This window comes from Larus michahellis, chromosome 6, assembly GCF_964199755.1.
Source record: "Larus michahellis chromosome 6, bLarMic1.1, whole genome shotgun sequence".
Lineage (NCBI taxonomy): Eukaryota > Metazoa > Chordata > Aves > Charadriiformes > Laridae > Larus > Larus michahellis.
This window is the reverse complement of record NC_133901.1, coordinates 25798678-25942856: the sequence shown is the minus strand read 5'-3', so window position 1 is coordinate 25942856 and position 144179 is coordinate 25798678. Positions and strand designations below refer to the sequence as shown.

Below are 144179 nucleotides of genomic sequence, written 5' to 3'. Positions count from 1 at the left end.
TAACGTGAAAATATTTGTAATATACAACATATTTTATGATAAAATAGCTTCTTTCTTAAAAAGCTGAGGTGAAAGTGAAGGATTTAACACTTCCCTGTCTTAATTTTACATGATCCAACAACAAATTCACCAACAAATGGGTCACTTTGAGATATAGAAGTATGGTTGGGGGTTTTCTGTTTGTTTGGTTTGGTTTGGGGTTTCTTTTTGGTTTTTGTTGGTTTTTTTTTTTAAATAATTTTAGGGTAAAATTTATTTAACAGAAACCCTTGTTTTAAAGTGATCATCTGGGTCTAAAACTCCACTGCTTGTACACGAGACTCCTTCAGCATCTCTCCTGGTACTCTCATTTTGGGCCTCCCCATCCTTCATCACGGAAGTGTTGCTAATGGGTTAAGGATGGTGTGTGGCTCCACAGAGCCCACATGGAACCAGGAGACCACAGTAAACTTGGGACCACACACAAAATGTACTTGTATACAGTCAGATTTGAAATTAAAGTATTGTCTATCCTTCATGGGCTTCACCTCATACAGTTAAATTTGTTATCAAAAGAGTAAACAAATTAATAGGTGCCCCTGTCCCTTACCCCAGTTCTCATAATCTTGTATGTCTGGATTCAGCATCACGAAACTGTCCCTTTTTGTAAGACTCATTTTTGGGGTAATTATCTAGATGCAAGTGTTTCTGAAATAAAAATAAATAACTAAATAAACAAAACCACTTTAAAAGTTATAGGAAACTTTTAGAAACTTTGGACCTTTTCAGACTTAAAAGGTGTTACCTCAAGCAGTATGAATGCACGGCACTGTCTGCTTTTCTCCAAATAGTATCATACCAATAAGTATTAATGTAGTATCAAACATTAGAATGAACCAAAGGTAAGGTAATAATTCCCTCAAATCACCCGTGTGTTCAGAAAATCTCTCCTGAACTGACTAGTGCATTGGGGTAAGCACCAATCAAAGGATTAGGTTTGGGGTTTTTTTTGTTGTTGTTGTTTGTGTTTGGTTTGTTTTTTTTTTTTTTAATTGACAGTTATTTCACAGAAACCAGCTGTCTTTGAACATTTAGGTTAGAGTGAAAGCTTTTTCAGACAGGAGAAGGTGATAGTATAAAGATTATAGGAAACCTAAGACTTTTTTTTTAGGATTACACTTTACTGTGAACAATAATTTGGTACACACAGAAAAGGCAATAGTTACATGGGCAGGTTTGTACCGCCCGACCTTCTTAATGAAAGAACACCACAGACTCACAGAATGGTGCGGGTTGGAAGGGACCCTGAAGACCATCTAGTTCCAACCCCCTGCCGTGGGCAGGGACACCTCCCACCAGACCAGGCTGCTCAAAGCCCCATCCAGCCTGGCCTTGAACACCCCCAGGGATGGGGCAGCCACAGCTCCTCGGGGCATCCACAGCTTCTCTGGGCAGCCTGTGCCAGTGTCTCACCACCCTCATGTTGTTATTTCAGTTGTAACAGTTACACTGAGACATTACTACCTTAAATTTCTGGCTTTGCAAGAAAACCGTCTAGAAGTACTGCATCACTTAATTTTAAGAAAACATTTGTCCTTCTGTTCCCCTGCTACGGCAAAAGAAAGGGGTCGAATGAGCCCGCAGCGCTCACGAACGCCGTTGCCCCCAGCAACGGTGGAGCCCTTTGCGGCGAAACGGCCGTGGTTTTGGGCACGGTTGATTTTTTTTTTTTTTTTTTTTTTTTTTTTTACTGGAAACAAGGAACTGTGCCGGCTCCCCGCCCCTGCGCTGCCCTGAGAGGGGGCGGCCTCGGGACGCGACGGGGACGGAGGCTGCGGGGCGGGGCGGGGCGGGGCGGCCGGCGGCCGGGTTCGCTGCGGGATCGGCTTCGGGAACGGCTAGTTTTTTATTTTCCCTTTTTGCTGTGAGTATAAGTGCCTTCACCGTATATGGTTTCTTCTAGGTGGTTCTTCCGGGTATCTGGTATATTTTCGTTACAATGATAAGAAGGGCCGTGAAACGGACCTGCTGATTAGAAGGGCCGCGTTTTCCAGTTGGGGATTGCGTGCGTGAGTTAGGCAGAGTCTCTCGTTAGCAAAGTAACTTGCTTACAAAGGCTGATGGAAGGAAAGGATCTGTCTGCCAAGGCTGTCCTGCGAGAGCCCCACTCCGGAGAGGGGAGAGCAGCAGGCACGGGTCGGGCGATGGTGGCCCTGGCCCCCAGCAGGGAGGGGGGCAGCGTTAGAGATGTGCCCTCCTCTCCCTGACGCCGGGTACCCAGAGTGGCACCTGTGCTTTTGGCTCTCAGGGGGCTCCCAGGTTTCAGGAGAGGTGTCTACATAAGGGGAGGAGGTACCTTACTGCAACAGAACGAAATAATGTTGTCAGTTTACAGTTCGTTTCATTCCTTTTCTGAAGGCTATTTTGTTAACTTTACCAGAAAATAACCTGCTTAATTAGATCAACTAGAGTATTTTCAACTATACTGTTTCTCCAGCAGTCAAGGTTAAAATCTAGTGGCTCAATAGTCTAATATAATGTGATGATGAAAAGAAGCGCCACAAAGCTAGCTAGGGTGAACTAATGCATGCCTCGCAGCTATTTGGCTTTCTAAGTCTATTTTTTGAATCATAAACCTTCTTGGAAAGGGCTGGCTTGGTATTTAAATAGCTCCATGCGTGATATTTGTGCTTGGCAGCTTATGTCAATATGCTCTTGGGAGTATGTTAGTGAGCTAGACAAGAAACAAAACGGAATGTCATGCTAGTGTATTGTTTTTCTGACAAAAAACGGAAGTTCTGTAGTTAACTGAATTAAGGCCTTTCTAAATCAGTTGCAGCATATCTAATGATGTGCATCAGGGTAAGGGAATTGTAGTTGTGTAATGCAGTTCTGAAAATGAGAAAGCGACTGAAGAGAAATGTGGGCATTCTGCCATTCCTTAAAAAGGAACAGTCTAGGGATGTTATTTCCTTACTGGTTTCCGAACTAGAGCAGCTTTGTTCTGACTTCCTTTGGAACCGGTTTTTCCTCGATTTCCCTCCCAAAAGTTTTTGGTTGTTCTTAAGCACCCAGGCTCTAAATTCTCGGAGGGGGGAAACCGCCGTGCCTGGGTACCCGAATGCCTCTGAGGGTTGCTTCCATGTTACCCATTTGAGTAATGAGTCAAGAAAGTAAAGAGAAAGTGAGGATCTGGCTGGATGTGCTGGTGCTGGTTTAGGCTATCGCAGCGGTTGACTGCAAAGGAAAAAAGTCTGGGAACCACTATGGATGAGGAGGAAGGCTGGCAATAGGGGTTCTAGATAGTACAACGTATAGGGACAGGGTATGAAGAATGGGACTTCTTGATGTGAGTCCCTTTATCTCGCGAGCAGTACAGCAACTGAGGTGTGGGGGTCTGCTGTCAGCTTGATAACCCCCAGCTGAATGGCCAGTCTTGGCAGTCGAAGGACTGGTGTGTGTGTGGGGGTGCGTGTGGCAGTTCTTTTGCCTTTCGATTCCTCCCCGCAGTGTAGTAGCTGCCGCTGGAAGCCACGCTGCGGGGTTCAGGCTGTGTTTTAGGGGAGGCAGCTGGCTGTGTGCAGGGCGGGCAGCCCCTGCCTGTCCCACTGCCGGCGCGCAGGCGCAGCGCGGGGACCTCAGGCCATCCAGAGACTGTATTTCATAAGGATTATTCATTACCAAACAGCTGCTTTGCAGGAAGCATTCTTAGTCTCCCTGTGCTTCCTTCCTGCCAGCAAAACTGCTTCTGCGTTTCCTTGTGTAAAGCTGGACCCAGGTATGTCCCCTCTTCCAGAGAAGAGAGGATATTTATATGTCATCTGTACTCCCTTTGGGAGATTGGACCCAGAGCTAGGAGTTACTGTCAGGAAAGGGCAAAACACAGCTGCTTTTCCTGGTGCAGCCCTAGCCCAAAATAGCCCCAGTGCGGGGTGAGGTGGTGGGAGCCGTAGCCTGGTCCCCAGCCTCCTCTCTCCTTCTGCACTCCCACTGGGGGAATTTGGGGAATGTTTGATCAGCAAATACCTCAGGTAATGTAATCGGATGTGAAGGGCCCTTATAATTCCAGTATAACGTAGCTTGGAAAGGGTAACCTTTGGAGGTCAGCCTAAATTTAAATTTAGATGAGATTGCTCAGGGCCTTGTAAAAGCTTTTCGTAAGATGTATGCAAAGATATACACCTGCTTCTTCTGGAACACCGTGGCCAGCTTATTCATTCCCATACAACTTACTCTCGATTTACGTTGTGAATTCAGGCTGTAGCATGTGGCCAGCGTAGCTCAAGGGATTCATGCAGCTACTGTTTTTGTTGAACCAAAATTAATTCAGCAATAGACTTCTACTTGATGAAGCACTTTTTTTTTTTTTTTTCCTTTAATTCTGTGGAATTTTAACTCCATTACAAAGGAACAGCATTTTTCCTCTTTTTTTCTCTCTCAAGGTTGACCATGACGATCAGAGGTCTGGAGCACCTCTGCTATGAGGACAGGCTGAGAGGGTTGGGGTTGTTCAGCCTGGAGAAGAGAAGGCTCCGGGGACACCTTATAGCCCCTTCCAGTACCCAAAGGGGGCCTACAGGAAGGATGGGGAGGGACTGCTTATCAGGGAGTGGAGTGATAGGACAAGGGGTAACGGTTTCAAACTGAAGGAGGGCAGATTTAGATTGGATATTAGGAAGAAATTCTTTACGATGAGGGTGGCGAGGCATTGGCACAGGTTGCCCAGAGAAGCTGTGGATGCCCCATCCCTGGAGGTGTTCAAGGCCAAGCTGGATGGGGCTTTGAGCAGCCTGGTCTAGTGGGAGGTGTCCCTGCCAAGAGCAGGGGGGTTGGAACAGGATGATCTTTAAGGTCCTTTCCAATCCGAACCATTCTATGACTCTATGATGCTGGTATCAGTAAGTGTTCTTTCTGCCTTTTTTTTTTAAGCTCCTTTTGGCAATACTGGAAGAGTAGATAGGAAAAGACAAGCAGTTGGCCCTTTCAGTCATGATATTCTGCTATGGAAGCCCACTCGCCTGTGCAAGCCCACCCTTTGTTATTGTGTGGAGACAAAAATTGCATACGTGGTCTTTAGTAGTGCTTAAGTAGCGCTTAAGAAGTGGAATAGTATAAAGAAGTGAATAGGTGGTAGTATGGCATTTCGGCTGCTCCAGGATTTACCCAAGCCGGTTTTGTAGTCCAACGTCAATGCACTAAACCAGTCGCTCTGAAACTACTGTAGTAACTTGTTCACATCAGTTGCGTGATGTTTCCGAATGGCTGCACAGTGGAGTCCTGCACTGCAATGAAGTAATTGCACATCCCAATGCTTCCCTCTCAGTTGAGGGTGAGTTCAGGATACTGAAAGCATGGATGCAGGCATAGACAATGCAGGCTTACCTTGTGGTGGAGACATGGCCTAGAAAGAAGCTGAGATATTTAAAGTTATTTTAGCTTGTATTTGTAATTCAGCTTTCCTATATGGTTTAGGTAGGCAAGTATCTTTTATTAATAAATAGAAAACTCTGAATAACTCCTGTGTGAAATTATATATTTAAAAAATCATGAAATAAAAATGTTGTTTTGCAGAACAATTATAAGCAGATCCACGGCAATGCAAGGTGAGTAAAATATAACCAAAATGTAATCTCTGATATTAACAAAAGATAACATGAGTCCTTCCGAGGTGTTGAAGCAATATCAGCTTACTTATTAGTTTACCTTCTAATTTTATGAAATATGTATTAATGTTTTAAATTGAGATTGTTTACATTTTAAAATTGAATCATTTACAAAACACATAGCTTACATTTTCCGATCTTGATTTCTGAAGTTAAATAAAAAAATAAATAATCTTGAAATTCAAGTTATTTCTACTTACAAACTGAACTTGGTTAACGTTTTTTAAATCCATAACCCTCTGAGTCTGCTGGTGAGGCATCAGTATAGTCCTAACTTGAAGAAATTGGGAGAAAATAATCTATATAGTGGTGAATGGCTCATTACCAGTCTGTTCTGTTCCCTGGCAATTCTTTGCATTAAAGCCTCCTTCTAAATATAAATGAACAAAGGCACCTCTCATCCAGAGAGTGAACTGACCCTGCTTGAGCTGGGGTTGGACCAGGTGATCTCAAGAGATCCCTCCCAAGCTAAACGACTCTGTGTCATCTTTGTGATATCATGTATGATGTTTAATATTCATGTTGTGCATAAATATGAGCTTGTTGTACAGTTTTTGCTATACAGAAAACAGCTGCTTAATTTTGTTATGTGTCTGCTCTGAAAAAGGAGGCGATGTTGGGGATCTCTCACCCTAGGGTAGGAGGAAATGAGCAATACTCAAAGCGTATGTTCCATTCTTCCAGCACATAAACCTGCACCAGCACCTGGATTTTCAAATGCTGGCTATGCACCAGGAAATCAAGACCCTTGTGACTACCCTCAGCAGGCACCCGGGACTTACCAAGGTAGGTTGCTTGGCTACGGATCTGCTGTACTGTTAGGAAATAAGCACGGGAGGTAGGAGGTTGCACAAGGGGGACCATCTCTCATTTACTTTTCTGCCGTTAATTGTGTACAGCTTCTGTTAATTTCTGTTTTGCTGAAAAGTCATCATCTTTCCTTCTTGGTGCCACATGTTGGTATGTGCTAAGCAGTACCAATAGTGGTGGAAGTTAAAAACGTTCCTCAGTGGTCACTGTGGGGAGTTTGTTAGGGTGGTGTTACCGATGCAAAGCAATTAATGTGTGGCAGCTTCTTGCTGATGATCAGATTTTTTAATTAACATGTTATTTCAGGTTTTCACTTTATTTTCCTCTACAAATCAAGAACTGAAGAATTGTTTTTTTTCTTTCAGTTCTGTTGGTCCATGTGTTCTGTTCCTGTTCCCTACTTTGTTGCTGTAATTACACTTACGCTTTCAGGCATTTGCTTTTCTCTTCTTCTGCATCATTTTCTGTTCTCCGTTCAAAATGCAGCACTCGTAAATAGCTTCTCACGTGCTGGTAACTAATTGCGTTCTGAAGAACTGAACCACAATGAGCAATTTCTAACAATCAAGTTCAAAGCATAGGTTGTAGATAAAATGCAAAAAGTTTGGCCCAAGTTACTGTGCGGTTCACCAGTTAAAAGTTGTGCATCTTGTGGCAAGGCACTCTGAGGTCTGTACTTCAGCGGGGAATGGGGACACGCTGCCCATGCAATGGAGCTCGGGGAGCATTTTTCATCTGGAATAATTGTATGTGCGCACACTTGCACACGATAGCAGTAGACACTCAGTTTGTCTGCAAAGCCTGTGCTCCGACCTAAAATTTTGTATTCCATAAGGGCGGGTCCTTCTCTGGGGTGAGGGATCGCACCACCTGTGCGTTTTAAGCCACAGCTGCTCACATCACCTGAGGTATTGTCCCGCTTATGGCCACCGCGTGAGCTCTCACGTGGTGCAGTCCAAGTTTTGTAACGTAGTGTGAAACATTGGTGCTGAGATGATTTGGGCTAAAGATAAGTCTTCAGGTCAGCAGCTCTTGAACTATTCGTCTTTGTACGGCTCTACAAAAATATTCTTTGCGGCTTCTGCGTTGTGCTTGCTTCTGAGTAAAATGTAGAATTCCTCTGCTTCAGATTGAAGGCCTTGTCAGCCTATCAGGAAAGTATTAAATGATGAAAAAAATACAATTCTTGTTCTGTAACTTTCAATAACAACTTTAGCCACAAGGTCATAAAGCATCTCTGTAGCAAAGGCCGTGTTCTGCGGGACGGTACCCAGGCAAGGCCGGGTGCTGAGCACAGCCTGGGGACACGGGATGGTGGTGAGCACTGAGGCAGTGCTGCCTGTGCCATCTGGTGGGTGCTGAGCGACTGGACCCTGAAGTGCTTCCTGAGAGGTTGTGTTTCCTACAGAGTGCTAACCGGAGGAGACTTACTTGATGCTCACAAAATGTGTACCAAGGAAGAAAACAGTTCCACATCTCCATGAAGGGAGTTGTGGATTTCCTGGGTTTTGAAAGAGAATCCATTAAACAAATGAGAAAGTGCAGTTTTTAGATAACAGTTATGTGGTTTGAAACCTGGAGATAATCTTTGCTTAAAGGACGTTTCCTATCATATAAGTAGAAGGTATAATTCCGGGAAAATTTTATCTTAAGACGCCTCATTTGCTCAACTGACAACTCGTAAATGCCAATACTATTCATGTTTTTAAAGGTATTCTGTCTTCCCTACTTCATATATTTATTTCTAATTTTTAGATAGCCTATCTTTATGTGAATAAAACTTCTGTTATATTCAAGAACTATACATTTATTTATTTTGTTTGGTTTTGTCTGGAGGGATTAGAACATGCCAATCCAGTGTAACTTCCCTCACAAAAGCTGCAGTATTCATAAGTGAAATATATTGTTGGTATAAGGATCTTCATAGGTCAAAATAGTGAACAAATGAATCTTTCGAAGATCCATGGAGCAATCCTTTTCCAACATCTAAGTTTCATAACTGCATCTCTCTTACAGCACCAGGTGTCGCAGATGCGGGGAGCTATGGCTTCCAGCTACAGGCCATGAGTCCAGTTCCACCTGGATTTGCTGTTCCACCCGGATTTGCTGGTCCACCCATCCAGAACCAGCCCGTCATGCAGGAGGGGGCAATCTGGATGCCAGTCCCTCCTCCTTTTCCCAACTGTCCTCCTGGACTGGAATACCTCACACAGGTACCTGCACCCTTCCTCCTTCCCCAGAGAACAGGTGTTCACCTGAGAAGCAGCCTGCATCTATGAAATAGTTAAAAAAAGCATCTGGCTTTGTTGCAGCTATGCAGGTTGCCATTTTGGGCTACTAAGTGAAGCCTTTAGTAGTGGGTGATGCATGTTTGAGTGTGGAGGTGCCTGTTACGGCTGAAGCACTTCATGGAGTGCTCTTCTGCCAAGTGAGATGCTAAAGGAGGCTAAGAGGAGACCTCATCGCTCTCTACAACTGCCTGAAAGGAGGTTGAGAGGTGGGGGTTGGTCTCTTCTCCCAAGTAATGGGTGATAGGACAAGAGGAAACGGCCTGAAGTTGCGCCAGGGGAGGTTTAGACTGGATATTAGGAAAAATTTTTACACTGAAAGCATTATTAAGCATTGGAAGAGGCTGCCCAGGGAAGTGGTTGAGGCACCATCCCTGGAGGTATTTAAAAGATGGGTAGACATAGTGCTTAGAGATATGGTTTAGTGATGGTTTTTGTCAAGAGTTAGGTTGAAGTTTGGACTACGTGATCTGAAAGGTCCCTGCCAACCTAGGCAATTCTGTGATACTAAAGGCGGCTCAGGGCTATCATACATCCTTCCCATTTCTGAAGCTACTATTTGTGGGATGTAATGTGATTTGGCAAGGTGTGTGTAATAAATAGGTATAATATGGGCAACTGTAGCACATTAGTGGTGCTTAATTTTCTGCATGATGCTTTCTTCACACCTCTTCGTAATGTCGTTAGGAGAGGTGCTAGTCAGGCTTCACAACGTAGAGAATGCTAATAGCAAAACAAGAGTTGTTTCCACATTGCAGGACAGATATGTCCTTGTACTGTAAAAGTACAGTTCATCTCACCACTGGGAGAAGATATCAAAGCTTAACACTGATGTATTGTTGCCAGCGAGGGGAGGCTGATTTTTCTTGAGTTTTACTCAGAGCTGAACAGTAGCTGAGCTTCCGCTTGAAAATTTCTCAGTTTCCTGCTGTTGTGTGTAGGGAGCCCCGAGGTGGGCAGCTGGGATATGTGGTGTGGGATGCTCGCTCAGGCTCTGTAGCTGAGCTACCTCGAGTCCTGCAAGGAGCACAGGCACACGCGCCCTGCCTGCTTGTCACCAGACCAGCTTGGGTACAACTTCTGGCCTCTGCCCCAATGCTCTGAAACGCTGTTCTGCTAAATTAACAGAGGACAGGACAAGGGGGGACATGATCTACTTCCACAGCTATACCAGTAGGTGTTCTGCCTCTAGACAATGTGTTCCATAAATCTGCATTCTGAAATGAAACAACAATGCTTCTTAAAACTAGATTTCTCTCAGTTACAACTCGTTAACTATTTATTCTGTTTAATTTTTCAACCACGAACAGATTGACCAGATATTAATTCATCAGCAAATTGAACTTCTCGAGAGTAAGTGAAAAGTATTTATAACAGAGAAATTTTAAAATCTAATAATCCCAAGAATGGTAAAATTTAGACTTTCTTTGACACTACGTGTTTAAGGGTGATTGCTGCCTTTCTCTTTCCTGCCTGTTATCTGTCTCAATTCCTGCAGAAGCTGTGGAGGAGAGGAAGGAGAAAATAGGAGGGTGGAGGATTTTAAGCATGTTCTATACCTTAAAAGATACATAGCAATGCGACTGAATAATCTTAGTAGCTAGTTATAGCTGAAGTCACACGTTTCCCATGTTACTCATTCACATGATTTCTACTTGGCTCTCTTCCCTACTTAAAAATCTTCTTTTCTGTCCTCTCTTACTCTATCTAGTTCCATAGACTGCCATGCGGCTGCAATCTCGTTTCCAAGCAATCCTGCTGTTTTAGCGAATTGAAGTGCTTTCCTTCTGCTCCCCTCATTCCGTTCACTTTAAGATCATCAAAGTCATGTTATCAGTGTCTTTCAAACAGAAGAAATAAAATGTACCATCCGTCTGTGCTGACACTTAATGCTGCTGCATTTTCTTTCCATAATGCTTCAAAGAGTACTTTGATTTGTTAGCGAAATTAATCAAAATTTCTGTCCTGGCTCTTGTTTTCTATTTGTGCTGCTGTGATTCTTGACCGTGAGGCTTTGTTCTTGTGGCCTTCTCCTTCTGAATGTATTTGGGCCCTCTAGAGCCCTTTTCTTGCGTCACCCCCAAATTCACAAGTTTCCTTAATTCTCATGCCTTCAGCTCTTCCCTGGGAATCTTCCATGCTGTGTTATTTATAATTACGGTGCTTGCTCTGGCAGTAGGTGTCCATATCTGGTGGGAGGGGACTGTTGGATATCTCCATGCTCTTTCCGTGTTGCCATGTTCATGGTGGCTTCTCCTCTCTGAACTCTGTCAGGCTGCTCTGCTCGAGGGTCCTTCCCCACCGCTTCCCTTCACCAGTAGCTGCCTCTGACAGACTTCGAGTGGGGGCTGCCTTCCCAAAGGGTAGCTTTAGAGTTAGCACGGTGACTTTTCTGACCAGACGCACCTCAGAAACTTAACAATTCTGTCCCTGTTTTTCAGTTTTGACTAGCTTTGAAACAAAAAACAAATATGAAATCAAGAATACTCTGGGGCAAAGGGTGTACTTTGCAGCAGAGGACACTGACTGCTGTACCAGGAATTGCTGCGGGCCATCACGACCCTTCACCATTCACATCACAGACAACCTGGGCCACGAGGTGATAACACTGGAGAGACCCCTCCGGTGTTCTTCGTGCTGCTTTCCCTGCTGCTTACAGGAGGTGAGTTGCTCCCTCTCAGCATCTTCCTTCACGTGGGACATGGTCCACCTCTGCAGTTTTAGGATGGGGTTGTCTTGAATCAGGAGGTGAAGTGAAACAAGTCGGGTTTTGTGGGATTTGTGCATGGGGTCTCCTTGGTCTGGGAAAAAGCTAGTGTGCTGCAACACTTAGGTTCACTCTGGCCACTTCTGATTACGGTAATGAGAAATTGGATTCTATAGCATGTCAGGGAACTTGTGGCTAGTGCCGAAATCTGTGCTGGAGGTGAACTTCTGGTGTGAGAGCTGGACAAGAGCTTTCATAAAATAACAGCTAGAGTTTTCACTCTACTGCTGTAAAAGCTGTAGTGGAATTCAACACGTGAATTGATGAGCTTTTTTAGTATTAAAATAATTATGGGGTGATGCAACTTCTGAAGCCTCAAATCTGAGCCTACTCAGAGCTCTTACTGAGGGATTTGTAGTAGCTGCATCCTGTGAAGTCTTCACTGAATGCTTTCAGGATGCTCGCAGCCTTTCACTAGACTTTGATCTTTCTACTGTAGACATAGAGCTTGTGTACATATAGCCTTAGGACCATCTTATTTTTTCCTGTGAAGGCAAAAGTTGCATATGAGGTCTGCAATTTTTGTGTGGTTTTCTGAAAGTGTTCACAGAAACCCCCATGCAGCTTCATGCATTGGAAAGCCAGATTGTTGCGGAAAAAGTGTTTGGTTTATGTGCTAGTGTGGATTTTGTCTAACAAACATATCAAAGCATGAACATTCACGTGGAGGTTTTCTTTTTCCTGTGAAGCTAGAAGTTCAGGCGCCTCCAGGAACACCAGTTGGTTACGTTGTCCAGAACTGGCATGCCTGCCTGCCAAAGTTTACCATTCAAGATGAGAAAAGGATGGACATACTGAAAATCTCTGGCCCATGTGTTGTCTGCAGCTGTTGTGAGGATGTTAATTTTGAGGTATGCAATGCTAAAAATTGTTTGTATATATATCTTCTTTCCGATAGTAGTTTGATAAGTTTGTTGCTGGACTTATTACCTGTCAACTGAACTATTTTATGTATTAAGTAATTAGTACATAATCTTTCAATGGGAGTATAATCAATTAACTTCTCTGGATATCTAGATTACTCTAGATAAGCCAGACAAACTTCCAGAAATGACATCTTAAAGTCACTCATCAATGATCAGTGAGACTGATTCCCTGTGGTTGCATACAAAGCTATTGATTGAAATATTTAGCAGCAAAATCTCTTTGAATCTTTTATGTCAGGCCCTAACAAAAATGTTATTCTCAGCTGTATCAGATATTTATTAAAATGAATTCCTACAGCCACTCATTCAATCATTTAATAATGATTTGATGATCAAGTAAATCAAGATAATTTAGACCTACAATATAGATTTGAACGACCAAAGCATTACAACTTTCACTTAAAAATAATAGTGATTAATGCATTATTACATTTGTACACATGAAGTAGTAGATACACTAGCCTACCATTCAGTATTTAAAGTGATGTTGCAAGTAGTTGCTAACGCAAAGGTAGTATTATTTTATTTTGGGGACTAGTCTTTCACATGACCCTTAAGACTGAATCTACCTTTAGGAAACGTCATGTTGACGAAGGGCTAATCTCTGCTTTGGAACAGAAGAATGTAATTTGTTTAATTTTCACTTAGGCAGTTCCTGATACATGACAGGAGAAACTAATTCACTCTCTTGGCTAAAAGACAACACTTCCAGCAGGGTGTGTGTGCGTGCGTGCGGTAGCTGTCTTCCAACACCATTAAAGCATCGAACTCCACAGGCAGGTTGAGAACTAAGTTCATGTCTCTGCTACTTAACACTGACTTTCTGATAGTCAGGGGTGCCTTTGGTACAAACCGTTGCACGCACTGAAGCTTTCCAATGGATCTATTATGAAAAGGATTTGGTAGTATTATGAGTGACAGATTTGATGTTGTTTTTTTAATTTTATATTAAACTAGGTGAAGTCTGTGGATGAGAGCTGTGCTGTCGGGAGGATCTCTAAGCAGTGGACTGGGCTTTTGAAAGAAGCCGTTACAGATGCAGATAACTTTGGAATCACATTCCCGATGGACCTTGATGTAAAAATGAAAGCTGTCATGATCGGTGCTTGCTTCCTTATCGTAAGTCTGTCATTCAGTAATACCTGAATGTGAACTGACTTTTTCATCTCCATGTTCAAATTGCACTGGTAAAGGATTTGACTCTCAGCTCCCTGCAGTGGGCGACAGCTTGTTGTGAACTTTCTGTGTGTAAAACTAACCATGGAGGGCAACAAAGAATTATTTCAGATAACAAGCTTATTCTAGACTACATGAAGTGCTAACTGCATTTAAGGAGAGCTTCGTATATGATGGGACTGAGAAACCCTGTAAAGGGAAGACTCTGTGCCGACGCATTAGTAGTCAAGCATGTTTATGTGGATGGTGAAACCAGAAATGTGCAGATCAGCAATAGCCAAAAGACCCACCCAAAGCCAGGGCAGCCTGCGAGCTGTTGAGCTGGACAGGTGAATGCTGCAGCCAGTTCCTCCCGACTCTCCTTGGAAGCATGTGAAGCAGTGAGCTGGGCAGGATTAAATGCTCTCAAAGAGGTTATTTCTAATGGGAGGGACTTCTGTGGAGGAAAAGCTCATCCAACTTGACAGAGCGCTTTTCAGCCGCACTCTGACTCTGCTGTGTCAGATACTGCCATGCATCTCACTTTGCTCTTTGAAAACAGTGTGCAGCACACTCACATTTCCACTTACCAGTACAATTGGGCATCAGGTGCTACTTCAAAAAGTGTACTGCTTCTGTGCTGGCAGGGCTGCAGAGGGTGAGGAAAGGGGCATGTGAAGCACCTTGCGTTTGGAGAGTTCTCACCAGCCTCAGCCCTGTGCACAATCCAGGTTCTCCTTAGCTGTGTGTGTTCGTGTGCTACCACGGGAATGAAGTACAGTGTTAGTGAGTGCGAGCAACCCAGGACCCCAGGCACAGAAAATGGGGGCCCCAGATGTAAACTAAAGATAGTCACCATTATGATGGACTCCAGTTCAAGGTAAAACTGAAGGGACTGAGTCAGGTCAAACAAAGTCAAGGCAGGAATCCTGAGTAACAGAAGCATATCTTTGGCTGGTGATAATTTAAAGTTTCCATGTAGGTCTTTCACCATGTCTTTCTCTCGGTGGGTGTCCTATTCTGAGAGACTCAGGTGATGGGGGACTGGAGAGAGGTGCCCCCAACTTCTTCTCACCGGTTGAGGTTTCCCAGAGGAAGGCACTTTTAATACCTTGCAAAGCAACCAGGAGATCTCTGAACTAAGAACCACATTTAAGAAGTATTTGTTTTGCTTGCTTTTTGTTTCCTTCTTAGGACTTCATGTTTTTTGATCATGCTGGTGATAAAAAACAGCGAGCAGGAGTTTGGCAATGAAATCTAGAAGTTTTGTATAAAAGGATGAAGAACGTAAATCTCTCAACTTTCCAGTGGATTGCAGAGCTCCAGTAAGAATACTAGAAATGTACATTTTGTGCTTGTAGTTATATTTCTATAAACTAAAACCTTATGGTCTTTTTTTTTTTTTTTTTTGGGGGGGGGGAGGGTAATCTGATGAAATAATATGTACTATGCAAATAAGAATGCTTTGCCTGTACAGATCAATGCTGTAATTTACAGGAATATTTTCCCAAGAAATTTGGAACTGTAAAATAACTCCTTATAGTTACTTTAATGCCTAAAAAAGAGGACTATTTCTATATTCAATATTAATATAAGCAGTAAGCCTAATAAAGAGGTCATGATCTTTTCCTGTGTATCCTTCTTTGGTAGTTTTGCCTTGGCGTTCACGTTCTGTTGTTTCCAAATTCTGATCAAATATATAGATTCAAAACAAAGTGATCTAAGTGAACAGAACTATCAGAAATCACTGTAAAATTGTATTAATCTAGTGATAAATCTGCTGTCAAATATGAGTCCCTTCATGTTACTTATTTTCATAATTTGGGTTGTTTTGAAACTTAAGGCTTTGATTTTCACCAACAGAAGTTTAGAGGAGACAGGAAATATAGATGCCTGCTTATGTTTAATAATCCTTTGGTAACTGCTTTGTGCGTGAGTGCAGTTTTTTCCTCAGGCAAGGAAAAACTAGTTAGTTACTTTTCAGTTTCTCCAGTCCTCTTTCCTCTTCATTTAGCCCATGGTTTTCACAGATTGTAAGTCTGTCTGTAGGTGTGAGGGCACGGGAATAATAAACAGAACAATTCCACTTCAAAAGCACATGCGTGAAATGGCAGGTCTATTTCTTAGCATTTATAGCTTTATTTAAATGGGCAAGCAGTGGATAAAGTTGCAATTTCCTGCCCCAGCTTCACACAAGCACATGCATATAGCGGTTCTTGGGATCCAGCTACGGGGGGAAGTCCTTGCTAATATTTTCAGTTGTATTCTAATTTTGCTAAAGATTCCTTTTGTTCAGTATTTTCAATTTATTGATTGCTCCTGGCCAGTCAAAATGCAGAGGAAAAGGGCAGTGCCATTGCTGCTATGTATTTGGACTCTCTTTGATGTTGCAAGAGTTGTACAAACCTGTGACAACAATCTATACTGTTCTGAAAGTCTTTAAAATTGTATATTATGCCTTGTTAAAGTTAGCTTCTGCTGCTAGAGACAAAATTCCTTGATTATGGTGTCTTTAATAATAGGGATTGCTGGAGGTGCATTTTTGGTTTGTCAACACTATTCTTAAGGACTTAAATTATTGTTACTTTGAAATTATTCTATGGTTTATTGACCAGATATTAATGAGATACCGGAAATTGAGTTTTGCTAAAATCTGCTAAAAGTTTCTGATTGTTTCAGGTCAGAATAGATACTACATGTATAGAAACCAAATAATGCGCCCAGGACTAGACCTGTCCTGTAGGGATTTATATGGCTAAGCCCATCACTATTATTTTTCCTGCAAGGGCTGATACACAGCTTCAGTTCTGCCTGTAGCTCTGAAGTCCCCGGCTCAAGCATGTTCAATAGTTGCACTTTCAACAGAGAGCAGAGTTACTCAAATGTTACATAAACAATTTGGGGAGAGATTTGAAAATACCTGTTTAATTCCATGTCAGGTTCTGCATAGAATTTAAATTTACTTTTTGCGTTACAGTGAGGCCTGTTTGTGGCTGTTTGAAGAATGGATGGACTCATATTTTGCAAGTAGGCAAAACAGCGATACCTTTGCCTATGCTGAAAAGCATTTTGCGTCATAAATTCATCCCTTGACAATAAACTAGGGAGTGTATGCAAATTGAGCTAAGGTATTAGGACCTTGGGCTAATGGGACATAACCAGGAGACTTTATTTTCATTCCTCCAAGTAATTCAAAATTTTATGTTCAAATGTTGTGCTTAGGTATTCACCGTAAATCCTGGAAGCACCATTGTCCCAACAACCTTGCATACAAAATTACATAGAAAAATTCACACACATCTCTGTAGAGCAGTAAGGGAAGAATGTGGAAATGAAAGCAGTCAAGAATGATCACCTTTGCATCAGGGTGTATAGGAAAAAAATGCTGCAACTCTTGTAACTTAAGCGGAATTGCAGTTGCAAGCAGTAACAACTCTGTAAAGTGTAATCAAAGCAATGATATCTTTGCTTACAAACAGGTTTCTCAAACACAGTGAAACCCAACAATGAAAGTGTGTAAGTTGTGCTGCTGTCATATAGATTTTTGGATTTTGTGCTGCTTGAGCCTAGTGGACAAATTGCTACAGCTTATTCCTTTACCATGTATTGAGAAAAATTAGTAAATAAGATGAAGAATTAGATAGCCCAAGGGAACCAGCGTGTGAATCCAGCTACATAGTAAGGTGAAAGAAGCTCAAGCTAAGCCTCTTAGATTTGCCAGAATTGCGGTAAGAACAGGAAAGAAGTTCCACAACCTCAGATCATAAAAGGACAGAGGGAGCATTGGACTAGGGCAACTTTCCATCAACTGGGTAACTGGCTTGCTCTGGTACTGGTTACACAGCTCATAAACTTTTCTCTTGTGAAATGGTTCACAGCCTCTCACAAACTGAAAACTTTACATGAAAAGTCCTAACTAAAGCTATCAGGGGGTAACTCTTTAGTTAACCAAACAATATCTAATCACATTTGTAATCTCTTTCACTTTTGGCTAATAATATTTAATTGAAAAATGCTTATTCCTTAAATTTTTCTAGAACTTATGAAGACAGCTGTATTCACTTGCTCATTTCTGAAACCGATTGTGCTAATTGCAGAATAAATCATTCTTTGAGCTGTCTTTCTTCATTTTGAAAGAACCCATAACAACATCCATATTTAATAAATCACCAGACTCTAGAACTCTCCACCCTTCATCCATCAGACTATAAGCAATACAATGATTTATACCCCTATCCATAAATCCAGGCTTTGGAAAGCATTAGAAGACTTTCAGCGTGCTGCCTGTTATTCAATACTATCTCAGGTAGCTAGAGCTGCTACAAAAAACCTCTGCAGAGTGAGATTTGCAGATGGATTTCTCCAGTTCTGTTAATGACCTTTCCATCTGTATCATCCCTGTAAGTTTTTCACCTCCAGCTGTACAGGAGATGCAGTCACTTAATGAAACCCTATGGTCTACTCGGCACAAAAAGGCATAATTTATATGATGTTTCTCAGTAAAAAAGCATAGTTAATTCCAGTGTCCAGAAATGAAAATTATAAGTGTACAAAAGAAAAAAAAAAAGTAATTCAATCCTCCTTAAGCAAGATTAGGTTTTTGCTAATTGAGAAGAGAGAATAATTTTGCTAATCAGAGGAGGAACATTGTTTTAAAGTATATTGTATTAGAGTTGGTCTACTATGGTCTACTAAAACATTATAATTCATATTTGAAAAATTTATGAAAAGGCCTCTTTGGGTCTTTTTGTAGACCCAAGGACAGCCCTTACATCCCTCATAGATGCCTCTTCTTGGTTTTACTAACGAGAATGACTTTGACCAGAGCTCAAAAGCTGACAGCAGGGACTGCACAATACACGTTGAGTAAGGGAAGGAGAAAACAACTGGTTTTCCTGGACTGAATGTAGCTCATTTACCGCAGATGCAAGGGTAACTCATTGGAAATGCTAGGAGTAACAAAGAAAATCAAATTTTTGTTCAAGGGAATGTACTGTAAAATTGCATGGCTTAAGTGACTACTAATGGGCATCGTATGACTAGGAATGTGAATAGAAATTGTGACAGAAATACGTATGAAATTGATAAATGGTAAGGGTAAAAGGAAGATGCAGGGAAGAAGTTGTGGAATCAGAGGAACTTGCGGATAAGGGAATCTCAAGACCAGAGCAAGGAAATGAATACAGGTTGCATGGAGGGGAAACCACCACTATACCACAAGATGAAGCAGCCCCTTCAAGCAGAGAGTAAAGATTGATCTTAAAATTAGTGAGACAGGAGGTAAAAAAGGTATAAAAATCCTACAGAAAATAACAAGAGGTCGGAGGGAGAGAATAACAAAGAAAAAGCTGCAGCTCTCTCAGGGTAGAGGGAAGAGCACAGCTAGTGAAGAATTCTGTTGTGTTGGTCTGGGGCTTTACATGTTTTCATGATTTTGCAAATAGGTGATTTAGATCACTTAAAGAACCACTGTCAAAGGTATTAGCAAAAGTGATTTTAATATGATGTTGTAAAAGTGCAACTTAACAAAGTTGGATGGCAAGGTTCACTCTATTACTGTACGACACAGTCATTTGAACAATGATTCAAAACTACCAAGACAAAATCAAAATTACCAAGGCACAAATCAAAGTTACTGTACTACAAGGTTATGTGTGATATCGGCCACTTACCAAAGATCTGATGTTGGTGAAAGGTCTCTCTGCCTCGAGGAGCAGCCCTGAGAGGTGTCCCAGCTCAAGGGGAGATCACCACCACGCTGCCACGCTGCCTAGCAGGGAGAGCTCAAAGAAGGCTCCCTTAGACCGTCATATTTATGGGATGAAGTGGTGGGCTTGTAGCCAAATTACCTGCGATGAGAAAGGTGTGCATGAGACTCGTTGTACCCACAGCTTTCTTTGTACCTTGATAAATGAGTCGCGGAAAAGCCACCCGCTATCCCTGTGTTAATGGTATGATCGGTGTTCCAAGCTCACAAGCATCGGTGCTCGCTGTGTCACTCGGCTCCTTTGTGGGTTTTCAGAGAACAGATTGAAACCAGAGGAGTTCTTGGCCCGGCTATGGCTCAGGCCTTCACCTCCATTGCAGCTTGTACCAAACCAGTGCTAGTTTGGTTATGGGGTCGAGTCCATCCATCACACATGATATATACACACTTATACATGCTATGCTTATGTGCTGGATCAGATCGCTCTAGGACTCCAGGAGCTGCCTGCCACCACTCACAGGGAGACAGTGCTGATTTTGTTCTGGAGAGACTTTATCCTCTGTTCTACAGATATATTTGACATATCACTTGGGTTTGGGTTTTTTGCATTTTTTTTTTCTGCAATAACACTATGCTATTAAAGCTAGAACTGAGGAGAAAATCTACATGAAAGGATTGCAACAAAAACCACAGAGGGAGAACAGATGAGAACAGGGATTGATGATGAATCCTATTTTTCTCCTATTTTTCAGTAGGTGGCAATAGGTGGCAGTGCTAGCACAAGAATTATGTTTTCACTGCTGAAAGCCTTGCTCTGTGCTTCACAGGCGGTTTTGCTAGTTGTCATTCTGATTTTCTCAGTGGAAGAATTTCAGATTACACTATCTCCAAAGTATGTATTCCCTACATGAGTGTGGAAAGCTGGATGTGTCTTTCCCACCAAAGCTGCAAAATCTTAAGCTTCAAATGCAATTACATGCCACTAGGAAAACTAAAAAAATGTGTGTGAAAGTATGTTAAACGTTACTTGATTTAAGAAAACCCAGACAAATACTGTGTAATGTCCGTAAAGTTGCATTAAGCTTAGTAAATGGTAAAATTTTGAATTGGACTATGATTTCTGACATAATTTACTACACAATGAAAAAAATTAATATATCACAGCAGGGTATGTCAAACCAAACAGCCTAATTTCATTGCTGGTTTAATGTGACTGATTTACATCTGAGGTGCATTGAGCCCCTTAGACATGAGGTGGCTTCAGTGTGCATGGCCGTGACGTGGACCATGAGTGCTGTGGGGAGAGGGGTGGAGGGGAGGGCGAGGGACAGGAACCTATGGCTAGGCAGGCCTGGGAATCTGCTCCAGGCTTCCCTCGAGGCTTTGGTTGTGGGGTATTTTTTGTTTTGTTTTGTTTTTTTCTTTTTAAATTTTAACTTGCTGTTCGTGCCTCAGCTGGTTTAACCTTCAGCTGACCTAGTTATTGAACCTGGGCAGCTGGTAGCTGCTGAGGAAGTCAATATTTCTCCTTTGTTGATTGCCATTTACTGAGGAGCGAACAGAAACTGGTACGAGGCTGGGCAGGACACACAGAGGGAGCCTGCGCTGGTGCTGTACGCACCAACACCTCAGCAACGCCTGATGTCCCCGGCTCTGCTGCGCAACCAGCTTCAGTCCCCGGTTACAAATGTATGCCAAAAAAAACCCCTGGGGAGTGGGCTAGTGCAACGCAGGGACCGCTGGCTTGTCTGCCTTCTGGCCAGGAGCCTCCTGTTCCTCACTCTGTGCACTACAGAGAGGGAGTGACACAGAGATGTTCAGCAACAGGAAAATGCCCGTGCAACTCTACGTCATGACTGCAAGGAACACGGACAAAGGCGTATTTCAAAGGTAAGTGGTCAAATACCACAACACTGCCATAGCACTGCACATGAAGCTGGGAGATGGTGCTGGCCCTGTGGTGATGGCACTCTGGGGATGCAGTCAGCTGGCACCGAGCCCCAAGAGCGAGTGGTGGGTGGCAAATGCCACGTGGAAACTCCTATGCAAACTGGGGAAGCTGGGGTTTGTGGTGAAGGCTATAATTAAAGCTATTTATGAGAAGAAAAGTATAAACAAAAGGTAACTTCTAATTTAAATGACCCAGTCATAGGTTTTGACCCTGAAGACTCTACAGACTTTGGGGCTGCCTTGACTTTGTGGCTTACAGCAACATTTTACTGGTATTATGTATAACCAGCACATCTGTGCAATACACTTTTGTAATTGAGATCCTGGCTGTGTGGTGCTGCTCCGAAGCATAGTCCCTCTTGTGTAAGTGTACAGTTCCTCCTGAATGTTGGGATTTTTTTTGGCACAATTTGAACTGCACAACCTCCCAAAGTATCTGAACTTGCACAAGCGCAGCTTTGTGCTGGTCCACGTTCTATTCAGTTATAGCCTGCTGTACAACTGAGCTGTCATGTACACTACCGATGAGCTCGCTCCAACAGTTTTTACATTCCGTAAGTTGTTCTTTATGATCTTTCCCAATCCCCCCAGCTGATATTTCAGCTCAGTACTCTGGCTCTCTCCACCATGCAGGACACAGAGCAACACTTGGCCTGGGGAATTTGAACAAAATGAATCCTAACACTGCAAGCGTTGTGTCCCTTTGCCAAAGACCTACAAAATCCTGTCTTCTTTTACTCCTGCAGCCAGTCCTGCTTTTTAACTAGTATAAAACTTTTTAACTGGTATAAAACTATTTTTTTATCCCACTGAGTATGGCTGTACAATGGAACCAAGGCACACTGCTTTATTGTGTCAGCAAATTTCTCATTTTTCAGGGACCAGAATTTGTGTCTCCAGGAAAATATAGGTCTTTCAGTGAACTGAGGCTGAGCTTGCCGGCACTCTGTTTATGTCTGTATTCTGCTTGTTGCCAGATTAGGATAGAAAAGAAATACAAGCAAAGTTGTTCAACACAGACAAGGGCTCACTGTGCCCTGTCCTCTTTTTCCACTGAACAAACTTTGGAAAGGCCATGAGAGGTAGTAAGCTAATATAAAAATGCACCAAGAATTAAAGCCAGCCATTGAAATGAACAAGAACTTACCTGTGCATTGCAGCACACATTTTTCCATGGAGGGGGTGGAAGGGAAAGAGCAAATTGTTAATGTTTCAGTGGTAGAAAAGAGAGCAGGAGAGAGGGAGGTAAAATCTCTGTTGAATAAATCAACTAAATTTATGTATGTTGTTTGTGTTTCGTTTACAGTGCTCAACTTTCTAAGCAGTAAGTTTAGCTGAAGGAAATATTTGTGCAGAAGTGCATATAAAGAAAAAGTAATGAAAAATAAATCATTAACATGTCAGTGGTTATGTATGCTTTAAGGGATCTACTACAATGCGGTGCCACAGTAAAACATCAACTAATCAACGCCTTTTAAGCTGCAAATATGAAATCTTTACAGCAAATTGTTTTTCCTGGGGATTTGCACTTCAGTAATTATGTGGTGAAATTTAGCAAAAGCTTTCACTATCAGATAAACTCAAGCCAAATTTGCAAACAGAAATATACACTAGTCAAGTTTTTATCTTTTCAAAAAGATGTAATGAGGTGTAAACATCTATGAAATATGTTTGACTTCAAAATCCTATCAAGCCAAAGCTCAGCAAAGTCAAAGGCAATTAGCTGCCAGGTCCAGAGGGCACCTAGCACCACTGATAAATCTCTGCATCTCAGCTCAGATCCAGCCACACCAGTATTTCTACACAGATTAGGGGATTTTTGGTTAATGTACACTTAAGATTAGAATTTGACCATTTAAAAATATAAATATACCTGCTGACAATGGAAAAAAGCCAGAGAAGGGTGCAAAAAATACCAGGGCTTGAAATCTCAGCATAATCAAGCTACAGCCTGGAGTGCCTGGATAAGAGAGCATGATGAGTGCTTTCTTTGGAGACGTGCTTTAGTGCTGCTTGATTACAGGTACATGGAAAACTGTTGCAATTCCTGAAACTTCGTCTCTTCACTGAGACCGTCATCTTCTCTCCACCTGAGCTATCTACCTGCAACTCATATTGATTCAAGCGCTTTTTCTTCGGCGAGGAGGAAGAACATGGCATATCCACCGAGGCCACAACAGCTGATGCTGTCTGAGGTAAATCTGTAAAGCATTTGCAAATGCCTTCCTACAAACTCCCACAGCAGTTCCACTAATAGTTTGTTGCTGTTAACGGGCTGTCAGCATGGCGTCAACAGTTTACTCTGCTGAGGACCAAAATGTTTTAATCTAACTCATGTTCTTGGTGGTGATATGAGGGTATTTAAGAGGAATGCAATGAGTGTGACATTCTGGTCAGAACAGCTGATCAACTGTCTCTTCTCACATTAAAATATAAGAACTATATTTTTTTTTCCTCCCAAAAGAAAGGAAAAAATGCAGCCAGGTAGAGTTATGAAGTTGCTCCTGTTAATCTAGGAATTTTGTGCTTAAGATTTTTATACTTTCATATATGATGGAATTCTCTAAATAATGATACTTAATTATTGCATTAGACTTACTTAGACAATGCCCTGTTTACTGGATATTTCTGTGCTTGTGGAGCGTTATTTAAGTTTCTTCTAAGTCTCATCAGTCCCTTGCTAGTAATGGAGCAGATGACTTGTGCAAAAAGTTACTTTGGTTTAAAAGTTGATATATGCAACTCCTAAACGAGTTTTAGTGCAAGATTAAGAATTTATTCCATACATTTGAAATCTGTAGAAGGCCAAAAAGCACTCACAGGAATCATCTCCTTAAAAGCTTCCTTTATCACCACTGAAAAGGCACAGGGTTCCCTATAGCACTGCTATAGGGTGCAATTGCGGGGCAGCTGGGGAGGACCAAGTGTTGTGCAGAGTGGCTGTAGGTCCTGTTGCCAATGACATGTGCTGTCCCACAGTGACTTGTCACGAACAGCCATCTCAGGCACAGCATACGTGGAGAAACAAAGTATATTTGCTAGTACCTGTTTTCTGAATCTTTGCTTATTGCCAAATATTCTTCAGTGGGTTATGGGGAGACCATGTCACAGAGAGATGTTGCTTCCATGCTGTCATCCATCCATCATTTAAATTAGGTGTTTTTTAAGTGTTTAATCACAAAAGTATCAAAGCCTTTCTCTGCCCAGTCATGCTCTCCACTTATGAAGCCCCAAAATGATGGGAATCACAGACTGAGGTTTGTGTGGAGTTAGAAGTGGATGGACAAACTCAGAATTAAGCCTCCTCCATAATGACAGACTGATAAATCACGTCTGTTTTCCTCTACAATGCAAAGAGGGAAAAAGCAAAGGGATGACCTAATTTAGTCATTGAGATGTATGGTGTGACAGAAGAGCGTTCCTAAAAACGCACATAAAATGTAAATCCATCTTTCCTGTAAGTGCCTGGGCAGCAGTTGACTTCTGTGACTCACTAAAGAGAAATTCCATGGGAAAAAGGTTAGGCTTTCTCTGGGATGAAAAGAAAAAGAGTAAATGATATAAACGGTGATTGTAAAGCAAATCCCTGCCTAATATCGCCTGCCTGCACTATATGAAAAGCAAACACAGCCAGTAAAATTTCAAGTGCTGCAGTAATTTCCCTGTCTTTGAGAGGTGAAGAGTACACACTCCCACAAACAGAGCTCGGCTTTGAAGGTCAGCCTGGGGGCACTCATCTTTTCAAAAGAGAGGGGGAGTGCAACTCATTTGAGGCTCTTGACGTACTGGCTGAAAACCATGGACATTTAACCAGTAGCTTTTTCCTCACTTCAGTTGTTGGTCTGATGTGGAGTAAGCTATGATGGAGTTATGGCCAAAACATCTTTCCCAATTGGCTGCAGGCAGCAACAGCCGGAGTGGAAAAAGTGTGTGGATGGCCTACGTGCAGTTGAGTTCAAGCGCACAGCATTTGTTTATGGAAGCTTACATTCAGCTGCACCATCAGCTGTCTCAGAGTAAGAGTGTCCTAGAGTAAGAGGGGAATAAACCCCTAGAATTATGTTTGAGAACTAGAGAATTATTTGTAATAATTCAACAGAACAAATGCATATTTATATACGGCAAGCTGGTTTGCTCAAGAACAGCAGCAGGGAGACACGAAGAGCAGGATTAAATGGCCTGCTCTTACTAAAACAACAAGAATCTTCATCCTCTCTGACACTGATCTGGAAAAAGACACGTGAGGTACCAAAAAGATAAAGAGGCTGCAATTGAGATTTTGCAGAAGTCTGGCTTTAGTAGTGTATGAGCTTTCTTGAATTTCTGTGATTTAGAGGGGAATATTTTCTGCCTTTATCTTGTCTGTCTTTGTTTTCCTTTGGAAATTGCATCATAGTACCCTCCCTGGCTTTGGTGGCTACTTCAAGCATGGTCCAATTTAAAGATTATTTTTGTTCTGGGAGCAAGTGATTTCTGTTCTTTGGATTGGAAAGCTGGGGAGGTTATCACTGTTACCTCCAGAGGGCTGAACCTTAAAAATGAGTAACATGAATAGCTTGTGGCAATACTAATACCTCACAACAGCTTTATATAGTGATTTGAGGAGTCCTGATGGCTCAGTAAATATTTAATAACAGTCTCAACATCATCATTCAGATTACTAGTCCCCTGCTGGCCCAGGTGGTGCTCAGCAGGCTTCTGCAGACTGTCACAGCAGTGCTGTGCACAATGTGTCTGATGCTCCTCTGGAGTCAAACAATACCAAATTTACCAAACCAAATTAATAATAATCTACTGGGATTACTTAATGTTCCTTTTTATCTTGAAAAACGTCCAAAGGTGTTTATAATATGAATGTGCAATTTAGGAAGGCAAGGTTGAAAAAATAAATTGCCTTGCCCTGGTGTCGTGGTTTGGGCTGGGCTGGCCATGAAAACAAACAACAGATGCTCTCTTTTACTTCTCTCCCCTTCAGAGAAACTAGTAACATTTGTAGTAGTTCCTAGTTTCTTGTACACAATAGGATTTCAAAATTACTTCCATGGACACTATTTTGAGAACTGGAAACCATGACTGTGACGTTATCTGGCAGCTTGCAATCTTTCAGATGGCACTAACCTACAGGGGCTGATCCAACGATTCCCTCGACCTGCGTTGAGCCTAGGTACAAACACTCCAACTGGCTAGCGTAAAAATACATGCAAAGTGAGAGGATTAAGTGATCCGCAGTCTTGGGATTTGACTCTCGCATCTCATGAACCAACAACTTCGAAAGGATCTAGAAAAAAAGACGAAGGCGACATGACTGGAAATGCTGAACTCGCGGCCGAGTGCATTTACCCAAAGGCTGGAAAGGCGTGCTGATGTTTCTGAGCACTGTTTCATGCTGGAGCAGACTGGCGGACTTAGAGACGGTTGAGTCATCTCCACACAGAGCTGGCAGAACAAAAGATTATACACAAAAGAAGGGGACTGAGCTAAAGGTAGTCCTATGTCCCTGTCATGAAACACGGAGCATGAAATACGTATGGACCTGCAGAGCTTTTATACTGGGACGAGGCTAATACAGTACTAATGCAGCTCTGGCTACACTGCATGAGCATATTTTGGTAGAAAAAGTGAAGAAGCAGCACCTTGAAAATGAGGATACGTGGAATGGAAATAATATGAAAATGACTGGTGTAAAGGATATTTTTTGATTATAGTTTGTGTCAAATCTGTCTGGTTCAAAAAAACTTAGTAGCTTAACACAAATGTTTACATAGCCTTTCCAAGCAGAATAACAAGAGTAGTATTACTGATTTTTTTTTCCTGAATCAGGTGTACAAGTCCCACTTTGAGAACCCAAATGCAATAATATCGATATTCTCCCCTACACGCGGGGAGCATTACAGCTGAGCCACAGTGAGTTCTGCAGGCCTTATTTCAGGAGAATGCTGAATTCTAGGAGGCAGAATGTAAGCACAATGAGACAGCCACATTAATAAGACTTTTCTGTAAGTAAGGATTTTGCAGAGGTGATAATTTGCTAGGTAGCTGCCTGCCAGAGACAGATATAGAAGCTATAAGGTTTTTCTTATTTCTTTCTGGCTACATCAAAGAACGTTGTTAGTGTGTAAATATCTCAAAGGCAAGAATATCCTTACATTGGTACAGGGATACAAGGAAAGGGGACTTGTGTCTACCCCTTTTTTTTCTATGACAACAGGATGGCTTTTACCTGGCCACTTACTAGGAGCATCCTGGGGATGTGTGCTCTGTGCCTACCAAGTTTCCCTCCTCCTTTAGGTACCCTGGAATAGAGGCTGCCGGCACAGTTTATCTGAGGACAGTATTTGGTTGAGTATTATGGTTCCTACTCTTCTAAGCCCTACAAAAGTGATTTTGGCTACAGTTTTACATACTACGCATATCCTCTTGATGGAGTGAGGAAGAGGGAAGAGCAGAATACGACAGTGACCCAGGCTTGTCAGTGATGCTCAGGCTATGTGCAATTTTGCCCCCTTTCTTAATTCTGCTTGGGATTTTATGAACAGCCATTCAACGTGCCGGACCAGTGCCCAGCTACCTGTGACTCCTGCTATTTATTCATCACAATGTTCCTCCCCATTCTGGAGGAGGTTGCTGATATATCTTCTGATATATAAAGTAAGTTTCTTTAGTTTTCTTTACATAGGAAGGAATTTCATTCCATCAAATTCCTTAATGTAGAATCAATCTGTATGTTGCCTTGAACAGTACAGGCTGTGGATTATCTGGAAGTGAAGCAGCCAGATCACCTCTGAAACTACCCTCCTAAAGCCCAGACTATAGGAGCAAGATGTACTGCCAATGTCAGGTTTTGCCAACCTTGACAAGTCATCAGAATTATCTTAGCTAGAGACTTCATCTTCCTGAGCATCCAAACTTAAAGTAATACAAACGGCAGTCTCTGAGAAATGATTTCAAAGATTCAAAGCAGCCATCCTTCTAGCTTCTGTTGAGTGGTGTGCTAAAAAATAATTAAATTTCCAAATCTTTTGAAAAGAGCCCTCTTGAGGACCTATTAGAAGTTCTCGATTTATTCTAGTCATTCCCTGAACAGCTGACAGGTGAGTTGTCTTGAATGCAGAGTGGATCACATTTGTCAAAACTATGCTGCTATTCAAAGCTTGCCTCCTCTGTGCCCCTTCCCGCGTAAGCTGAGAACGGTCAAGCTCCCAGCCTTAAAAAAAGGCATGCGTGCTTTTGCTCACTGACCTAAGAAGTACAATCGAGAGGAAGCATCCAGACTGAATGCATTTCACTTTCACAGTACACAGCCTGAAACCTAAAACTTTTTCATTGCTTCGGTAACTCCTGGCCATTTTAGTGTTAAAGGTCTGGATCTGTTCTGCTCTGGCACTTACCCTAGCAGTCACTGAGTTAAATGATTAAGTACACTTGTGTGGGTTAACAGTTGTGACCCTGCTCAGCAGAGAAAATTTTCTAGTGTGATCTGAACATAACCTCCCTTCATATTCCTTTTTACCAGATACAACTATGTGAACATGCAATGCAAGATGGAGAAGAGGATGAGAAAAAAAAACCTTCAAAGCCAGTGTTTAGCTCCTAAATGTTTCTAAGCTTGAAAGCACATTCTCCTACTGATTAATCATGAGATTTTCTTGCTTTCTTGCTCGTGTCAGGGACATTGCTCACAACCTCAACTTTCCTGGTAACTGTATTTAACTGTTAATTTAAAGAGAGTATTTTTACTTTCCCCACCTTGTTTTTATTGGCTGCCACCTCTTTTTCCCTGTAAAAGGCTTTCTTGCCAAGAGGCAAAACAGTTAGCTATTGCAAAGCCGTATGATATTTTGACCAACCAAAAAGGCACTAAATTAAGTAAGGTCTGTGGCTTTTAGCTTTTTCTCACCTTTCCTGTAGTCGTTCTTCCACACAATGCCTGCTGAAAAGTGGAGGTTGGAAGGCTTGTGTGCAAGGGGACTTTAGCAGCAGCACAATAATGGCCAGCCCATCTCCTTTCTCTCTCCAATCCAGCGCTCCAGCAATGCTGCCACAAGTTGTTCTGGGGCCATCTGGGATTCCACATTTAGCTCATACAGGAAGAAGGAAATAAGACTAATTTAATAGCAATTTTGTTATAAATCAAAATAAACTACTAAAAAGACCTACCTGTCAAAATTAGGCTGTGTCAGACAGCAGTTTCTATTTACCTTATACAAGTCAGCTGGAGAGAATGAGGTCATTGTGGACAGGCAGAACAGTCATAAAAGTCCCAGAGCAGGGGCAGGAAAAGAAACTTCGACCCAAACCATTCCAGTAAGAGAGAATATGAAATCTGATGTCTTCCCGTAGGGGAATACTTGTGGGACATGCTTCTCTGCTCCAGCGGTTTTCCCAAATTGCCACTCTAGGAGTCTCCACTAGGCTTCTGAAATCACAAAAAAAAGTAGGCTTTAGGGTAACTATTGTAAAACGCTTATTGACCTCCCCTCCTCTATTGGTCAGATACGTGACACGCTTCAGTCTGTTTAACGCCACAGGCTTACTTCAGAGCAACATTTTTTACGTTACGATGGTTTGTTGACATAGACACAAACACTCATAGAGACTCCCAGCTTCAGAGAACTTCATAAACACATTTTTCCACTAGTTCCTATTAATCCCACAGTAAATGTTTAAAATTATTTGCTTTCAGCCAGTTTTCTTGAAAGCAAATTCCTTTTCCATTATATTCTTTTCTGCATCCGTAAACTATAACAAAAGCAAGACTTTAAATCAGTCATTATGCTTAATTGTCTGTTTCAACACGTCTCATTTGAGGCTCTGGGAAGCATTTTATAGTTTATTGGGTGATGGGACTGAAATCTTTACAAGATGAGCCCTGATCAGCAGGGTTTATAAGATACACTCCGCAGGATTTAATTCTCAGTTTCTTGTGCCTGTATCAATCACGTAAAAATGAATGCAATGAAAGCAAAAATGGGGATCAGACCTTTTTGTCCACCAGAAGCAGTGACGCAGGTCTAAAGCATCTGGTTTAAGGCCAGGTCAGCAGGATTTATTCTCTTATGATGCTCACTGACTTCTGTAGTGCAGGATAGGACCGTGAGGCTGGAGCAATCATGTCATAAATGCCAAAGGATGGACCACAGACAAAAACTTAGCACAGATTTTCATGGGCACTCATGTCTTGCTGCTCAGTCTCAGTAAAGGAATGTAACTCTCCTTGTAATTTCAAAGCCACTCATTCAATCTTTTGAGTAATTATGGGATGACAGCTGATTATACCCTGGAAAGCCTTGCTAACACTATTAATCTTTTGCTCATATGGGCTGTTTATAGCTATAATTATAAATGAGTGAATGAAGCAAAGTAATTTCTGATTGGGTGGCTTGGGAAAGAAACTATGACTACAGCCCAAAGGACTCACTCATCACTCAATAGCGAAAGGTGCTGAGCATCTGCTGAAATCAGTGGGGTCTCAGCACCCCCGAGGAGTGCTCGGCGCCTCTCGGCAACGGGCTGGATCGCACCCATAATAACCAGACTGGGGCGGCAACTCAAAGAAATGTTCTTGTTGAAGTTGAGGATAAATTAAAGGGAGGCAACCAAAGCAAAACTATTTTCAGACAGTGAGAGTAGAATTTCAGTAACATTTAGCCTGATTCCTTGGAAATAAACCGTCCATGGAAGATTCCTTATTAGGGTTGAAGTACTTAAGAGGCCCTTATTAAAGGCCCGCATACACATACTCAGTCATACTAATGTGATGCACGTTTGAATGCCATATTATTGCCAGATGGGCCTTTATATTCATAGTGATGTATTTTTGGAAAAAAAATATACATACTTCTTTTTTTTTAATTCTAGTTTAGTTCTAGTGTTTCATTGGCTTGAGGTCAAATTAAAACAGCCGCAAGCATCTAAACAAAATATATCTGAAGTGCATTTTTCCTATGACTGAAAAGGTATTTTTAAGCTTTCTATTACTTCGGAATGTTAATTTCTATTAGGATTATTCAGTAATCACAAAGTCCTATTTTCAGCTATCCCTGACTCATGTAAAATCCTGATATGTGTTGAAATTATAATTCAAACCCAGTATTTTATTTTTAGGAATTACACAAGGTAAATCATTTAACTGGAAAAAATAAGTATGATTTATTAACTCAAAGGTGTTTTACTAATCTAATCTTAAAGCTAAACTCAGGGTTACTACTTAGATATAATAAATTAGATCAGTAATAAAACCACATGAAGCCAAAACCTTCTGTTTAATTCTATAGTTTGTATGCACTTGAACCAGGCAGTGAAATCACAAGGGTATGGAATTACCTCTGTAAAACAAAGAGAGGACAAATTTTATGAAAATAGAAAAATATTTCAGAGGACATGCTAGGATAGAATGGGAGAGGAATTAATTTTTTCTTCACAACAAACGACTAATGACTGCTGCTATTGAAAGTACAGGGGGAATGACTGGCTTTTTCCAGGGTTTTGACTGTTTTATGTCAAATTCATTATCTGTTAGAAATCTCTTTATGATCTTTATTGCAGTAAGGGACTTGGGATCCTTGCATGATGATTTTTTTTTTTAATTCTTGGAATATTGCTGCGGGTGAATTGTTGACAATTCCTTCTGTCCCATGGCTTTCCACAAACCAATCTTGTTATTTTTCTTCTCTTTTAATTTTATTACTGTATAACAAACAATGCCAGTGTTGCAAGATTAGGGAAGGACGTTTCTGTGACCAGCTCTGCTCTGTTTTAGCATCTGTGGAAAAAGTATTCTAGTGGGGCTCCAGGATAAAAGAAGAGATTTTGAAGCCTAGATGCAAGGCGAGGTGAGTTCAAGGACAGACAAAGCACAGCAGGACCACAGACTATGTTCTTAAAGATAGTGAAATGAAGAGTAGTTAGAGGATCTAACAATGTCTCTTATAAGAAGCTTCTGTAGTTTAGAAGGCAGTTTCCTACCGCAGGACCTAGCTCCGTCTGGCTGCAGTGAGGGGCTGGCGATGCAATGAACTATGTCTGTTTCCATTCCACGTGGCACCAGCTATATGCGTTCTGAAATATAAAATTGTTGGTGGTTTGGGGAAGATGCAAGTTGCCAACCCCATCATGATTTCTTACAGACAATTAGGAAAGAGAGGGGGAAAAGGAGGAAGGGATAGGCAGATACAGACAGGGAGTTACTGAGACTGCGAAAGAACGACCTAGACATCTAAGAAAAAGGCACTGAAGGAATGGCGGTTACTAAAAATTCAGGAAGCTGTTGTCTCCTGCAGAGGTTCTGTAGATTTTTGCCCAAATATCTGCCAGCTGAATTCTAGATACCATTGCTGATCTGTTGAAAATGCACTGGGTCTGAAAAAAAAAATAAAATTAAGTTTGGCAACTGATTGTGAGATGACAGAAAATCACTTTTCATAGTAACTTTGTGAAGCGAGGACTGCTTACAGTAGCTCCCTTTCTGGTTTTGCTCACTATTGCTGGAGTGGTAGGATGAGAAAACTCCTTGGGCTCCCGCGTTCAGAGCCCCACAACCAACACTAATGAACTCTCTCCCCTCCTCCATGTCTACTTAACCAAACTAAGTACTTTCTCTTAAAGAAATTACCTTGTTGCAGAGGAAAAGGAAGGTTTTATTGTTTATGAAAAAGGCTCGATAAAGTCAAAAGTCAAAGGAGCAAATAGTGACAACAGCAAGAACATGAAACTGTTTCTCGGGACATTTGTAGGAATTGTTTCTGAAGTGAACCTCTGTAGTGTAATGTGCATACAGGCACATTATATTACACACTGTCTATGTTATTACTTAAAATTATTTTGATTTGAGTGTAAGTTTCTAGTTAGCAATTCAGAGATTTAAGTGTTGAGTACACTATAACAGTAATAGAGTATTGAAGCAGTTTGCCAACAGCACCAGGAGAGCTGAAGACCCTGCTAACCACCAACTGCCAGTTCAGGCCTTGAAGTTGATATTTCTGGGCAAAAGTAGCATTTCTAACCCGAGTGTCTGTGGAGGCAGGGCGAGACAGAGCCCTTGGGCACTGCACAGCTGGTGGAGCTCAGTTCTGAAGTTTCACAAGCATTTTCCCTTCCATCGGCCAGTGTCCGAGTGAAGCCTCTGGGGATAGGAGATGTCTTGGCCACATCTGTCGCTTTAAAAGCAGTGTTTTGAGTAGCTTTCAGCTCTGTTTTCTCTCTGGGGGCAAAGCTTGCATTTTCTAAGAACAGTCAAAAATGAAATTAGCTTTCAAGAGACCAAGGAAAATTACAAGAAAATGTAAAAGTTTCTAGTCAAAGTCTGGGCTTGCAGTTCTAGGTACGAGCTGTATTTATATCACAGTTCTCTCAACCCATTTTCCTCATACATTAGAAATTTGTCTTTGCCAGCTATTTCCTTTCCTTTCATTATTGCATATTTACAGCTTTGTTTCACTAATTCTTTTCATTCTTCCCTGCTACTGTTTACATGTAGTTTTTGATAGCAAAATGCCTCTTAGGATTTCTCTCGGATGCTCCCTCCTCTTTATGCCGGTTGGTTTCCACCCAACAGTGCTGTTTCAGGACCCGTGTATTCGTCTCTGATGAAACTAGCTGCTTCTGAGGGAGGTGAGGTGCCGGGCTGTGATTTCTCAAAGCACTGGGTATGTACGTGACTCTCAGCTGCCATTTTACTCTTGATTCTCAAGGCTGAAGCTTCGTCTGCTTCCCATTCGTGGGAGCCGTGACATCATCTCCATGGTATTCTGAAATCATGCCCAACGGTCCTGTCATTTTCCCCTCAGATTTTATTGAAGAAATCTGCCATTTCTTTCCTGGTTGATGGTATTACGTGTGTTCTACATGTCTCTTGTCTCTAACTCCTTATTGATGAATTCTTATTTTTTCAGCTTTGTAATTCCACTTTCTTTGTATCTCCAAGTATAAGTGTTACTGTTAAGCTGTTCTGGATCTGAGGTGAGGTTCAGTCTGTTGAGGACCTCTTTTGAAATGCTTGTTTACCTGTTTTCTACCTTATAACTATAGCTGTGAAATAGTTACTTTTTTCTATGTTCATTTTTCATAGGCCAAGTTTCCTGAACTTGTTTTAAAAAATAAATTAAGATAGAAGTACCCTGGAAGTATTTAATAGATGGGTAGATGTTGTGCTGAGGGACATGGTTTAATGGTGATTTTGGCAGTGTTAGACTAATGGTTGGACTCAGTGGTCTTAACGGTCCTTCCAACCTAGATGATTCTATGATTCCACCTGCAGTATCACCCCAGTCATGGCATTGCTTGCTTTCAGCTAACGCAGTCTGTGTACCTACTGAAGTTGATCAGCACCAGTAGTGCTGGTTCTTGGAAGAGTGAGCAGAGGCTGTTCATGAATGTGTGCATAAATGTGGCCATACTGTCTGTGTTCAAAAGATATTTGCTCTCTGGTGAATCTCTGCGTGCCTGACAGAGGTGGGAGGAGAAAGTAGGTCATGAGTAATTGCCCAAGAACTGGGGGGTCTTTTCTGTTTCTCCTGTAGTTGGCAACTGCAGATTCATCATTGCGTGAACTCATTTTCAGTATTTCCCAGTTGCTGCTTTCCTGGCCCTTCTCTCTTCTAGGAGCCCCTTGGGACTGAGGACCCACTCTTTTTCTTTGGTTTGCTCTACCTCCCTCCCTGCTCTGTGTGCTGCCTGGGCCAGAAAGAATGAGCCCTCCCAATTAACCATAAAAGCATCTGGGCACATAATGCAGGCTCTGATTTCTGCTCTGGGTTCCAAACGAAAGCATGCCGTTCTTACGGTTGCAATAGCCAAGGTCAAGTTTTCCCTTCTTTCCCCCTTCTTTCTTTCCAATGTGGCTCCAAGAAAGCACATCTGTTAGGCCCATAGAGAGACTTGGGATAAAAAATGAGGTGTCTATTTGACGATTATATAGGTGGATCTCCAATACATGAGTCCTGCTTTCAGCACTAATTTTTGTTTTGGATTGTGCCTTTGGTCCTCAAATAATATTTCCAAGGTGTAAATCCACACTGATTCCAATAGACTGCCATCTGCTTTTATAATTTTACATGACTTTTAAACATTAAGCTATTGTTTATGGTATTTTTTTTAATGTACTTTGCATCGCAATAAGAAAAAGAGTGGAGGTGGGCCAGTACACCTCCTTCATCATCACCACGCTTGCCTTCAGTAATTTAGTGATTTGTTGGGTGTTTCTTTAATGATAAAAGTGTCATAGTTTTGTCTGTTAAGATTAGGCAAATGAACTCTTTTCTTTATGGAAATCTGAATGCTAAGATGATGGAGGGTTTGACGGGTATGTTGTTCACAAGCAGAGTGGATGCACTGTGCACTCCGGATGCCAACTGTGCTAGGCAAAAAGGTCACACTGTTTTTGTTGGCCCATGGAGGCCCATGTGGGCATCCGTTTCTCACAGTCTCCCGAACAACATTACATTTTCAGGAATATCTTTATCGGGACGTGATGGTGGCCAAGAAAATCACAGGCAAAACCTTTGGAGGGGGAGGCGAGTATACTTCACCGTGCGGCCAGCACACTCGGGGACGTTTCCCGTGCGGGGTCTCTAGCGCCAGCCTGGCCCCGCTCCCCGGCAGGTACCGCGCCAGACCCGACCCGGGGCAGCTGCTGGGCCCAGGCTCCGGGCGCGTCCCCCGCCCCGCTCCCGCTCCCGCTCCCTCCCCGCCGCGGCGGGCGTGCGCAGCGATGCGCACCTACGGCGGCGGCGGCCCGGCCGGCGGAGGCCGAGGCGGGGCTTGGCCGCCCGCCCCTTCCCCGGCGGCAGCAGCAGCAGCGTGCACCCGGGCGCGGCGGCCACAAGCGGCTCCTGTTGCGCCGCCGGGTGCCCCGGCTGCCCGGGTCCTCCCACCGCCGTATAAAGTCTGGGGCGGGCGGCAGCGCCCGGCGCTCCTGCCCGCTGCGAAGGAGGAGCGGCACTCCCGGCGCGGCGGCGGCTCCCCAGGCAGCGTTTTTTCCCCTCGTTTTCCACCCCCGTTCCCCGCCCCGCTCTCGGGGGCTGGCGGCGCGGGGAGCGGCGGCAGGCCGGCGGGTGAGGAGGGGGAAGATGGCGTGGAGCGGCGCCCGGCCGCCGCGCCTCCGCCTGCCGCTGCTGCTGCTGGCCCTGGCGCTGCCGGCGGCGGCGGAGCAGCGGAGCCCCGGGCCCGGCCCCGCAGGTGAGGCGCGGAGCGGCGCGGAAGGTTTGGGGTGGAGGGGGGGATGGCGGTACCCCGCGGCGCGGTCCCCCGCCGTCCCGCCGCCTGCGGGAGGTGTGTTCGGGCGCGGCGGGGATGCGGTACCGGCGGCTTTGTGCTTCCCGGCTCGGTAACATCCGCCAGGAAGGGGAAAAGCTTCCCGTCTCCCCTGCGGAGGCTGGGAACCGCCGCTTTCCCCATTTATTCATTTTTTTCCCCCATCCCCCTCCTCCGAGCGGGCTCGGGGGCGCGGGAGGGGGCTGCGGCGCCGGCTGGGGCAGGGCTCCCCAGGTTGCTGTCGAGAGGAACCGCTTGGCTGAAAGTGCTTTAACCCGCCAGAGTGAGTCAGACAGAAATAGATGTATAACCCCCCCTTGAAAAAGAAAAAGATTCCTTAATGGGAAATGAGTCTCCCAGACTTTCTCCTCCCTCCCCGCCCCCCCCCCCCCCCCCCGCCTTCCTTCCCTTTCCCTGGGACAAGGTGTTGATGAACATGTTTTTCCAAGGCTGTGAAAAGCATAGCGTCACTCGCATATTCTCTGAACTGCAGCAACCGCTGGTGAAGTTTCCTACTTCATGCAGAAGTGAGCTGGAGACTTCAGTGCCCCTTCCTGTCCCTCAGAGGCTGGCTTGCTTGCTTGGCGTTTTGTAGTCACTTTAGTTTCAAGGAGCTAGAAGATGGAAAGAAATTTTATCTTCAGCATGTAAAAGAAAAGAAGGTATTCAGGAAATTCTCTCAGAGAGAGGTGTCCAAGCACATGCATGTCCAACGATATGGCAAAACATATTTCTTGCTCTAATACTGTTTTAGAATCTGTACTTCTGGTTTCTATTCTAGGCATACAAAGGTATTTCATCCCACTAGATTATTACCAGATGAAGTCCAAAATAGTTTCATCTCTTGGCTTGTTTACTGAAGAGTGTAATCAAGTTATTTTTAATGTCTAGCTTAGTTTTCTTCTGGTGTGAAGAAGGAAGCTCTTTTTTTTGAGAAGCAAGTTTGGTCAGCAAGTTCTAATTTCGATAGGAAAACTGCTGACTTTGTTGATAAGTAGTGTAAAATAAATAAATAAATAAGAAAGATGTTGTCGAATAACAGGCTCTGCTCAATGAGCTTTTCATTTCCAGTTTTCTTAATGCTTTGCTGCTTTTGGTCGTTCAGAGGATGTCTCTGGAGGCTGTGGTGTGCGCTGTTGTTCACAGGCTGCCGGGGGTGTGTGAGCGTTACTGTGCAGCCCTCCCTGTCCCTCGAAGGGGCAGCCGATGGGGACACGTTTGGAGTACAGTGTTGAGCTCCTGTGCGTAGTCAGGGCAGTGAGGCTGTAAGTCAAGCTCCTTTGGAAATCAGTTATTACGATCACAGTTATGTTTTCTCAAAAACATCTATTCAAATAGTGCGTTCCTTTTAGCTACATATGTGAGTTGTGGGATCTCGAGCCAATAGCTGGCATGGTGAGGGTTTTTTTTTTTAATCCTGTTGCTGTTCAAAAGTGTGAAAAGCAAAGAGTGCATAGTCCAGACAGCACTGTATGATTCAGCAAACCAAAAATAGACTGCTACACCTATATAAATAATAAAAACGATGCTATGCAAATTACAGTGCGAGAAAGCACTGATACATTTATATATAGGTGTTCACACAGTAAAATCTTAATTCTGTTTGATTTAAACATTAGTAGCCTGAATTGCAGCAGGGAAACCACTCCTTGAGTAGTTTCGTGACCCCAGACACTGCCTGCTGTGTTACTTGTTTTAACCCTTAAATGTTTTTACGGAGTCTGTGCTGTATTGCTTGAAGAGGGGCAGACCTTGGTGTGCCTCCAGTTCTAGAAATCTGGGTTTTAATTTCTAATTTCTTGATACTTTGTACCGCTTGGTGTAAAGCAGCACAGCGAAGGCACCCTGTCAGATTTTGAAGCTGTTGCTTCCTTCAGAAATAAGCTGTGCCAAGAGTACGTAAAACTGATTGCCAAGCCGCATCTTTATTTCTTAATAAGACTTTACTGCTTTACTCAGAAAGGCTTGAAAAAGTTGTAGCGGGAGAGCAGCCTGTTGCCCAGCAGTGGCTACTAGAGCCATGAGCCATTAGCGTGGCCCTGTGGCAACCCGTGTGTGCAGAAACCCCTCCCAGGCTCCTTTGCCCCCGCTTTGCGTCCCGAATAATCACAGAGAAGAGCACCATTGAGGTCCGAAATGCTGACGCCTGTACGGTGAAGATACAGAAGTTTCTGTGTTAAAACAACAGCGTTAAAATATTTCCGCTGTACCGTATTTGCGGCGTGCGTGTTGTTTATCATGTAATGCAGGCCAGGACATGTGGAGAGCAGGGGGAGAAGACATTTGTCATTGCGCTAGAAGCAGTCGCTGCTCTTGGCAATGGATGCAAACAACGTTCCCACCTGAAATGTTTTATTAATCAGCTAGTTTGCAGGGAACGAAATGGCTTCGCTGCCTTTGAATCTGTTCCCCAGAGTGGCTGTGGGGACTTGGCTGGCCGGCGCGCGGCTGCACTGAGGCGTTGGGGCTGCAGGTTGTAACGGCGGCAAACGGGCAGGTTTTGGGGTGTCTGTGCTCCTGAAATGTGAGGGGTGTGAGGGCGGGTCAGGAGAGGGTCTGTCACGGGGAGGGCCCTGGCTGTGTGCGTGGCTTTCCAGAGCCAGCCCGGCCGGGACATGCGGGTGGCCCGGCAGGCTCTGAGCTGTCGGGCTTTCCTCCACCCCGGTGTCCCTCAAATGCTGGTCACAAACCCTTCACACAGCGATTGCTGACTGGTCTAGCTGTGCGAGGGCTCACTTGGCGGTACAGTGTGTACTGTTACCATTTCTGTTGACTTTTTTTGGGCTGAGCCAAAATGGCCGCTGCGAGTGACAGTGAGTGATCGGTAGGCCCTTCCCTCTGAGCCACCTGTGGTGCACGAACAAGGGAATTCAGTCATTCAACCATCTCGACGTAGTTTTTAGAAGTACTGAAAGACTTGGCCTGCTTGGTGGAGAGACCGTAAGTACAGCACTCCATGCCTGCCTCCACCTCTGCCTGATTTTCTGTTTCTTGCTTCTCTATTGATGCTATTTTTGCCCCATGTTGCCACCACAGTATCTAAAACTGCTACGTAAACCTCTGTTGGGGAAAAAATCTCCTCTGGGTCTTTGGACCTTTTGAGAGGGTCCAAAGAGCTTTTTGCCCTTTTTGTGAGGACTGTATGAAAAAGTTGTCACCCGCCCCTTACAGGTGAAGGGTAAAGGCAGAGAAGGACGTAGCCAGGACCCAACCCAGCAGAGGACAGTGTTTGGGTCACCCGTGTCCCGGGGCCACCATCATCCCGACTGCCTGGGGGGTATGGAGGAACGCGGGCAACCATCAGTGGGCACCGCTTCAGAGGAGCAGTGATCGCTCACGTAGATTCCTTTATGCTCCAGCTTTGAAATAAATGGTGAATAGCAAATGAAACGGTGGGTAGTGGGTGTGTGTGTGTGTTTGGAAATTAGTTAAAAATAAGTGAACATGGCTGTGGAGGTGCAAAGCAGCAAAGTTGTTCTTCCATCACGTATTTTTCCCTTGAAAATACTCGTCCTTGAAGACACACAAAGTTGGCAGTCTGAGTTCTTCATAGCACCTCATTTAGAGGCTGCACAATGCCAGTCTCTGTTGCAAAATAAAATAAAAAAAAAAGTATTTTAGGGTTTTTTTTTGGCCAGGCTTTTCTTTCTTTTCTTAGGTGGAGGGAATAATTACGCTGTGGATGGATGGTGGTGGATGTGACATTGCTTCTCTGTGATATGCAGTGGGGTCGGATAAGATCACTGCAACTTTGACTGTAAAATGCATTTCTAATTAAAACAAGAAAAAGTAAAACTGTTATGACATTTATCGTCAGCATTTGATGCTGTAAATTGCAGTGTAAAGGTACAGTGGAATAAATACTGGTTATCTGAGCTGGGGGTTTTTTGTGTGAAATATGTTCCTGTCAAGGATTTAATCTAACAGATTATTTCTCAAAGTTTTCTTTACGCTCATGGCATATTCTGTAGAGCCATGATTTATGGCAAAGTTCTTGGCTTTTTCCCTCACTGCTGCTTATTTAAGCAAAAGTGACTCAGTCTCTTCATGGGGAAGTGTTTAGTTTGTCTGTTGAATTAGCATTATTACATTGTGTAATCAAAAGCAGTATCTTTCCATTTGTGTAGGGCTGCTAGTCTGAAATACGACATGCTGCTCAAGTGAATTCCCTTGTCATGAAGAGTAAGAATGGTCGCAATAAGGGCATTTTTATTTTCAGTTTATAATTTTTTTTTTTAATATTTTTTTGAGGGATCAGTTGCAAGGCAAACAAGTTTGAAAGTGAAGAATATTTTTGTTCCCTCTTAATTTAAACATAGAGCATGGTTCCCTCCAGCACGAAACACAACTTGACCAAACAGATCAGTAGCAGGAATGTGTCTGTATGTGTGGGAATGTTGTAGCTCTAGAGAATAAATGACACTTATTCATCAAGGAATATGTGCTTGCAAGCACAGCCTTGACACCACAAGTGGCTTTAGGTGGTTTAGTAGAACTGCTTCAGGAGTATTTCCTTAAAGTGAATTCAGTTTTCAAAATACGAATTATACTGGTCACGAGGAGACTTAATATGTAAAGTCAGTGTTTCATCCCAGCTATCTTTTTCTCCCAGAAGCTAGAATTCCTTTTACAATTTGTAGCAGAAGAAAAACTAAACAAATGAAAAACAAACATATGACAAGTCCACTGAAGAAACAGAGTAAATCTTTAATTTGATGATCAAAGTAATCTGTCTTCTTCATGTTCTCAGTGTGTGTGGTTGCCTGTGTGCCTTTCTTTATATAATATTTTAATGATATTGTTTCCAAGTGAGCACTGAGACTGCAGAAACTCAGGTCCTTACTAATTGTTGAAATATTTAGATTATTGACAAATTATACAGTTGACATATGTGATCATTTCATTCTGTTTCTGCTTGAACCAAAATTAAAGATACTGTGAATTACTGTATAATTTATTTTAAAATACATGACTATTTTTGTAATGGAGTACAAAGTAATTACAGATCAATTTCCTTAATAGTTTAAGGCTAAACAGTAGAACTCTGCCTTGGCTTAAAACATTACAGTCAAATTTATAAGACAATTCTGAAAAAAACCCCTTTGTTTTAGTGGTTGGCTCACCAGTTCTTATGGTCTGCCCTTTGAAAGTATTCCAGGTGCTTTCTTGGACAAGTTGCAGATTTATTGATCCACTGTGGATTTTCTTGGAAAATAGACATGGGGGGAAGAAAAGGTGAGTGGAGTGGCGAGTCATTTTTGATGGTAGTACTCATACTTGCCATGTAACTGCAAGTATGTTTTTAAAGCTGACATACGCAGTATTTGTAATTAAGGCAAAGAAAATTTAAGGAAAGAAGGCAGAAAAATGTTAAACAAAAGTAGGTTTGGCATTTAAGTGCCATTCCCCTGAGAGTTAATTCCGTACCTGTGGGTCTAAGTATTAATGTACTGAATGAGCCCATTCAGGATTGTTGCTGAAATGAGCTGTGCAGAAAATAATTGATATCTGACAGAATTGCTTTTGTAATTTTTTTTACTTTTTTTTTTGCAATAAAGTAAAAATGGATTGTTTACCTTTAGTTTTGTAGTTCACCTGAAACTTTAATACAGCAAAGTGTTTCCTCACGCTGTCCTCAGAAGCAGTTTACTTAATTCTGTTTTACATCACTGTAAAACAATTGTACACGTGTTGGTGTGAAATCAGAGCCAGGTGTGTAAACTTAATAACTGAAGTTGCTGGCCCAGGTGTTTGATCTTAAAAGCATCTTGAATTACACATCGTACATGACATGTCGTGATGTCTTGTGTCAGAAGTGCTATTTTGGTGCTATTTCATGGTTTGAAAGACTGAGTAGTTCAAGGCAGGGCACTATCTGTATCTCACAAATGTGGAGTTTAAGTTGCTTCTTCACACAGAAAGGGGATCTTTAAAAAGTATGTTTTTTTTTTTTTCTTCTTCCAGGGTTGCGTGGCCTGTGTTTCTGTTCCGAGAACCAGGACACATGTCCAGTATCTGGACATAGGGCCAGATGTGAAGCTGTAGGGCAGCTTTTTCAAAAGAACTGACTAATCGGGGTGGTAGAGTCCGCTGACAACAGGAACCATGGTGTAGGCATGAAGGACATTACGCATCTTCAGGATGGCTCCAGTTCCAGCTCTAATTTCTCCTTTTTTAAGCAAAGACTAGTCTAAGGAGAAACCATTATTGCAAATCTTAACTGCTGAGTTTCATTGATGTATTGATTAGCTGTCAGAAAACAGACTTTAACAGTGCCTGATGCTGTGTGTGACTGCTTCTGTTTAAACAGCTGGATTTGCTAAACAACAGCTTAAGAAGAAGCATGCTTTTCTCTAGATACATATTTATGAGAGAGACAGAAAGGGCAAAGCTACTAAAAGGCAAAAGCTGAGTAAACTTTCTCACTTAGACAGCTGATGTTAATTGTGTCCCACTCTCAGCTGCACAGCCCTGATGACAGTTTATAGCAGGGCCATCCAATTGGCATGTTCGAGCAACACCCGGCCTGTGCCATGACTCCATCCACTCCCACTCTCAAGAAGATTTTTGTGGTTTGATTGCTATCTGGGCACTAATAAACAGCTGTAACCTGATCTGTTCCCCGCTTGTCGGGAAGTTAGGCAGCAGCTCCTGTTGGAGGAGTTGCTTCATGCATGGCAATGATGTCATTTACAAACAGTTGATTTTAATTTTTTTCTTACTTGGGCACTAAGGAATGTGTCTTATCTTTGCTTTACTACAGAATAACTGATTCAGTAAACAGGATCTCATCCAAGTCCACTAAAACTTGTGGAGAAACTTTTGACTACTGCTGCTTGTATCTGGTTTTGTTCAGCTATCAAAAAGAGGAAGTCTTGCGTTAGAATGAGCGTGGGCCTGAGCACCGGCCAGCGCTGCACCCGGGACTGACACGGGTGATTGATGAGTGCACATACAGGTCTTAATGAGCTCTTGTTGACTGTATATTCAATACGACTAAATTAAAAGAAAGTAAATTAAGAGCTGAGACAGGATCAGCTTTCAACTGTTTTCTGAAATCATTTGTGTATTAATCTTGGGAGTAACTGCTAATATTCGTCTGAAAGTGTATGTATATATATACACATATACAGAAAAATAGTTACAGAGATGCGGTCTGTGGGTGGTGTTTTTTTATTTAGTTTGTTTAGAACTGGCTCTATTCAACAGTTGATAATTTCCATGTAAACATTTTAGATGCTATATCTATGTGACATCAGAAATCGTGATAAAAGGCAGTAAGCAGTAGCTCAGCAGGCTTGCTGTTTGAGTCAGTACCCGTGGAAGAGAGAAATGCCTGTTCACATCCCTGTGGGCTGTGAATTAAAGCACAAGAGAATTTCTTTGCATGAGAAATCTTGTGGTATTTTCATAACAAACTTTAGTTTCTGAAATGTACGGTTGCTACGACACTGTTCACCTCTTCATAAATGGATTTAGATTGCAGATGGTGTTTAACAATAATGGGACTCTTGAATGTTAGGTCTCAGTTTGGATTCAGATAGTAGAAAAGAAAAAAAAAATTAGTGTCCTGGCAAGTGCTAATCTAGCATAAATTCTATATTATGAGAAAATTCAGAGCAGCTCTTGCTTAATAAAAGCACACATTTCTGCTAACCCAGCTTCTTTGTTCCTTTAAAACACATGAGAAAAGGCAGAACCCTGTAACAGGCAACATTTGCCAGGGCTGAGGAAGTTGCAACAGTATCAGCTGTTCAAAAGTAACTGAAACTGGGAAATTGTACATTCTATATTTCTTTCCCTAGTCAGCTTCTGAAAACTTCCTGCCTTTACTAGTTATGTTCCATGGCTTGGGACAGGGTTGGAAGTTTTGGTACCGGTAGTTATGGCTCTGCAACTCCAGCAAGGTCTACACATAACCTGGAGGAGCACGGGAAGGTTTATCCATGGGCAGCCCATGCATTGGGTGATCCCTGATAACCATAAATGCCAGCTGTGGTCCTAAAATTTTTGCAACACTTTAAAGGCAGCAGTATTTTTTTAAATTTTTTTTTCTGCAGGTTGAACCATTTTGAGGATCAGGTGGTAGCAGAGGTGTACCTACATAGCTCTGCAATAACTATGCTTATGCACCAAAAGGCTCCTATTTATTTTGCTTTAGCTTAATATGTCTGGTTTGAAGTGGAGAAGGTAAAAGTCTGATAATAGCTAGCCAAGAAGAACCTAATTCTTTTTTGGAAATTACAAAAATAATGTTTGTGCTGCTCTTCGTATTTTGCGGTAAGACTGTATGCGTTGAAGTGCGGTGATTTAATAGGAGGTTTGTGATAGAGAGGAAAACAGACAAAACTTTCAGCAGAGGTCTGTACAGGAAGGTCTGCTTCTTCAAAATCTGGCCTTTAATATTTATTTGAAACATTGTTTCTTAGAAACCCATCTCTCACGCAAGAATTTATTGGTATAGGAAATCAGTATGTTTGGCAACCCATGACTGTTAATTTCCTATCTGTAAATTCTAATTTCATCTTTTATTTTAAATCTTATCACTTTCCTATCTTTCATGAGTTTTTCAAGCATATTTTTTCTCCCCTACAAGGTTTTTTTTTTTTTAACAGCAATCCAATTGTGCGATATTAAATTGCAGAGGATCCGATCTTAGAAGGTGGTCGTGGCTATGGTTAATGGGACTTTGAAACCAGTATGCCTCTCTGGGAAGCAGTAAACTGTGGGATGAGTGGAGGCATGCAGCAAAGTGTTCTCTGTGGAACAGAAGTTGACTGTGTAATATAAAGATCAGACTAAAAAAAAAAGACAACCCAGAACTTCGAAATATGAAGTAGTATTGTTTATGCATCAGTCATCTTTCCACTTCCTGGAGTGTAGTGCACATTTCTTTCCTGAGAAAAGATGACCATGTTTGCTATTTCAGCACATTATCGCGTTTCTAAAGAATCCTGGGGGAAAGTAAACAGCTGTTGGATGGCTTTATCTTTTTCCTCTTTATGCCAAAAGTTTTATTTGACCAGAAATTCTTCTGTTGGCTTACTACTTTCTTTGACCATATGTACATCATATAAACTGACACCGTGTAGATATATAGGTTTCAAGTTTGTGTTTTCACATTGTGTACTTAAGATCTTCTTTGTTTGCTGCTGGATTACGTTAACCAAGTATATGTATGTAGGTATAACTTATAATCATGGTTACATTGCATATGATGGGTTTCTCCTGTCTCCAGCTGTTTGACATCTTTTCAGAGTATGTGGATTTTCAAAAGTTTTATTTGACATAGAATCTTAAGTTTAGTCTATAATTCCTATTTATAGGGGAAAAAAAATTCCTTTTGAGAAGTCTGATATTGTGTTTTTGAGTGATAAGTGAAAGATTGTGTTGTGCTAAAAATCTGGATTTTGAAAGTGCCCTTTGATATTTCAACTTTTTAGTTGGCTTAACAGTTCTTTGGGTTTTGAACATAGTCTGAGTCCATATAAATAGGGAAGGGAAGTTGCTGTTGGCACCATCAGTGACCCTGTAGCTATCTGCAGAGCTTCAACAAGGCTTGGAACCATATGGAAGAATTGGTTTTAGTAAAGTCATCAAAACTGCGTGGGAAGAGAATAAGTTATAACTGTATTGGCTTCATACGGTACTGTGTAGCCCACTTCAGTGCTTTGAATGCTGTGGCCTTAAAACTTGTGCTGCATTGTCTTTAAAAGCTCTTTCGCAGTTTTGCAATTAATTGGGACTCAGACTGTTATGTTATTTAGTTTTATAGAGGAAACAGTAATTGACCCTATAAATAAGATATTTTCCAACAGGCTTTACATCAGCCATTTTTTTTTATCTTAGTAAGCTTCATCTTGTTCAGAAGATATTGTAGAGTATTTTACATTTTCCAGCATACCTTGCAGAAATATAACTCATCTGTTAGAGAAATTACAGGATATGATAGCTGTATAAAAACACTGTATTCCTAAATAATGTTTAAAGTTTTATTCTTCCAAAATTTAACAGTTTTATCATGAAGTTATGAAAAACTCTAGATCTTGAATCCCAGTTATGGATCATGCCTTCACACAGTGTAAGCTGACCTGCATGCAGCTCAACTGGCATTATTATCCTTTTATTTACTAACTCAAATGTGGTGTAATCAATATGCTTATCAGGGCAATGATATTAAAATGGTGTGTTCTCCAAACAGGGCTGGTGACATTCTGGAAAGCACCCACCAGGAGCTTCTGGTGTGCAAGCAGTTATGCTGAAGGTAGAGCTGAGGACTGTGATTTCTCCTCCACGCACAGAATTATTCCCCTTTTAGGGGAGCAGAGTGAATGGGAAGGTCAAGGAAACTGCTAATTACATTTTTTTTTCTAACTCAGACTACTGTAAAAGTCTCACAACATGGATTTTGTTGATGGAAGATGTGCTTTAGTTGAGGTGCGTAAGGAAGGAAAATAGAACTTGTTGAGGATGATTCTTCTAGTTCACCTTCTCATTACTGTCTGAGTACAGAAGTTGGAAGGGAAAGTGGCATGGCCAAGTCCAAACTCATAAATTTGAGATGATTATAAATGGAGTAGGTCGCATGCTCTGGAAATAAACAGGCATACTGAAAATTTCAATCTGAAAACAAACAAGCTTTTTTCTCCCTTTTACTTTCTTTCTTTCTTTTTTTTTTAACAGTTAATCTGTGGAAACAATAAATAATAGTGGAAATGCAGTCAGAAGTCTGCAGTTAGTTGTGGCTGTTTACTGTCACTCTGACAACTACTTCTCAGTTCAGCTTTTGAACATTCCTTATTACTGTGCTCTTGAAGTGTGACGGGAGGAATCCAGGCTGAAAGTACTTTTTCAGTTGTGTTGTGCTTTAGTGTGTCTCTCTAATGATGGAGAAGCATGCTTCTATGTGGTGTAAAGGCAAGCTAAATCCAGTCTGTGGGTTGGTTGTCTTTTGTGGGAAGCTGTATCCTGTTGGTCTCCCGCATCTCCAGAGATGCGTGACACATAATAATAGGCACAATTACACAGCGTCATTAATGGGTTCGGATGCATCCATGTGCCTCTTCCAGGTATCCAAGTCATCCATCTTCACTTCCAGGTATCTGTGCAACCTATGCCTTAGATTAAGGTCATGCAGATCACTGCCAACGTTACTACCTGACCTTTCTTTGACAGTGTGTATGTGGTTTTTTAATTAATTTATTTATTTTTTTTAATCCATGGAGGCATTCCTAGTATGCTGAAGTTCCCAAGCTTTTCCTGTGATCTCTAGCAACTTATTTATTTGCTTGCTAGAAACCTTTGGTGAATTATTTTGCAATTGTTCATTTCTCTGCTCATTTAATGGAGAGGTTGATGCACAGTTGTTACTCTGTTGAGCAGTTCCGGGCGGGACATAATCTGAAAACGGGAAAGTAGACTGTTTTAGGTAGACGCTAGAACATGGATAAAACTGTATTGCAGGAACCAAACATTATTTGTTTACCATTATAAGACACTAGTTTTAAAGATAGAGATAGATTTTAATAATGTGTTACTGTGCACAGATGTCCTTTAATCTTGGAGCACACACTCCTCCACCAGAGAAGTCCATGGTACTTGAATCCAAGGAGTAAACATCAGCTCCCATGTGGCTGTGAGCAATATCCTCCGTTTTGGCTGCTCTGAAGCTATTGTGCCAGTGCCCGCAACCCCTGGTAGAAATTACGTAGTAATCTCTGTCAGTGTTCATTCAAGATAAATAAGAACCATGTGGGTGTGTGAGGAATGACTGCAGTTCTTGGCAAAGAAGTATGCAAAGGTACAAGGAGAGAGGTCACTGCTACTTACAGCAGTCCTGCCATGGCAATTCCTGGCTGAGACCTCTCCAGGCAATTCACTGAAGACAAAGGCTCTGGTTTATAGTTCTTATTTCTGGAAATAAATAATAAATATTTATGATGCAGTCAGATTCCTGATGGTAGCAGCACAAAAGACTGAGTAAAAAAATAAGATGTTTTGATAAACCTTCATTGGATTTCCTAATACATTGAGTGTGCTCTGTATGCAGTGTTGTCTTTCACAACTTGAGTGATAAAGGGTTTCCTAATTTGCATGTAAAAATGAATTCTCTTTGTCACTGGATATACTTTTCTTGGCGAAACCTGTACGCTCTCAGGCTTGTTTTCAAAACAGAACAGCTGTTTTGTGAATGTAACTATCTGAAAGCTGTCTGGAATAATTGCACTCGTCTTAAACTTCAGCACCCTCATAGCTGGCATGAAGCTCTTCAGAGACTTTCTTTTTGTTTTGCATGCCTTCCTGTTGAACTTCAGTATAGGATTTGCATTTCCTTTTTATACAAACTGACTTTACTTGTGGAAATAAATGCCAGGCTTGGTAATCCCCTTCAGTGACTGCCAAGAAGCCTTTGGCAGGCTGTGTGCCGGGGAGCCCAGCGGTGTCCCAGTACCCTGCAAGTGTGGGGGGCTGTGACCGCCTGCTGTGTCCTTGGTTTCATATATGTTTGCATTTTGAGGATGCTATTGCTGTTCGTTGGAAAATATTACTGCGAGTGTGTGTTCATCCCCTCGTGTGAGTGGGATAGTCAGACTTAAGAAACTGGATAGCTCAAGTCCGTATGTAATACCATGCAGCAGAGCTTCTCAGGGTAGACGTCTGGGTGGAGGGCAGGGCAGGGGTTTGCGCCAGAGCAGATGATGGAGCGGGAACAGTGTTGCTGCAGCTAGAATTCATTGTGGGGTTCTTGTGGAGACTGAGAATTTTGCGGCTTGCTTGCTGGGGAGTACCGGCCCGCAGTGGTAACTTGGGGTCTGAGTAATTGCAGGCAGCTTTCCGCTGCTACGCCTAGGTCTTCATTGCACAGCTGGAGCCCTGGCGCCAGCACAGTGATGCTGATGGGGATTCTGGGCCAGTCACACAACTTCTCAGAGTGACATTTGCATGTGACAACCTGTTATAAGGGCTCTGGTGCTGCACTGAACCGCTCCACTGGCAGGGCTCTCTGGGACCAAACCTGCTCCGCACAGCAGGGACACTGTGGGTAGCTGCGTTTAAAATAGATGTAGCCAAACACATCCTGAAAAGGAAATGTCACTTGAGTAAATTTACTTCCCTGGGATCTGTGTTGTGCTTGCACATTTACACACTTGTGAGTTCATGTAAGTTGCTTTGAATTTGTGTTACTAGGCACAAATGGGACAAGTGTTCTAAGGGGTTGTTATACCTAAATGTAGGAAACAAAGAATAGATTTTTCAAAGTGAATGAAGTTAAAAGGTTAAAAAGAAGTTAGCAGAAGTATTTGGTGGTCAGAAGCATTCTCTTCACTCACTTCCACCGGAAGAAACAAATGTCTCCCATGCTACGCATAGTGGATCTCTGCCAGCAAAACTGGTGCAAGTTGTCACATCTAAATAAAGTCACAGGAGCCTACAGGAATTACGTTAATATTTTTGTAATGTAGCTAGTAGTTTTACCAGCTAGAAGAGAATGGTACTGCTTCCCTCATTGGTTAATAACACCCTCTATAATGTGCCAAGGTAACTATCACTTAATGCACTTTGCATTGTCTCTCCATAGATGCTGTAGATAGAATAAAAGCATGTTGCTCTGCTCTTTGGTCAAACAGAGATTTCTTCTTAAAAAAAACAAACAACATAAAACAAACCCAAGCAACACCCCCCTCCACCCCCCCCAAAAAAAAAACCCACAACACAACAACGAACCCCCCAAACTACAAACCAACAAAGACTAAAGAGTCTATAAAGAAACTCTAGTTCTAAATGGACTCTAAATACTATAATTACGTTTCTGCTGCACTTAAAAATTATTTAAGTACCAGATGCACCTAAAATTCTGTGGTGCAGCAGAGACATGGAAATAAAGCCTTTTAAACCTCTTAATCTGTAATTTTAAAAAACTGACCATTGGAAAGTATGCTAAAAGGAAAACTTTTTCCAACGTGAATAATACCTTTATAAAAATGGCTTCCTGTTCGTTCTGTGATGGTTTGCAAACCTGACTCAGGCAGCTTACTTAGATTGCTTCATTGACTGTGAGTGTAATACAAGTTTTCTTCCAGTTTCATATCAATATAAACTGCATTATTTGTCTGCTCAGCTTTCTCCATTTTATATAGCTTGGGTTGAAATTCCTTATAATTTGGCACATCATTCTCTTTCCTCCGATTCTGCAAAACTCAAGTAACTTACCAGGCTCCGTAGTGAATCTTGACATATATGAGCAATGTCTAGGTAGAATTACTGTGGGCTCCATTAAAAGGGAGTAACAATATCCCGTAAAGAAAGGTAGATTAGTTTTTGCTTGCCAAACTGTCCTTGTACATTGATTTAATAGTTTCTTTGACTTAGTGACTATGGGATGAATCTGATGCATTCCACATTCTGTCATTTACATCATGTTGTTAAGTACGGATTTTTGAAATCCTTGCTGTTAGCATTTCTCAGGAAGGGGTAGGTGTGAAATATGTCTATTGCAAACCAAATTCCATGGTTATAGTCAGTGCTTGACTGGTCACCTAGGAAACTTTCAATAATGAATTCACTTGGCTTGATGGTGCAGTCTGGTATGATCAGATTTTTCCAGTTCCCTCTGATTTGAAAATGCAATGCTTGAACAAAAAATTAATCATAACTTAATCTGTTCCATAGAGAAAATCATATCCTCTGTCTTCAGTTCTGTTTTAGTCATACTTTAAGATATCGTGTTCTTTATTCATTCTGTGGTGACTTCTGTAGAATTACTTTAGATTGCGTGACCTTTGGGATAAATGATTTTGAAGGTACTGAACCATTATTGCTGTGTTTCTGTCTATCTGTGAGTCAATGCATCTGTGAACGCATTGCACTGGAATCCTCTGTGGAGGTCTGCCGGCCCTTCTGAGATGTGCTCGTGGGATTTTCTTCCGATTCGTGCCTACAAAAGACTGCTAGCACTTAAGTGAGGAAAAATATGGAGCAATTAATCTTCTAAAACTGCCTTTCCAAAATTTTTGGGTGTTCAAGTTGAGTTGATTGAAGCATTTAAAGTATTTCCAGTTTCTTCTTTGCTGTGTATTGTATTGCAGGAGTGTTAAAATCCATCAGTTAAACTCTTCACTAGGACGGTTGCGCAAAAAGAACCAAAAAAAAAGAAAAAGCTGTGGCAGAATGTGGGAGAAATCTGCAAAATTGTGTTTTGTGGGGAGGCCAGGTAGAGGTGTCATCTGTAGTTGAAGAACCTGGGCTGTGTCAGATAAAAACTGTAGGAGCCCTACTCAAGGCACAGAAGAATGTTTTTTGTGGAGTAGGTACTGGGCACGTGGTGAGTGAGTAGGTGAGAGCAACATCATGAAGTGGACCGAGTGTTTCAGAATATACGAAAACTCTATGCAGGTCAGGAAAACCCATAAACTGAGACTGGGAGAAAAAGCAGAGAAAGCATCGTATATGCTTATTTTATCCTTGCTCTTCATCATGTACGCTGTTATAGCTGCTGTTGAGGATGGACTAGCCAGACCGCTGTCTGACTTGGTAGGAGTGTTCTTGGAAGCAACGTGGTGACCAGTGCTGAACCTAAGCCCTGTTTCAGTGGAAAAAATATCTGGCTCCTGAGACTAGTCTCCATAGTTTGCCTGCTATGGCTATTTTAGACGGACTTGAATTTCATTTAGAACGTGTGGTTTTTATGTTGCTCCGCAAAGTATGTCTGTGCTCCTCGGGTATTTTTGCTTGACTGAGCAGAGGTCCACTTGAAGTACCCTGGTACTTGGCTGCAGAGCATCACATGAGTAACTTGGAAGGTGCATTTCTTCTACAAAGCAGGAAGTGGATCATCATCTTGTGTGTTAATTTTGCTGGTGTCAAATAAAACAAAATGAAGGTCTGTGATTTATTTGAATACAATCAGGATAGCATCTTGGGTGTCTGAGGGCTGCTAAGTCTGCGGTGGTGGAAAAGGCTGAAGGGTTGATAGGAATATTTTTCACAGGGCTCACTTCTAGTACATGTTACTGTTCTGGTGAAGATAAAGCCAGAGGATGTTTTTTGGGAAAGTGAAGCAACAACAGGCACTGTGTCTGGAATGTTCATTAGAGCCTATTAATTTTACATTCCTGTAAAGATTGATCTTATGGGCTCTGTTTAGAGGGCAGCAGTTGCTTTAACTCAGATCAAATCAGGGAACTGCAATGTGCTCTGGGATCCAGGCTGGTCTGATTAAATACTTGATGTTGGATAGGGATACTGTCTTTCTCATAGCTTTGAATTACGTACCTTGATTACGCAGCATATTGCATAAGGTGCTGAATGCTGTTCAGTAGTTTAATCGGGAAGCTGTTTAGCGGGAATTCGTGGCCTCATTTGAACTATGTCAAAAGCCCTGGCATGTGAAAAGGAAATTGGTTGCATGGTCATTTGCCTGCATGCAGTAAGAGGGCAAAATTAGCACTGCTATAATTTACAGAGGCTCTTCTGTCTCTGCCCAAGGACTTAAAAGCACTGATGGGGGACTGTTTTCCATGGTTGTTCTTTTTTGCCCTGTTTTCACGAAGAGTATGAACTACTTGCTTTCAGGGGAGTTACTGGGGTTGGGTGAAGTTCTCTAGTACCATTCAGGCCTGTGATAAGAGGTTACAGGATTAGCTCAGACTGAAAACTAGTAAGGTATTTTTGTTTTGAAGATTCCTTCCTGTCCAGTAGTCATACTAGCTTTATTTTCATGTCTTGCGCTAGTTGTTATCAGAGTAGATAGATTTCCTTACTTCCTCTTCCTGAGGATAGTTTTAAATACAGCACCCTTTTCCATAGTAGTTCATGTTTGATAATGTCTAGTGCCTATAATATGAGTGTATTTGCCTCCTCTCTTGAATGTGATGCAGGCAACTCATAAACCCCCTGATCCAATGCCATTCAGTGCTTTTTATTTGTATTAATACATGTTCCTCCGTTTTCTCCCTCAGATAAACTACTAGTTTTTACTGTAGCAACTAAAGAAACTGATGGCTTTCACCGTTTCATGCAAACTGCAAAGCACTTCAACTACACAGTCAAGGTATTGTATGTTTTCATACCAAATATTCATACTATACAGCCCTTAAGACAGAAACAGCGCAATAGTAACTGAAGTTGCATTAGCTTCTTTGCATGCTGGGGCAAAGTAAAACAATTACAGAGCTTGGGGCGGATAGGGCACTTGCACATGTCCTTGTTGCTGTCCCTGTTGTTTATGTGCTGGTCCCCTTCTGAATGACCACGGTAGGGTGCTTCTTCCACTGCCTTAGGAACTGTTTTACAGATTAGTAGCTATTGTGATCAGGGTCCTCAGTCACTTACAGGTTCTGTCATGATTTATCATATAGCCTTTCTTTTTAGTGCGGCTAATGTTTGCATGAATACTTCTGGAAGCTGTGCTGCACTCAGAGGGCTTTGGATGTCTCCTTCCTTCTTAAACAAGGCTGGATCCCTGCTGCAGGGAAGGAGGGAGGGTCACAACTGAAAGTTTCACTGTGTTTCACAAGAACCTGTAATTCTTTGAGAGGACAAGACTTTTCTACTGTTCTTGCCAGCCTTTTCTACCTTCTTCCATGACTCCATATGTCACGTACTGAAGTTGGCCTCCACGTGGCCTTGGGGAAAAAGGGAGGGCAGTAACCTTCTAAACTTTCCCCACAAATTGGTTCTGCAAGAAAAAATCCAGGAATTCAGATGGTGTTATGACACTTTTCTGCTTACTTACCACAGTGCCTACACTATAAATAGGAAATCATTTGGATCTCTGACCTTGGAAGACCGAGAGAACCTTTCCTAATATGATAATGCTGTACTAAAGCACCCAAGAAGCCCGAGCTCTGGATACATCTGTTACCTTTGCAGATTTGTCCAAAACATCATGCAATGTAGTTCTTCCAGGTTTTAGAAGTTCCAAAAATATTATGCTCAAAACCCACAAAAAGTGTAAGGGGGTTTTTTGTTTTTGAGATATACTTTGCTATAGTACTTGTCTAGGCAGGAATTTTGTTTAGCTGATTTTAGCAGCCATCTATCCTTTCCTTGTACAGAAGTGTTCTGGAAGGATTTCAGAAAGACTGCAGCTTGCAATTTGTATTAGTAATACCCTGATCCACCAAGGTCTCTTATTCTTCCTGCTCCTAAAGTGATTATATTGACTTTAAAAGATCTCGTTCAGAATGTTTTTCCTAATACAAATTTTGAAACAATTATGAGCTTTTTCCTTTTTTTTTTTTTTCTTTTTTCCCCGAAGGAGACACATCTGAATAAGCAGTGGTAACAGGCAATTGCTCGATTCCTATTTGGTTAAGAAATGTCTCTCTCATGTTTTTGCAGTGATGTCATTGTGCTGAATGCTGCTTCAGACATGGAAAACTTATGATGCTGGAAATGCTGGCTTGCTATGCTTTAATGTGTTGCTTCTGCTTTAACATCTGTTTTCAATAAGGGTCTGCTTTAAAAAAACCTCTTGGTTTGGGTACTAGCAAAAAGGTGGGATTTTTTTCTTGCTCCAGGTACTTGGAAAAGGTGAAGAGTGGAAAGGTGGTGAGCTGCCTAACTCTATTGGCGGAGGGCAGAAAGTTCGACTGCTGAAAGAAGGCATAGAAAGCTACGCTGATCAAGAGGACTTGGTTATAATGTTTGTTGAATGGTGAGCAAACCTGGCTTGTTGCCTTTATGTTTTAGTCTGGGTAGGCATGCAAACGTAGCTGCTGTGACATGCTGAAGGGAAAGCTCCTTGTGACAAAAGGAAAGCTGCTTTTCCCTCTCGCTGTTTATTTGAGAGGGTTTGCTTCCATTTTTCTCCATTCATAAAAATAGTAGATTGCTCTGGGAGCAATCGTTACTTTTTTATGGATTTACAGATGTAAGAATAGTTCATAATTCTGCTGCCTCAAGGGGGTAAAAAAATGTTATGGAGAGCTGACAGGCTTTTAGGCAAGCATTCGTCCTCTCCCTGTTCAGTGGCAGCGAGGGCAGGACGTGGCTGTGGGCTGTGAGTGTGGAATGGTGGTGGTGGTGGAGCAAAAGCAGCTCCAAAAATAAAGTGGCCAGTAGAGACCAGAGCGTGATCTTGTTCGATGAACTAACAGTGATATGGAGGAAGCTGGAAAATGGGCCCCTGAGGAAAGCACTTAACAGGAGAACTTCTTTTACGTGTTAGAGAACTGGAACAAGAGGCTTGGTGCCAGATAAACCCCTGATGCCTGTGCTGCCTGTGCGATGGAAGGATGGAGAGACAGTGGTGCTGCAGATGCCAGATTATAACTCATAGCACAACTATGCTTGAACATCCTCACTGGAGGCCAGATAGGTTTCTCCCTGTCACAGAGAAAAGGGAGCTCAAACATGTTCAAATCCCACTTTTTCCATTGCTTCCTTCTGCTCTTCTTTCCCCTCCTCCTTCACTTCTTTTGCTTCTGTGACAAGAGCATGATCAGAGCAGCTAAGAATCCAGCTGACAACAGCTGCCAAGCTCTTCCACACTAGCGTTAACCACAGTGGGGTCACAGCTCTAAAAGAATCCCTGCAAGGAAGGCACGGGACCAACTCTCAAATTGGGGACACAAAGCCTTGATTGCAGACAGGCAGCCTTGGGAAGGTACCGAGTGCAAGCTTGGAGACGTTTGTGCGTGGGTTTACCCGGTCATGTTGGAATGCCTGCTCCAGAATTTTCTTTCAGCTTTTAACCTGCTTTTTAAAATTTATTTATTTTTTTTAAATTTGACAGCTGAAGAATTTTAGGGACCCTTTTGCAAGTTAGAAGTTTGGCAGGATTTGTACAGCAGTTATCATCACGAGAGAGAAAGTGGTCTGACAGTGGTATTTAGTGGAAAGTTCATTTGTTGTTTTGCATAAGTTAAGTGTCTAGGATTGGTGTAGCCTATTTAACTGGTAGCAAATTTAAAGATGCTACTCAGTTTTCTTTTTCAATTTTACCTCTTATGGTAAGATGGAGCTAGAAAGCCAATGTCTAAATCATCTAAACCAATTTATGAACAAGCTTTATGAGGGAAACTTGTTACACCAAATATTTTCTTTGTACACTTAATTGACAGTAAAAATAACAAAGAGTTTGGAGGTATACATTCAGTTTTTGAATTTTTTTCGTAATGAGTTGATCAGTTTGCATTTGGTAAGTGGAAAAAGTATCTGTAAGTAAATATGTTACGTGTTTGTTGATGGTGGTGTCCTACTGATCTTGGCCTAATGGCTGAAACTTTTTAAGATTAACTTGGGAGATTATTTTATTTTTTACTAAATGCTCAGATGAATCATATGTTTCCCAAATGTTTGCTACTTACATTGAATTTCTTTGTTTTCAAATCTGTTATCCTGGTTTGTCACTATTTTCTCTCTATATGGTAAAATATGCAAATTTGTTATTAGATTTGTGTATAGCTCAAATTCTTCTCCAACGTAATTTATTCTCTAGAGGGGCAGGCTGTATGCTGGCAAGGATGAGAGAGTACAGAGGACCATGTGTGTTGAAGGGCACATGTCACAATCTTTCTTGCCATGAAAAATCACAGGATTTAAAGCCTCCCAGGTTCTTGAGGTCCATAATCCCAAGTATATACTGATTTAAAGCTGGTGGAACTGACTCCAAATAGCAGAAAAAAAGAGTTTGCTGATTCTAGCATTATGTTTTAATTCTAATGAGCTTTTTCATTTCCAGGAATCCTAGTTAGCTATTTAAATGTTGATCAATGTAGCAGTAAGTTTGGAAAAGGCAAATATAGTGAACTTCCTTTCTTTTTCAAGTGTTTTTCATTATGTTCATTGTGAAGCATTTGGAATATTAATCTTGGGGAGGGGGAAGGAAATGTCTGGTTTACTTACTGTAACTAGGCAAACCATTTCTCGTGAACTATTTACTTAAAAAAAACTTAGCTTCTTGCCCTTTTTTTTTTTTTTTGAGCAGTTTTTTATATGGCTCAATTCTGGAAATAGTTTGAACTTCTGTGGACAACTTGTGTCTAGGTACAGATAGCAAAGCACTTTGCCTGCAGATGGAACACTATTTAAATTAGGCTTGTTTTTGTGAGAGCTAACTACTGGTTTACTTTGGACCATCTCAGATTGAACTGGATAATGGCCAGTGTAGACTGGATAAAATGGTTGATGCTGTGACTGTTCATCCAGAACTCTCACAGCCATCTATTTGTATCGTGGAAGACTTCTGAAGCCTCTCAGTTTGGCTTTTTTTTCCCCCCACCATTTGGGTTTCTTTATTATTTATTTATTTATATATTTTTAAATTTTATTTTGTTTTCTTTGTAAGCATTTGTCACGAAGCAAGGGATAATTATATTTTCTACACATCTCAAAATGGTTAAGGTGTGATCCTGGTGGGGATACAGTGTAATTGACAAAATGGCTGTGTGGCTGAAAGGTCCAGTTAATTAAGATGAAACCTGGGACCTGAATTGCTGGTTACTAGTAAGCCTCTCTTGTTTGTATTTTGAACTCTTAACTTGCAGCTCCAACAGTAACAAGTCCTTGTTGTTATAAAAGTTGTGGATGCAAAAATTGCACGTTCAATTCTTGAGGACTTGAGCCACTGTCACTGTTTCCCTGTGTTGCTGGGAGTGCTGGGTGCGTAGCTGGGATGCTTTACTGCTGCAAAAAAGGAGGAGGGATGGGTGGATTCCAGCCCCAAGCATTTGCCATCTGTGAACTTCAGGAAATGGGATTGGAGTTGTGGAAACTTTCTGGGTTTTTTTTTTTTCTTCTTTTATTTTTCTTCTTGCTTTCTACTTCATCGGAAGGATTTATGAAGAATAAATAAAAGAATATCTGAGCTTTTCCAGCTTGCCAAGGCAGCCTGCTTTTTCCTGGATATATCCACAGTTTTTCTTCCCTGTCAAATTTTGAAGCTCTGTTTAAAGTAAGTCATGTGCATCACCCATAATAACAGTATAAACTGTCAAGGATAGTCCTGGGACCCATTTTGTGATGATCTTAGTGGTGTAGACCTGAGGTGAATCCTCCCTGACAATAGAGGTTGAGTGCTGGATAGACTGAACATCATCTGACATAGCAGTTAAGCAAGGCAAATGATGGATTTATAGGTTTTAGTTTGACTCTAGAAGTTTTCCTATAGCCTGGAGAGAAAAGCAGGGAGCCTCGTAAAGGGGCTGATGCGGAGACTGGCAGTGAGGGGCAGAAGGCTAGTGGAGGTCCTGCCCAGGAGGAGGTGTGGTGGCAGCAAGTCACCTCTTTACAAAACAGAGGGCCATGAAAATTAGTGGAAAATGTGGGTCCACACTGGATTCATACTCCTGCATAATATCCATTAGTGTGTAAAGTTTACAATAATTGGTAATGCAGTTTAGCAGCTCTGTACTGTGCTTTGTATTATAAACTGTGCTGTATTAAGTAGCATATCCCTTTCACAAGCAGAGGCTGTGGCTAGCCCAGCATGTTGCTCAACTTTGGCTTTCTTTTCCAGAATGACAGTCCTTGGAAGCAATGTTCCAGGGGTGTTTGGTTCCTTCCCGCAGCTGTAAGTCATTGCAGCAGCAGCACTAACCTGATCAAAGAGGAGAAGCACAGCCTGCCATAAGCTATTAAGTTAAAGCCTCAGACAAATCTCTGTTTTTGTCTGTCTTCAACTTGTCTCCTGTTTCTTGCTTGTTCTTCAGGCTCATTCTGGCTTTGAATTGGGCTACTCCAGTTGAATGGAAAGGGAGCGAAGTGTATTCCTGTATGTTTGGGCAGAAACAGGCAGTTTTTGCAAAACTGGGCAAGCTCCAAAATGTACAATTTTTTTTTCATATGTTCTTCTGCCAAAGTTACAGAAAAACAAAACAGAGTTTTTGGAAACCCACGTACTTTATATAGACTACACAACACTTCCTCTCCAGGGCTCAACTTCTCTCTGCAGTGGAAATCTTCTCTTTTGCATTTGTAAGCCAGCTGTTGTTCAGTTTTTTTAGGCCAATTGCATGAAATCCCCTTTGAAGAAAGTACATTTAAAATAATACCAGAACTGTAATAAAGGAGTACCAGAAGTCAGTAATGGTTGATCTGTTGGCACTATTGCTGAGTAATACATTGCAGTCCAAAAAGTTCTGTGTGCTTCAGGTGAGGGTACTGATGTCCTCCTTCTTAGCCCAGCTAAAAGACTTTGCAAGAACAAAATCTTGGTCGAGGCTAGACCTTTTGATTTTTGGTGGCTGTACCATTCCTTTGCCCTATATCAGGGCTGGTGATTTTCAGTTACGAAGGTAACTGTGCAGAATAAGAATATACCTGCATTCAGAGGAGGAAGCTGTGAGGCTGAGAAGCTGACATAAAATCCAAATATTCTGCTTCTTCAGCCAGAGACTAATGTATGACATGATTCCAATATTAAGGTGTCATGGTTTCATGCAACGTAATATGAACCTTGAAGTGTTTTGCACATTAATGCTTTTATATGTAGATGTCAAGTACAAAGAAAGGAACCTTATACTCTGAATAATTTAATCACATACATATTTTGAGGTTTTGGTTTTGTTTTTCTTTTTTTTTTTTTTTTTTGTGTGTGTTTTTCTCAGAGGCATTGATTCAGATATGGTTCAACAAGAAACCACTAGGCTTGTGATACTATATTCTTACATGAACTTTGCCAAACCCGTGCATGTTTCTTTCTGTTTTGGGATAGTGCTGACCTTCAGCTGTGGGTAACTGCTGTTTTTAGAGATGAGCCCTCCACCTTTTGGTCTGTGTCCTCAGTAGGAATGGGGAGTCAAATCTGATGAACACATAAAGGCAGGTGACGTTTTTCATAAATAGATATGGTGAAGTTTAGAGCCTTCTGAAGTCTTCTGCACATTAAAGAGCTTGAAGGAGAAATCTATATGTTGTCAGGATGCAACACAGTTTAAGTTTATGGGCAACTAAACTGTATTGAGAAATATCTAAGTACAGTCTCGGTAAGACTTTTGAAAAGAAAGTCAGCCACTGTGTTTTGGAACAAGATCATCGAGAGTTTCCCAGTGAGTCACCCAAATCATCTTTCAGTCCTACTCTAGTTCATTGGCTTAGGTTTTTTTGTTGTTGTTCTTAAACATATAAACAGTTTTCTAAAGGGGAAAATATATTTTTTTCACTCAAAATATATGAAATGTGAAAATCAATTTCAGGTAGACAAAATCTGAAGGGAAAGGAATGTGTAAGGCTAAAAAAAAAAGTACAAATAGAAGGGGAAACTGTATTGGATAAATAGTACTTACTGAAGTTTTTCATCTAGAAGTGTATAGGTTTTTTACATGATAGTAAAACACGATTTAATGAGTAATTTTTCAGAATAAGAGGGCTGTCTGTATGATTTTAAAAATTTGAATAGTCCAGCCACTTACTGTTTTGAACACAGAAGCATTAAAATTAAACTAATCTAATGGATATCTTTTCTTTATTTTCAGCTATGATGTTATCTTTGCAGGGGGTCCTGAAGAATTGCTAAAAAAATTTCAGGAAACAAATCATAAAGTGGTGTTTGCAGCAGATGGACTTATTTGGCCAGATAAAAGGCTAGCTGACAAGTACCCTGTTGTCCGGAGTGGAAAACGATTCCTGAACTCAGGAGGCAAGTGTGATTCTCAAACACATTAAACTCTTGAAATTGAACATGACTCACCTCTGTTACCTGTTTTATGTATCTGTATGTGGAACTGTTCCTGAATTCCCTAAATATAAAATCGAGGACTGGATTTGCTGTCCTCCTCTTCCTCCCCACTTGAATAGCTCCTCTTCCGCGCTCAAAAATAGTCTTCATTCAAACTCACATAGTATTTGTTGGCACAAACTTCTAAAAAGCAGGTAAATAAATAGCCTAGCAAGCAACTGTGCCTTGCAATGTTGTTGTGCCTTGCTGTGCAGGGATGACCCAATTGCCACCCACTGAATATACTTCAGAAACAAACTAGTGTACAAGCCAAGTCAAAGCAGTACATGCTATTTAAAGGCACAGTTTAGCTGGGTCACAGAATTTCCTGACTTAGCTACCTCGTTCTTGGGGATCTCTGCATACAGTGGAGATGTGCTGGGAGCTCTGCCTGTCCCACGAGCATGGCTTTAGCAGTTCATTCCAAGAGAAGCGCAAGTTATTCCTGTTAATCTCAATGATGTGTTAATTCTGAAGTCCTCCTTTAAATGCCAGCTTTGGTAATAATTTTTCAGTTGATTAATACCCACGCTGATACTGATATCTTCTAACTGCTACAGAGCACAGTATGTCACTTCTCCTAGGTACATGATGCTGGGCAGTGTGTAGATCTTGGAGCGTCCCCTTTCCTTTCATTCCCTTCTTTACCTCACTTATCTGCCCTATCTTTTTTTGTTTTGGCTTAAACATAATGCATACTGGTTTTGAGTAGAATTCTCTTTGTAGTTCTGGCAGTATTAGATTCAGGCTTCTCTGCCAGCAAGAAGTGATTGATGAAAATTAAACTTTTTCCACAGATGGGCCTCTTGGGAACAGTAGTAGTCTGAGCTTATGCTTTGGAGTTCTCGGGACCATTCTAAACAGTTCTGTTTCCTACTTTTTACCTTAAAATAGCATTAGTATAAAAATAACCCTTAATTTTGAACTCTTTAAAACAGAAGTGGTACATATCACAGGAAGAAAACTGAATTTTGAGCCAAGTCGTATGAATTTCATACCTTTCCTTTGCTGGCACCAACAGTCAGAGTCAAGTTCCTGACTGGTGGACAGCATTGGCAGAGTAGTGCTTTTTATGGAAATAACTTATGTGTGTGTGATATTGCAGGATTTATTGGTTATGCTCCATATATAAATCGTATTGTGCAGCAATGGAATCTGCAGGATAATGATGATGACCAGCTGTTTTACACCAAAATCTATGTTGACCCATTGGCAAGGGTAGGTAGTGACTGGCTTTCTCATTTCTTTTTGCTTGAAATAACATGCTGTTCCTCATAAAACATCAGGAGATAAAAATAAAAGGAATGCTGTCTCTTTATTCCTGAGTGCCATGTTGACGGTTGTGTTTGTTCTCTGGAGGTTCCTACTGTCGGAGTGATGAACAGGCTTCCAAAGGGTCATGACTTGATACATCATTTCAGGCTGTCTGCAGATCCAGGCAGGTTGTGCTTCCTTGTTAGAAATAATAGCTCTGAGGTATATGATTGGACACATTAATCTCAATGAGGTCCCATGTATTTGGCAGTTAGACGGCTGGAGAATGTGGCATTTTTCCAGGGTGTCACTGAAATACTTGCTGATACAGTGTTTTGTATTTTGGGTTGCTGCCATTTCAGATCCTGCCCGCAGCTGCCTCTCACTCTTCAGCTTTCTGTGCAGATATGTTCAATAAAGCTGCATCATAAATTTTTGGTGAAGACCGCTCTGTGCCCTAGCTTAGCAAAGTTCTCTGCTGAGTAGCAGCATTAAGGCATGATATATGTCAGAGGTACAGCCCTGATGCTGGAAAAAGAGGGGTGACGAAAGTTAACAAAGTATTGATGCAAAAAGACTTTTAAAAGCTGATATTACACAATTTTAAGGTTGATTTTTGAGTGTTTGTATGTTTTAGGCAAATGTGAAATACATTTATGTTCTCTTAAATTATGCCCGAAACATCAGGCATCTTTATTCTATTTCTGTAGCTGTATCTAGAGTGGAATATTTCAGTTGGAAAGGACCTACAATGATAGAATCATAGAATTGTTAGGGTTGGAAGCAACCTTAAAGATCATCTAGTTCCAACCCCCCTGCCATGGGCAGGGACACCTCCCACTAGATCAGGTTGCTCAGAGCCCCATCCAGCCTGGCCTTAAAAACTTCCAGAGATGGGGCTTCCACCATCTCTCTGGGCAACCTGTTCCAGTGTCTCACCACCCTCACAGTGAAGACCTTCTTCCTAATGTCCAATCTGAATCATCCCATCTCTAGTTTTAATCTGTCTAGTCCTAATCTGTCCCGACGTCCTAAAAAGTCCCTCACCAGCTTTCTTGTAGGCCCCCTTAAGATACTGGTAGGCCACTATAAGGTCTCCTTGGAGCCTTCTTTTCTCCAGGCTGAACAACCCCAACTCTCAGTCTGTCCTCATAGGAGAGGTGCTCCAGACCTCTGATCATCCTCGTGGCCCTTCTCTGGACACGTTCCAGCATGTCCATATCTTTCTTGTAGTAGGGGCTCCAGAATTGGACGCAGTACTTCAGGTGGGGTCTCACGAGAGTGGAGTAGAGGGGGAGAATCACCTCCTTCAACCTGCTGGCCACACTTCTCCTGATGCAGCCCAGGACACACTTGGCTTTCTGGGCTGCTAGTGCACACTGACAGCTCGTGTTGAGCCTCTTGTCCACCAGCACCCCCCAAGTCCTTTTCTTCAGGGCTGCTCTCAAGCCAGTCACTGACCAGCCTATATCGGTGCTTGGGGTTGCCCCAGCCCAGATGGAGGACCTTGCGCGTGGTCTTGTTGAACTTCATGAGGTTGGCATGGGCCCATCTCTCCAGTCTGTCACGGTCCCTCTGGATGGTATCCCTTCCCTCCAGTGTGTCAGCCGCCCCACACAGCTTGGTGTCATTGACCAACTTGCTGAGGGTGCACTCTAGGCCACTGTTCATGTCGCTGATGAAGATGTTAAACAAGACCGGTCCCAGTACTGATCCTTGAGGGACTCCACTTGTCACTGGCCTCTACTTGGACATGGACCCATTGACAGCCACTCTTTGTGTGTGGCCATCAAGCCAGTTCTTTACCCACTGAATTGTCAGTCCACCAAAGCCATATTTTATCAGCTTGGAGACCAGGATGTCATGCGGGACAGTGTCAAAGGCTTTGCTCAGGTCCAGGTAAATGATGTCAGTTGCTCTCCCCTTGTCTATTGATGTTGTGACCTTCTCATAGAAGGCCACCAGGTTTCTCAGGTATGATTTGCCCTTGGTGAAGCTGTGTTGATTGTACCCAATCACCTCTTTGTTATTCTTCTGCCTCAGCAGTGCCTCCAGGAGGATCTGCTCCATAATCTTACCAGGCATGGAACTGACTGGCCTGTAGTTCCCTGGTTCCTCCTTCTTTCCCTTTTTGCAAATGGGGATTATGTTTCCCCTTTTCCAGTCAGTGGGGACTTCATCAGACTGCCATGACTTGTGGAATATAATAGAGAGCGGTTTAGCAACCTCATCTGCCAGTTCCTTCAGTACCTGTGGGTGTATCCCATCAGGTCCCATGGACTTGTTCATGATCATCTAGTCCAACTGCCTGACCAGCGTGGGGCTGACCAAAAGTTAGAGCATGTTATTAAGGGCATTGTCCAAATGCTTCATAAACACTTGATAGGCTTGGGGCATCTACCACCTCTCTAGGAACAGGAAGCCTGTTCCAGTGTTTGACCACCCTCTCTCTCAGTAAGGAAGATGTTTCCTAATGTCCAGTCTAAACCACCTCTGGTGCAGCTTTGAACCATTCCCATGCATCCTGGCACTGGATCCCAGGGAGAAGAGATCAGCAGCTCCCCCTCCACATCCCCTCCTCAGGAAGCCGTGGAGAGCAATGAGGTTACCCCTCAGCCACCTTTGCTCCAAACTAGATAAGCCCAAAGTCCTCAGTTGCTCCTCATTGGACATACCTTCCAGTCCTTAATGTTTGAATTGATTTTATGCTAGTTAAGTCAGATGCTATACATGCAGTTGAAATGTCAGGGTGTAGAGACATTAAAGATGACTCTCCACCAAAGTCAGCAGTAAAAAAAGTCAGAAGCTGTCTAAACAGATTGTATTCTAGACAAAAAATGCATACCTCTGCACAGTGCACTGCTGCACTCTGATTCAAGATGCCTCTGTGGTGCTTAGCTTGGGATACTGTACTGTATATTAGCACTGATTTTCTGTACGGTAATGTCTAATGCTGTAGAATATGTAACAAAATCTTGGAAGGCCAAAACAGAGTATGTTATCTGTATAAATGTTTTTAAGTGTGTTCTAAAGGTTATATACTTTGATCAACATGTTAAAACTTCAAAACAAGGTACTTTAAATAAGAATCTAAGTAGGATTAATAATACAATATTAGGGACACATTTTAAAACCAGTGGTGTTTTCTGTTCTGACATGATACTTAGATTTGGCTTTTGTATTTGAGACTGTGAAACACAGTAGATTTTCTTGCTTGGCCAAGACTTGGTGTTTTTTTTTTTTTTTTTTAAGGTAAGACACAAATTTTCTTTAGCTTGTACAACCAAACTGAAGTTTCTTTGGAGAGTTATGACCTTAATCCTTCAAGTTTAGATAAAGTTTTTGCATATATAAAACTCATTGCTCTACAGCTGCACAATGCAGGAATATAGAAAAACTTAACAGCATAAAATTAAGAATTATATTTAAGAGATGAAGATGTAGAGTAGTTCTGCCTGATGACTTGCTGCCGCTGCAGTATAACTGTAACATTATGGTAAAAACCTTGGCTTTTAGAATGCCTCAACATCTTTGCTACTTATATTTCAGGAACGCATTAACATTACTTTGGACCACAAATGTACAATTTTCCAGACCCTAAATGGAGCTGTTGGTAAGTGTATGATATGCACATTGTGCATTTTATTAGCTGTTATTAACACTTTCTTTGTGTAACCATGAATATGATTCCCTGAACGTTTACTTGTTTTAAAGAAATAGGTGGATGAATAAACCTGATTACCAGATTAGTTACCAGTCGTTTGGGTTTAATGTTAATTGATTTCTCCCATTGATAAAATATTTGATTTAAAATAGAAAAAATAGTTTTCAATAAATTATGTTAGCAGTAAATACAAAGTTAAGAACTGTTTTTCCATCTGCCTTTCACAAACTTAGTTACAAGAGTAAGATTGGTAATTAAAATTGCATTTTAGATGTTCTTAAGCAAATAGCTATATGTAATGAAATGGAATATGGAATAATGTGGAATTTCCTTTATTTAATTGTCATGAATTTAAATTGAAAAATGGCACCTGTCCAAACTTCCTTTCTTAACTTTAAACTCAAATTATGGAACAACTTTTTATAGTCAGATTATATCTGAAATAACTGTGATTTCTCTATAAATAGCATTTGCACAAAATTAGTTTTATTTTTAAAGAAGACTTTATTCAAATACTGAAGGCTGCTGATGGCAAACTGTGCTGTAACCTTATTTAGCATAAAGAGCTTAGAATTCAAAAACTAGTTAAAAAAATGGACAGAAGCTTCCAAATAAGTAACATTGACAATGATAGCAACAGTAGGTTATATTGCATCAGCAAGAACTTAAAGAACTCTGAAATTTTAGTGCTTTTTTGTAAGCTGTTATTGCTGTACAATCTTTGATTTTTAGATGAAGTCCTTTTGAAATTTGAAGAAGGAAAAGTAAGAGCAAGGAATTCAGTGTACGACACGTTACCGATCACCGTTCATGGAAATGGTCCAACTAAAGTGAGTGACAGGTTGTTTTTTTTTTTTTATTATTTTTGTGCGAAGATGGCAGTTTTAATAGAGGCAAAAACAATGGTGGAAGAGTCTGGAACTGGCATAGTGCACTGCTCATTTCCAATTAACGTTAATAAGAATTGCAAAGATAAAAAACCCATTCTAATAGCTCTCTCCATATTGTTATTCTGTTATCACTAACTTGATATCGCTGCTGAAACAACTCATTCTGCTCCCAAATTCATTGTAACATGGGATAGTAAAAGTGAGTAAGCTTATGTTAATTTGTTCTTGAAAGCTAATGAAGAATGTCTATCTGGTCATTAAACAGTAATCAGAAGAAGAGGTTTTCAGGGTGAGAAAAATCTAACCAAGAGTCACAGGCTGCAGTACAGAACAGTAACACTTCGGATCCTACTGCAGACCTTGGTGTGTGTTTGTGTACACATATATAAAAAAACATATTGTATATAGGCAAAAATACATGTATGTATGTGTGTTTGTATATCTACACACACACATGACTGGCTTCTGTTGTTGCGTCTTTAGCGTCATTGATCACTGCCTGCAATGTACTTACGGGTCATGAGCTTTTGGTTCTTCATAGAGCACTGTCTGGCCTGTGAACCAGCTCTTTTGGCAGCTTTTGTCCATGTGTAAGGTTCAGTGGTCCAGAGGACCTGGCACGGTTTCTCTGGGAGAAATGGCTGTGTTTTGGTCATACGGCGCTTGCATTTTTTGTTACATGGCAAAGAATCATAAAGGTGTATCATAGCCAGCCTCTACTGGCTCCTTACTGTAGCTCCTTATTTTCAGAAAAATGCCTCCTAGGAGAATGAAATAAAACTTGAAGCTCACTAATATCCCAAACACTGCTGCTTCTTAGGTTTTGCACTGTATTTCATCTTTGGAATTAGTGGATATAATAATGCTGTTCTCTGTTTGGCTTATAACTCAGCAGTGGTGAAATACATGACCAATTTCTTCCATGTTGCTGCAGTTATTTTTGCCTCAATTAAATCCTCAAGTTATCTATCATCACTGGCTTTCCTGGCACTTTGCCAATGAAAAGAAAGGTACTGTGTTTTACAGTTGGGCAAGCAGTTTAGGTTGGAACTGCTTATACTAATCTACAAGTTACGCTACATTAAACAAAACTTTGCATGTAGTGATATAGTTTTAAAAACAAAGGAAACTCTTTGTATATTGCTTTGTCAATGTGATTAGGCTCCTCTGTTATAAACATAGAATAAAAGAGGACAATAGGATAATGGGATTGGAAAAAATTTTCCCTAGTTAGCAAATAAACTGTCATGAAAGTAATTCCAAGAATTAACTCCAAATAATAAGGTTTTTGTTTATAAGAACCTTCTGTTTTGTATTTAATCTCTTCAATTTGCAAATTAGTAAATAGCATCAGTCAGAGACGCTTCTTTGACATGGATCCTAAGTTATCCTGATATCCTTACATGTAATTTTAATATTTTTGTTTTTCTCAAGTGCAATGGCTTTTTGTGAAATGTTCATTTTTGTACATCTCTGAAAGTAAGTTCAAGCAATTCTATTTGTAATCTGTCTGGAATGATTTTCAATATGCATAAACAAATGCCCAAAATTATGATAAAATGAAGATTGAGTATTGGGCTGGAGTGTGTTTTCTGTAAAATTATAGTCTACCCTCCCAGTTTTTGATGAGGGCAGTAGAGCAGGAATGAGTAGCAGCCTTCCCTCAGGCAGACTTTTCCCAGCATAAGAAACCCCTTAACCAATGCAAATGGCAGTAGAGAAGACTGAAGTTCTGCACAAACTTCCCATGGAATCCAGGAGGACAAGGCAGCCCAGGCAGACCATTGACAGAAAAAGTACATATTTTGTTCAGTGCCAATTCAAAATGTGTTAAGAAGCTAGATGCCGCTTTAAAACGTATCTGACTGCCTGGCTTCTGAATCTTGGCATAGACTGTCAAAAACACATCATCTGAGCACCTGTCTTCTGCATTTTCTGTGTGCCTTTCTTATGGTCACGCGTGTTTTGTGTAAAGTGTTGATGATTCTCAGATTTGGGAAAAGAATTAAACTATAATCATTTTTGGCTTGAAATCAGGCCTGGCAGCTTTTGAGAGCTGAATGATCTATAGTCTGTGTCTTGGGAGGCATGCAAGCATTTAGTTGGTAGTTGTTATGCTTGCAACAAATTATTGGTTTGACTGAAGCAATAAATGTAGGTGCTAGGAGAAGATCATCTCTGGTTTGTAAATGAAAAGACGAAGAAAAAGCTTTTACCAGCTATTTTTTTGTTTTGTTTTTTTTTTTAATCTTAAATTAAAAAAGAAAAAAAAAAGACAGTCAATTGCCTTTGGGTATAAGAGATTCAATGAATTCTTTAAAAGGTACAAATCACCATTTGCATACACATTTCATCAATCTGAATTGTTCATTTATTTACCAGATTCACTTGAATTATTTGGGAAACTATATCCCCAATGCATGGACACGGGAAACTGGTTGCAGTATTTGTGATTTAGACTTACTAGACCTGTCAACAGCAACGGTAAGAATACTTTTCACAAGAACAAAACCTTTTTTGAATGCATTTGATAGGTGCATAGTGATTTCTGAGACAAAGCAGATTCAGTATGCAGTATTGTGTTCTGTAGGAACCTTAGGGTTTTTTTTTTTCCTGTTATATGAAACTGTAAAGATGGAATTTTAGTTTACTGGAAATATCAGTACTTTTAAAAATGTTTTACTCATGCATTTTAATAAAGGCTTCCCCAATATTACTGAAGATGATCCCAGCCCCAGAAGCCCTCCAGATCCCTTCCTCTGTTTGCGGAGGGTAAATGAATCATTTTTGAATCATGCAAGATTCAAGTGAATAATTAGAATTTTTGGGAGGTAGAAAAACTCTTTAGACATTTCAGATTTTTAACTGCAGACCTACAAAGGGCTTGAATATGCATCAGTTTAACAATTTCTGTTACAAATAGAGGTTAACAATTAACCATAACATGGTTACAGTTACTATTTTCTGAGCAGTATAGAGAAATAGTCAAAACTGCTTCACCTTGTAAAGGGTGATACAGATATCTGCATTGCATATGCAAATGTGTATCTGTAGAATAAATCTGAGGTAGCTGAGATCAAATATCAGTTCAGTCTTCAGAATTCTCACAGGACAAACATACATGTACACATGTGTGTATATGAAATATTTGGGAACTTATTTTGGCACTTTGGTTCCAAGCATGACATCTTTAGTGCCTTTATGAATATGTAAACTTTAGGCAGGGTAAATACTAAGATCTACCGTGTGGAAATGTAAGAATTGTACTTAAAGGAACATTCTGATTATTCTTAACAGGCTATTTCCAGCAGCTGTTTCATTTCTGTTCTGTATTGAAGATTTGAATGAGAACAGGTCTTAGAGGGTCATGTTGAAGATAGCATGAAAGAAGTAGTGTCTTATTATCTTTGTAATGAAAAAAAGTGAAAGAGTTTCTGCCTGACAAGCAGCTTATGGACTGGAATATAAATTTAAAAAGCTATTGCTGGAATTGTAATAAATGTCAGATTCTTCTTGTATCTTATTTTAATTTTGCTTTGAATGGTGTTCTACTGAAATAGTGTTTGCACTCTCAACATAAAGTTTACCTGAGGAAAATAAGTTGGTCTAAGTTTTCCCTAATGGTGTTGGCAAACATGGTGGGAGAACAGTTAAATCTTAAAGCCAGTAATGGGGAGTAACTTGCAGTGATTTACTGGATAGCTTCCTATAGTTTATGTACATCTACTTGGAATGTGTCTTCCTTACTGTAATTCATTGTTTGGACTTCATACCTCACTCACTCTGCCAGCAGAAATAACGAGACTTTTCCTTGGCCTCAGTGGAATGTTTACTTCAGGCATTTCTGAGGAAAAGCAGTATTTCATTTTCTGAACACACTTTCTGTTCTGGCCTGGCTGGTTACTACTTCACAAGAAATCTTCAGTGAAAAGAGCAATACAAACTCTGGACCTCTAATCATTCTTCTTATATTGTTTTATTTAACTTTCTGCATTGGTGCACTCATACCTTCTGAGGGTTTTGCTTGCTCTTCTCATAAGCAGGTAGAGAATCAGATTTGTTGATACCAACTTCGTTTTGGGCTTTGAGTTCCTTTAGATGAATTCTGGCATGAATGGGTCCTTGGCTTAATATGCTTAGGTGTTGTGGTTTCAACGTTTTGGGACGGGCTTACATAAAGACCTTGACTTTAGCAGTACAAAACAGGTAAGCCACAGTGTAGAACAAGGAGCTAAAATAATCACAGAATCATAGAATGTGTTGTGTTGGAAGGGACCTCTAAAGGTCATCTAGTCCAACCCCCCTGCAGTAAGCAGGGACAACTTCAACTAGATCAGGTTGCTCAGAGCCTCATCAAGCCTGGCCTTGAATGTTTCCAGGGATGGGGCCTCCACCACCTCTCTGGGCAACCTGTTCCAGTGTCTCACCACCCTCATTGTAAAGAACTTCTTCCTAATGTCTAATCTAAACCTACCCTGCTCTAGTTTAAAACCATTGCCCCTCGTCCTATCGCTACATGCCCTTGCAAACAGCCCCTCCCCAGCTTTCCTCTAGGTCCCCTTCAGGTACTGGAAGGCCGCTATAAGGTCTCCTCGGAGCCTTCTCTTCTCCAGGCTGAATAACCCCAACTCTCTCAGCTTGTCTTTATCTCACAGAATCTTCATGGTTGGAAAGGACCCTTAAGATCATCGAGTCCAACCAAACAACCTGCAATCTCTGCCACTAGAGCATGCCCTGAAGTGCCACATCTACACGTTTCTTAAACACCTCTAGGGATGGTGACTCAACCACCTCCCTGGGCAGGCTGTTCCAGTGCCTGACCCCTCTTTCAGTAAAGTAATTCCTCCTAATATCTAACCTAAACCTCCCCTGCTGCAACTTCAGACCATTTCCTCTGGTCCTGTCATTATTCACTTGGGAGAAAAGGCCAACACTCACCTCTCTCCAACCTCCTTTCAGGTAGTTGTAGAGGGCAATGAGTTCTCCCCTCAGTCTCTTCTTTTTCAAGCTAAACATGCTCAGCTCCCTCAGCCTCTCCTCCTATGACCTGGTCTCCAGACCCCTCACCAGCCTCGTAGCTCTCCTCTGGACACGCTCCAGCACTTCAATGTCCCTCTTGTACAGAGGGGCCCAGAACTGAACACAGTACTCGAGGTGAGGCCTCACCAGTGCCGAGTACAGAGGCACCATCACTTCCCTGCTCCTGCTGGCCACGCTATCCCTGATACAAGCCAGAATGCTGTTGGCCTTCTTGGCCACCTGGGCACACTGCTGCCTCATGTTAAGCTGGCCGTCCACGAGCACCCCCAGGTCCTTTTCTGCCGGGCAGCTTTCCAGCCACTCTTCCCCAAGCCTGTAGTGTTGCTTGGGGTTGTTGTGACTGACATGCAGGACCCGGCACTTGGCCTTCATAGGAGAGGTGCTCCAGCCCTCAGATCATCTTCATGGCCCTCCTCTGGACCCGCTCCAACAGGTCCGTGTCCATCTTGTGCTGAGGGTTCCAGAGCTGGATACAGTACTCCAGGTGGGGTCTCACGAGAGCAGAGTAGAGGCGGAGAATCACCTCTCTGGATCTGCTTGCCACAGTTCTTTTGATACAGTCCAGGATGTGATTGGCCTTCTGGGCTGCAAGCACACATTGTTGGCTCATGTCCAGCTTTTCATCCACGAGTACCCCCAAGTCCTTTTCCGCAGAGCTACTCTCTATCACATCATCCCCCAGCCTGTATTGATAATGAGGATTGTCCCCACCCAAGTGTAGGGTCTTGCACTTGGCCTTGTTGAACTTCATAAGGCTTGCTGCCTTCTATCATGGCACAAAGATACTTTTCCTTCTGTGAAGCTCAGGGGTAGGTGTATGCAAGGCAGAGGTGGGTGGAAGCATTGCCATGGACTGTGGAGGTTGTTCTGTGATGGATAAACAGAAGAGCCTGAGGTACTACCAGGGTCAGTGTGAGGAGGTGCTGGGAGCATGGCCTGTGAAAAGCTGAGCTTTGGGGTTACCTGTGAAGGAGCTGAGAACCACAAATGCAGAGTCTTTTGTTCTGTCTTTGTCCTGTTCATAGGAGCAAGACCTCCCTTGTTCTGACCACTGCTGAGGTGTGGAAACACTCAGTAACTGCTTTCTTCTCTGCTAACAGCAGCAGCCCATGCCACCCCCAAAGTAGCTACCTGCCCAGGTCAAAGCAGGGTAATGGTAAATAAGTTGAAGAATGCACATTGGCTCAATGAGTGGAAATTTTTGCCACTTTTCTTAAGTTATTTTTTTCTAAAACCTAAATTAAATTGGACAACAAACTTAATCACCCTAGAGCTACTTCTTAAATTCTAAAGTTTGTTACTGGTATGGAGACTTTCTGGTGCGGTTGGAAAGGATGACTTCACTCATCCTCTTGCTTCACTGGCACCTCTTGTGGCAAGGGTTCCTGGATTTTTGTCTCAGTAAGACTGCACAGAGCATTGTCCTGTATTTCTTTCAAAACTTGCCATACACTTACCTAATGGTTGTGAAAAAGTAAACTTTAAAAGGCAAACATATGACCTTAGTGAAAAGGTCAGAGAAAATCTGTCAGAGAAAACGTTAACATCCTGGTACAGACTAGGTATTCCCAAAGTGGTTTTGCTGAGGCTTAACTGGGAAGCACCAAAACTTCAGACTTGATATACTCAAAACGCTGGGTATTGAAATTGTTCATTCTGACCTAGATTCAGATTATGCAGTGACAACTTTTTATAGTGTAGTGAACCAGGCTCTAGATTGATGAACTCCCTGCTTTAAGGAGATGCAGTTTGCAGGAATTTTTATTCTTAACTTTTTTAAGCACTGTTTTGCTTTGGTCACACTCCTGAGATTTTAGCGTAGACATTGGAGCCAAGTGGTTCACGCTCTGGAGTATTGAAGGAGTGTTAGTAATTCCTGATTGTCCCTATAACCTTTGCAGGTCCAGCCTGAACCTGCTTCTCTTTGTCCTGGAGAATAAGGGGAAAATGCCTTAGAATTAGAGAAATATGCAAAATAAATTATTGCAGCAGTTCCCTTATTGGTAGCATGCATACGTGTTCAGCGTAGCAAGCCCGATGGAACAGACTGCTTTCCTTATCACTCGCTATCAGCGGTACCAGTTACCATGACACCAGCCTCAATGGAGTGGTTGCCAGAGAATATCACAGTTGCTTTTTTCAAGACACATCAGTGTACTTGTCTTCATAGCTGTTGTGAAGTTATTAGGATGTCTGCATGAGTACGTATTAGGTTTGCAGATGAAGTTGTGAATAGAAGGTAGTCAGAGTAAAGATTAGTGCCTAATATTTCCGATCTGGTGCACTTGCCAGTATGTTTCTGGATTTCCGATGTAGACAGTGACACTCTGAAATACTGACATGCGCTGATGGTTTATCCAGACATTTTTCAAGTGGGTGTTGGCTTGCTTAAGGAAAGCCAACTTGCAGCCTTCTATACTCATATAAGGTTTCTCTCTGAGCCTTGTAGTGGGTTAGACGTTTGTACTAACTGTGTGTTTTAGAGGTAGAAAAAATTTTTGTTTAATCAGTGCATTTCTTTGTGTAAGAGTCGAGGCCTTTGAAGGTTAAATTTCTGTCTCGCATAATGTAATAATATATTTTAGGAATACACAAAAGTACTGTCTAGGTTTTGTTTTAGTGGTCACGATCTCTATATCAAGCACGTACAAGCCAAGAATTAATACCACTGCTCAAAAGATGTGAATTTACATTAAAATAAGATGGATAAAACTTCAGTAACCTTGGATGCAGGGGGAGAAGCTCTAGTTAGTTCACTAAAGGTCTTGATAAAATCAGTGAGTAGGGAAGTAATGCAGAGCCTGCTTACAATGGTCAGGGGGAAATAGTACATGTGAGTGTATGGAAGGGTGTTGCCGTCTTTGGCTTAAAGTACACGAGTAAAATACTTTGTGGTATTTATTCTTTAACTACTATTGAAAAAACTGGTCTTCCCTATATTTTCCTGTAAATGTAACATATATATGTACGGTCCTTTAAAAAAAATGAATTTGTCGTGCAGTTCTAGGTGTATTTCCTTAAATACTTTTTTGATGTTTTAATTTTTTTTAATGTAAGAATTTTAAAAAACATAATACATTATTTTCTACTTCCAGTTTCTGTTGTTGGAATTCAAAGAGTTTTCTAGCAATATTAAATCCATTATCTTTGCTTATTTAGTGAAGTCAGTGACAATAAACAGGGGGCATAGCACTTCCGAGCTATTTGGGTTTGATAGTTTGAAAGCTGTGTGGCCTAAGTTACTACAACATGACATTAGTTGCTTTTTAATATAACTAATCTTAGAAAGGAGGCAAGTCTTATTGGTTGTGTCAAAATATCATTTTTTTTAGGAATATCCAAGAGTAAAAATTGGTGTTTTCATTGAACAACCCACTCCTTTCCTACCTAAATTTTTAGACAGACTGTTGACTCTGGACTACCCAAAGGAGGCACTCAGTATCTTCATTCACAATAATGTAAGTACAATGTTGCTACTGTGCAAAGCTTCAATTCTGGAAATTATGGTACGAATGAAAGTGTGTGAGGGAGTATATGGGTTTAATATATGTACATAGTTAAACTGCATAGGAAGAAATAATCTTTCAGAATTTAGTGTGCAGAAATGGAAAAAATATACAAATTAAGTGAAATTGTGACAGTGCTCACTGAAGTCTCTCTTTAAAGAAAGTGCTTAGATTCTTTCTTTCAGTAATGCAAAAGATTCTATTTTAAAGTGTGTGCTTCTGGCTGAAGTACTGATGGACATAAAAACAGAGTAGAATAAGAACAGAAAAGTTCCAGTTGGAAGGGACCTACAACGATAGCTATTACTGGATAACTATTATCCAGGAGTTAACATTGGATTTGCTTTTCATCTCATTGATACCCCAGTGCGTTTATATTTTTCTTGGTGCTCCTGCTGCGTGCCAAGGGAAAGACTGGTGTGTCCAGGTATATTTTGAATGGCAGTACAGATAAGTTGCTTTTTAAAATATTTTTTAGTGCTTTTACCTAACAATCTAGTGTTGATGATGCTTGACCAGTGACTTCTGTATTGCTATTTTCATGAGTAAGGTGACGGACATGTGTAAGTCTTTTGGAAAAAACTGGTCTGGAAGAGAAAATGGAGGAAAATATAATTCTGCCTTTTTTCACTTGGCGTGCATTACTGTTGATATCGTAGCACAAAAGGCCTGAGTAATAGAAGTAAAGCTTATCTTTAAAGTCTTCAGTCTGTTTTTGTAAGTGGATGTTAAAGTTATAAATGTGATGTGCACATAGGAATTGTAGGCTATGCTAAGTTTCTTTGCTTCAGCCAGAAGTCGTATGGTATTTGAGGTGAATATAAAAGACTGAATAGCTTTTTTTTTTATCATAGAGAGGGGAAAACCCTACCCAATATTTTAATTATTCTTGTGTCAGCCATAATATGCAAAAGCTATAAATGAGGGCATGGGGTTGGAAGCATTGCATGCAGCTGAGATCTCTTAAATTAGAGGGTGGGTAATTAGAAATTATAGAAACAGTACCTGTGACTACATTTTAAAGAAGTAAAGACTGGGGTTGTAGGATGGGATTTGAAGATCGTAAAATAAATATCCTGAAAAACTATCAAGGCTGAGAATCTTGCATCATTGGTCTGGAGCTTTGTTTTATATTGCTGATGTGTTGGATTCTTTTGCTAAAATTTTGGACAGAAGAGCTTCATTTTAATGACAGATATATTGGAACATCTTCAAATACTGTTTGTTTAGGGTAGAATACAATGTGTTCTTGGACACTATGTTTATGATTTCACAGCAAGTTGTACTTTTCATTCACTATAAATAATGTTAACATGATTACAGGAGGTTTACCATGAAAAGCACATCAAGAAATTCTGGGAAAAAGCCAAGAACATTATCAGAAGTATAAAAATTGTTGGACCTGAAGAAAATCTGAGTCAAGCAGAAGCCCGGAACATGGGAATGTAAATTCTAATTTCTAAATCTGTTATATGATGCATACGCCAACATTTTTTCATCTTTTATGTGTATTATTTTGCATCTTAAACACTAACAACTTTACATCTTAAGATACAAAAGTGGGAGCTTTTGTGGTAGAAAAAGGTCTAGATATAAGATATGAACTGTTGAGTATTTTATGGTTTTTCTCTAATATAAAAAGCTGTTGATCCTTGTGAAAACATCTCTGCTTTGGACTACTTTGGTATTGTGTCATCTTGTCTTCTAAAGGAGGCGTAGCCAATAGTAGACTACAAAGAAATAAGAGGTGTCAGATTAGTTTTACAGTATAGTGATCTCAAACATGGGTATATGTTAAAACATGCTAAGCATAAACTGTAAAGTTTAAATATTTTTTTTTTAAAAATGCTATTGAAATAAAATTGATGGTCCAATACAACAAACTTTTTATAAAGTTTGTGCACAAAATTATATGTAGTAGTAATTTAAAAAAAAAAAAGAAGGTAGAGAAACAGGTGCAAATGTACATAGAAATTCTAATTGCAGTGTATCTTCTAAAAATGTATTTAGTTTTATTTTTTATTCAAAACCTTTTCATGCTAAATTATCACAGCGATCTCACAGAATAGAAGTACCACTTGCACTGGTTATGCATTTAACAATTGTACTTTTGTTCTGGTCTCTCCTCCCTTTTTTTTTAAATGACATTACATTTAAGTAAAGATATGGTTACAGCTTGACCTGGACATATAGATGAAAGAATTATATTTCTTCCCATGGTTCAAAGAGACAGGAATATCCTTTAGAAGTACTCTAGTGGAGGTTTCTGCTTTCAGGACTTGTAAAGGCAACTGACGCTTATCCTTGGTCTTGCTTTTTCTCTTTTTTCCTTCCATTCTTATTAGGGAATCCAACTCTTTAGCTTTTAAACGTGGCACTTACCAGGCCTAAATCTGAACCCTGGTGTATGTATCCCACGTTAGACTTGCCTGTCAAGCGATCTCCTCAGTGGCTCCAGCGCTGGCTACTAACACTTGCTCATGGCTCTCCCATTATGTCCATCAGTCAGATTATGGAGTTTTACAGACCAGGATCCCACCAAGACCTCGCTGTGGTCCTTGAGCAGGCTTCATTCTCACATAATTCATCCATGTTTTTTTCTCCCAAATCTTCCATGAGTTGTCAGAGCAGAGAAATTAATTTCAAAAGGCCCTTTTCTTTTATATTTAGAGGTTAAGACCATAGCATAGGCCGTTCATGGCATCAACTGAAAAATGAAGGTCTAGTCCTGAGTCTCCAGGGTGTTCTTGGAAATTTGTTTGAATGGGGTTTTGTTATGCTGAAGCCACTGGGAAACTGGTATTTGGCTGAGGTCCAAGCCTCTCCTGTAGCCTTTCTAGGAAACGCTGCAGATGTCCAGTGTAGTGTAAGCAGCTGTTCAGATGTTTATGAATCATTCTTTCTTTATTTCCAATAGTCTCTAAAGCTAATGTACTATGTTTGCAAACTTTTTGAAGTAATGTATATTACACATAACTGAGGTGGAATTTCTGGAATTGCTTTTTCCGCTTTGTTGTTGTATAGACACCATAAGGCAGAATCTTTAGATAAACTATTTCTATACTGTTACTAATCTCACCCAAAGATCTTTAAACCTGCCAGTTTAAATGACAGTTTTTAATGTGATATATGGTCTTTGCTTGATCTGTGGATAAAAAATAGTAATTTAAATCTATATTTGCACAAAATCATTTCAAATTCTGTTATGTGAGGCAGGGAGATAATCATACGTGTGATGTATACCACCGGATACACTGTGATGTGTTATCCATTGTCTAGATATAACTTGACCCATGTTGCTCCTGCTTTAAAAGGCTTCTTTAATAAAGATTCTGTCCTAAAGAGATACACAGCATACAGAGAAAATGTGAAGTATAATGTATGTAGAATGATTTCGTGCCAAAATCCTGAATCATCCAGAAGGTAGGAGTGTTAGCAGCAGGATCTTTCACGTGAACACTGTAGACTTAATTTGATGGCTCTTTCAATTTGACTGAAGAAGGTTCAGTTCATCTGCTGCTTTTTTTGCACTCCTGGTCTGCTTGGCTGCCCTTGTGAACATGACCACTTCTCTGGAACAGCTGTGTTTTACTTTTCCTCAAAAATCTAGCTCAAAAGCACAGGATGTTCATGGGAGAGATAGATACTATAAAAAATTATTTGCTTTCAACCCTTCAGCTGGCTTCCAACATAATAACTTCATTTATTTCTCACTAATACTGCAATGGGAATAATTTAAAAAGAGGGATTCTCCAAACCTGTTTAATGGCTTGATTTACAGAGATTGATATAGTCAGTCTTATAATTAATTTTCTTCTGCCTCTGTCTGCATTATTGACTGATAGTTTTGTTCCATCTGCCTCAAACACTTGCTTTCTCTCTTCTTCCATTAAGTATCTATTTCCATTTTAGTATCTCTCTGTTAATTTCCAGTAGATTTAGAATTAATTTGGTCTCCTCACTTGCACATTTCACACAAAAAGTCTATTTATCTGAAGCAGCAAAACAGGCTTCTATTAATACTGTTCAGTCCCTAGTGATAGAATTTAAAAAAAAAAAAAGAGAGAAAAAAAGAGAGAGTTAATTTAAACATTGAAGGTCTGGTTTGTTTTCAGCAGAATACTTTTGAGTATATAATGCGATTGGGTCAGTTTTCTCCTTACCTCTTTTTTTTCCCCTCTTTGGCTCAGTAAAAAGTGGTGATAAATCACAATGCGGTTCTCAGTAAATGAGACTCTTTTCTGACAACATAAATGTAAGAAAATAACATTTTTTTTAATTTCAGGCGTAGCCATGCAGCAAACCTGTCTACTTTTCTCATTCATGTGATAATGAACAGTTGAAGCATTTGCTTTCTTGCTTCTTCTTGACATGGAGAAGCCCTCTCCTGCACTTGTGAAAGTTGGATAGGTGTTGGAGAGGACCAAAAATTGTGCAGTCAGCAAAGAGTTGTTACAATTCAACAATAGTGGCAGGCAGGAGTGCACAGCTTTCCTTATCGTGGGCTGAAACAGAATAGAAAGAGAGGAAAATAAAGTAGAATAAAGAGAAGGAAAGTTTAGCTGCGTGTTGTCTGAGTATTTTCTCTGCGCATACATCCCTTTAAACCTTCTTTTTTTAGCCTTTGTCTACAAGGAATATATTAGAGTGCTTACAGTTGGTTCTTTTTTTCTTTAAGAAAAAGTTCATTTGTGGGTTTGACTTGTTTGGAGAGGAGATTTCATCCAGCTGTTACAGAATTTGTTATGACAGGAAATGTAAAATAACAATATGAAATATATTCAAGCAGTAACAGAAAGTGGGGAAATACAGGAATTTATCTCATTCACTTCTCTGAGGTTTTATTTATAAAAAGCTTATATTCTGTAATCTTTTTTGCGCCAGTAATTGTGGACTTTGGGGTTTCTTTTTTGGGGTTGTTTTTTTTTCCTCCCTCAAAAATGTTAGTAATAGAACTAGCTCGGATTTTTCCTGAACTTTTTAAAAAATGTGATTTATCTCAACTTTTAGTGGAAATGTGCACATTTCAATGAAAGTTTACATTGAAAGCTTTCAAAAGTTTCAGGAAGAATAGTGGAGACATCAGTATCAGTTAGAGAGTTCATTGACCTTACTGTTGCATTTTGAGCTGAATTTGGAGTCTCCTCTGTACTTCTTGGAATTGAGAAGATACTAAGTCTGTCTCCAAGCTCCCATTGGTATTGATAAATGATGACATGGACGCAGGAGGGGCTCCCTTTCAGTCCCACGAGTAGGACAAGTATCTGTGGTTAAAGGAAGAGCAGGGATTAAATCTGTGTCTCCCAGATGTCAAGTGATTTCTCCTGGGGAGACTTGGATTTTCTTGAGCTGCTTCTCCTGAACGCTTCAGCAATTTTGGGTTTCAGCTTCAGATGGAGAAGGAATATTTTGAACTTTGAGTATTGTAAAAGAAAAACAATTTTCCCACCCATATCTGCGTTCAGTAGCTTCCAGGTGTGGTAACTGCGGTAACAATACTTAAGCCTGGCATGCAAAACTAAACATTAGTACTTTGTCTGTTTTGTGGATACATTTGTTTGTTTTTAGTGATGAGTGATAAAGAGTTTCTTTATACTGTTGTGGCTATCTAGAGAGATGCAAAATGTAATCCTAAATGGCAGGCATTGTCACCCAGTCTTTCAGTGAGTGTTGCAGACTTGTATCTGGGGCACCTTTTCTTTCAGAGGTCTGTCAAATGGTTGAAGTGCTCTCCCTTCAGCCTCACAGTCCACATTTGGAATTATATTTCCAAACTGTGAGAGGTATAAAAATGATATATTGATTAATGGCAAATTCAGTCTACGTCTAAAAAAAAAAAAATAGTGTGAGTGACTCAACGGCAAAGGAATTGAGTAGACTATATGTTTCAGTGTTATAAACAACCAGCCCCTTGGAATATCTCAGTGGAAAGTCTGATGAAGAGAAGAGCAGTGACACTTTCCCTTTTCAGATGAGGTCACTGTTCCAGATGGGCTCTCAGTTTGTAAGCAAAGTTAAACATCACTCTGATTGCAAAATACTGTAAACTGATCTGCTGAGCTTCACTTCACACTTCTAACAAAAAATGTTGGCCTTCTACTAAATTTTCATTAATCATTACACTGAAATGGCTTCAAGTTATGTACAAGAATATAGCTTTCTTTTCATTATTTGGTCTTAGTTTATAAGCATGTGGAGTGTAAAGCAAGTAGATTAAAGGTTTTAGCCATTGAATTTAGATTAGGAAGTGTATTACTATACATATGAGTATTGCTAAAAAGCACTTTCCACTTGTTCCTTGCTGTGACCCGGATATACGTAATAAATAGTTTCACATATAATCTGGGATTTCTACATCTGGAGAGTTTAACATACGCTATATGAAGGTAATACTTTAAAACATGAGAATATCAGATTACTCTTATTTCCTTGGGAAAGGTACCTGGCAACATTCAAAGCCTAAAGAGAAGACGCATGAATTTCTTAAGAGTAGGCTTACTTTATTAATTTTGACAGAAACTTTTGTAACTCTTTTTCTGTATACCTGAAACTGGAGGTGTTTTGTGAAGATTTTTTGCATTTGCACTTTAAAGTCACTAACAAACTTATACTTGACATTTGACATGATGACTTGTGTCTGGAAACGCGAGGAGAATTATGCTTTAAACATGAAGTTTTGCCATTTAGGGACCCAATATTCAATGCTGTATAGAAAGAAATAGGGGGAAAAATGAGTCAAAGTGTGATCAGAATAGTAGCCTTGATTTTTACCCTTTTAATATATTTATGTATACACACACATAAGTTATATAATGCTCTATGTAAACTCTTTAGACATGTCATGTATTAAAAGCAAGAGTTTAGCAAACCTGAATGAGCAAATTCAGCGATATAGGGGTGCTGGGTTTGGTTGGTTCTGGCCTATGCAGAAGAAATTGCAAATACTAAAAATAAATCTGTGCAGCAGAGAGACCATGCAATTGGCATTCTCTGGGTACCTTAAATGCTTTGGTCTAGGGGAGCTTAACTTACCTTGGGTGAGTCGCACCAGAGCAATTCCAGCCTGTTTCCTGTGGACAAATTTCCTGGAGTCTTGTAGCGTATCCTTCACGTGGCAAGTGCATGTTCTTGTACAATAGGACATGACTAAATGCGTAATGTGTTTGGTCACGTGATGGGAAGGGAGTTGGAACAAATGGCTCTTAGATGTCTTTGGAAGAAGCTGGGTGATTAGCTCCAGGCAAAAGTTTTCTAGGTCCACCACCAGTTAGTAGGTGCTGGCCATCAGAGTGGATACTAAAATCGCTTCTTTTCTACTAGAATTAGTATGCTAGATAGCCTTAACTCTGGGCTCTTAATGGAGCAAAAACTTGAGTACCACTTGTCTTTTGTTTTGGGAGGAAACATTCTGAGAAAGGACTTGGAGTCATTTTGCAGTTGTTTCAGATGATGCTGTTCTTCAGCAGAGTTCCTGTACTCCACTTGTTTTCTAACCATTGGCTTTGCAAGCCAGGAGTAGGGAGCTCCCTAGAGTTTTAAGTTCTTTATGCTACAAAACCCCACAGCAAGATTTTACAAGCACAACTCGTAAATGCTGGATGAAGTGCTGTATTAGGTAGTGGAGGGGAATGGAGGAGCAGCAGGCAGGAAGCCATGCCAGCAGTTGCCTTGACTTGTATGTGGCCTGTCACATCAACCATTTATCAGATCTTCTGAGGGAGTCACAAGCAATCAAATCACATCAAACTTAAATTAAAATAGTGTTTATAAACATTTTAAAGCAAGAAAGTAAAATAATTCTATTGTTTTAAGCTGTTACGATGGAATTCATGCAAGTTCTGTCAATAATAGTGGGGAAAATAGGCAAAATAAACAATACCACCTGCATGATAGAAAGCTACTGCTTATTCCACTTCCTCTAAAAGTATATTTGATTTGCTATAATCTCCTACTATTCTTTTGGCATAGGAAAGCTGAATTCACTATACTGGATCTTAGCCTAGCAAGTGTACCCTGCCAGAAACATACAAATGTAGTCCGTGTATCTTACTTTTATATTTACAGTAGAATGTGTCTTCTGCTTGGTTGAAGCTTTCTCTTGAAGACATGGGAACCTATGCAAATAATTTATTCTGATAGAAATAGTGTATGGGACAAATTCAGTTCCTTTCTCTGATTTCCATTCACTGCCTGTACAATTGTTTTATATTTCTCTTTACTAACTGTTACTCTTGTTGGTCACAAGAAAACTAAGAAAAGGTCTTTAAATATGTATATATTTTTTTGTACTTTTTGTATTACACACTCCACAAGGTTTCAATTACTATGCAGATCAGCTGATCATATCTGTAGCATCAAAGGCAGTGTTACAGCCACATGCAGTTACTTACTAGAGAAGTGTGCTTAATAAGCTCGTACTCCACTATTAAGTGACTGTACTGATATCCAACTATATAAATTAGTGGCTTGATTCCTTTCCCCCTCCCTCCCCGCCCTGCCATTTTCCATTAGGGCAGGTCATAGTAGATCTTAGTGAACTTGGTAAAGGTTAGAGATCACTTAGTTTATTAAAAGGAAAATATAAGGCATCTGATCCATGTTTTTAAATCTTCTCTTAATTTATCAGAATACTGTAATCTGAAGACGCCTTTCTTTTACTATACTATGCAGCAGAGGGCTTTTAATACAGTGTATGAGTAGGGCACTTGGTTGTGGTTTGGGTTTTTTGCATTTTTTTTGTTGTGTTGTTTATGAATGTTTTCTGGACGTGTGTGAGTTAACCATTACTTTTTGTCTTTTTAGGGACCTTTGTCGCCAGGATAAAGCATGTGAATATTACTTCAGCATAGATGCAGATGTTGTGCTGACAAACCCCAAAACGTTAAGAATACTGATAGAACAGAACAGGTGTAGTATATCTCTTGATTTTTACAGAATTTCCTCCAACTTGAAGGGATTCTCTGGGGCCCATCCACAGAAAATAAGATCCCCTCTGTTCTTGCAGAGTTAGATCCTCATTGTTTGCCTGTAGTGTTTGATTGCCCTAGTTCATAACAGGCTTGAAGGCCAACAATTTGCAAAGCATTTTGTCCCTGTCAAGCAACAATTCCTGGTGTGAATTTCAAATGCTTCGAAGTTCCTCTGAAGAGAATGGTATGGTGTAAGCAAGTTTCATGAAATTCATTAAGATTGCACTGAATATTAATTCCAAAGTTGGTCACACACAAAATGTTTAAAAAACCAAACCCAAATAACAACAACAAAAAACCCTAAATAAAATCAAACAAAAACTCCCTAGAGTTTATTACTCTAATGTTGCAGTACTGTTACTTTCTTTTTAAATCATAGATGCAATAAAATAGTGGAAAGGTATTGGTCATGAAGCAGCTTTAATGACCAGTTTCTCCTTGTATTAGTATCATCTCTTAAGTTAGACAAAGCTGTGACTTTATCAGCAGCAGCTTTCAGCAGACTGGGCCTGCTGTCAATGCTGTTCACTTCACTCCTGCCAATTTGTAACTTCCCGTATTAGGTAGGTAGGTCATGTTTGCCTCATCGTAACAAATCACAGAAAGATAAATTATCAATGTCTGTTGTGACCTACTAGTGCGAAGGGATGGAGCTTAAGTAAAGATGTGGCTGTCAGTCCTGCATTATATTCCTTGTAATATTTACTGTTGTAGAAAGAGGCTAAAAGCCAGGTAGAAGAAACAGAAGCTTTGCAAAATATGTCTACCAGTAGGCACTTTCTGAAACAAAGTGCCATTTTATTCTTTTTATTCTGGTCAACTTAGATTTCCCCTTTTACTCTTGCTAAATTCTGGTTAGAGTTAAATCTCATTGTGCCTTCTCCCCTCCCGTCCTCCCCCCCTTCCCCCATGTCTTTGACTTTGTGATGCTTTTTGTCATTATGCTATGGGCAGTATTTTTTTGCTTGACTGAAAATCAAGCCACCTCTGATTTATAGGAATCTTTGTTTCTGTTACACTGATGATTTCTCTGGGCAGTGGGTACTTGACAATGTTTCTTCCAGCTTAAGCTCAGAATAGCTGTTCTGAGATTTGACAGTCATTGGTTTTTTAACTACACTATACTCAAGACTGAGGAAAGCTGGTATATTTTGACATATAGTCTACGTGCAGCAGTTCATATTTTCTTATTCAATATTTCACTTCACAGAAAGATAATTGCTCCACTTGTAACTCGTCATGGGAAGCTTTGGTCCAATTTCTGGGGTGCTTTGAGCCCAGATGGCTATTATGCTCGATCAGAAGATTATGTTGATATTGTCCAAGGGAACAGAGTGTAAGTAATTGTAAGCTAATTTTTAAAGTCAAGGCACCCAGTATGGTTATTAGCAACATATTCTTACATTTTCATGCAATCTGGTATTCCTGAACAGCTTAGGTTGTTTTTATTGTTTGCCTTTTTCTATTTCATAGGAATGCATTTGTTTTCCCGTTTGTTTTTTCCCATTTGCAGCTTGAAAAAAAAAGCAGAGAGTTTAACACATAATGAGCTGATATTAGCAATGGATTGTGTCTGGTTACTCTAGCAGTGCATAATACAAAAAATGTCAAGACAAACAAATAGCAAACACAAAACTCTGTATCCCTGGAACCTCAGTCAAAAGAAATGATTGTTGCATTCGTCAAATGACTTCTTCATCTCTTTGGGGCAAATATTTAATTAACTTTGTTTTTCCCTGTTTATTATGTCAGATATATCCTAAGGAGCTCTTGAGAAACACTTTTGTCACATATCCTTTTGGGTTTGTCCTTCCCCTAAATGAATGTGATGTAAGTTGTTCTAAGCTTGACTTTCCCATGCGGTGATGCCTTTTCATTGCCCTGGAAGAACAAAAAGGTCTGAAACAGATTGACTGCTTGAATAGGACTGGCTCATTTTCACTCGCACTGAAAGATGTGCTCATGGCGCTGGGAGGGAGGAAATCTGCAGAGCAAGCATTGTGACAGCTATGTGTTTTTGTTGATATTGGCCCAACTGACATAAATACGTGGCCTGCTGTGGTCCGTGGGTATTTGTGTGAGGAGGTCAGACCAGCTCTGTGAAGCCTCAGTGAAATCTTTAAACTCACTTAAAAATCTGGTTTAGAATTACTTTCTCCATCTGGTAGCGTAGAATAATATAAGAGTTTGATTGCCTTAACTATGGAAACATGAAGTACATTTGTAGCTAAAACTCCTTAGAGAATTTGACCTTTCTATTTTTTATAACAATACTTCATAAAGGCTGAATTACTGCCTACGCCTACGTGCGAGATGTCCACAATGTCCAGCTGTAGTTTTTCAAAAGTCTTGGTAACCTTTCAGCTTAATTTCCTTGAAACTTGCTTAGTCTTGTCAGCAAATATAGAGATGCTGATTTGATAGAATAGGCAACAAATTAGTTTTCATGACTTTAAACTATTTGCATTTGGTTTATAGTTTGGTTTTTTTTTTTCCTTTTACAGAGGAGTATGGAATATTCCTTATATGGCTAATATATACTTGATTAAGGGACAAACTCTCAGATTGGAGATGAAAGAAAAGAACTACTTTATGCGTGATAAGTTGGATCCTGATATGGCTCTCTGCAGGAACACCAGGGAAATGGTAAGGTGTATCTATAACAGCTTGCTTTTAAATGCACCTAGACTTCTGTGTCCTGCTACACTTGAATGCTTCACTTGATTGATCTTGGATATTATATTTTTACTTCTAATTCAAAGTACTGGCCAATTTTTGTGACATAGAACATCTTAGGTATATTTCTTTAAATAGTTGAGAACAGAGGTTTTTGCAAGGCCAGTGCAGTGGTGCACTGACTGCATGATGGCTTTTAAATGCGCTGAAAATTCCTGTTGAGGTTGGAATACCTTTCTTGTTGGCACAAACTCAACAGGATGAAAGAGGGCTCAACTTCTGGGCTGTGTGTGACTTCAAACGTATCGATGCATTTAGAGCATCTCTGTTATGCACATTTTTATACCATAAGAACCTTCTGTCAGACTAAGTTGGAATATTTTGCAATTTTATATTTAAATAGATACATATTTGAACTACCGACAGGCAGTGTTGATATAAAAAGCCAAAGTGATTTATGAAATTGTACGAATCTTCTCAGGGAGCGTCAATTACTCATTTAGTTTTCCAGATATATTAAAACTGTATCAGAAATTTGTTACTTGCACTAATGTGTAAGTAAAGAGAGAACATCTATTTGTACTGTAAAAATATGAATATGTAAATCCACATTTCTACTGATATTTACACTAGTTTCAGCACAGAAACAAATAAGACCTAAACCAGACCTATTTCCAGACACTGTAGCATTGAAAAATAATTTTGCTGAATTGAACAAGAAAAGTTGGCAAGTATTAATTTTTTTTATTCCCTCATAACAAGGCATGATTTCCTTTGTTTGTACTGATTCTTCAGAGCATCCCCATCCAGTTCTGTTGTATTCAAACCTTCTCAGCGTCAGTTATTGCAAACCTGTGCTTCCCGTGCGCTCATTAAACTAATCTGACTGGCTCATCAGAAAATTGCTTTCTCTTTTCCTCTTTCTCAGACTGTGCTGTAAGATGGTCTGGTACGTGCTTGTTTTTGTATTGCAGCAGATAAGAAGGGGCTGGTGGAAACAGCTTTGACATGTGTATTATGAGCTTTGCTTGGAGATGCATGTTGTCTGTAAAGGCATACCAGCTTTTGATCAAAGGCTGCTATTTCCCTAATGTGACTGTGGAAACCTAATAGTAGTCGAAAAAAGAGAAAGAGTTTATGTATCAGAAAACTGATGTCATGATTCTCCTTCATTTTAGACTTTACAAAGGGAAAAAGACTCCCCTTCTTCGGAAACATTCCATATGCTCAGACCCCCAAAGGTGTTGCTTTATTTTTTATTCATTAGTTATTGTTACGTGCAGTATTATTCTACCACAGGAAGACACTTCTCCTCTGTCCACTTACTCTAATGAAATACTCCTCTAGCTTTCTCTTCAGTCTTCTAAGGTTCAAGCTTTTTGCCAGGGACGGGTTCTTCATGACCAGCTCAAAATGTCTTAGAGAGGGTCGTTGTTTCCTTAGGGAGTTTTCTTAGTGCTTCTGAGGTCAAGGTGTGCTGAAGCTGTGCTTCTGTAGCTAAAATTGTTTCAGCAGTCCTAGGAAAGCCTAAAGCTCAAATTCCGAGCAGGTCAGACAGACCCCCTTGGTGACCATACAGGGCAGTTGTGAAATGGGTGTCATTTTAAGCTGTTTTTCTTGACCCAGACCCTCCTTATTCTCCCTGCTGCAGCTATTTTATGATTCGGTAAGCGCCCAAAACTGGGCACGTGTTTAATATAATTATTATCTTTCTGTTTAACTCTTTTTCAGACAGAAACATAGACAGAAATACCAATATATCTAAATAAGAATGTCTTAATCTGCTGCAAATCTAAAAGTCACAAACACTTTTGAAATTAGGTTTTAGTCTGAAAAACAGTTAACTAAAAAAATCCCAAACCCACAAAACCTACATTTCTTTAAAAAGAATTGTTTTCTGCTACTATTTCTAATCAAGAATTTTGTTAATATCTTCTGTTAATAGCTTGTTAATAAAGCTGTATCTTACCACACTTGATACCTTGCACATATTTTGCGATGTTTGCTTAGGTGAACATACTTCACAGTGCTCAGCTGTTTTGTACCCTGATCTGAATATTCTTTTATGCTGTATTTGCCAATATCTTTTTATTTCAGGCCAATTCACCAGAGGATCATGTAGTGAATACTCTGAAATAAGTTTCTTGTTCTGACTTCCTTTAGCCCTTTTATTGTTAGGTTATTCTTTCTGGTTTTAATCAGAAACTAAACGCTAGATGTTGGTTTTCTTGTATGAGTATTTTCAGTTTGAGAACAGGTGCTTCCAGTGTGTCTCCTTAGGTTTTATGGAAAACAAATCGACCAACCACTTCTCTGTTTTTTCCTTTCTATAACTGTATGTGTGTTTACGTCATGAACAATATATGTTTTGGTTTAATGTGTTTAGAAAATAAATTCAACCAAATGCTTGTAAAGAAGAAATTATGAAGACTAGTTGGTGATTAGAACCAACCATTTGAAAATTAAGGCCGCTAAGTGAACAGCACGTGTATAATATGTATGTACAAGCATGTGATATATTTTATGAAAGTGCAAGCATAAACAAACAGACTTTTTAAAAACATTTTTGCTAAGATGGGCAGTTTTGCTAATGACATTTTCTCTACTTGGTATAGGGTGTTTTCATGTACATTACCAACAGACATGAATTCGGAAGGCTTATTTCTACGGCCAATTACAACACTTCCCACTACAACAACGACCTCTGGCAGATCTTTGAAAATCCTGTGGTATGCATCTAGTTACTGATGAAACAGTTATTTGAAAAAATTGTAAGGCCTATGTATAGTAAAGAACTCAGAATTTAAAGACTTTACATGGAGAACATATGTTTATTATGTACTAAATATTGGTTGGGTGCTAAGAGGTGTCATGTGCCGCCTGCTTAAGCAAATGACAATATATCATATCAACAAGCCAACTGATTACAAGAATAAGGAGTTGGAGATATGGCCCTGGTGTAATAGGTGTCATGTTTTTTGCCATGATGAGAACCAGTTCGTTTATAGATATAAGAAATTGTTTAACTTTTTCCAATGCTTTCAGTATTGCAAGCGAATAGAATATAAATTGTTTTTTGTTAACTATAAATTCATTTGTTCTGTTTTAACGTTTTAATTTTTTTTTTTATTTTTTAGGACTGGAAGGAAACCTATATAAATCCAAACTACTCAAAGATCTTCACTGATAATATAGTAGAACAGGTGGGTATAAGTAGTATTCATAAAATTTGTGGGACTGACTGATAATCAGTTGTCATACAGTAACTATTTCCATGCAAATGCTGTTTTGGTGTGTGGCTGAACAGCTTTTTAATGTTTTGGATCAGAACTGAATTTTTGCCATTTTGAAAACTAGATTAGAGGAGTCCAAAAAATAATTACTAGATTTCTCAGAATAACGCAGTTGTCCAAGTAATTTCCTTCTCCAGACTACAGATGTAATTAGCTCATTTATTTGAAGTAGCTAGTACCACTAGCAGAAGGCCTAATAAAATTTATGTAGCAGATTGCTGTGTTTTCTGGTAGCTAGTAAAGGCAAGCTTTTCTAGACACTTTCCTTGGTCTGTGCCTTTCCCTGTGGATTCTCTAAGGTCTGAAAACCATGAATCCAAGATGAGGTCTTTATTTTTATTTTTTTTGTCTGCCTGGCTGCTTGCTTTCATGCAACTGATCTGCAGTTCTAAGAAGATAATTGTTGTACTGGTGTTGGATGATCAGTTCTGTCACAATTAGGGACAGTGATTTAATGAACTTTGCTTCCCTAAGAAGCCGTGATAAATTGTTTTTGTGTTTAAAACAATGTTAAATTTTAAACTGTTTTTCTTAATAGCTTGTAATGTAGAAGATTTAGGTTGTTATTTAGACCAACCAAGACACAGCATATGTAGGTACACTGACGCAGCTGTTCGTGCTGTCACAGCTTACAAGGTAGCTTGTAGTTTTTGCTTCATTCTGTGAGGATGTGCTTGTGGATCAAGACAAAATTTAACTATTTACATGTATCTGAATAATCTCTCAGATGAGAACAGCTGATATTCTTTAGTGACCAATAAAAGGGATGTCCTTTTTTAGCATTGAAAATGAAATATAGCTGTTAAAGCTTAACTCCACTGAAAGACATGAATGTAGGTCTTCAATATTTTTTTTTCTTTTCTTTTGTAGCCATGTCCAGATGTGTTTTGGTTTCCCATATTTTCTGACACCGCCTGTGATGAATTGGTAGAAGAAATGGAACATTTTGGACAATGGTCTGGTGGAAGACACCAAGTAAGTGTCAGCCTATATAAACATGACCTTAATGAGTGAGTATCTTTATGATAATAAGTGTGCTGTAACAATGTACTGCAGTACACTGTTAATAGCAGCGCACTGCAACAAACATTCCAATGATTGCCAATGACCTGAGGCACCTGCCTCGTGGTACAGAATGCTTAGTTTAGTCTACCACATAGCTTGTTGTTCAGTAGATTTAGAGACGTTCCTCAGTTAACCTTGAACTAGCATATCCAGGCACTGACAGTGGTGCAGTTGCTCTAGTAGTTACCCAGCAGTTACCCAAGGCTGATCTTAGGTAGCTGTCGATAAGCATTCAGAGAAGTTTTACTCATTTACCTCTTCAGTACTAATTTGTTGGACTTGTCCCCCTAAGCAGTTATCCATAAATGTTACGAGCTATTGTGTTTGTGTTTGCAGAAAGCTCAAGGTATTCATTAACTACTACTAAAATCGGATAAATGTTTGTCATATTCACAAATGTGTTACCTTGGAAACAAGATAAATTGCAGTCATTATTTTACTGTAAGGAGGGGCCTCTGGAAAGGATTTTAACATACTTTTATCTTCAAATTATTTCAGCATTTATTACCATGTGAAGTTGAGGCCTGTACTCCCTTGATTTGATATAACTTCAGTTGTGTTTACATCTCAATAAATGAAACCATTACCCCAGGAAGCCCTTATTTATAGGCAACACATCCAAATATTGACTCACCTTTTAAAAAACTTCCAATTTTTGCTCAGCAGTTTTGTGTTTTTTTTTTTTTTTTTTTTTTCCTGACAGCAGTTAGCTTGGAAATTACTGTACAGCAAGCTCACATATGCCCACTAAAGTATGGCTTTGTTGCAGTTTTGTGATTCTGCAAATTTCAAATAAATATTTGTAGAAGTGCCAGAAGCATTCCATGTCCATATTTCAAGGCTATTTATGGTGTTTTCATTAGGACAGCCGTATTTCTGGAGGTTATGAAAATGTCCCAACTGATGATATTCATATGAAGCAAATTGGACTGGATAATGAATGGCTGCATTTCATAAGAGAGTTCATTGCACCAGTAACGCTAAAAGTGTTTGCTGGCTATTATACCAAGGTATGTGTTTAAAACTTTTGCAGATAATTACTGCATGGCATGAGTAATTCTAAGAGTTTTATTGAATGTACCCTATTTGGTATGGTTGGGAGTTTATACATGATGTAGCAGAAGTTTGTTGTTGAATATATAGATGAATGTTGTTAACAACTTTAAACAGAAAAACCCCCAAGAACCCTGTGTGTGACTGGGAAGTTCATATGTTGAAGTCTGATTGTATATTTTGTTTCAGGGGTATGCTTTATTGAATTTTGTTGTAAAATATAGCCCTGACAGACAACGATCGCTCAGACCTCATCATGACTCCTCTACATTCACAATCAACATCGCTCTCAACAAAGTAGGAGAGGACTTTCAAGTAAGTTGACAACTTACTGACTTAAAAAATGTCCTTTGTCTGTCTAGTATTTTTTCCAAACTAGAGCCCAAATGGATATATTTAAAGACCCTGTTGAAAAGAAAAAGATGTGTGTCACAAATTGAGATATATTATTCCTTGGGTTTTTTTGACAATTACTAAATTTGCCTGATTGCAGGATCTAGAACTGTTGATGTAGTCAGGCTGATTTGGTCAAAATGGTTTCAGATGGTAGGGGGGAGAAGGGGTTTAAAAAAAAAAACTTTGGAGACGTTAGCCATTTCATTTTTAACATTTCTGAAATGCTTCATTTCTGTACAGTGAAAACCAATTTTTCAAAATACTTTAAATAGTCTCAAGTTGACTCAAATGGCTTCTTTTCTTTCGAACTTCTTTAATGATTCTTTTTCTAGATCAGACACAGGATGAAATTTTTCAGGTGCTGTTCCTGGTTTGTTGTTTATTTTTTTTTTTCTCTGAGATAAATTGTTTTCTACTGTGATATTGATTCAAATAAAACAGTCCCCAGAGTATGGACATAGGCAGGACAGTGTCAGTAATGTCCAGCTTTGACTAGTAGAGAAACTTAACCTGTTTTGTTTATGAACCTATATTATTCATATTCCCACTTAATGTCCATAAGTGTGTTTCTCAAACTTAGTACTTTAGAAAACACGCCTTCAGTTTGAAAGAAACAACCAGATTAATTTGTTTACGATTTGTTTAAATGCTATCCTGGATAGGGATGCAGTCCTGGAACAGGGCCTGTGAACATGATTTGCTTCTCCCTGGTGGCACCTACAGTAAAGTTGTCGAAGATCTGTTTGTCAGAGTTGCTCCTTGAATGAGTCGTTGTCCAGGGAATGCTAAAGCAAAGCAAGGGGAAATCTTTGATTGCAAACGCATGTCTGTTATGTATTGCTCTAAAGATGGTGTTATTTAAACAACCTTGGGTTTAGGGATAGTAAAAAAGAAAATATTGTTAACGGTTTATTAATAATAGCAAAATATTTGAAAATGTGGATAAATAAAAAGGACCTTACTCAATTAAAACAGCAGGTAAATATCTGGCATTTTGTTTTCTTTCTATTTTTGCTGCAGGGAGGTGGATGTAAATTTCTTAGGTACAACTGCTCCATTGAGTCTCCCAGGAAAGGATGGAGTTTCATGCACCCAGGAAGACTTACTCATTTACATGAAGGACTCCCTATCTTGAATGGCACAAGATACATTGCAGTATCATTTATTGATCCTTAATTTTATTTTTTTTTTATTTTTTTGCCCTCTTCAGCAGTGTTTGATTCTTTATATAAACATTTATTTATAGATTTCTTCTGGAAGATGGTGACAAAAGAAACTTTAAGTTACTGTTCCTAGACAGCAAAGTTACTTTGGGCTAACAGAATGAAAAAAAAGAAAATGTTCTAAAATTGTTGGAAGACTTCTCAATATCTGCTCTGAGCCTTGAGTCACAAAGTAAATATGTCCTGCTTATTTTTCCATTCTGCTGTCTTAAAAAGTAGGTAAGGAGGGAAAATGGAAAACCATTTTATAATGAATCCATTTCTTTGTTGAAAAAACCCCAAACAACCCTAGATACAAAATCATATGAAAAGTTTATTGTGGTTTTCACTCAGTAAAGTGACACAGCAAAAGTTGTTGTGGTGTGTGTATATTTGGTACCAAACAATTGAAAACCACAGCATAAAACCAAAATCAAGTGAATCTTGTACAGTTGTTGGGGATGAGCAATAATTCTGTATGCTAGTATATACTGAAGGGAAAACATCTCAGTAACCTGTTTTCTTAATTAATTTTCAATACTGAAATGTACACCTTTAGAAGAAAAAATAAATTAATTGTGGAGATGGAGCAAGGATTAAATAATTTAGCTAAGAAAAAAATGGTTTATCATTTGTTTTAAAAACTCATACTGTTGAAAATTTACTTTTCTTCACCAAGTGACCTTCATTTAAAATGAGTTATTTTTCTAAATGTGTAAATGTACCCAATTGATACTGGAAATTCGATGTTTATTTTCAGAAAGCTGGTAAATTTTCATAAGAGGATGTTTTATAAAGACAGTTTTCTACTCTTACTTAAAATTACTTGAATTTTGTGTCAGGAAAATGAAATTGTGGCAGTCTCTTTTAAAACTAAGGGTCTTAACTTGCCTTTTATTTTAAAGAAATCAGTTTAAAATATTCCTACTGTATCTACTGTTTGTAATTTAAAGAAACTTGAAGCAAACTATCTCAAAGTCTACCGTGCCAAAATGCACAATGTGTTGGAAAAACTTGTGAAAAATAAAGGGTAATTTTAAATTAATGTAAAAGCTTTTACTTGACTGCATTAGGTAGTTTCTTTGCATGTTGCCATTGTTCTTACAGAAATTATATTTAATGATGAATATTTTTAAAGTAATTGTAGATATATTTAAATTGGAGGCTTCTCTAAGTGTCAGCTTTTGGCTTATTTCCTCTGTAACTATTGAAATTATTTCTCACGTGAGTTGGTGCCTGGGTACATTACCGGAAGCGCGCTGCCCTTTCAGAATGACCCCAGCAGGATGGTTGCTTCTTGTTTTCTGCACCAACCGTCCTTTTTTATATAGAGGCTTTTTGGTAATCTAAACAGTAGTTCACTTTATATCTGCTAATAATTGAAGAAACTTTATATCACGTTTCCTAAACAGAAGCTTTATTTGAAGCTGGAAGGATTGGGAGAGGAGTTCAAAGGTTATTCTGTTACGGAAAATAAGCAAGTCTGCTAATTTCCCTGTTCAGCAGTTTTGAGGAGTGGCTTGTAACTGTACTAAAGTTACGCTGAAGCAAATACATCAAAACGTAGTAACTTCAATAATGTACTAAAGTGGGCTGGCATGAAAAGGAATGGCTTTTCGCAGGAAGTTCTTTTGCTTTCTCTTCATTTCTCTTTCTTTACGCTGTTAACTTTTCTCTGTTTCGGGCTAATGTTTGGTGGTTGATATCCCCTGACTTTGTTTCCAGACATGGAACACTTCTGCCATAGTGAGCGTCTCTATCTATGTAGCCCCTGCTTAGGCAAACTTTACAGATCAGAAAATCTTTGGGCCTTCAGAATGAAAGCAGCCTTTGTTAATCACCTTTTTCTGAGCATTTGCCTGTGGTCTCTTAGACTAACTCAGAACAGAATAATATTTTTACCACTGGATCCCTTACAGACAGTATACTGTTACGAGGAGCTTTCTTGGAAAAAAACCCACAAAAATACAGTCTTGTAACACACAGGGGAAGTTCTTTTGCAGATTTTTTTTTTTCATAACTTGTATTTTAATTATGTATTTTATAGTTCTGAGCCACATTTAATTTTTTTACTGTGTATTTTTTCCCTCAACCTATATATGAGGGCTTTACTTACTGTTAAATTTCTACGTTTGCAACTATTAATTTACTCTGTCATGTAGTGACATGTAATGCTATGTTTACTGTGCTGCACATTTGTTGGAAGGGAAAAACATGTCTAGCGTGCTCACATTGCTAAAATTCTCTCTTGTTTTTTCTTTTGATGAAGTATTTGCAAAGGCTAACTACTACCTTTCAGGTGGATGGCAACGTGTATGGAAGTGTCCTCATTCATTTCTTGGGAACTGACAGATACCAGAAAAAATTTGCTCTTAACAGTTCACTTGAATTAGTTCTGAAAGCTTTGCTGTACTGTTAGCATGTGAGTACACGAGCAGAACAGAATTGTCACTATTAGGAAATTATTTTTAATTGTATTTCTTTTAAGAGCACTTAAAGACTCTCACAAAACAAACTTTGTGACTCCTAACGAAGTTTGTTTTGGGGCATAGAAGATACATGCATCAGGAGGAAAGCAGCAACCTTTAATTCCAGCAGTGTATGAGAAGCCTCAGGAGTACAGGGACATAAAGGTGCTCTGCAACAGATGAGACATTTGTAAAGTACTCGATTTGTTCTGCTTTCATCAAGCTCTATTTTTCACTGTTAAGTACTTGAAGGTACTGTTGTGTGGGTAAGGGGTGAAACAGAAGTATATGGGCAAGAGAATTTAATAATATTTTTGACCAAAAGGAGACTGAATATAGTTTGGTTTTATTTCGTATTCTGAACTATTCTGATTCTGATACTCCTAAAAAATGTGTAGGGCATTGGGTAGTATTTTACACATTTAATCTTCTTTAACATCACTGTGCAATAAGTAATTCCAATGTGTATTTGTCACTTCATTATTATTTTTTTTTCCCCAAAGGATTACTGTTCCACTCGTACTGTGAGCTGATAGGAGTAAGACTATGACAAGCCCAAAAAGAAGACAGATTTTCAGTGAGGCCATAATAATGAAATCTATTTGATTGTGCCTTTTTCTTTTGTAATGGCTTTTCCCCTACATCTACTGTATTCATGAAATAAATGTTAATTCAATGCAGGGCTTCTACAACAGTTTCTCTTTTTCAGCATGTAAGAAATAAGGAGACAAAGGCATTTAAAGAGCTGGAAATGCCTAGAAACAGACCCTTCTCATTCCTTCCTCCCATGTGCACCTACTAGTTTTGGTTTTGTTTTTCTGCGTGAAAGAATTTCTCCAGATTTTTCTTTTCAGCTACTGCAATGAGCTTTTTAAAGAATATATGCATTTCATTTTCCTTTGATTTATTTCTGATATGGTCTTCCATGGATTCAGTTCTGAAAGAAGTAAGTATTTTCTGAATCTTCACTTCCTGAATCCTCACTTTCTTGCATGGCAGAGTAGACTGCTCTGCTGTTTTTGTGAGGGAGAGGGAACACAATACCTGTCCCAGCAGGCCTCTATCAGGTGTCAGATAAATTACTTGATTATTATTCTTTTTAATTATGGCATTTTTTGATTCCATAGCAGAGCATGAATTAGAGGGCAGAGCCTTTATAAAATGCATTTGTTGAATTGATATTGTCAGTTCTTAGAGCTGAGATTTTCACTAGTGGAGTTAACTGTAGAGTTGCAGGAATAAGTAATTAATTTATGATTGCCAGGAAGTCCCACTTGTTCCGTTTCTTCCCCGTAGCTGCTGCCAAGAAAGGTGGTCTCTAACAGAAAGTTAGTTTGCAGCCAACACTAAAACTGAAGAGAGAATTGGTGGTGCAGATAGTCCTGCTCAACAGTACTGAAGAACCTTGTTCTTGTATACAAATCAAATGTTAAACAGAATTGGAAAGAGATGCTTTTATCACTTTCAGTGAAACATTTTATTTGTCCGTTGTATTTTTTTTTTCTGTAGTTATCTTCCCATTTGACATAGCTTTTAAGATCTGTATAAATACACCCCACTTATGGGACGATGGCTGTCTTTTAGTGCATTTCAGGGCTGGGGGGATCGCAAATGAGTACCCTCACCAACTACGCTGGTGAAAGCTCAGGAAAGCTCAAAATTCACCACACAGAATTGCTTCCTTCTGCAGCTATTGGCACACAGCTGTGCAGGGTGTTCCTACGGCACCTCCATACCAAACTAACAGGAGGAGGTCTGGGAAGCAGTTGTTATCTTGATGTGATGTTAAGGTTGCTAAATGTAGAGGTGATTGTCATTTTTCTCTTGGTAATTTATTGCTTTTGGAAAGTTAATTTTATGGATTGACCTTCACTTCAGAAAAGCTGTTTTGGCTGCATTTAAAGCAATGCCCCTCGGGATTATTTTATTTTGCACAAGAATCAAACTTGAGATCAGCTATATGATAAAAGCATATTCGTCTTAAGGTATTTAATAGAGTAAGGCAGCCGTTCAAAAGCAGGATTTCGCCCAGCATAGTTACAGCCTTTTTTGGCTTCAATGCAAATTCAGAAGTAGCAGAGCTGAAAGCCTGGCCAGCGTGGAGGATATTGGCCATATGGCAGGCAGCGCTTCGGGGCAATGAAAAAGCTTACTTGTGTTTTGGGTCCTGAATATTGTTCCCTCTGTGCTTGCCTGCTCCACTTACTACTGATTTACAGTTGTTGAATGTCTCAGAGTACCTGAAATTGGCAAGGGAGATACATAGTTGCATAGTAACAAATTTATTCAGGAACAGTCTTTTGGATCGAAACCAGAATTCTTCTATTTCCAAGAATTTTGCTTAGTTGTGAAAGGAGTTGCTCAACTACTCATGGCTTTGCACCATTTTGTTTCTGTACTCTTTTGGGAGTGGGGAACAGAGAGAGAAGGAAAGTAGCAAAGCAAATTTAGTATAAGCTACTTCCTTACTACAATGTCTGTAGTACAGATGAGGCATGAAAACATTGCATTTTCACAGCTTCAGTTGGAATGGCAGTTAAAGTGAGCAATACTTTAAGCCCATGAGATGGTTTACAATATTTAATAGCTTAAGACATCAGGACCTACCCTTCAAAGTGGCCTTGACTAACACTTCAGGCTTTAAGCTTTCTCAGACTTGGGTTGCGAATCTCTCACAATGTACACTAGTCCACTGGCGGTGTGTGAAAAGGAGGTTTGCAACCTTACTGTTTTCCACTTTGGTTTTAGAGTAGTAATTTTCAGTAGTAATTGAAATTAAAGCATATTTTTCCAAGCATACAAATTAAATTATCTTCTCCATATAATATAGCAGCAGAACTAGCAAAATAATTGCACAGGTCTTTGCTCCTTAAAGTAACTTGGTGACTGATAACAATTGTTATTCTTCTGCAAGGGGAAGGTGTGTCCAACTGCTGTTGTTAATGTTTGAATGATAGGGCTTTCTCCATCCTACTGTGGCAGCAGTGAGGACAGAGACAGATGGAGTTGGTGAGGGTACCTGAGAGAGGCAGCTGTATCCTGCTCCAGTCTCCAGTGGCATTCAGCACACCGATTACGGAGAAATTTGATTTTTGCTGCTGTAGTTGGATACAACGTAGTTGCCCCCAGGATGTTTATAAAGACCTTGGAGAAAACGGACTGTATTTTGTAAGGATGAACTCCTTTGGTATTTTAGCTCCTGAATTCTCTCAAGTCTCTGAGCTTACAGAAGATGAGGATTTTAGTGGGTTTAACCTATTTTTACCCCAGAGACTTCTAACTTGGGCATAATGGTGACTGAAGAGATTTCTGTAAAAAGTGGTGTCCCTTAAGTGAGTTTCAAGTCCCAAAAGCACAAGGCCATTGCAGCTTTTTAAAAGAAGGTTTTCCAGCATGAAGTAAATACAACGCATGAGAAGTTTAGCCAGAAAGTATTAAGCATAAGCTATTAAAAACTAGGTTTTGTCTTTTGAAGTACTGGAGGAATGTAAGAGGTGTGCAGGTGCACAATGCAACAATGAACTGTCACAGACAGATTTAGAGACTTGTCGTCTCTGAATCACTTTTGCAAACTGTGATTCACCAGGGACCTATTTCAAGTGTTTGGTCATTCTTTAAAACACGTACCATGTAAAGTAGGGCAGGTCCTGCTATATAAAGTAGTGTTTGCCTTAAAATTTCCAGATCTGACTCTCAGACTTGTCTTTGCTGTGCTCTCATGAATTGTAAAGCGGAGATCTTGATCACATTACTTCCAAAAAGAGGAAATTCTCAGTTCTTTTACTTCCATCGCATGCATTAACCTGCATGAGAGCATTTTGCTCATATGAGGTATGAGCTTTTTGTTCTCTTAGACTCCTTGCCCATGCCCCATCACTCAGCTGTACATGTGCACACCACTTCCCATGCAAACCATGCCCTCTTCTCATCTCCTGTGTTTGCCAGATGTCAGCTTTCCAGCAGGGACCCAAAAAAAAAAGCACGGGTGGCCGACGGCTTTTGCATAAATGAAGGCAGGAGCAAGGACGGCAGAGACAAGGGATCTTTATTTTAGTGTTCTGGAAGTGTAGATTTTAAAGTGGTGTTTCTGTGGTAAGGAAAGATGCCTTAGGATCAGAACTAGTGAGCTGTTATATATCAAGGGTATAACTGAGAGATGCTCTGTAGAAAAGCATAAAAGATATTTCCCGATTATACTTTTTTCTTGTAGTTTATGCTGCCAGTGGGATGAGGTGGATCCAGATGGCCACTGGCGAGTGCAGTTCCTCAGGTCCCACAGGCGAGCCTTTCATCCCGACCTGTGGCATCGCTGGTGGCTGTTGGAGCAGGTGACTGCTGTGATGTTTCGCTGTCGTGATGTGTATTTGATGAGGGTTTTTTAGTCTTCGTCTTGTTAGCCATCAGCATATGCCTATGTGTGTACAAATACAAACCCATGCTTGATCTTTTCCATAGCCTGGCTGTATCTTGGCCTTGTTCTACAAAGGACTTTTTTCATTGTGCTGCTGAGACTTGAAAAAAGTGTTTCCCTTTTTCAAAAAATTATGGCACACGGAAGAGCACAGGTAAGGCTTGATTTTTCCCTAGATATCACTGACACAAAGGGGATATGAACTTTCCATTAATTAATTGGTCCATATTAGTTGTTCGAATGGCAAAGTAGGAAAATGAGATGTTCTTTAGCTGAACACAGAGGTATGGGAAATGCTGTGCATTTTTCATCTTTAGGTAGACATAATCTACCTGAATAGGATAACACAGACGTGAAAGGCTGAGTGGGGATACCGGTGTGTTTCCAAAACAGCTGTGCAGGTGTTCTTGAAATGTTGTTTGAGCAAATAAATGGATTGTTCTTGGCAAGTTGTTCCCGTTCGTATTTACTTTTCGTCTGAAGGGAACAAAAACACATTATAAAGCTATAGCAGCATTCAAATGCTGGGAATCATAAGCTCATAAAAAAAAAAAAAAAATTGAGATTATATTGCAGAGGAGAGGAAAACTTTGCAACCATTAAGACAACAAAACTACTCCCTGCATGGAGTGTTTTATGACCAGAACCCTGAGGAGGCACTTGAGGAATGTCGTCAAAATACCGCAGCCTATTTTTATTTTTATACAAATTTATCTTTCTTTAAAAATAATTCTAAAAAAAAGACTGAATGGGAAGAGCTCCTAGCTGCAAACTTTCTTCCTTGAAGGGTCTTTTCTTCATGTACGATCAAAGATGAGGGATATCAGAGGGCAGATATGTATTCAAAAATAAGGCCAAACCTCTAACCTAGTCGTCATTGCTTAGCTGAGAAGCCCCTGGGGTACGATACTGCATGCAGCACTAATGTCTACTAGGTCTCATGCCTGGCATTAAAACTGTAAGGCAAATAGGTTATTCAAAGTTAACAGGAAAAAAAAAAATAGACAAGTATAGAGACAGGTGTTTTTTCAACAGATTTCATGCAGGAATTGAAACCGCATTTGTGAATGCAGGTCGGTGATGTAAGTATCAATTTCAGCTAGAATGAATATGTGTGTACAGCTTCAAAGTATCCTTTGCTTGCCAGTACCTAAGCTGATAACGTGTTTGCAAAATACTTACACCTAAAGTGCAGGTGATGCTATTTTATATTGAGACCACTGGGGCCAAAGGTTGAGAGGACATATATCCACCATTCTGTTCTCTTGGTTTTCCTGGACAAGCTCTACCTTTAGCACAAATGAGACAGTTGTTGAATGGAAGACTTTTCTCAAAGGGTGCTGAAATCTCAGAAGCTTTTCTTGTCTTGGTATTTTAGAAACCCAGCTAGAGCTCTCTGTTTCTGATGCATTTCTTGTGAATCTGTAGGAGCAGGCTGGCAACTGTAGCGTAGCACCAGGGTTTGATGGACATCTAAGCAGAGGCACTGAGGCAGAGAAAAGACCCTGGAAGAGAGGAAGTGTCGTTTTTCACGGTATTGATCTGTGGTGTTTTACTGTGCCTTTTTTTTAGTTGTTTTTTTGTTGTTTTGTTTTTTTTTTAACTTGGGGAATGAAGGAAGCTAATATAGTTCTTGAATAATGTAAATCACTAGAACTATAGAAATGTGTTAGAATGAGAAGCGAACGCTCCTTTCTTGCAGGGAAACAGATAAAATACATAGAGTGTTCAAATATAAAGAAATTCCTGTTGACAAAGTCTAGGAGGTCTACAGTAAGCAAAGCTTTTTCTTTTTGCTGGAAATGCCCCTACAGAATTATTTGATTTCTTTAGATAATGGAGTTAAATATGTGCAAAGTAAAACTGCACTTCTTTGCTAATGCAAAAGGAATTGGTCTCATAAGGCTTAAAAATATTTCCTTCCTTCACAAAGAAACTTTAGAGAAGGACACCCTTGCGTTTATTATAATTACTCATACACAAATACCACTACTGTATAGTTACTTTGATTTTATAAATGTAGGTTGGTTTTTATCTGTCCCATATGTAAAAGTACTGCTTCTGCTCTTTTGTTTTTGATGTGTTTATCTTCAAGATGAAGGTTTTATGTGCAACATGCTGTATTGTAGTGCTACTTCTTTACTTCAGAGACGAGCCAAGAAAGCTCTTTCAGACTGAATGTCTTCCACAGAATATTTACTCATTATAAAAACTTATAGCAAATTTTAGTGGATTTTTTTCTTTTTTCTTTTAAATATCTAAGAAGAGATAAGAGTGTTTATTGCTGATCATAAGTATGTTTTCCTTTCACTAACAAAACTTGCAGATCCAAAAAAAAACACTGAAGAAAACTGGTTTGGGATTCAATTTTGCTTTTCACGAGGAAAGAAATAAAACTTTGGTTTTTTTTATAATGGAGCCAAGTGATTGTATACAAAGTAAAGTTATAAATGTTCATGCGTTGGAAATGAGTTTAGAAAAAGTGCAAGGCAGTGGAATTGGGTAAGCTAGTGACAACTTTGCATATCATGCTCTACCATTCATGAGAAAAATAACTTTGTGTAGTGTCTTTTTTCAATCCAGTTGCCAAGTGATAATGGACAGTGAAATATATTGATCATGTCAGAAGTTAGCAAATCCTCTGTTGTCTTTTATTTTTCTGCTCTAAGGGGCTGAATCCCCAACACACATCTCTTGCTGTCATTTGTCAGGTTTGGTCAGCTGAAACACTGAGGATTATTCATAAAGCAACTAATAGGAACTCCTAGGTTGCCCCCACCGGCAGCTTAAATTTACTCTTTATGTTTCCTTTTCATCAGCTTTTAGATGACTTTGGTTCATTATTTTTTAACTTTGCTGTGCTGCCCTCAGTGTGTGTTGCTTGGTGGAATGTCTCATGGTACAAGCAGAGTACTAAGACATGGCATTTCTCCATACTTCGTGCCAACTTCTTTCTTGAATACAGTATTTTCCTAAATGCCTGTGGTCCACTGGTAAAGCGATTACAGAGATGCCTGCAGTCCTTCCTTACCGCTTTATTAAACATTTCACTTCTCCTTTCAAATTCCTGGAAATTGGTTGTAGATACAGAGCTTCTTTCTGTGTTCCCACCTGGCTTTAGTTCAGCATGTTGGTAGCCCTCTGTATAAAATGAACCTTGATAAAGAGAATATTCATCCTTCTCAGCTAGCTTTCCAAACTCCTAAGCTTTGAATTATGAATGTTTTTCTTTGTAGTAGAGTGTTGTGGGAAAGGAGAAAACACTCCAGAAATATGGCCAGTATCATTGGCAATATAAACGCTACTTAAATGTGAAGCATGGTTTCTTTATGGTATGCTTCTCCAGGCTTCAGTTCTTCTCTTTGTCTCCATCCCTCCTTCAATTCAGAAATAAATGTATTCCAATGCTGAAGAAAAGCTTTCCTCTTCTTATTAGAACAGCATTAGGTTCAGGACTGTGTAAAGACTTGCATAGATACTGGACTAATGGTTTGGTACAGTGTCAATCTTGTATTTATTTATCGCTCAGGAAATTATTTGAAGAAGCATTATAACTCTTTGAACTGAACTGCTGCTCTCTGCAAGTTGGAGTGCATTACGCTTTGATTAAATCATAACACATGAAGTTCAAAGAAAGACCTCTGCAATATTTAATGGTGCTTTGTGTGCTCCTTTTCTTTAGAAGTTGGGGCAGAAGGCTATTAAAAATCTCAAATTCACTGAACTCAAACCAAGAATAATAACAGCAAGAAAAAATCCTTATAATTTAGGAGTGAATTTTGGGTAGTCCCACAATAACCTTCTGTCTGCTAAGCTTCTGGTCATTTATTCTGCTATCTTGGGTATGTATTGAGTAAATACACCACAACAACGTGATTTAATTCATTTGGTGGTTACTTAATGCTGCTTGCAAGAATAATCTTAAAAGCTCTGCTAAGTAAAATGGAAATAACAGTAACTTTAATTTTAACACAATTAAAATAACACTATGTATGAACAATGAAGCAGTGAGATCTGGTTTGGGGCCATGCCTGCAAATTTCTGAACTTCTACACATCTGACTTGAGCTTCTTCTTGTAAATGACCTTTCTTGATTTAATTTCATGATATGTCTGTTCTAGAAACCATCTTCTGTAATTTACTGGGGAAGTCAAAGTATTTAACCTAGTTAATAAAAGTATGAGCAAACAGACAGTGGAAAGAAAAAAACCACTTTGCCTTAGGTATATACTTTTTCCTTGGTGAGTAGAAGCTGAAGGTAAAATAGTGCTTTTATACTCTGCCATCCTGTGGCCAAAAATGAATTTTACAGATGTTTATTAAAGACATGATGGGGTCTGGGTAATAGAAATTAGGACAGACGTAATAGCTGCAAAAATGCTTAACCATAATAGTTAAGATATAGTTTTAGAATTCAAGTCTAGTAAAGCGTTCACATTTGGGCAGTGTGCATTTGTACGTGTATACCTAAAAAGCCTTGAAAAAATACTTGCATACGCACATTTTTGTGTAGTAGTTGCAATTTATAACCCGAGAGAGGGTGAAATAGTGTCTGGTAATAGAGCATAGCCTTTCATCTAAATGCGTCAAAGTATTTTATAAGTAGATGGGAAAACTGAAGCTCAGAAAAGCTGATTTGTTCATACCGTTTGGCAACAGATCTGGGAAGAGACTGCAGAGTCTCAGTTTGCAGGCTTGGCTTTGACCTCCAACTGAGTGACTCAGTAGCCAGGCAAGCATCCACAATTTATCCGACCGCCTTCCCGGCAGTCCCGCTAGAGTCTGGGGGTGGCGGGACGGGAGGGGGCTGTGAGGAGGGACATGCTTCAAATACCAGACAGAGCTCTCTGCCAGCTCGATATGCAGAGCGAAAAGTTAAGACAAAACTTTCCCAACAAGCTGATGTCTAGTGCAGGATCTCTTCCCTAGTCCTATTCTGTGCCTTTCTAAAAATGTCTTCTGGTATGAAACCAGAATCTCCCGGACTGTAGGAGCCAAGAGCGATGCCGGCCAATGCAATGCCGTGGGAGCATCTCTTCCCTTCCCTCGTCTTGTCTGCGGGGAGCCCTCCGCCTCCCTGCGCTACACACAATCTCTCCTGCACCTGGCACTTAGGCGCTTGTTTGACATTCTAATGAAATCCTATTTCTGACTCTTATGCTGTTGTTTGAATATTAATATATAGGGGCAGTGTTAATACATGGTGGAGCAGGTAACGTGTTTATTATTTTCCTAGATATTGGTTGGATATGCCCTTTCAGTATGGTGCATGCAGTTAAGTATAAAGGACATGGAGAGATGGGGCCCCTTTTCCAAGTTCTTCTGGTAATTATTTGGACATGAGAAAATAGCTGTTACCTTCCGGAATTAAAAGTAAAATTTCATCTTGTTTCTTTGAAATCACTTACTATTCCAAAGACTGAAACCCTGGTTTTATTTTTGGTTTTTTTTTTTTTTCCGTTTTGATATCTCCAGTCCTTACCAAAACACCGTCGAGTATTTCAAGTCACCACTAACATATGTTTGGTTGTATACCTTGTCAAAGCCAGGTCAAAAAATGAATATAGAACTTAAAACTATTAAAAAAAAATATTTACCCAGAACTGTTTCTTTTAACAACAAGAGGTAAGTGGATAGAGCCATTTTTATCAACTCTGATTTGATGGGTTTGTCTGCTCATTTTAGTCAAGTAGAAAAAAGTTAAATAGAAACTCTATACCTCAGTGAGTATATTCACTGGTTATGTGGTTTGTAGGCTGCAAAGGAAAAGACAAAATGCAGAAATAATTTACATTTTAAACCTTAAAACTGTGAAATGCTTGGGTCATTATGTTTTATAAATATTCATTTTTAATAATAGTTCTATTTCCCTTAACTGCACTGGACTAGATCTTGAGCTGCTCACTCTGATAGCACAAAGATTTCCCTTCCTATCTCATAAATTCTCTGTTGGCAAAGTTCAGTTGTTTCAATGTAATTTTGTTGTCAAAGGAAGTCATTATGAGGAGAAGAGGCAATTTCTTAGTGAGTAAAGCCAGTTTGTTTTTTCTGGATTGGCGTGTGAATTTACGGGTGTGACAGATAAGAGAATACGACTGCAGAATTGTTTTCTTATTAGAGATTATTAACTCCCTCTTCTGTGTGAGCTGAAAAGTTACAGCTTTGAACCACATGGAATATTTTCATGCTGTGGGTTTCTTTTATAGATGTGGTGAGTGGGAATAGCATTTTTAAAATACTAACTGGAAAATAAAGTTCATAAATGAGCCTTAAGGATTTTTTTGCTGGATTAGTCTTTATCTTGTTTGGTGGTTACTTGAGGTTCTGCTCCTTCTAAGTGGACTAAAAACCAAAGTACCCTAAAGGGTTAAGAACCTTCTTTCCTACAAGAATGGAAAATGTAGCAAATATATGTTTAATTACCCAGGGGCTTCTGTGGTTGCTTGTACTGAGTCAAGTTAAAGCAGACTTCTGGGCTGAGGCAGGGGAAGAACAGCTTTCTTTAAAAAGAAAGCAGGTTGCTGGAAAAATTAAGGTGCATTGAGTTGCTCTCGTGCCACGTGTCAGCACTATTTCGCAAATGCTACAGTGCTGGTCTCGTTCAGCGTCCCACTGGATGTCCTGGTTATCCTACAGCACTCTTTGACCACAGCTGGTCTGTCAGCTGGGTAAATCATGCTTTGTTTATCTTAAGAGGTCATTCTTGGCCAGGAATGAATACAGGTCTGACAATCCAGATAGTTTTGAAAGTACGAAGCGGTTCTGGAGAGACCAGGCTTTCATCGCATCGGTGGAAATTTTAGAGATGCAGAGAGGGCTCAGTGTGTGTGTGGAGCTGCTGGCTGGTCGCTGGGAGACCTGTTTGTTTTCATGGCTCTGCTTTCCCTCCACAGCCGTCCCCGCTGCGGTAGAGGAGGAGGAGGCACGGATGCGAGGGATGAGGGACAGGACTGTTAACACCGCTGCCAGAGAATCCGCTTCCTATATCACCCGTTCAGCTTCTTTGGACTCAGGTGACATGGCCGGGAAGCAACAAAAAAAATGTCCTGTTGCCATTTTTAGTCCCAACCAACATTTATAGCATCAGGCACGGAAGATGTTCCTCAGCTCTGAGTGAATGAAGCCTCTAAATCAAGAGCTGTACGGCTGCTAATAAAGCAGCTGCTTACTCATCGGATCTTGCCTCCTCGCAAATTCTTCACATCTCTGGTCAGGTTTCATTTCCTAGATGTATGGAAAGTATATATCCATCAAGGAATGTGCTATTAAGGACAAATAAATGTCTGCATGTAGTATATTTTATTTGAATTGTCATTTGGATGAAGGCACTTTCAGAAATGGCTTTTTAACAACTGGAAGACTGTGCTAGAGCTGAAGTGATTCAGAGGAAGAATAAAGCCTGTGAAACTCGTTTCGAGCAGGGCTGGAAAGAGGCAGTAATTTGTCCCTTGCTCCATTATATAATTTGATAGTAGGTTAAAAGTGCTTTCAGCTGCAGAACCAGCTCTTCTAAAAGCAACTCGTACGGACAACAGATTTTTCTGTGTCCTGACTTTTTGTGAAGTGGCGTTGGCTCCTGTATTTGCAGCCCGTGAGGAAGAAGCTCAGCTCAAAGGCATGTGCCAAAGCTTATCCCCGAGGACACAGACCATGAGCCCTGCGGGCAGCTGGACAGTGGGCTCTCCCCCCACCCTCGATGGGAGCCTCGGCGTCCTGCGGAGAGGTGCTGGGAGCAGGAAAATGGAAACCAGGCGACGGGTGCTCTTGGCAACATGCATTTCTCTCTCTCTTTTTATAAGACATAACAAACCCATGTTTTACTGCCTCTCACTTTCTACCTCACAGGGCAGAGTAAATGCTTGTGCTGCATCTCTGTCCATCTCCTAATATTTGGAAGTCTGCCCTGAAGGGGGGCCTTTGTAAGAACTGGCTGTTGAATACGGAGCAATGTTCCTGTTTAAGTTAAAACTGCTGCAGGAGAGTGAAAAGTAGCTCCTTTTTTTTTTTTTTTTTTTTCTCCTTCTTTTTCTTCAGAAACAAGCCCCAGCAAAACTACCTTTTCAGGAAATGCACAGATTTGCTTTAAAAATCTCCCTCTGCTTCAAAATGTTTTCTTTGCCAGCCAGTCTCTGGAATTCATTTAAATTCATTGTGTCAGCAGCCACCATAGCCTAAGCATTAATATGAAAGTTTCCAGTGGCTTTCATTAATTTGACTTTTTGCATTATCCTGATGCTTAATCAATAGATTGATTGTGGCAAGAAAGATTTCAGAAATTTTACTTTGTTTGCCAGTGTGTGGTAATTTGGTGATTTTGTTAAGGAAAAATGGTGGCCCTTACAGGTTTTATTGGACAGATGTATATCAATGTTGATTATGCTATTTATTGTGTAGATATCAACTGACTGCGACTGAATGCTAATCGGCTGCCTTTTCCTTGACTGCTCTGGGGTTGCTTTTCTAGCAGCTTCTTATTTCTTCATTCCCTAGCCACGTATGTACTTTCTCTCATAGCCTTTTATTCTACACAGATGCTCTGTTGATGATCTTTGAATGGAGGCAGGGAAAAGCCCCTTGTCATTAATTTTTTTACTTTTTTTTTTTCCTTTTTGGCAGTGAAGCATTTGGCCACGTCTCCATGTTCTCTTCCTAGCAGTATTGCTTCCAGATGTTTTCTTGGTGCTTCTTTCTTGTTTGCATTTGGATTGTTGCTTGATCATTAGCACTCTGTTTTCAAGAGGCAAGCCTTTGACTTGGTAGCAACTAGACATGAACCCAAGCCGCAATTGTCTGACCTCAGCTTCCTCAGTTTGAGGTTATGTTTGGATTTGAGATGTTGGTTTGGCCTATAGCAACGGTCAAACCCAGACGCAAAGTCCATTTCTGAATTCGGAGGTGGATTTTGCCAGTCATCCAAGACTACGCAACTTATTGCTTCACGTTGACTACGTGTAGAGTCAAACTCTATTGCTAAAGATTTAACTCCCTTTTTTGTTTGGAACAATGCCGTAGGCAACTTGCATCTTCAGTGAAAATAAATGAACTGAAAATCTGAGCTTGATGTGATTTTGCTCCAGAGTGCCATAAATATCACCTCAGGGAGGAAGACAGTCACCTCGCAGGCTGGAAGTGAGACCGTCTCTCCCTGAGCTTTGCAGTGACCTTGGCATAGACCTGAGCTGTGCTGCTCCGATACGAGGAACTGAAGCTCGGTTTCTGCCTGTGGCTGCCTCAAACACCTTTTCCTTCCCTTAGCACTGTGCAGGTCCTGAAGGAATCTCGGGGGAGTCAACCTTGCTAGAGCAACAGCCATTATAGCACTATGAATAATTCACTAGGGAACGTGATGCAGGAAGAATTGTTAATTACCAATTTAAATAACAAAACAAACCCTACTACCCTGTGTTCCTCACGGCTCTCACTACTCGTGCATCGTGCACAAGAAAAGGAGTATGGTCTTTTCTTATGTAGCCCAGGTACTCCCATCTTGTCCCCTGGCTGTTGCTTCAGGTGTGAAGAGACCAATTATTAGCTTCCCAGTTTTCAAGTGCTGTCTGTGTTTCACAAGTCACTGGTTTTGGAGCATTTCCTACCTCCTGCTGGTGGGGAATTGTCCTCTCTATCCCATCCTTAGGAAGTGGAAGGCTAACTGGAGACCAACTGAACTACCTGCCGTCCCCAAGTCAATTCAACCATAGTTCAGAATTCAGATGGGTCCCCAATTCAGTCTGTTACAGAATTGGGGACCTACAGTCTCCAAGTGACAAAAACATGGGAAGTGTCACACAAGAGATGAGCACTTAACTGTGTTATTACAAGGCTGTTGCAGACAAATCCACCCCAGACTTACATGGGAAAGGCCTTCATCAAATCAGAAGCAAAAATGGTTTATGTCTGGGGTCCTCAAGACTGAAGACCCCATTGTTGGGCACTCATGCTGTCAGGAGGCAAAGGATGAAAAAAAAATATTCACTCTGCCATTCAAACCTGCTGAAAAAGTGTAAAATAGTTCTTCATTCCAGAAAATTTATCAGCTCTCTTCCCTTAGCTGGAAGAAAGTGTAAATACCATATTGGGAGCTGTGGCTGATTTGGCAAGATGCAGATGTTTATTTCTATGGCTGATCTGGAAAAGACTTGTACCAAAGTTGTCCAGAAGTGATTAAATCTGGAGAACAACGTTACATTTACATGATTCACGGGAACTTGGCTCATCTGTGCTTACTCTGTCTCAGCTGGAAAGGAGCAGACCATGCCCAGGTTTCTCTTGATACGGCAAAGGTGTGAAGAAACACAACCGCTCTCCCTTTTTTCGTCCCACCGGAGGGCAACATCGAGCTGCAGCTGAAACAAACAGGCTTTGCCAAAGCAGGTGTACAGTTTACTAATTTAAGAATTAATGAATTGAAACGAATTAGCCAATTTAGAGATATTCTAGACTATGGCTATTTAGTGGTGTGTCGGTCTGCATCCACTCTGACTTCGTGTTTGGTTGTATTTGTGGTTAATCTGTAATTGTCCTAAATTGCTTTTGTCATCTGTGGCCAGCAAGAATGTGTTGTGCAGAATAAGACAAAGTCATTTGCTAGATGGTAGCTCTGTTTTTGTTTTTGTTTTCTTCATGCTTCTGTTCCCAAACTCTGTTAAGTGTTTTGTTGAGGAAAATGGACTATTAGGATTATGACTTTGAATTGTGGAGTTATTGAAGAGTGCATGTATTTATGTTAAGGACTATGATACAAGGATCTCAGTTTAAGAATTGCATGATACCGATGATTTAAGTTTCAGTTATTTGGGCAATGTATCAGCTAAAGTGTTTAATGCAGGTGGTTTTCACTAGTCATAGCAGAATAGCAAACGTCGCTGCACAAAGAGTTCCTGTTTTGCAATAACCTGTATTCTCCATCAATTCTGATCACACTCTGGAGCTGGATGCTTTGGGAGGCTGAGAAGCCTGAATCCGGAGGAGCTGATGAATGAGGCAGATATGCCAGATCCTGAGGAGCCAGATCAGAGGGAGTTTGGCGCTTGTGCTTTCTGAGACTCTGGACATGTGATGTTTTCAGGTTGCAGTCAGTTACTAAAATAAAGCATTTCTTCCTCTGCACAGGTAGTGAAACATGCTAGAAATAGTAAGGAGGAGTTAAAGGCATGTCAGGGCAGGAATGGGAGCGGGTGTTTGGTACCTTTGCCTTTGTTACTGTGCGGGGGTGAGCAGGCTCTGAGCTGGAGCATGGCAGAGCAGCCCAAGAAGCACGTGCAGCACACTACCTACCTTGAAGCTCCGGGCTAAACAAGTGGAACGAGGGCACCGAGCATCATGCTGATACATGAAAGGGCTCAGAGACCTTCAGGAGGGCAAGACAAACAGGCTGCTCCAAACACAGAGCCTGTGAGCTGTGGCTTCGGGCCGGATGAAGAGGGCAGGACTGAGGTGTTGCTTTTTTCATTATGGACGTACCTCTTTATCATTATTGCCACAAACCCTTTGTGCAGATGAAATGGAGAAAAGCAGTAAAGAATAAATGGCTAAAGACTTAGTAAGGAGATGCCTAAGGAGATGCAACGTGCAGGGGCTTTCTCTACAGTCTGGTACCCATTTCCACTGGAGGATGCTGAGCCCCAGGTGATGGCCAAGCTGGTGCTGAGAGATAAGGAAGGCAGAGAAGGGTCAGTGCCTGCAACAGGGACATCAAAACCCTTTCTTCAAACCTCACCTCTGCTGTATCCCTTTGGCTGGCAGAGCTGTTTTTGCCAGAGAAATTACCCAGGGGCCTGAACTTTCAGGCCCTTTTCTGTAAGGGGACTGGAGACCCAATTGGAGGTTGTAGTGTACCAAGCACTAATAACATTGGTGTTACTAACCAAAATGATCTGGAGGGATAAACAAGGCAAAGTTATGTAGTAAAAGCAGAGTCTTTTATTAGACTAACTGATCTACAGTCAGGTTTAGGGAGCTTTCAGTTTTTATGCCCATACTCCATGGATATTAATGGTATGGTTAAGAGATCTTCATTCAGGCACTTTGTGGTCTCATAGAGAAAACATGTTGCCAATTCAAACAAAATTTATGGTTTGGAAGCTTTCCCCCCCCTCACCCCCAGCCATATAGGCTAAAAGCATTTTTGAAAGTGAAAACCAGGAGTCTGTAACAAGGCATGGATTTTGTGCCAAGTTCCATGGTTGTGGAAGTGGATAATATTTGAAGTCTCGTTTTAATGTTCAAAGCAGGAAAGAATGAGCTAGGTCTCCCCTCTGCCCCTCTTTTTTTTTTTTTCCTTTTTTTTTTTTTTCTTCTAGGGAATCACAAAGTATATTGGCATATACTAAACCAGCTTTGACAGGACGTTATAGATGATGGAGTGGTGTGTAAAGGATACCTTCTAGTATTTTATTAGAAACGTAATTGTTTGGATGTGTATCACTTCTAGTTTAGCCAGAGGCAGATATATAGTTTCATATAGCCAGTAAGATTAACTCTCTGTGGATTGACATTTTGGGAAACTAGCAATCTTGCCAAGATTCAAAAAAGCTCAAGTAGAAGAACAGGCCCGTGTCCATTTTGCTTTTTATCAGCAAATGCCTTTTTTGGGTCCTTGGGAGCCAGACTTGCATTTGAAAACCATCCCAAAGTATTATGCTTTAATGAAGGAAAAAAAACCCCAAACAACCAGTCTAGAAATCTGGAAATGGTCTGGCCTTCAAACCTACTCTGTTGGCCTTGTGTTGTTGTTCTCCATAATGACAGTTCTGTTTGTCTATGCTGTCCTGGCCTTGCCAGTAAGAAGTGTGGGTCTTCAGATGCATTTACTCAGCTCACTGCCAACAAAGAGTAAGTACAGATCCTAAGAGATTAATCAGAATGGTCTGTTTCAAGGTGAGAAATAAAAACACTTAGTGCTTTTATGTAAAGTTCAATTATGCTTATAAAATAACTTAAAAAAAAAACAAACAACAAGCAATCACAGCTGGTTAGCAGAGCAAGTTTGTTAAAAGTAAATCCTGTTTCTATATGTGCCTTTGACTTACTTTTGATGGCTTATGTAAAAGGGTTTCAGGGGATTTGTCCCACTTGTATTTTACCTCCTCCTACTTCTTTGTCAAAATCCAATGGGAGCAAGATGCTTCGTGCATCTTTACAGGGGGAATACTGCCCAATAAAGATAAGAGCAGTCATGTATATCAAATGGAAAAAAATAAAAAGGGGGGGGTGGAGAGGGCACAAAAGAAGCACACAGAAGTGAACGCATGGGAATGTGCAGGTGTGGTCACACTGTGGATGGGAAGGAGGAAGGCTCAGGTTTGTGTCTAACGCAGCACCTTCTCTGGCTATAGGAGTCCCTGCAGCAGAGGACGCCACGAGTGCTCAGCCAGGTGAGCACAATGGGTGAAGCAATCCCAGGCCTGCCAGAGTCCTCCCTTTCACTCCTTGGTTTACAGCTAGAAACTCTAGATTAGCATAACAGGAGTAGGTAAGACTTTATTTCAGATGAGCACAATCTGCCCTGACTTGCCTGAAACTGCAGCTGCTGCTACAAGAAGTGCCTGTGAGTGTTGAATTCTCATTGACAGTTGATTTATAGCAAGTGGGATGATGTTGTATGGAAATAAAATATTAAAAAAAAAAAACATAGCCCATCAAAACAAAACCCCTTTTCTCCCCCTCTGCCTCCAAACAACATGAAATATTTGGACTAGATCCAGCTGTAGCCCAAGTTTCTGCATGAAAAATTGTCAAATGGCAAAACCCTAGAGGAAAATGGGAAACTGGAGGATACTAGCGAGAATGTTGTTAGAGGGGTTAGTATTGTTTCAACACAAACATGAAGGACTTCTGTTCCTTACTCCATAGCCTTGATAAATCGAAAGCTTCAGATAACATATTTTTAAACATTGAGCAATGATGACAACCTCTTGGACAAAGCTGCACGCGTCAAACTTACCAGTTAGGATGGTATCCAGTCCAGTAGTTTGCAGCTAGCAAGTACTTGTGAGTACTTTCTGTCTTGGTTTGATTTTTCAATTGAAAAACAATGCATTTCAAAGTGAAGCATGTGTTTTTGTATGCATGCATGTGTGTTTGTGTATGAACTCACTGATTTCAATTAGTTCCTTGGCCTCTGGGCCCTTGGTATGTATGCCAGGACTAGGCTGTGATTCACTGCTGTTGAGACCTTCAGGAGTAACTAGGGCCTGGCAGAAATTCATAGAGCTGTAGTGATCGTCTTATTCAGGATATGAAGAGATTATGCCTAGGTCAATGAAGTAGATGAAAGGATGAGAAAAATTAACCGATGTTTCCAAATTATTACACTGAGAAATTTGTTCAAGATGCACCTGCACTCCCACACAAACACAAATTGTCCTCCATAAAAATGAAGGGCTCAACGTGTACTGCACCTTCATATGTAATCCCTTAGACACCAAATTTCCTAGCCCTTGAGCATCCATAAAAGATCTGATATTTATTCCCCAGCAGCAACTTCTTGCTGTGGAGGAGGAGTCAGGGACTCTACAAAGCATTCTGGGACAAGTACTGAGTGACTACAGGCAAAACCTTCAGATACACCTTTGAAGGGCTGGAAAAATGAAGAGAGCTTTGTAAAGCGGGGCTGGGGGACGACGGACCAGTTGGTAGGAGGCTGCGCATTGTGGCCACAGAGAACTTTGAGGCAGCAGTGAGGTTAACCAGCTGAGTTTGTGCAGCTAAAAAGCACAGACCCTACTACTGATACTAAAAGGAAATTGCTATTAGTTTTTGACAACACAGAGACTGGCGTTGTTCAGCTGTCTCGTAAATCTTTCTGTGATCCAGCTGTGCTTCACGGACTAGTGAAACTCCTTAGGTGGGCATGGTGACCTGGTATGCGGCAGAAACAAGCCCACCCTGGTGGAGCTCTGAGGCAGCTGAGAGCTCCATCACCATATGACCATGGCACTACTTCTGAGTTTGTAAGTCCTGCAGAGAAACAAGTGTATTAGTGTGGGCTCTGTGCCATGCTCATGCCATCGGATGGCTTTTAGATCAGGGCTGGCTTGTGACCTGCCACTCCAGGGCACAGGCGGAGTGAACCCGAGTTGGCTCCAGGTATCATATATAGGTAAAAGAAAATTTGTTTATCTAATCGAGTAAAGGACGGGAAGCTCTCAGGTGGGTATAAATATCCTCATGCTCCTGAAGTGGCTGTCTGCGTAGCTCCTACAAACCTCTTGCTGCGGGATTTTGGCATTTGGCATGTTGTGATGAGTTGAAGTCCAGGAATTCTAAAATCCTTAACAGCGCTAAGGAATTAAAATCCAAAGCTCTGGATCATCAGTGTATAAAGTCCTGTACATCTTAACTTCACAGAATTCAGAGCTTTCATTCTCTTCTGCAATAGAAATTTCTTTAAGCAGAGGAAGAGGTGTCCGTTTTAGGTAGTTTATAAAAGGTGTCAGAAGAGCAGAGGAGTCTGCATGGAGTAGGGATGTGATTAATGAGTGGGTGGAGAATAACTATTACTCTAATGTTTAATATTACAGGCTAGCAGAAACCAGAGACGAATGTTTTCGTTCCACTTTCTGTCTTCAAAAGATGGTAAATTAAGGGTAGTCTTAGAGAGCAAGGTGCTTTTCAAAAAAAGACTGAAATTGATGTATTAGTCATTCTTCTCTTTCTCCTCTGAAGAATGAAAATGCAGCATGCAGGATTATGGAACTCTGCTTATGGTGTAATTTGTCAGAAAAACTGTGCTTTCTTTCTCCACCGTCTTTGTTAATAATTGATACCTATTTTAAGATCTAAAGACTTAGCATTTGTGCGGTGACAGAAAAGAAAACCTCCAGTAGAGAGCCATCGATAATAAACCGACCTTTTATTTTGCTGTTTCTACTGATATTTTGAGCAGAAATGTCACTTCGGGATAATAAACTTATGAAAACATTTTAGAGTGAACAATCAAGGAGCCAATTTATCTGCAAAGAGTAACTACAAGGAGCGTGTGATGTTCCCATTTTGGGGAAGCAGCAGTACAGATGGCCCTATATATTTGCTTTACTCTACTAGTTCAAAATAGCTGCATTGCTAGGGGAGAAAAGAATGATTTTTCAATAGTAAATACCATAAAGGAAAGGAAGTGAAACAACTACTATTTTAATAGCTAGAGATTATCTAGGTTTTTTGAGGATTTTCTAATCTAATTGCCAGAAAGCCCAGCAAGTATAGATAAATCTGTGCTCACAGTGGTCAAACTGGAGTCAGGAACAATTAGATCCGTCAATACTCCAGTGCTGCCTTGAAGAGACAAGCCCCAGAGCTGGTGCTTGTGTCTCCCTTGGGTATTCCTCTAACCACTGGGAGCAATGACCAGAAATCAGTTCTTGACTCCAGCGTCAAATATTTGGTGCCAAAGTCCTTTATTGAATAAGGGATCCATAAGACTGTAAGCTTTTTTGGCTAGACACAACTAATACCACTAACCCACAAACCTGGTAGGGGCAAGAAGCTGTTGATTTGGACTGTCTGGCCCCTTTTCCCTTAGGAACTCTGTAAACAGAAGCACCTAACTTTAGAAAGCTGTGCTAGATTTTTCTTTTATTGTTTGAAAAGCTGCTCTTTCAGATATTCCATTGAAATCAGGATTTCTCTTTCATTTCTTCCTAAAAAGAAATTCTGCCAAATGTCAGCAGAGGTGGAAACCATGAGCTCAGTGTACGCACAGAATGAGCAACACCAACGCTGGCACCGAGCGTTGGCAAAGATGCTCCGCTGTGTTTTGAAAGGGCCACCTCCAGGAGCAAAAGAAAAGTTCAACAACACAGGTCTCATAATATTTTCCAGAGTTTGCTGTGAGTGCTGTTGATTTTCATGCTTTCAAGACTTATTCCATCAAGCCATAGAAGGAAATACCAGCAACATAAATGTCAGAATATTCTGTTTGGATCCAGTTCTCCTTGGGCATGGCTAGTTTGCATTTTTTACATCACAGCTATAGTAGTTAAAACAAGGTATTCTGACTGTCATAACAGTGGAATTATTTCCAGCAAACACCTTAAAATACCCTAGAAAAGGCCAAGCAAAGTGGGCAGATTACTAGCAGTTCTACATGCACATTAGAAGAACTTATTTTAAAATTCTAATGACACATTTGGATGTAGGAAAAAAACTAATTCATAGTAGTACTAGACAGCAACAAGTATTGCAGATTAGTTTTGCTTTGTTGCAGGAATCTAGTAATCATTTTCCTAAAAGGACAAGTTATTTCAGTGTATATACAAGAAGGAACTACTAATCCTGTTTTTTTTAATTAAAGTAAACAACGGACGAACATCCATTTCCTGAAGTTTAAGAATTAACAGTTCTTTGTCCTGTGCATTTTGCTGGTTTTCATACGTTCACTGAGTTTTCTCTCTGCTTAGTGTCTTTTCCATGGATTTATATGGCATATATTTAGCAAGGAATAGGTTTTGGATAGTCTGACTATAGTAAAATATAGGAGCGTTACCCTCTTTCGTAAGTCATTTATCCACACAGCTCTTCAGCCCCTAAAAATTAACTGCACAAACCTGACTCCTTAAAAATAATTCCATAGTTCAATCTATCGTTTCTTTTACAATGGGATGCTAGGCTTTCTCCTGTGTATATAATTTAAATAAATATCAAAATATTAAACGTGCTTTTGCAGGAGACGTATATTATGTAAAAATATTTCTGCATTGGACACCTAAAGATCAAGCCCTTCTCTCTCATTAAAATCCATGCATGTGTTGGCGAGACTGTACTGCCTGCTGGTGAATATCCTTGGCTTTCTGTGTCTTGACAGTGAGAAAGTTTGGCTTTTGATTATTGACCATCGCTGAACTTCCATACAACCGACTAAGCAGGCTCCTTCGGACATGAAGAGCTGTTACAGGGAGCTTTGCAAATCATGGGTGAGTGATGTTACTGCTGCTGTGATTTCAGGATCATTCCTGGTTTAGGCACTGTGTATACATACGTAATACCAGTGAAAGTTGTAAAAGCAAAGCCCGGGGGTGCAGAAGCACTCATACCAGGCTATCTTTGGAAAATGGCCAATTTAGCAGAGATAAGGCAAAATCTTGTTTGTTGAGATTGTAGCCTTAATTCACTACAAAACCTAATAAACTGTTAGGTCGTATTTGGAGTTAGATGCAATTTACTTTGCTTTCTAATCAATGTTGTTAAGTATTAAAAAAGTCTTACAAAAACCAAACCAGCGGCGTGCTTTTCCTGCCAGTTCCTTTTCTTCCCGGATAATACTTAACCATTTTCACATCTTTTTGGAGCGAACAAGATCATTGTGCGAGCACAAGCTACTAGCATTTAGTCTGTGTCTGCAGACGGGCTCATAGTGTTGGAGACAAGTAAGGCCCAGGGGAGCCTCGGTGTCCCACGAGGAAACTCCTCAGGGCGTGAATAGGGAAAACAGACACGCAGACTTGCAGACCGTGCACAAGTACATTTGGAGGAAATGATTGAGTGAAAACTTTGAAAACTTTCCATTTAATATTAAATTTGCTCCCTCCTCAAACCTCCCCCACTCCAAACCACCTGAAAATATTATTTTGGTTGAGCAGAATGCATCAGTAGACAAACCTGCACTGTCAAATCAGATTTCAATTTTTCTGAATATAACCCACAGAGTTTCAGATAGAAGGATTTTTCAACAGAGAGAAAAAAATATTTATTTGTGATATTATGGACACCCAAAGGCACATATCTGATTTTGTGGGCCCGTTTTGTGACTTGCTGTATTGATCTGTACCTATGTATATGTGTATTGCAGATTCCATATAAAAATAAAATAGAAACCTCTCCCACTGAAGGAACAATTTGAGGGGATGGGAGCTGGATGTAGGGTGTGTGTGTAGATAGATATATATAGCAAACTCTCCATAACACGGAAGGGTGGAGTTTCCTAACTTTCAGCGTTCCTCTGCATGTGTTACTATGGCCTGCTGTGCTCTTTGGTGAAGAAAAGATAAATAGCTTCAGATGCTAAAGAGAATATTCAGATACCTTTCTGCCAGATGACATTCAACATTCCTGACTGCTTAAAAAAACGTTTAGTAGCCACTTTAATTTCAGTAATTAGGATAAAATCCATGTTTAAGACATAAAATTTAAAATGTTTCACCGAATCATGTATTTCTTCTGTGTGCTCTGGAGGTCTTCTGACAGTTTTCAAATGTTGATTACTTAAAAGTCCAAGTATAATGCCACATTAGTATTCAGAAAGAACGTTTGAATCTTCATGCGTTATTTGATCAGGCTAAGTATGCATCCCACTTTGATTAAGACTTCGCTGATCCCGGAGTAAAATCATTAAACATTCATAAACGACCATTGCTTTTTCTCCTCCTCAAGAATGTACTGACACATTTTATGCAATTATTTGTCTCAAGTATCTTCCTGAACTTTTAACCCCCTTTACATTCTCTTATGCCGGCTTATATTAAATCCAAAAATCTTCATTTCAAAGCATTTTTAGAAGCTAATATACAATTCATTTGAGTTCAGTGAAAGTAAAATTATGAAAAAGCACCCTGTCATGGTAGGGCTCATTGCTAATTAACTACATGGGTGGTTTCCTTTGAGGAATAATTCCTTTCAATTCTTTAATTCCCAGGTTAAAACTCTTTTGAGTCTAGGCTCATCTTTTAGAAAGATGTTTCTGAAAGTGACAGCCAGGTAATGTTGTCCTCCAAGGTGAAGTCTGATATCACTTACATCTCTTGTTCACACATCTCAGCTCAATGGCATGAGGATAGACAGGGAATTTAATCCACCCAGATTTCACATATTTTTTTTCCTTTTAGCCTGGCTCCCTAAGCACACAAGGTTTTTGTTTCTTTTAGCGCTCCTCTAACCTGATCCCTTCATTCTTTTTCATTAGTTGTGTGTTGCCTGATGTGATAGGGAGAGGGACGTTCCTGGGGCTCCACGCCGTGCGCGGCAGCACGGAGCCCATGTCCAGCCCTGGGCTGTGCTACGGCTGCCAGGCACCATCTTCTCTTCCCAAGGGCAAGACCCAAACCACCAGAAACCAAGCCTGTCCTTGTGGTGCTCGTGGACCTGTCTGAGCACAGGGCTAAGCCTGTCCCACCCTTTGGGAGGTGTCTGGTGCTATATGGAGTGGTCCGTGAGGAGGACTGCCCCCAGTCCTGCGATACCCATGGGCAGTGGCTTTCCCTTCCCCCTGCGCTCTGTGTTCTCCCGCTCTAACTCCCAGCTGGAGATGTAAGAGTCCAAAAGAAACAGATGTAAGCCATTATATTCAGAGTTTGTAAGGTTTTAATGCGGAAATAGAAAGGAATTCGAATCAGTAGGCATGCAAAGCTGGGAGAGTAACCAGCCTTTTTCCATCATTTATTCTAAGTGTAAAAAATCCATTTTAGAAATCTATATAAAATGCTCTTAAATATCCAGTCTTTTTATTAAAACATCTTTATTTAATGTGTTCAAAAATTTCAGATGCGTGCTTGTTATAATTAAAACTGATGATAAAACCCCCATTGGCTTCGAGAGTAGAGATTAATCAAAGTACTTAATTATTCATTACTGGAAAAACACCTGCACAGAATTTTAGGTTATCAGACTTGTTTGCTTTTGATGCCTTGGTTTAACTTTAATGTATATTGAAGCCTAAGGAGGGTTTTGGTACAAAATAGGAAGGATATGTCTACATTGGAGAAGGAAGACATAGAGTTTATATTCTCAGTAAAAGCTAGATTGGCTTAGTTTAAAAGTAGGCTATAATCCTTCCTATATTAATGGTTTCTAAAGCTTAAGAAAGATGTTTTTGTTAGTTCTTTTTCTTAGAGATTCTTCCCTGTCCCCTCTTTTACTGCTGCTTGCTTTAACTAGTATAATATGCCTTAACAGTTCTATTGCATTAATAATGCATTAGTTGATGCATTATACTGACACCAGAAATATCAGGAAACAAAATTTTAGTCATTAAGAACAAATGAGAATTTTAATCAAATGATTAAAACAATTCAAGGTGGCTTGTTTTGTAAAAAACTTTTTCCATCAGAAATCAAGAATGGAATAATTTCTTATGTGTTTGTGCATTCAGAGCACAGGATTTGGAGTTGTAGTAGTCATCTGTGATTCCTCGATGCTGAAAATTGAAAAAATATGTATTGCTGATATTTCTCTTTGTAACTCTTTAAAGAGCAAAAAAATCCTGCAGAAACCCACATAATCTTTTTTTCAGTCCTCCTTTACAGTCATTAAGCCTATGAAGCAAAAATTTTAAGTGGATAGCTTGCTTTTACATATTTAGGACTTTCAGCTTAGCCAAGGGAATGAGGACATTTCCTCCTGCTCCTCTGATTATGTTGCTTACAGGCACGTGTAATCTGCCTGTAGGCAGTAGTAGCTGACTAAAAGGGTCCTAATTTCTGTTTCAGAATGAAAAGTGAAGTATGTCCTTTGATAAGCCATCACTGAGACTAGTTTTCAAACATTTTGCAATGGTTTTTGCCATCCATTGCTTTGCTACCTAGATGATATGTTTTGTATCCCAGGTTTGATAAAGTTTTCATTTTTGCTAAGCTGTTAAGTAGTCATTCTGTTGAACAAAGTTTCTAGAAGCTATTTGTATTATTTGCCTTTCATATATGTATTTTATGGGCAACTTGTGGTAATTTCACCAATGAACTGTTCTCCTGGATGAAGCCTTTAGTATTATAGGCAAAGGAAATTTAGGAGTCTTAAAAGATTACCATTTTTGATACAGCTGTGAAAAAATAGCTGTTATCCAAAACCACCCATTAAGTGTTCTGACTTCTTTCACTGTCCTCAAGGTTATCTAAGGACAAACACCTAAAAAAGCAGAAAAGTCAGGGTAACCTTGGCTCTCGAAAAAACAAAAGGAAAAAAATGAACAGAATTTCAACATCTCTTTTATAGATGAAGAAAAAAACACCTGAGTGCTGCTTTCCGAGATTTTCCTCATTTGAACCACAGGATTTTCTGACATTGTTATTTATAACTATATTGTTGTCGGCTAGATCTATATCTATGTATATAAATATCCATGCTTGTTTTAGAGTAAATGTATATAAATATCCGTGCTTCTTTTAGAGTAACTATCTGCAAATATAACTTTCAAAAATGTATTAAAACATCATTAACCTGCTAGTATTTCAAACCACTCTCACATATCTATCTTTCCTTGTTTGTTACAAAGAAGTTGTCTATGATCTTGTAAGTAAAATTTTTACCTTATTAACCTTCAGAGTCTATGCAGCAAGAGTAGACCAGAGAACTGCAGCGGACGATGCCTGTAAAATCCTTTCACCGTTAATATACAGACATCTATTAAGGGCTGTAAAGTTGAGGTTTCACTTGCTGACGACCAGTGGAGGCGGTGAGGATGCAAGGAAAGACAGATTTCAGGTAGTTTCGTCTTTAGAAATTGCTCTGTAGTCTTTGAGGATTATTCGTTATTACTTTGCTGAGACTTGTGTCTGACTTCCACATATGGTTTGCTGCGTAGCACCTTGTCGGAGGGAGCCGCAGTGGCAAAACAGAGAGATCTAGGTCTTGAAGGGTTCAAGTGTCAAGATGATTGTTTCATATCTCATGTTGCTCCATTTAGCTTTCAGACTTTTTTTTTCTTTTCAGTCTAGCTTAAGAGCAGTAAGTCAGTCCATTTAGTGCAAAACACCGCTTTGCTGACGTGACTGTAATGGTGGTGCTAGCTGGTGCAAAGCGTTTGCAACCAACCTCGCAGTGGGCAGCATCCCCCATTATCATAACATAACTGGCTAACATCCCATCATAACCTAGTTTCCTCAGTCTCCCACCTTCTTATTAGTGCAGTATCAGAACTGCCCTCCTAAATGTGGAAGAAAATTCTTGCTACCCAAAACAACTCTATACTGCTATTGAACTAAAAATGTTTTTCCGTAACACAACCTGTTGTGCACTGAAAATGATATCCTCGCTCTTGCATGAAGCTTTCTAGGAAGCCTTGGAGTGGATGGAAACCGTTGTGCCAGTATTAAAGACACATTTATTCCCATTGCACCTTGCCCAATCCATTGTTTTTGTTGCTTGTGTTGACACAGAAGTTCAGTGATGCCGTGGCTATGCGCATTCCTCCATCGCTGTTTCCATGACAGTAAAAAGGATCAGTAAAACGTCTGTTTGTCGATGTCTGCTGGTTTTCATTTAGCAGCATCTGCAGTTGTAAAGCCCATAATGTTTAAGCGGCTTCTGTGGCAGACAGAATTACTGATCCCTTAGTAATGCAAGACAAAGTAGAATCAAGGCACAGATTCTTTATTGTGGTGAAAAAATAGCACTTAGGTACCAAATATACATCACGGTGCCCTCAAACTGCCTAATTTAGCAATTTCAGTACCCGATTAGTATGCTAAATATGTGGGACATGACAGATCAAATTTAGTGGTATAAAAAATTCATTGAAAAGTTTTGAAAGGGTTACAGTAAGAAAGCTTTAAAACATGAGCCTTTTATTTCGGGATCGATATTTTAAACAAACTGGTTGAAACTGAACTGTTTCTGTCGCTGCAGCAGCGAGTTACACAGGCAGGTTATGTTCTGCGTTAGGCGATATTACAGACTATTACACTGATGATAGAAAACTCTGTCACTGCAGCATAATATTTGCACAGCGGTGGGAAAATGTCCCATAGTAACTCACATTTTCTTTTAGATGCTGCCACTTGGGCACTGTAAAGCATCCGCAGTGGTGAGGAGGAATCCGGTGCTTACTTTGAAAATCCTTCAGACAGAAGCAGCTCTGGTTTGTGTACAATGTCTAGCAAACCACACCATTCTCTGAAGTACTTTGTTTCTCAAACACAAGTTCCTTTCTTCCTGCGGAGCTGCCTGGTTTTCAGCATGGAAAAAAACAGATTGGAAAAGCCTCTGAGACTAAACAATTAACTAATGCAAAAATTGTTGATCAGCATTTCCTTGTTTTGGCGGGGCGGTCCTTCCTCCCTGAAGGCAGGAAGGTTGCATTCTGCTACGGGTGACAAAACATCCCCTTCTCTCTCTGTGCCTTGAAGAAGTTAGGTGCAGATCTGAAATATCTAACTCTGTATATGCACACGTAATGTTTCTTTGGGACAGTCATTCCAGATGCAGCAGGTGAGCGTAGCAGTTTGAGTTCAGGGGTGACCACTGTAGCTTGTTCTCATCTGTGCCCTCCTGGGAGGCGAGGGACTGGAAGCACGGAGCAAGGTGGTCATTGCTGGTGACTCCACCAGCCTCATTCCTTCTCTTTTCCCGTATCTTTGTAGGCACTCTATGCCACCTACACGATAATGCAATTCTTAGTTGCAAATGTAGCAGGAAGTGCCTGACTGCAAGTCAGCCTTTAACCACCCAACTGAAAAAAAATCTCATGAATTACTTTTTTTTTAAAAAAAATAACCTTTAGAAATCTGCAAGAAAACCTGAGGTCTGGGCCTAAATATCTTCCAGATTTTGTCATTATACTTACCAAACCGCATCATTATTGTTGGAGCTCATGCTGGTGTTGCAGAAGCTGCTGGATCGCTTCAGTAAATCAGGCAGAGGGAAACCAGGAGGAGAATTAAGTCCTCTGCAGTCCATTGGCCTGCAGGCATAACTACATACCTCCAGTGCACTTAAGGGACTAACAATAATAGCTTGCCAAATACACTTTTAATTCCTTGTGACTTCGCAGATAACTTAGGGGCCTTGCACTTACATTTTCCTGCCACTCCACTTTACATTTTCAAGTGCTCTATTTTTCTGTGCGAGCTTTGTGTTGTTTGTATTAGCATTTTTTCAAAGCCCTGGTTACAGACCAGTGGTGATAAGCAACTCACTCCTCAAACTCTTCACAGTTGGAATTTTTTGTTACAATAAGTAAGTGTAAGAGCAGGGAGGGAGCAGAAGACAGATGGGAATCTGGGGAGGTCCTTGCTTAGGCACCGTCTTGCAAAGATCAGATCTGGAATCAAAATTGTATCCAAATGGTCACTTTTACTTTCTTGCACAAATAGTCTATTATTAAAACCCAGTCTCTGTGGCTCAAAATTAATGTAATTAGGCTAATCTTAATAGGACAGCTTTAAATATTCATCTACATTGTCCAAGGGCCACCTAAATTAAGCTGATTGAAAACTGCTCATAAATTGCAAGGGTACATTGACCCTTTCTGCCCACCCTTGCTTTTGAGTGGAGTTTACGTGCAGAAAACCTTTCCCTTAAAGCCAATTCATATGTTGGAATAACTGCAGTCAATACATTGACCGCACGTGCCATTTGCAAACAGATGAGGATAATAAATAAGTCAAAGTTGTTTTCAGGGAAAAAACCCAAACTCTCCTGGTTGATACATCACCCTTACTGTGCTCCTAACTTAGCAGGGCCCTGTTCATTTTCTCACAGGTTCAGTTGCATCCCTGTTATCAGTAGCACTGACCAGAATTTTAACACCAAGATAAGCAGAGTATGTAAATGCAGTCCTGCTTCCAAATCCATCAATGACAGCGTGTAGTCTTTTCTGGGCAGAGGCGTAAGACCCTAGAGTAAGCCCTATCCCATCACAACGGATCTTTAAGTTTACTGAACCAGTTCAATATCTACTGTGAATACCCCCATTAGAAACACTAACTGCTTAGATTGATCACCTCGGAACTGGGGCTAGTTGTCCTTACGGTAGAGCTCGCTAAGATCCAACAGGGAAGGAGCAAACGTGATCAGGCAGAGGTGTCTCTGGTCTGAATTCCCATGGAAGGAGGGAGGGCGTAAGCTCATAAGGCTACCAGAGAAACAGGACTTCTTGGGAAGAGAGCTGCAACACTGGCTCTTTGCGCAAGGGCCAGACTTCAGCATATGTCCTGGGGGGCCAAGGCTGGAGAAATGAGCTCTGGGCTAGTCGCCACAAGAAAGGGAAGTTCCAGCCCGCTGGGGAATTGCTGGCATGAGCAACAGGGGTGTGGGAGGGCAGGCCGTGAGTTTCTTCCTGAGCACAGATCTCCTTTTTTCTATTAGACCGCAGTACGGCTCCAAGCACTTTGAGTACTATTAACTCCTTTGTGCTGCCAGAAAAAATACAAGGAGTAGTTCATCAGGAGTGTGAAAGGGGAAAATCCTGCATATAATAATAATGCAGGACCAAGATATATAACCAATATCTTCAATGATGAGGTCACTCAAATATTTCCAGTTCTTTCTTATTTATTTATTCTAGATATGTATTTGTGCTTTGCCGTTCTTGTTGTATATGGAAGATTATTCTTTAACTTTTCTGCTTGCTTTAACCATTTGGAGACATAAGGACTTAGAGAAATTAGGTGAAAATTCCATAAGCCACCAGAGTTACACACCTAGAGACACATGGTGTTCAGAGTCAATATTTCTGATGGAATAAAACTTCAGAGCACATTATTATATATTTGTTTAGTCATACTGACTTTCCAGGTTGCTGATATACAATGGCATGAACAATAGCATTCCTGCTGGTTTTGTGTGAAATAAAAAGGTCCGTTTTCTAGCGAGTTATTTCTCAGATTATTTTTTTTTTCCAAATTCATATATCCAAGAAGTAATTAAATCAATTTTGTGTACTCCAAAGTTGGTTTTAGTGCCTCGTTGTCAGGAAGCAAACAATTTTCAGTCTCCAAATGTAGGACATCCAGATCTAGGGTCGTTATCATTATCAGGCAGTTTGAACTTATTTGTGCTTGTGATCCTGAGGTCTCAGAGAAGCACACAGAAGCAGTTTATAATAACGGGCCATTTTTATTTCAGTGTTTATGGCACTTGAAAATGAAGACATGGTAAATGTCAAAGTAGTTTTCAGATTTAAAAATAAAAAATGGGAAATACACATCCCTCCTCTCTTTTTTTTCCCAGCTAGCTCTAAAAACTATATTTGCTCTACTTCTAAAATGACTGCTTCACAGGAAGATGGTACCAAAGAACTCGGACTTCCAATGCACAGTGCCATGAACGTCCTTTCTTGACACAGTCTAACAAATCCCTTTTGTACGGTGAGCAGAGTAAGCTATGGATCCACTTGGTCCTTGCTCACTTGGCCAGAGGTGGTTGCCCCTTTCTGGGGCTTTAGTTCCACTCAGGACTTGCTGTCTCTGCACCGCTCATAGTGCGGGAGAGTCACAGCTGATCCGCTGCGGCGTACGCTCAAGGAGGCTTTTCTTTTTGCTGTTGTAATATTGGTGTTCCTCCTATAGAGTTCAGCAAGAACAGAAATTGTGGCTATTTCCATGTAGTTTCTCCTGTACTGGTGGATGACAAACAGGAAGGGAGTCACAAGATCAGGTTTTTCATTCATTTCCATTTGTTTCTCAAAGTCCTTAGGTCACAGTTTTCTATTTGAGCCCTGAAAAAAATATCACGATGTACACAGACCTCTTTCCAAGGAAGCAGCCAGATAGACTTTATAGAGGTAAATACAAAAGGAAATGTTAGTGGGGTTCACAGAAGTATTAAAGAAGTTTTGCTACAATATCCAGGGTATTTGTATCAGACCTGTGTAACATTGCTGTAAAAAAACCACTGCATCTCCCGCCATCCTCAGAAATCCCTGATAAAACTTTTTTCTGTAAATGCCTTAAGATATGTTCGTTTAGGTGTTTTGTATCAGGTATTCCTACCATTGGGAGAAGTAGTAAGCAGATTTCTGAGCACTGTAGCACTTTTTGTTATACATTTTCTCATTTCTTGGCCCAAAAAAATTGATCAAAAATGCACTCGGTAAAGCGTTCCAGATTTCCATATTCAGAATTTAACAAAACGTTCTAAAATAGTAAAAATTATACCCAGATAACAATTATATCGGCTAGTAAAAATGAAAAATAGCTAGGAAGTTCAGTTAATTGACTGCTGATTTTGTTGTTTTTATATAATTAATCAAGACAGTCCGTCTAAAAAGGTTTTATATTAGTATTTTATGGTGATAGCGATGTTCTGCATTGCTGAATAACCCCAAACGCTATTCACAGAGGTAGTAATAGGCTTCAGGAATACCCATGCACCATATTGTATATGTATTTATGTACTCACGCGTATTCCTGTTCAGAGACTGATAAAAATTTTTTAAAACCTTCTCCTAAGGCATAAATCCTATCAGAAAATAGGTTTTGTGAGAGATGCAGAGAATGTATTAAAAATAAAAAAGTCTAAAAGGCTACTAGTTTGAAAACCAGATGTGATAGGCCCCTATGAAATCATTTCCTACTGCTATCATGCTGATTAGCTGCACAGATTGTGTTACTGGTCTCTTGAACAGATGGTCTATACTTCTCTTGTAAACTCCAGAGTTACTGGACAACAGAGGTATTTAATTTTGAGGTCTTTTAAAAAAATAATCCTGCTTTAGATTTATTTCCTGATGAAGATTCACATATTTTTACTGTAGAGTAATATTTGTCCAAAGCTTAAATCCTGACCACTTTATTTCTGGAATGATTTACAGGCTTTGCCTCCAACTTTTGCCGCATTATATCGGTCTGGCAGCCAGCTCTGAGTGCTTTGTTTTATTTTCTGTCCGGTCACTGCTACACTCCACCCATCTCCCTGTGCGATTGAAAAGAAGGCAACTTTAAGCAAGCTTTGCTTACAACAGCATCTTCCAGAAGAGCTCGGATACTTTCAGTCTCTCTGCGCTTGTTTTCTTGGGTAAGAAAAGGACTATTGTTTCAATGGCTATCTTGTGAATTTCTAGGTAAATATGAATAGTGGCATCAACCAACTTTACGACTACGACCAGTCTTAGTGTGATACAATCCAGCAGTCAAGTACAGAATACACAGCTCATTCCCATCTGTCTTTATGTAGTGCATAGTTTTATCTGGCAGGGTGGAGCCTGCATATATATTTAAGTATGTTTAAATATTTCCTGGCAGTATAAGACAGGACTGTAACAACTATAAATGCTGCAAATTGCACTGAACATTTTATGAACTCAAAATTTATGTTGCTGTTTAGTTTTGTTCTGCTTTTCTGCCATGTGTTTTCTTAGAAAGGCCTCAAGCTGACAATATATCAAGTAAGTTCTAAGTTAACAACTTTACTGCCTTATTTTATTTTTCTAAAAATTATGTTAGAGAATTTAGTACCTGTGAAACTCTAATAGCTTTAGGGCTGAATTCAATCCAAGGATGTATAGCAGCACAGCTAGTACACACTGTGGCAGATGGATAAAGAAGCTGCAACTCCAGTTGCTCAGAAGGAATTGCATGTCAAACCTGAGTGCAAAAACTGCGAGTTTCTGCTAAATGTATAGGCATACCAGGCACAGTCCCATATGGGCTGCAGGGCTCATCCAAGCACTCTTCCAGCTGTTCCCACATGGAGAAGGATACCTGGTCCCTTCCTCCCACACAAAATTCAGAGAAGCAGCTTTCTGGATGTAGGGATGTCAGCTGTGACACGAATGTAACTAATATCTCTCTCCAAATGACTGTATAACTTGACTTTAACCTACGTCCAGACCACAGATCTTCCTCACCTATCACCTCCATGTTGGCTGGCAGCATCACTGCTTTTCTGTCCATCTTTGTCTCAATCATGCAACAAAAATGAGTGATAAATACGTAATAGGATAATCCTATCATATTATTTGCACGTCTGAGGTTATCCGGCCTTCATAGATCTGACATCGTGAACTGTTAATTTATACCCTATTGATTTTTTTTGTAGTTGACATTCCTTGCTCATTGTCTGTGTGAAGGTCTAGCACATCATAGGATACTGAAAACAAAGGCTTTGTCGTGTAGATTGATCCAGAGAGTCTATTCACACATGTTTGAAGGAGCTGTATTTTTACACTTCTTGCTAAGCGTGTAATGGAATGCAAATTCCGTGACTCACCGTGTAGGAAAATGGCTTCACAAAGGGTTTTCTCTTTGTCGTATATTTCAAGAAAGCCAGGTCTCTGCTTGCTCTTTTACCTGATTTAGTACCCTCTCGCCCAGGAGAAGAGACCAGGGAAGGTACCTTTCTTGCGTAGTTTTTATTACATTCTGGACTAGCCTCTTAGCATCTTCCCCAGGTTTAATTTTTGACTGAGATATGGCATTTGAGGAGGCAGATCTGAAGACAAATTCCTACAAGTGAAAACTGACCCCAGAGCCTAGAGAGTCCTGAAAGAAAACCTTTATCTTCATATCACACAGAATTACCATCTTCCTCGCCCTGCTGTCCTGCCAGCACTTTTCTCAGAGCGGGTGCTTAGGCAGGAATTGCAGGAGTTGTACGTTGTCTCGTGTATTTTTTCACAGAAAGAGATGACATGACTATTGCATTACTTTTCCACTTTGTTACCAACTTACAAGCTTTTCCTACAAATCAGTAAATCTTTATTAGGTAAATTGAGATGCCTGTTCTGCAACAGAGGATCTGTCTGTGCTTGTAATCTGTGAGAAGTTATATTCTAGCATCCAAATAATTCATCTTTTTCTTGTAAGAAGAGAAGCTCAGGGAATAAATGTGCTTGTCCGTTATATTTACAGTGGCTCTAGCATGCTCTTTTTGCATCTCTGCTGCTCTGCTCTTCTCCACTGGGAAGGAATTTCAATTGTGAAGAGGTGACCTTATGGATTGTCATTAATTAACACTTCTACATCAAAGTTAGCACCTGTCTCATAGGCACACAGAGAGCCCGCTATTTGAGATGCGATGCAGGCAAGCAAGTTACCAACAGCTCTGCCCAAACGTGGGCAGTTCCTTCTGCCAGGCCACGCAGAAGTACGTGCATACATCAATCTCTGAGACAAATGAATACATTGCTGAGGACGTTAATGGAAAAGTAAATTATATTGCCAGAACATGTGATCTTTAACACAAGTCACATTTACTGGCCCTCTCAGAATACCAAGGGCCTCCCAACTGCAGGAAGCATATGGATGGAAAACTCTCCTGGGATGTCTAAATATGGGGAAGTTCAATTTTTTTACATGTCCGGGACCCAGAAGATTTCATTTTCTCTCAAATATTTTTTTGTTTGCTCAGTCAGTCCATATGGTTATCTCTTAACATCAGAAAATTTAGAAATCTATGGAATTGCTTTACAATATTGCCTGAGTTTATATGCTGTTCTGGCACATAAGTCAGGCTCTAGAGGGACCAGCTAGCCTAGAAATTGTCTCAAGGCTGTAGAAAGAACATAACTACTCATTTTTCAGTATAGCTGTTCCTTGAACCTTCAGCTTGATCACATAGTGTGGATTTATAACCTCCTTGATGCTAAAGCAGCATTTTCAATATCGTCTGGAGGAGGGCCATGGATCTGCCTGCTATGGGATTGATCAAATTAGCTTTCTGACAAATAGGAGGCAGTTAGACTGCCAATAGTCTAAAGTAATACTCAGGGAACAAAATAAGCTCTCTGTAGAAAAAAACGTTATCATTTATTTCATAATAATAAATGACAAAATACTTGTGTTGAATATCAACATTTCTGGCAGTAAGGCCTTGTACATAAAGATAAAAAGTTCTCTGGCACGTAAAGAGCACCATCTAGGAAAAATTTAAAAAACATTTGCTGCTTCAAATACTTTTTCCCCATATTCAATGTCACTGTTGCATGGCAGAGGACTGTGTGAGCTGCTGAAGAGGGTGTAACGAGCTGGCCCCTGGCATTAGATTTCTTTGCTCTCTTCTGTTAGGGAGCCATTGGAGCTCTCTTATATGTTTTCTTCCGGGCAATTAATTTTCCTCTAACCTTCTCTCACTCAGGACTCCTCAGAGGCTTTACTTGTAGAGGCTTGGCTTTGCTGCTTCTAGGGGCTTCACAACACAGGTCAAATCCAGAGACTCAAGTACCTGAAACTCGGGACCAAGAAGAAAATGTTGCTGGTGCAGCCTTTACTCCATTGAGTCTATTGGACCTGGGTGTCCTGGGTGTCCTATGAGGACAGGCTGAGATAGTTGGGGTTATTCAGCCTGGAGAAGAGAAGGCTCCTTCGGTACTTAAAGGAGGCTTATAAGAAAGATGGGGACAGACTTTTTAGCAGGGCCTGTTGCGATAGGACGGTGGTAATGGTTTTAAACTAAAAGAGGTCAGATTTAGACTAGATATAAGGAAGAAATTTTTTACAATGAGGGTAGTGAAACACTGGCATAGGTTGCCCAGAGAGGTGGTAGATGCCCCATCCCTGGAAACATTCAAGGTCAGGTTGGATGGGGCTCTGAGCAACCCGATCTAGTTGAAGATGTCCCTGGTCTCTGCAGGGGGCTTGGGACTAGATGACCTTTAAAGGTCCCTTCCAACTCAAACTCTTCTGTGATTCTATGTCCCCTGGGTGGTTACAGGGGGCATCTTAAGGAGACACTTCCTTGAGGTATAGGCAGGAGCCCTGTGCTACAGGGTAGCCTTCACCCCATGAGGGAGAGAGGCACTCCTGGAACGGAGGCTACCTCCATTCTCCTGTGGTGCCTCCCAGAACTTGGCATGCTCCAGTCTTGGGGGTTGAACGTTGGTTCAAGTGCTCAATCAATGCTTGTGCAATTTGAAACTCTGGCTGCGAGAAGTCTTTTTACTTAATGTATATTTAGACCAGGGACTAGCGCCACTTTTCTTATGGAAACAATCTTGCTGAATGAGAGTAAATGGTACCTATAAAGTTAGCCTTCCTAACCTGTAAAACCTATCACAAATGGGTGGAAAAATGTTTCCAGCAAGCTCCTTTTCAATTCCTTCGGAGGGGAACCAAGTTTGTGGTTAACATATATAAGATCCTGAACCCTGTGAGTCTGGCATTTACTAGCTTTATGCCAATGAGAGAACCACAAATGTACATGTAGCGACTTCTCTTACGGAAATGTCATCTCCTTCGCTCTCCAAGAGCCAGAAATGTTTCCATTTAGGAAGAACAGCCCATCAAGTGGTGTGGTGGAACTTACCACCACAAATGAAGATCTTTGATGAAATCATATGGATAGGTTTGTTCAAACTGCACAGTATATAATTTGCCTGCTCCACAAATGGAAACGAAAGAAATCATTGTCAGATGGCTCTTGCGGGCTGGTGTGTGTCGTATTGTTTATTTAAACAGATCAATGATTCTTGGGATCTACTGCACAGCTTAATTCATGATAGAAATAATAGAAGATAAATCATTAAGCAGTGGAATAGTAAAACCGCAAATTTTTGCCTTTTTTTCCCCTGCTTGAGTGATGTAGTAACATTTGGTGACGGAGTAAACATTTCCAATGGGACCTAGTGATTGTAACTGATGTGTAAACAGTTTGCACTGGTAGCGCTATGTCCCAGCTAGAACTGATCTATTTAACAGTTCAGGCTGAAGCCACTGTCCTATCGGGAGAACTCATCTAAAAAGATACTTCTTGTGCACACTTATTTTGAAGCAATTATTTAAATTACTGTTAATTACTGTCCTGTTTTCCACAGAGCCTGTAAGAAGTAAACCAGTGTAATTTTACTTCAGGAAAACCCCTAGAATTTTTTTCCCCTCAACTTAGAGCCCGGCAGTTGGGAAGCTCCCTGGCGGATTCAGGATCTCATGGCGAGAGGAAATCTGCAAAATCTCTCACAAGTCCCCACATTCAGTGCTGTGAGTACCTGCTGCGTGATTTAATCCTCCAGGTTCATTTTTGCAACTTGTTATTTATACACCTTCAGCTGTCACGGTGTAGATGATCTTCAGATGTGTATTACTCAAGATGGGTAAGAGTCTTAAACTAATTTTGCCAATATCTTAGAAGAAATCATGAAGAAAGGCATGCGTAAAAGTTATTTGAGGCTAAACTTAAGGCAGGACAGATTCTAAGGAAACTCGACTAAACCAGCAGTATAAATTAGCAACACGGGTGTTTTTTGGCGAACAAAAATATTAAAAATAATTCAGAAAAAACTCAAAAGTTTTTATGTAATGATCAAGGTGCTGTGGCTGTGAGCAATTAAGTCTAAGTCAACTAAGCAACTAGTCTTGCTGAAGTACCACCAGTGGGTTAAGTTTTGTAAGTAAACATGGGAAATGCGCCACTGGATTTTAACTTTAGTGGAAATTTACATAGCTGATACCAACATAATCATAAATGTGCTTAATTTCTTTTTTAAGTGCCCTTGCTGCCTACTTCTTTAAGGTATATTATTTTTTCCTGTGTCAGTAAGCAGGCAGAATGGCCCGAAACCAAAAACTTCCCTGCATATTTCATTCCACATTTGATGGGTAAATTTTAGGAAGGATCAGGAAGCAATGGCTCCTCACCAGTCCTTTGGGAACTGCCCTATGTTAGGAGTTCAGTCAATGGAACTTTCCTAATTTTATTTTATGAAGAAGACGGACACAAAATGTGGGTCACGTGGACAAATGTGTTTTATTCCAATCAGAGAAAATGAAAAGGCAGTTTTCTAATTGTAACTTGCACTGTTTCTTAAACCTCCATGCAGCTGTGTTAGCAAAGTAGTCTCTTGTCAAATGAACACCAAAAAAAGTGAAAGTGAGTCAGTCTCAGCTTCTGCCCAGTAATGAATTGAGTGAGTTGGGAAGAAACTTATCTCAGACTAAGCAGAGCTACTAGGCACTAGAGATGCACTGCCCCTGTATTTGTTTTTTTTTTTTTTAAGTCCTTGTCAGTCAAAAGGCTTTGGACTAAAATTACATTAAAAAAAAATCTGTAAGCATTGAATCCATAAGGGCAGGTGAGTTCCGGTAGTATCAGTTATGACTTATGTCTACATTTAAAACGTGAACTATGTGTAAGAGGAACAGAGAACATCACAAGCTGCACAGTGTAACCAAACCCGGTCTTTCCCTCTCTGTTTTGAGTGGGGCAGGACTGCCGCGCTGGCCCTGAGCTGCTCTCCCACCCCAAAATGCTGCTGAAGCCTCTCAGCCCGTGGAGGCAGGGCTCCCCGCTTGGCTGTGCAGGCTTTTTCTGGGCACGCTTCTGGGCTGTATCCGAGGAGCTGTGTGTGCTCAGCCTTCTCCGTTGTTAATGTGAGTTTTCTCCGTGGAGATGCTGAATGGCAAGTCTTGAAACAGGAATAACTGCTTACCTTCTAAATGGCAATCTGCCGCAAGACATGTCTGCTGAAAATATGGTGAGAGCAGTTCCTTGGGGACACATAATGGAACCCCAATAAATCAGAAGCACAGGAGACTGAATGGGGAAAGAAACACCCTCTGTGTACACTAAAACAGCTACTTTATTATGATAAACTGGAGCTGTAGCAGAGCTGTGAACTTTGTCAAATAAGGCACCCCGCAAAGCCTGAGATTTTGACGCTGCTTTTTAGTACGCTGTGCTTCAATCAAGGGAATAAAGGCTTAGACGGAGGTGGCGGCAGAGCCAGAGCCATGACAACAGCAGCCAGGACTGTGTCCCATCGAACCAGCGGGAGATGCAAACTTCCCCAAGGACTGGGACGGCTGGGGGTGCTGTCACGAACAAATGCTCCACTCCGAGCTTCAGCATCTCTGATGGATGTCTCGGCAAGCTGGCGGCTCCCAACGTTATCAAACGTGTTTCTGTACAGACACAGAAGAACAAAAATAGCTCTCTCACTTCTTGTTCGATGTCCCTGCCAGGATATTCCTGTCCAGATTGATAAAGTCATTACTAATTTAGAAAAGCATGTCTTATATATCTCTTTCCATAAATTCTACCTCTGAGGTGACGGCCGAGCAGCAGGACATTTCGGAGCACCACCTGCGGCAGCTGCCTAACGACCTCCCACGGCAGGAACCGAAAGACATGGCTGGTCTCCAGACACTGACTGCAGCCGTGCGGGCAAACAGCTGACACCGCACCTCTAGCTGTACTTACAGGGGCTTGGAAATGGATAATGCTCTATTAGTAAGTAAAGCCTCTAGTTAGGCTAACGTAAAGTAGCTTTTAATCTTTGCTAATGAAAATCTGCAGTTAAGATCCTAAGTCTTTTTTCCTGTTTTCCAAATACTTCTGCAGCTTTGGGAGCAATTCAATACCCATGGACTTAAAAGCAAAAATCTGACTGGAGAACACCACTTCTGCTGACAGTCCTGTACCAGCCCCAGAGACACCAGAGGAGTCCAAAACTCCACAGGAGCTTCCCTGACCAGCTCAACGTTCCACCGTATCCACATGAGCCTCCTGCACGGTGTCAGACGGCACTGCCCATCGAGCTCTGGCATGGGGCGAGGTGTCCACAGCTTTGGTCCTTTACCGGGCTGGAAGCACGGCTGTCATGGCTCAAGTTGCTCCTGCAGGTAGCTCTTTCCCTTCCAAAGCAATTTTGAGGTTTTTTTCACAACCGGAGCCTCGGGTTCTAGTTTTCACAATAGCAGAAGTTGCATACTCGTGGGCTGAGAAAAAGACTAATTAGATTTGTCTTGTTTTCACTCCTCTGCTTAGCCAGAGTGGAGATGAGCCTCCAAGCAAAGTAGTCTGCAGCCTCAATGGACCTTTGGATTTGGCACTTGAGCTTCACTCCATAAGGATGGCTTTTGCCAGCGTGTCTGAGCTAGAAATAGCAAACCTGGACATGACAGCTGAGGAAAATGAGAGCATGTTAGGAAGCATTAATGACTGCAGTTCACTTTCGGACGCCCACCCCCTACACCTGAGAGAACTAAGTAACAAGATTTGACTGGGGTAATGTTAATGCATCTGTGGCTTTCCCTCTCCTGCCGGCCCGAGGCTGCCCAGCCCGGGAGCAGAGCGCAGCGACTCCGCTGGCTCCCTGCTGCTCCCGTAGCTTCCCTTGCATTGGGAAGATATGTCTGTCTGTGCAGAGAAGAGCAGAGAGGCCTAAGGAGGGCCAGCATGTGCTTGGAGGCTGTCGGCATGGGGTGATGGCGTTAGGCAGTGGGGAGCGACGGCGGAGTGTCCTCATGACGGGATTGAGCCTCTTCAGTGCGAACATCCACAGGCCTCTGAGTTAAACCCGCTTTCATTGGGGTGTCATTGTATCCGTGCGTCATACCCAGAGGGACAGTGACAGGGAGGAAACCTGACTGAAAACTCTTCAGGAAGACGCCACCTCCGCCGGTGAGATGGGACCTCCGTTTGTGCAGCAGAGCGCTGAGCCAGCCTCTCTGCTCAAGTCCCGAGGAAACGTTTCAGCAGGCCAAAATAAGCCTGTTTAATGAGGTCCGGGGGGCATTGTGCCTCTTGCCAGCTCCTCATTAGTGAACTGACTGCACTACAAACAGGCAAAAATCCATCAGCCTAGTACAGTCAGATACTGCTGCTGGGTCTGTTGCTGATTTACAAAGATCAGCTGTTCTGGGTTAAGCAGCCGCATATGGGAACTTGTCGGGAACTTCCTTGAAGTAAGCCCTAAAGTAAGTTACATCTTTATGGGAAAATGTTTAAAAATAAAACCATATGAAGAAGCATGCAGGAATAATGGCTGGAAGTGGAAAGACAGCTCTGTTTATTTTGCTGTAACTCACTGTCTGCATCTGGTAAACAAAAAACGTAGGAAGAAGCAACTGCTAAAAGTGAAGTTTCAGCGTGTGAAGAAAATGGAGATTATTCCAAACTTAGCATCAAAAATTTTTATTGATTTTAAGATTATTTCTTCCTTTTTCTTTGTTCTTCCCCCCGCCCCCCCCCCCCCTTCTTTTTTCTCCTCTGTCTGGGCAGCAGAACTTGAAGTTTTCTTACCTGCATTTCTGTTTCTCCTGTTATGAGAAATATACATATGGGGCAGGCAGTGGAAATAACATAAACTGGAGTTGTCATCACTCTCCCATGGCCATGGGGATAAAGTTTTCCCTTGTATTAGGTCAGAGCAGATCCTTTGGGGTGGAGGTGGGGATGACTCCAACAAGGACAAGACTTTGAAAATATGAGTTGGTTTCAGTGCAAGTATAATCATATCTTTGAGCATAAAAAAAAATATTGCATAGAAATGTGACTCTAGGACAGCTACACTGTCAGTAAATTCCAGTAGGAAAGAAACTGTGATGCAGTTAGACGCGGTAGAGTCCATTGTATGCGAACTGTGTAAGAAGTTTGCTCTTACCCTGGTGCTGAGGGAGAGGGGGCTGATTCTTGCAGACTCTTAGGAAACGCAGTTACAGTTTACAAGGGAGTTGACAGAAGCTTCTCAGGAATGATGGGCTTGTGGTCCATGGGAAATCGTTTATTTCATAATGGCAGACAAGTTGGGGAAGAAATGACTTTTGCTGGGCAGGCCCAGACTTTCCTTTCCTGTGGTCTGATTTCCAGGTTTTCACACCTCTAGGAAAAAGGCTCATGTATATCAGCTCGCTACGTCAAAAAATAATTGCTAGCGGCTTAGAGCCTCTATTCTGTTTCAGTGCCTCAAGATCTGGTTAGGAATTTTGTCACAATCAACAAGGGTGAAGGAAAACATTTTGAGATGTTGGCAGAAACACACTAAAAATTTAGCAGGAAGCTGAACACTGTATTTCCATAGAAGTGTATGAACTGAGACCTTTTTATAAGTAGGAGGAAATGAAGCTTATGTTTTGTGGATTTTAAAAATAAGTTGCTGTATCTCCCATGTATTGCATGCAAATGAAAGGACAAGAAAGCTAAAATTATACGCACAAAATGGCACACACAATTTAAATTACAAATATCTGGACTTGATGCACTAATCTATTGATGACTAATCTGGACTTGATGCACTATCTATTACAAATATCTGGACTTGATGCACTAATTGATAGCTAAAAGGTTTGTATAGCTTAGTGATCCCATTTTTTTATTTCGCTCTTCTAATTACAATGAAGGTGCAGCCTTCACAGATCTGCCAATCCGCCTAGCATGGAAGGCGGCGACGGTAGGATACAAGAGCCATTGGACGCAAGTGCTTCAGCTGCCTGGCTGGGATGCTCCTGGATTCCACAGGCGTCCTCAGCAGCCGCGAGAGACTCCCGCAGAATACAGGCTGGAAACACCGTAGGTGCGAACAGGAGGGGTTACACAATCTTCTCTGAAAAAGGTGAGTGTTCCTTGATTTCATATAACTAAAGATGAAAATTTTAATCCTCCATTCATTAGAATATTAATTAATTAATATAGCTGCTATATTCTACATGATCTTTTGGCCTTATTAAGCACATTGAGGGTTTAGCTGTTAATACAGGAATACCAGCTCCAGGCTCTTCCTAAAACAGACTGCTGTACTATTTAATACCATTGAGAATATTACCCAAATTTTATCAAAAATCCTACTTCAAATTATTTCTTAACTTATTCCACTTAAGAACTTGTTCCACAGAAAAGTTCAAACCTATTCTTGTGTCCCCCGTGCTCTTGTTACACACGTTCAGTCTTTACCAAGCCTTGGTCTTTGTCTTTCTTACTGTTACTAAAAGCCCCACTTTTTCTAATGGGGCACCCTGCCCAGGGCACCTTTCTCACATTTCCACTGACTTTTTATCAGTAAAGAGATATAATAGTACTTTCTGCAATTATACTTTTTTCTCTTTTAATCAGTCCAGTTCCCGATATTGTGTTTCTTCTCTATGATGTTCCTGTCCTCCTTGGTACGTACCTTTTCTCCCAGTGTTGTATCACCAGCACGATTCAGCAGCAAGGGCTTTAAAAGGCATCTTCCCTGACAGGACACTGAATGAGATGGAGCCCAATACTGCTCCTCAAGGCACACTCTGTTTTAATGTCCTTCCAGTCCAGTACTTCACATTTTGGCAAAACTTCTTTTGACTCACTGCTTTCTTAGGCTACAACCATTAGTTTCCTCCAAATTAATTATTTCCCATGTATTCATTGAAGTTCAGGCATATTAACACTATTGCATTTCTTCACATCTTCAAAAAAATAAAACACAGACACAAAAAAAACTTCAACATTTGTTCAAGGATCAGTTCAATGAGTTTGATACAACTATCACTATTAATCACACGCTCTATTTTAATCTCATTTTTCTTTATAAGACTTTTTCATTATTTTAAGGTAGACTCATCCTGGTCTCGATGGCGATGACATATCAGGCAGTGATTGGAACAGTTATTTTTCCCTTTTTTGTAACTGGAAGTTCTCCCTTAGCTTTTTGTCAGTCACGAAGCACCTCAGGTTTGATCCTGTGCCAGTTCTTTCAGTGTTCTGGATGGAGATTCCTTGTGTGAACACATAAATTTCAGCCTTGGATGAAACTTGGATATGGTAATTTTATTTTCAATAGTCGCAGTTCATTAGCCATCCGTTGTTTTGTCCCCATATTCTACTTTATCATCTTTATTAAAAATGCAGGCACATGTTACATTTCATTTTTGGGCTTAAAATTCTTTAAACTCTATATCATCCTTACTGTATAACAGTTCTGCTTCAGTTTTTTTCCTGCTTATCTTTTCTATTTATTTGGTTAATGACCCCTTTAGAATGTCTGTTTTAAATTGAATTTGCAAATTCGACCTGAACTTGCATTTTGGCAAACCAGTTTACTTTATTAATTAGGTCTTTGTCCATTGAAACTTGAATACTTTCTTTTCCAGCCTGTCTCTATTTACCTGGGATCTAATTTAAAGTAGATTCATGAGTGCAACAGAGCCATCATTCTGCATATATTTGTCGAAAATCTGCACTTATTATAGAGAAGCAGATGAATATATTAATTTTGAAAATGAAAATCAATAGGATATTAGCAGGAGCAGGTGGCTCTAGAAAAGGCACATAGGAGCTAAAAGCTTTTTATATGCAGTTTTTGGATACCGTGTCTTTGACATTAAGCATAAACAGACGGAAATCAGGCCAACCTTAATTTTTTAATCTTGTTGATGGACAAGGGCATTTAAAACATTTGCTCATCAGAATAAAACAAAACACATCTTAAACAGGAGGGTTCAGAATACGAATTTAAAGCTTTTGTAAACAGGGAATATCTGTCCTCTCAGCCCACTATGGAGTTAAATTTCTAATTAATATTTTTGCAAGTGTTTTCTAAAGCCTTTTGCAAAAGATGAAAAGAATTGCTGACAACACTTTTCTAATAGAAATGGAGAGGTACAAGCTATATTATACAAGCTGATGTTATGCCAATTTCTTTTTTGTGTACTCACTGATAAAATTTTCTAAAAAATTTAGTCCTCTTGCTAAAAAAAAAGCCTGTCTAGAGTTATGCATATAAACACTAAAAGGAGATTTTTTTTTCCACAGGTGACTAACACGAGGCATAAAAAATAATTATTATTTTTAAAAATTAATCATAATGAGTATTTTATTCCTCAGAGAACGGACTAGCATTTAGGTGCCAAATGACTTATGCCAAAATCCTGTCAGCTGCAAAGGTATTGCTAATTTTTATATCTGCAAAAGCCAGTCAGAGTGGTAAGGTTTAAGGTTTGTGAATTCACTGAGAAGGGAGACAGTTGTAAACAGAGACACCAAAATTGGTCTCTTTTCACTGAAAATGCTATTCGCGCTCTCCAGTATTTGCTTGCAGCTCCTGGATGTTGGCTAAGGACACGACTCTTATCCTTGCATGACCTCTCAAGGATTATGCTGGGCCTTACCAGCGTCAGTGGTACAAAGACGTGCATTCAAAAGCTGGACCTTCCCTTCAGTACCAGGAGATATTAGAATAAGTCTTTAGGAAAGTAACTCTTCAGCAAAATGTAAGAGTTTCGAAGACTTTTGCTCTTCTCGCTGTACCTGAGATGACTGCCTGCTTCTTACTAAAACGCGCAGCAGCCAAAGAAATGACTTTACGTGATATTAAACTTGTATATTTTCTTGAAGTATTCACAAACACGCCTGACAATCTCCTCAACAAGTTTGTTGTTTATGGTTCTGGTGATCTGCTGTGCTAGATATTAAAATACAAATGAAAAATCTTTAGAAACAAGGTTTCCAAGAACAGGCCAGTACAAAACAACTGAAATTTAGCTCAAGGCATCTCAGAAAAGTACGTAGCAAAATAAGGTGCAGAGGGGGTGATATATGAAATCTGTGAAATTCTTATTCAGACAGAGAAAAAGGGCTGTGATTTGCTGTTGTTTCTGTGCCCTTAGAAAGAGTTCCCCTTCTGATTCCATAGCCCATGTCCCAGCTCTGTGTTATTTCTTATGCTATACGCGAGGCAAGGGGACACTCGTCTAGTTTGAGGCTGCTGAGTATGACCCTAGTCTTAACTGCCGGGCTTCAGTCCCAAAGCTGACGTTCACTTTCAGTAAGCCTGAGCAAGCAATTCAAATGAATCTGAATCGAAGTTCAGCAAACTGTAAACTGATGAATGTTATCTTTATTGGCATCACTGAGAGCTTTTTGCACTTTCAGTTTAATTCAAAATATGATACAGAAATATTGTCATATTATGCTAAAAACATAAGGACTCCACAGATCTTTTACTTAATATCTCATTAGTAACTTTTCTGGTCCATGCAGTAAAGAGCAGCTAAGGCCACCCATTTCACTGTCAGCTTTTTCACTTACATGTGAGTCTTCTACAGTTTTACTTCAGGTTTCATACTCAGTTTTTGTTATTTGAAGTCTGGTCTGCCAAGTTCTTTTCCTTCTTACTTAGCTGTTTGCCTCCAGTTGTCTGGCCTGTACTTCAACATGTATTTTTTCTGCACCACTGAGTGCACTGGACGCAGGAACCAGTGCATCAGCTTTTACACAAACATCTTTATTCCCTCCTGGCCCTTTTCTGTTTTGGCATTATCACGTAGTGTTCCTGCTCTGGAAGTTATGGGAGGTTAATCATGTATGAATACAGGTACCAAGCAGAAGTATTAACTAGCCTGTTGTCTGCTCACGCATACACTAATTATATACAACACGAGGACTTTTTAGGTAACAGTTATGCTTCACTAATGCCTGTTCAGCATTGCAAAGGGAATGGAGAGAAAATCCTTTACAGAGCAGTGGATTTCTTACGGCAGATTTTAGGTTGTCATGCGCTCGGTCATGATGCCTCAAAGACTTCAGAGAGATTGCCTGTCCTGTAGACATCCAGGTGATTTTGAAAATTAAGAGACAATTTTTGTGCTCCAAAGCAGCCTGGAAAGCGTTCGCTGCACGCTGGGGTTAGCGAGTGCCACTGGGCTGTGCTGGCAGCCCGGCTGGGTGGGATGCGCCTGGTGGGTGGCGATTCAGGTACGTGCATTGGAAGGAAATGTCACGAATACTTTGTTCAGGTACAAGTCAAAGCAATGGGTTTGACCCTGGTCAGATCTATCGACTTAAAGAAAGATCAGCTTAACCATGAGT

At 40.4% G+C, this 144179-nt stretch overlaps 2 protein-coding genes across 5 annotated transcripts; both read left to right on the top strand.

Moving 5' to 3' along the window:
* Positions 1–1806: 1806 nt before the first annotated feature.
* Positions 1807–15216, top strand: PLSCR1 (phospholipid scramblase 1). 3 transcript variants are annotated; one of them, XM_074591332.1, is made up of 9 exons: positions 1807–1903; positions 5551–5582; positions 6327–6428; positions 8469–8665; positions 10051–10093; positions 11182–11402; positions 12197–12358; positions 13391–13552; positions 14783–15216. In XM_074591332.1, exons 2-9 carry the CDS (start codon positions 5576–5578, stop codon positions 14840–14842), a joined length of 954 nt encoding a protein of 317 aa, XP_074447433.1. In that variant the 5' UTR covers positions 1807–1903; positions 5551–5575; the 3' UTR covers positions 14843–15216. The 3 variants fall into 3 exon arrangements, with proteins under 3 accessions (XP_074447433.1, XP_074447434.1, XP_074447432.1); XM_074591333.1 differs by lacking the exon at positions 5551–5582 and having other exon boundaries at positions 1816–1903; XM_074591331.1 differs by lacking the exon at positions 1807–1903 and having other exon boundaries at positions 5522–5582.
* Positions 15217–36167: 20951 nt separating this feature from the next.
* On the top strand, positions 36168–95219 carry PLOD2 (procollagen-lysine,2-oxoglutarate 5-dioxygenase 2). 2 transcript variants are annotated; one of them, XM_074591506.1, is made up of 20 exons: positions 36168–36419; positions 53453–53544; positions 55016–55152; positions 60914–61077; positions 62261–62373; positions 65959–66022; positions 66806–66903; positions 69346–69447; positions 75336–75461; positions 76833–76954; positions 84312–84416; positions 85689–85814; positions 86983–87124; positions 88333–88395; positions 89770–89883; positions 90292–90357; positions 91318–91422; positions 92376–92522; positions 92755–92880; positions 93982–95219. In XM_074591506.1, exons 1-20 carry the CDS (start codon positions 36311–36313, stop codon positions 94135–94137), a joined length of 2277 nt encoding a protein of 758 aa, XP_074447607.1. In that variant the 5' UTR covers positions 36168–36310; the 3' UTR covers positions 94138–95219. The 2 variants fall into 2 exon arrangements, with proteins under 2 accessions (XP_074447607.1, XP_074447608.1); XM_074591507.1 differs by lacking the exon at positions 88333–88395.
* Positions 95220–144179: the final 48960 nt, after the last annotated feature.

What these genes read in the sequence shown, in the direction of transcription:
- PLSCR1 (XM_074591331.1), top strand. Translation starts at nt 5,537, where the DNA reads ATGTTGTTTTGCAGAACAATTATAAGCAGATCCACGGCAATGCAAG. An exon ending in CAGATCCACGGCAATGCAAG is followed by an intron (nt 5,583 to 6,326) that starts GTGAGTAAAATA and finishes CCATTCTTCCAG; the next exon opens with CACATAAACCTGCACCAGCA. An exon ending in GCAAATTGAACTTCTCGAGA is followed by an intron (nt 10,094 to 11,181) that starts GTAAGTGAAAAG and finishes CCTGTTTTTCAG; the next exon opens with TTTTGACTAGCTTTGAAACA.
- PLOD2 (XM_074591506.1), top strand. Translation starts at nt 36,311, where the DNA reads ATGGCGTGGAGCGGCGCCCGGCCGCCGCGCCTCCGCCTGCCGCTGCTG. An exon ending in ATGTTGACCCATTGGCAAGG is followed by an intron (nt 62,374 to 65,958) that starts GTAGGTAGTGAC and finishes CTTATATTTCAG; the next exon opens with GAACGCATTAACATTACTTT. An exon ending in CTGATAATATAGTAGAACAG is followed by an intron (nt 90,358 to 91,317) that starts GTGGGTATAAGT and finishes TTTCTTTTGTAG; the next exon opens with CCATGTCCAGATGTGTTTTG.